Source organism: Rattus rattus, chromosome 5 (assembly GCF_011064425.1).
Source record: "Rattus rattus isolate New Zealand chromosome 5, Rrattus_CSIRO_v1, whole genome shotgun sequence".
Classification (NCBI taxonomy): domain Eukaryota; kingdom Metazoa; phylum Chordata; class Mammalia; order Rodentia; family Muridae; genus Rattus; species Rattus rattus.
This window is the reverse complement of record NC_046158.1, coordinates 152,186,701-152,330,879: the sequence shown is the minus strand read 5'-3', so window position 1 is coordinate 152,330,879 and position 144,179 is coordinate 152,186,701. Positions and strand designations below refer to the sequence as shown.

Here is a 144,179-nt window from a genome sequence, read left to right as displayed (position 1 = left end):
CGATTCCAGGAAAAGGCATCAGACCCCTTGGAACTGAAGTTGCCTGACGCTTGTTAGACTGGCTGGCCAGCAAACTCCAGGGACCCTCCTATCTCACCCCTCTACCCAGGACTGGAGTTACAGGTGTCACGCACAGCTTTTCCAAGGTTGCTATGCATGGGCCTCAGGTCGCCGTGCTTGCAGGGCAGACACTTTACCAACAGCACCATCTCTCTCTCCAGTCCCGCCTTGCAGGAAGTTGAGTTAGCGGTGGCCTCAGGTCCCGGGTCTCTTTACCTAGCGACTGAGTCTGTTCTTGCCATGCCTGCTCACACCGTGAACTTCCTCCTTCCCTGGCCTTGCCCGGCCCCTGCAGGCCCTGCAGAACCTCTGCCAAGCCTGACCTCCTGGCTCTGCAGCTCAAACCCTGGGAGGTCCAGCCCGAGGAGCCTGCATGCAGGGCTTTGTGTTTTATTACTATTTATTGTTCTTGTTATTTTAACATTTATGGAGTGCGTCTTAGCTGTGAACTCGCTTCTCAGGCGTCACTGTGGTCAGACTCTCTCCAGGGTGCGGGTCTGAGCGTTCCTGCTTTGATTCTGGCCCTATCCGCTTTATTAAAAACAACGTTCTGCTTGGGGCTGCCTTTGTTCTCAGAGCTCTTATGCCTGTGGCCCCAGGTCCACCCAAAACCCCTTGACACCATTCTTGGGGGGGGGTCCTCTGGAGGCCCGAGGCAGACAAAAACATGTTCTGTGAGAGGCCAGAGAGCATCGAGTTCAGGATCTGAGGGCCAGATAGTCTTCCTGTAGCTACTTAACTCTGGTCCTCTCCTATCTGTGTCAAAGCAGGCACAGACAATACAGAAACAAATAAACCTTTGTTTATGGAGACAGCAGACAGAACTGATCTGGGAACCATGTTTACAGATCCTGAGTTGGATCATAGGCTCTGTTCATATCAGTGCCCCTATTTAACCCTTCTGCGGATCTACCCTGCTTCTTCAAGAGATCTAGGACAAGGTTTGGCAAACCCAAAGGTCAAATTTCCTCGTTTGTCTGTGGTTTAAATAAAGTTTTATTGCCACAAGGCCATTTGGCCACAGGCTTCTAAATTCTTTGCATTTTCCCCTTCTACAACAAAGAGACACACTTCTTGGCCCTCAGAAGCCTTTTCCTCTTCAGCTCTTCACAAGAAGTGTCTGCTGACCCATCTCCCTGCCCTGGGTGGTGGGTGAGTAGCCTTTTCCATAGCAACCTTTTATCACACACCTGAGACTAAAACTGGCCCATTTTAGAATTATCTAGTCATTCCCGTGGGGAACGGGTGTGCACTGCTGTGCATGTGGAGGTCAGAGGTCAACCCTATTCCTCAGGACCTGTCCACTGTGTGTGTGGTTTCAAGAAAAAAGGTCTCCCGCTAGCCTGGAGCTCACCAGTTAGGTGTCTCCCACCTCACTATAGAAACTCTGGCTTAGAGATGCGTGCTACCACATCTGGTTACCCGTGTTCTAGAGATCTCAACTCGGGTCTTCATGCTTCTGTGGAAAGGGCTTTGCTTGTTGATTCATCTCCCCAGCCTGGGAGTTTAATGTTTAGAACTGATAAATATGAGACTCAGTTGGACCAAACCTATCCTCACAATGAAGACTCCCTTATACAGAGTTTAGCCAGAAGAGGGGATACCTGGGTTGGGCTAGGTTTGGGGTTAGAATAAAGTTCAGGCACAACTGGATCAGGGTACAGGGTGACAGTGAGGATCCTGGTGTAGGGTTAGTGAGTCCCTCATCTGCTCCGATAGGACACAGCTGCTCGGGGAGGTAGGATGGGGGAAGTTGACCGCGCTTACCCCATGCTGTTGCCTGGCTGTGTTGGCCCCTAGGGACACAGCTCTGAGGTAGGGACAGGTACAGCTGGAGCTGGTTTAGAGGGTCCCTGGAACCTGTGATGAGGCCAGGGCCATCTGGGTTCTCATGCTCTCGAATACCAGGCTCTGCTGGGAGCTGTGGAAAAGCTGAGAATGGAGTAGAGTCCCGAGGGGCTGAATCTAGCTCCAGGGGAGCTCCTGACTTACACTGGGGTTTAGACAAGGTCTCCCACAGTGGGAGGTGAGGCATGGGGAAGTCCTTGGCTTGTTGGGTGCAGGCTTGGGCTTGGTGGTGACCATGGCTAAGAGCATAGAGAGGCCTTCTACAGGAGATTAGATGACAGCTCTTTCTCCACGGCTCCCCATGGTGGATCCCGATGAAAAGAGGCAGTCCATGGTTTTAAGGCATTAATTACTGTCATGGTGGAAAGTGAATGAGTAAAATTATACCCCTCCTTAGGCAACCTGGTGATCCCCTGCTCCTGGGAGGTCACCATATTGATACCGAACTTAATGCGGACACCCGATTTGCATAGTGCACGACAGCCCAGAACTCCTGGACTCAAGTGATCCTTCTGTCTCAGACACCAGTGCTTTCTGGCTGTGGACCACATTCTGCTCTCCTTGCTGTTTTGATTTGACCCTCAGCCTGCACACAAGCCACGTGGTGGGGATGTCCCAGGCCCATGTATTCTTAAGCACACGGTAGTATTCAGTAAATGTTCAGTGCCTGAATGGACAACACAAGCTTGGCTTAAAGACATGATCATTTTTGAAGTGTTGATCCCCATTCCAGGACTTGGGAATGTTTGTACAGCATAATATGGAGGGATAACGAAGGCAGACATGGCGGCAGTTCCTGGTCCTGCCTCTGACTTACACTGGGGTTTAGACAAGGTCTCAACTTTTGTCTGTCTGAGCTATGCATCCTTAGCCATCACAGCAATGTGTACAAGCCATACAACGACAATGTGACAGGAGACTGAACAGCTGGGGAAGGTGAACTGTGGGGCCAGGGCGTGTATCTGGCAGTTGGCTTTGTTTCCTCAGCACAGAGACAGTACCTGGAACAAACTACACATTGATGTGTAAAGAGCCATTTCTGTGGGTTTAAAGGTGGTACAGGGGCATGGGTGAAGAGGGTACTTCAGCCTTCACAGACACATAGCAATAATATAAATGTCAATTACTTTCAGGGGGTAGTAAGATTACTCAGTAGTTAAGAGCACTTGCTGCTCTTGTAGAGGACCCAGGTTCAACTGGCAGTACCAATACAGTAGCTCACCACCATCTGCAACCCCAGTTCCAGGAGATTCAACAGGCACACGTGTGGTGTACATACATGCAGGCAGGCAAAACATTTATACATATAAAGTAAAATATGTAAGTCTTTAAAAATATACCAAGTACCTTCCCAGAATCAGAAAAGAATAAGCTTTCCCTTATATCCCTTACCCCCTGTGAGACCCTACCCTCTCAGAGACTGGGTCTTCACCACCATAAAATAATCTTCAAGACTCTCTAACCTCAGAAGTCTAAGATTCTGAAACCAAGTGTCCAAAAATGTGGAAGCCTTAGAGCTGGCTTCTGTAATCAAAAATTCCACCTTAGCTGGAGTGCTAGACTATGGGAAGGCCCCTATGGTCAGCCTATAACCCCTATTCTCTGTTACTAGACTGAGAACCTGGAAAGCTGATAACAGTACTCACAGACTCCCTTGCAGCTAGGTTTCTTCAAGCAGACTCACTCCTGTGGGATCCGAAGGGCAGAGGTCACTCATTCTTTAAATATCTATGCTACTCAGGATGATTCTACCTCTGAACACAGTCTGGATGGCTTTGCTATACAGTCTTCATAGAATCTCAGTGGGCATTCACTAGCTTTATGTGTTGGCAGCCATGGCATCTCAGCCCATCTCCCCCTGGAGCTGACCACAAGATGAGTCTTCAGATGCCAGTGTCCTGTCTAAGAGGTGACTCTGGGAAATGCTACACTGGAAATGGAGAGACAAGAAGAGAAGGAAAGGCAGGCATGGAGGATATGTAACTGAGCAGGCACTCAGGGCTTACTGCTGATAGGACCACCTCATAATATGTGTTCTGGAGGCTTCCCTCAGAAGAGGCAAGGGGCCCTGCATATGCAAAGAGAGCTGTTGTGGGGAATGGCTAAGGTAATGCTAGCTGCTGTACCAAAGACAGCATACAGCCTGAAGGTCACAGGTGATCTTCTGTATACAGACCTGTTGTCAAGTTCATGAGTACAGAGAAGCTATGATTGAGAGTTAGAAGCTTGAAGGATCACAGGACACTTAGAGATCTGTGGTATAGGCAGTCTATATCACAGGCTAGACCACAAGACACTTACAGATCTGTGGTATAGGCAGTCTACATCACAGGCTAGACCACAAGACACTTACTTACAGATCTGTGGTATAAGCAGTCTATATCACAGGCTAGACCACAAGACACTTACAGATCTGTGGTATAGGCAGTCTATATCACAGGCTAGACCACAAGACACTTACTTACAGATCTGTGGTATAAGCAGTCTATATCACAGGCTAGACCACAAGACACTTACTTACAGATCTGTGGTATAGGCAGTCTATATTATAGGCTAGACCACAAGACACTTACAGATCTGTGGTATAGGCCGTCTATATCACAGGCTAGACCACAAAACACTTACTTACAGATTTGTGGTGCAGGCAGTCTATATCACAGGCTAGATCACAAGATACTTACTTACAGATCTGTGGTGCAGGCAGTCTATATTACAAGCTAGACCACAAGACACTTACTCACAGATCTGTGGTGCAGGTGGTCTATATCACAGGCTAGACTAGACCACAAGACACTTACAGATCTGTGGTGCAGGTCATCTATATCACAGCTACACACTGCACACATGACTTGAACCCATAGCTGCAAGAGATCCAGGGACACAGTGTGCCCCTGTGTCCAAGAAGAAGAAAGCTAGATTCTAGTCAGCATGTTGGCCTCTGAACCTTTGAAATTAGATGCCTCAGTCAAAGAGTGACAACAGAGCCCTGGGCGTACTAAACGCCCACTAACCATGACTTCTGCTACTGTAAACATGTGTTTCTTTCCTGTTCGATCGTGTCATAATCCTCATAGCACATGTGTGTCCTCTGTCTCTGCAGATGTCTGCATCCCTGCCAGATTTGGTTTGGGGTTTTATTTTGATTTTTTTTAACCACTCCCAATCCTCTACCAAGTGGCAGGCCTGTTGATTGTCCAAACTTTAGAATTTCACATAAAAATTAACCAACACCAAGTGCACTTGGCTGGACTGTGTGTCCCCAAAGATATCAGAGTTTTAATGCTGGAATTTGTGTCAATTGGGAATAGTGATACACATCCATAATCCCAGAACTCAGGAAGTTGTGGCAGAAAGATCAAGAGTTCAAGGCCAGCTTGGAATACAAAAGGAGAGTCTGTCTCCAAAAATTAAAAATTAATTAATTTTAAAAATGGTTACAGGCATGATTTGATGGTGTGATTTGATATTCAAGGCTCTGGATTTGACCCCTGGGGATGGACCAAAAAGTAAAAATAAAAACGGTGAACGCTATCTTAGGTGATACAGATTTTGCAGATAGGATTGGATTAAAGCTCTTGAGGAGAGGAGATGACCTTAGATGATCCGGTTGGCCCCAAATGTAATAAGGGTGGGTGTTCCTAAAAGAAATGCCCACAAACCCACACTGCTTAAGAAAGCAAGGTGAAGACAGATGAAGCCATTAGCCTCGAAGATTGGATGGGTGCAGCCACAAGTCAAGTGGCACTGGTGACCCCCAGCCAGAAGCTGGAAGAGGAGACAATCACCTCCCCAAGGCCCTCAAGGGAACACAGCTCCGGGGGCATCTTGACTTAAAGGAGCCAGCTATGAGCACTGAGATCTTCTGATTGTCTCATGTTTGAAAGAATACATTTCTGTTTGTCCTAAACCACTAAATGTATGGCACTTTAAGATAGCAGCCAGGAAACTACGATACCAAAAGGCTTCCTGGCATTCTCTGAGTGGTGAAATGTTTAAAAACCTCCAGTTGGAGATTGTCCCAAACTGAATTCCCTGCCATCAGGCTGGCCTTCTTCCTGAGGGGTGGAAGCTTGTCTCCCTCCCTCAGTACTTGGTTTACGCTTTCTGGCTACCTTCTTGCCCCTCACCCCTTGTAAACCACCGACCACCAAGGCTTGTCAAAACCGCTCTACAGTGGCTGCCCTGCACTCCGCATTTCCTTTTATTTAAAAAAAAAATACAAGCGTATGTTCACAGGGACATGCAAAAGCACACGCATACACGGAAGTTGGACGACAACCTCAGGGGCCGACCCTCACCCTGTTTGAAATAAAGTCTCTCTTGTTTGCTACTTTGAACAAATGTTGAACTCAGGCTCCCTGAGAGCTTCCAGGATCCTGATACCTCTGCCCCCCATCTTGCCACATACACAGTACAATCATGCGATGGAGATGGCTGTGCCCAAGTTCACGTGGGATCTGGGGATTCAAACCCGGGTCCTCGCTCTTGCTTGCATAGCAAGTGTTTTACGTACTGAGCCATCCCCTGAGTCCCCGCTCTGACATTTTCTTCTTCTCAGCATGTCCTTAGTGGCAGAGAACACACACTTTTGGTTTTGCCTGACCTCAAATGTCAGTCTCCTCAGCCTGCCTGCACCTGTCTCCCTGCCAGTCAGTGAAATCAGATGAGCAGGTCACCATTTTAGCTGAGGCTAGCAAGAAATGGTCCCTCTTCTGCGTTTCCGTGTAAGCCTACATCCTGCAGCACCTACAACAAATTCCTGTGTCTCCCTGCTACTTACACTCCTCCCCCCAGGACACACACACACACACACACACACACACACACACACACACACACACACACACACACACACACACACACACCACACAGACACACACACACCACACACACACACAGACACACACCACACACACCACACACACACACACACACACAGAGACACACACACACAGACACACACACAGACACACACATACAGACACACACACACAGACACACACACAGAGACACACACACAGACACACACACACACACACACACACACACACAGAGACACACACACAGAGACACACACACACAGACACACACACACACACACACACACACACAGACACACACACACACAGACACACACACAGACACACACATACAGACACTCAGACACACACACACAGAGAGAAACACAGAAACACAGACACACACACACAGAGAAACACAGAGAACACACACACAGAGACACACAGACACACACACACACACACACACACACACACACACACACACACACACACAGACACACAAACACACATACAAGCACACCCACATACACACACACACACAGAGACACAGAGACACACACACAGACACACACGCACGCACACACACCCCGCAACCATCCATCCATCCACTCTCAGACTCCATGTCCTACCCAATCAACAGCCCCTCAGAGGGAGGGCAGAAGCACCCGCCCTGGGATTCGCCAGCTCAATTGGAAATCTCAGGGAGGGAGGTGGTGGACAGGAAGGAATTGCCCAGCAAAGCTCGCAGGAAAATGACTTTTATTTCTGTTGTTCATGGGGTGTTCTTGGGGATTGAACCTGTGTCCTCGTGCACGCTAGGCAAGCACTTTCCCACTGAGCCCAGATGACTTTGCAAAGGACCGCTCTAGCCAGGCGGAACAGATCAAGCCTATTGGGCACGTGTCACAATTCCGAGCCGAGGATTATGGGTAGGAAGAGGATTCACTCTGGGGGCTCTTGGAGCACCCAGATCCCAGATCCTAGGAGAGACAGCTGCTGAGATCGCCAGCCATACTCGCCCGGTGCCAGCGCTATCCAGAGTATTTCATCTGTGTGAATTTATGTGTTTTTTCCTAATGGCCCCACTGAATGGAGCTTGCATGACTGAGGAACTGAGACATTGTATGACTTGCCCACGGCTGGCCTCCAGGAGTTTCCCAAGGGCAATATAGACAGTATAAACTGCATCTCCCCGGCTATAGCCAGCCCTGACAGCTGTTTCAGAGTGGCTGGCATGGGAGGTCCGCACTTGGTCTGCCTGGAGCAAACCAGGGCCTGAATTCATGAGCTGCCACTGGGCACAGGGGGACAAGGGAAGAAATAAATATAAAATGTGGCTTTTGATTTTAGGGCTCCGGAGGAAAGAAGATGGGGTGATATGCCGAACTTAGGGGCTCTCTATTCTACTGGGATGTTTTAAAAGCTTTGAGGGGGAGTGTGCACATACACAGAGTAAGAGTGCACACAGAGGTAAGAAGACAGCCTTAAGTGTCAATCCTCACCTGCGACCTTGTTTGAGACGGGGTCTTGTGGTCTTCTAGGGTGTAGTCTTTGGCTATGCCAAAGAGTGGGAACAGTGTTCCAGACTGAGGGAAACTACCCAAGATGAGGCCCAGTGCTATTGGGCATTTGACACGAAGGTTAGCAACAGATTAGGAAAGGAGATTAGACCAAAGGGCCTTGACTTCCATGCCCTGCTACGGAGTACTGAACTGAGGCTCAATCTTCAAGCCTCGGAATCAATTCGACAATTCAGTTCCCCAGTCTATGGGTCACACCCAGCATGCTGGAAGGGAAGAACTTCAGGGAGAGTAGAACAGAAAGCCCAGAGTGTGCAGCCTGGAGTCAGCTTGGCCCCTGACGCCTTTCTTCCCGATTTGGTAAAGGGTTCCACTGTGTTGTAAAATGGGTTTCTTACCGTGCACTGAGGGTCAAAGAAATTGAAAGCCACCGCTTTGGGTCCCTGTGATGTTTGGAATTTAGCCCAAGGGCAGTGGAGAACCATTAAAGAGGTTTTAGTGGGGGCACGACAAGGCCAGAATGGTGTTTTAAAACCTCACTGGGGAAGCTGGCAGAGGGAGTCTGGGGGGGGCCAGGAGGCTGTTGGAGTTAGTCACCAGGGAGTGACAGCCAGCCAGCCCTGAGCAGCTTCTGGCATATGGCAGGGCGGGGCTTGCAGATGACTATAAAAGGATGCGTGGCTTAAGGGGCAAAGGGCTAGACTATTGAAAGGTTGGCTCGGTCCCCGGAGACCCCCAGGCACCTCCTTTCTGGGGAGTACTCTCACAAGCACGCAGACAAAGGACCATTTTATTTTATTTTGTGTCTAGTATGTGTGCACGTACGTGTGCGTGTTCACGCGGGCACATTCACGTGTGCATTTTCTTGAATGCATTTTCACGAGTGTGTGTTCATGTGTGCTTTTCCGTGTGTGTGTGTGTGTGTGTGTGTGTGTGTTCACATGTGCGTGTTCACGTGCGTGTGTGGGTATGATGTGCCACATGGAGATCAGAGGACAGCCTTGGTGTCACTTGCTTGGTGTCACCTTCTACTCGGCTGCATTCAGGCCTCCTTGCTATCTGTCACTGTGCACCAGACTAGCTGGCCACAAGCCTCCAAGAATTCTCCTGTCTCTGCCTCCCATCTCACCACAGGAGAGCTAGGAATACAGACATGCGCTTCCCCATGCTTGGCTTTGCAGGTTCTGGGCTTGCAAACAGAGGTCTCTGTGCTTACGCTGCAGTCTGTTGAGCCACCTGCCCAACCAAGGACTCTGGAGCGTGTCATCTCTGCCTGGCAACACTCGTTAGCATCCTTATATAACCCTATCGAGAGGCTATCTCTACCCCCACTTCAAAGACCGGGAAACTGAGGCCCAGGAAAGGAGAGGTTACTTGTGTAGGACCACAGCTTCCATCAAGTTCTGTGACTACAGGTTCAAGCCTGTAACGTCACCACCACTCAGAAGAGTTGTTGGAAGTCCGGAGCCAGCCTGGTGTACACGGTTCTGGGCCAATCTGGGCTATAGAATAAAGCGTCTCAGCAGGAGTTAGGGGTGGGGTTGGGTTGAGGATGAGGGGGGTGGAGCTTTTGTGTTTGCTGCACAAGGAAAGGATCTGAGTTTGGATCCTCAGCACTTGATTAAAAAGCTGGGTGTGGTAATGTGTGTCCATAACTTCGGCACTGCAGGGGGAGGTGTGTAGATGAACCCCAGAAGCTGGCCAGCCAGGTAGTGTGGCTGAAACATAAACTTCAGGGTCAGTGGTAGACCTTACCTCAAAATAGTAAACAATCAGACAGACAAATAAATGACATGGAGAAGTGACCGAGGAGGACACCGCAGTCACCTCTTGTAGTCATCTGTACCTGCAACCCCCACCCCCATCCATACACACATATGCCACACACACAATGATGAGGCGTCCTGAGCTAGTGAGTCCCCAGGTCTGATCCTGCAGCATAGGTGACAGTTACTCGCTGGCTGGTGTCAGAGATAGTCGTGGGCTGAGACTAGAGTTTGTGGAGTGCTAGATCAGCCAGGGCAGTGCTGGGAGGGGTGAGCCTTCAGCCTCAAAGGACGGTGGAAGCAGTCCCTCAGCCTGCTCCAACAAGTCAGCAGACAGGCTCTGTTGACACCAACTGCAAGCAGCCAGCGGAGAATGTAGGGTTCACGTCCACCTCTGCCCTCAATCCCTGGCATCCTCTCTGCTCCTATTCTGAGGTACTGGGTGTCAGCCCTCAGGCCCCAGCCTGCCCACGTTCACAACCTCTCACCGAGAGTGAGCCATTGAACTGACTGCAAGGTGAATGGCAAATGGGTGCTCCAAGGCAGAATTCACACCCATAACTCTTTACCTCCCGAACAAAGGGATCCAGAGACAAAGCTCAACTGCTTTTTGACTCCTTAAATTTGTAATCTCCTTTCTCTATTTCTGATCAGCAATTGTGGACCCAAGTTAGATCTCCAGACCTGGGGATCCCTTAGCCTCTTGGTTCACCCACAGGCTCTGAGAATGCCCAGCAGTCCTGAGACATAGGCTCTGGGGCCTGAGCCTGTGTCTCATGCCTACAGAGTCTGGCTGGTCCTGCCTTCCCATTGTCGCTGGCTGTTTTCCTTGGCTCAGGAGGAAGACAGGTGATCCCACCTGGTTGACTCGGGCCCGGGCCTGTCCAGTCTCCCAGACGCTCTGAGGCTTGGCCTTCTGACTGCCCTGGGCTTGGCACTGCTTAGCTTGCCTTGGCTCCCGTCTGTCAGGCTAGGCCCTGTAATGACGAGTGGCCCTTTTCAGAATGTTTGTCCAGTCAAGGTTGACAACATTTCCAAGCCACCGTCTGTTGATTTTCATAGGAAGTCCTGGCTCTCTGGCTTTGTCTCCTCGGTAGGGTGGAGTCCACAAGGAGGGTGGGGAAGCCGGCTGTGTTTACAGAACCCAGGTCTGAAGGCTGGCAGCCATGCAGGCTGGGACAAGGTGAGCGAACGGCAGCGTTGATTCCATGAGGTGGCCTTGAGGAGTCTAGAAAGTGTGTGTGGGAAGGGAGTGCTCTGACAACCAGGGTGCCAACTCTTTGACACCAGGGATGGAACCCATGGTCTCGAACACGCTGTGCAAGGGTTCTACCACTGAGCTACATGCTCGGCCCAACAGTCAGGATGGAAACAAGCACAGACCTACAGTCCTTTAAGCTTCATTCATTCATTCATTCATTCACTGGACAAGAATTCATCCAATTTATAGTCTATGTCAGGCTCTGATCCAAGCCTTGGGGACACAGCAGAAACTATCTGGTTTCACATGTTACCCTCATGGAGTGTATACTAAAGTCTCAAACAATGCGGTCCAAGAAAGGTATGGCATGGGCACACACACACACACACACACACACACACTGATACACACACACATACACACTCACACACACACACACACACACACACACACACAGACACACACACACACACACACACACACACACACACACACACACACACACACACACACACACACACACACACAACCACACACACACACACACACCACAATAACCACACACACACACACACACACACACACACACACACACACACACCACACACACACACACCACACACACACACACACACACCACACACACACACACACACACACCACACACATAATAATAACACCACAACACCACACACACACACACCACACACACACACCACCACACACACACACCACACACCACACAACCACACACCACCCCCCACCCACACACCCACCCCCCCCACACACACCCCACCCCCAACACCCCCACACCCCCACCCCAACCCCCATACCACACACCCCCCCCCCCACACACCCCCCCACACCACACAAACACACACACACACACCCCACACACACCACACACACACATACCACACACACACCACACACACATACACACACATACATACCACACACACATACACACACACACCACACATACACACACATACACACACATACACACACACACACACGCCACACACACACACACACACACACACACACACACACACACACACACACACACACACACTGGGTCAAAATATCATCCAGTTGGATAGTCAGCATCTCGAGGTCACCATGCACTGAGCTGCTGGCTTTGCTTCTGGTTCTTGCTAAGCTGCAGTGTTGGGGACACCTGTCTACCTGAACCCGCACCCTGAGGCCCGGTGGCTTGTGTTGACGGTACAGGATCTGGACAGAGAGAGTGACTATGGTATGAGGGAACACTCGGCTGTCTACCCCAGCCGTGATTCGTGGTCTTCCACCGTCAGGGTACCTGTGAGACCAGGTCAGGGTGCTGTGCAAACCACTCTGGGGGTGGAACGCAGCAGGATGGAACAGCCTGGAACAGGATGACTGGCAGTGGGAGTGTCGCAGAAGGACTTCCTGGAAGCGGTGGCAGAGTGACAATGCCCAGCAGTGAGGGAGGGGAGTGAGGTACAAGGCAGAAGGAACACCCATAGACTGAAGTACGCAGGAGCTCATGGCGGAAGGCTAATGCCACCAGGAGAGCACGGAGGGCCGTGGTGGAGCTAGGTCCTTTGAAGCCACAGAAAAGCTCAAGAGACTCAGCCAGTAGCCACTGTCCTTGACCCCAGTACCTCAGAACCCTGGTCCTGCCTGCTTGGCCACTCTCTCAATTGCATGAGAGGGGATGATAAGGTTAAACCCTTTGTCGGTGATTAGCCAGGGATGGCCACGTGGCTCAGGTTTGACAATGAGACAGGGGGATGTCTCCTGGAGGAGGCCCTCTCGGAGGAAATGAAGGCATACTAAGGGAGTCTCTTTCTACTTCCTTCCTTCCTGTCAAGTAGGGTGTATGCAGGCTTAAGGCACCAGGAGGCCAAGAGATACACAAGAGTCTCAGCTAGGATGCTGACACTTGGCCCTCCTGGGCCACGTACACATCTTCTGTACCTTTGGCTTCCGTACCTGTGGTGAGCCCAGGAATAGCAAACACTAAACTGGTCTTCTCTTCAGTGTGGGTACTTCCTGGTAGCACCTCTCACTGGTACAGGCCTAAGTCACTCTGCACAGCTGAGGCAGAAATTACAGCTCAGTCTCACGCCTGCATTCCCGACCTGGGGGCCACTTAAGCATATTGTCAGACATCTACCTTAGAGGCTGCCTTCCCTCGACACCATCCCTTCCTCTTTCTCCCTCTCCCTCGAGTGTGTGTGTGTGTGTGTGTGTGTGTGTGTGTGTGTGTGTGTGTGTGTATGCATGTGCTCGTGCACACATACGAGTGTTCATGTAAGCAGGTGTGTATGTGCATGTCCGTGTGGCTGACAGGTATTGGCTTGGGGACCTTCTCAGCTGCTCTGCACTTTATTTGTTGAGCCAGGGTCTCTCACTTAACCTGGAGTTCACTCCAGGTGGCTACACTGGTGACGAATGACCATCCTCCTGTCCCTACCTCCCCAGCACTGGGACTGCAGGTGCATCCTGGTTTCCATGGGCACCAGGAATCCGAACACAGGGCTTCAGGCTTCCACGACACATGTTCTACCAGCCAGACTATCGCCCTAGCGATAGTTTTTAATTTTTTTAATTTAAATTTCAAACTACTACCCAAAATTTTCATCCACCCCCTAATACTTAGCTTTCTTCTAAAAGAATAGTCCTCAACCTTGGCACCTTTGCCATTCTGGGTAGGTGGCTCCTTCCTGTAGGACTGTCCTGTGTCCTATGGAATATCTAGCAGCTGCCTTAGCCTCTGACCACTATACCTAACCCCTACTCAAACTGTAGCAGCCCAAACTACCTCCAAATGCTGCCAGATGTGGCCGTTCCTTCACCAGCAAGCACCACCAGCCACTGCTGAGTTGATCATCCTGCTCAGGTGTCCCTCTCCTCCCCTCCCCTCCTCTCCTCCCTCCCCTCCCCTCCCCTCCCTCCCTCCCCTCCTCTCCCTCCCCTCCCCTCCTCTCCCTACTCCTCTCCTTCCCCCCTCTCCTCCCCTCCTTCCCCTCTTCTTCTCCTCCCTTCTTCCTTCCTCCCTTCCCCTTCCCTTCCCCCTCTCCCCTCCTCCTTTCCCCTCCTCTTCTCTTCCTGTCTTTAAGAGAATAGGAGCATAGTGAGTATCTTTCCCAGCCAAGGAGCTGTTTCCCTGGCCTCTGCTTTGCACTTCTTCAGCCAGGAGAAGCTGTCAGGCAGGGTGTGGGGAGGACATCTGTGATCCCAGAACTCAGAAGCTGAGGCAGGAGCATCACAAACTCAAGGCCAGCCTGGTCTACACAGGAAGCTCGCCACTCACACCCACAAAGGAGCAGCAACCAGCGAGGTTCACCAACCATGGGGACCTTGGCTCTTGGGAGCTGGGGCTCCATCTGTCTTCCCTCACTCAGGATTCCCAAGAATTTAACCCACTGAGCACACCCTGGGGGAGTGCGGTGGCAGTGACTGAAGGCATACTGAAGAGGACAAGCGGTGAAAATCGGGAGGATTTCTAATCCACTCCTTGTTTCTGTTTCCCTCCTGTCTTCCCGGGTTCCGTTTTTGACTTTCACTTTGCTGGTTTTGGAGTGCTCGTGCACATTGTGAGAGGGCGCACACATGTGTGTGCATTGGCTGCACAGAAGCTAGAGGTCAGTCTCAGGTGTCCTTCCTCTGGACCGTCCACCTTAATTTTGAGTCAGGGCCTCTCACCGGGACCTGGAGTTTGCTGATTAGCATAGGCTAGCTGGCCAGTGAACCCCAGAAATCTGCTTGTCTCCATCCCCCAGCACTGAGACTCCAAGTACATACCACCATGCCTGGCCTACCAAGGGGTTCAGTGTGGGCCTGCACACATGCAAACACTCAACCGACCCCCTCTCCCTGCTCCCCACTCCCACCCTGGAAGTTCCCAAACCCCAGGAATTCTTCAGCCCGTGTTGAGAGTCTATTTGCCTAAACCCCTGGCCTAGTTCACACCACAGTGCATTCTCTAGGGCCTGAGCTTTTCTGGCAGTTTCTGCCTGGGTGTTAAACATGACCCAGGGGATACCCCCAAGGCTGGTTTCAGCTTCCATTAAGCACTGAGAAGCACCCGCTCTGTTAAAATGCTAGAATGATTATTGTGTGAAGAGGTGTGGGGTGGGAGAACACAGAGGCTGGTACGCCACCCCCAACATTGACCCCCACACTTTAAAGTATGATGACCCTGCAGAGGCAACGCCACTTGTGTCTCTGAGGGAACCTGGATGGATGAGTATCTTCTTAACCCATCCTATTCTGATCTGAGGCCCAATCCTAGAGACAGATCAGCTTAAGGGAGCTTTTGACACAGCTCTGCCAGTCAGTGCCTGTGGAACCTGAGGGAACTCTCTTCCGTAGCTGGGCTCTTAGTGTTGACTCTCCACAGGGTAGGAAAGTGAGGTTGCTCTGTACCACATTCAGTCCTCAGAACTTTGCCAATGGTCAACCCAACCGTGACATCCTCGTCAAAGCCCTCGGGAATGGCTACGACCGTCTGTGTCACCATTTGACACCGGAGAAAACTCAGAAAGCTGAGACAAGCAGATCCCTCAGTGCCCAGGGAGCCCGCCACAAGTTCTGGCTGGCTCTGCCTGGGCTGCTCAGGAGAGCACATCAGAGGGAAGTGCATGACAACCATGTGTCCTGTGTAAACACTAGGGGTTGAAGTTGGCTCAGTCAGTAAGTGCTCACCATGAATGCAGAGGAACCGACCTCCGTCCCAGACTCAGGCGTGGTGATGCAACCCCAGTGCTGGTGAGGTGAAGACAGGAGGGCCTCTAGGCATGCTGGCCAGTCAGAGAGAGACCCCGTCTCAAAAAACAAGGTAGAGAGCCGTTGATGACCCAAGACTGACATGATGTCTGGCTTTGACCTCTGACCACACACACACACACACACAGAGACACACACACACACACACACACACACACACACACACACACACACCCTCACATAAGGAATGTAAACCCTAAACATTTTGACAGTGTCACAACACACTTGAATTCCTCCTCGTTTTAAAAATTTAAATTTTCTGAACCCCATTCCCTCTAACCATGAAACAATCGATGGGGACCACGACATTCAGGGGTGAAATCATTAGAGCGCAGGTTGGTGGCTGTGGATTCTGTCATTGAACGTGCAGGCTCCTGCTGGCATCACCAGACACATTCTCCTGACGAGAGATAGTGGAGAGACACCATTTTGGAAGCATCCGTGTCCCCTTGACTCATCTCAGCCTGTTCACAGTTTAAAGCTAGCTCACAGGAAATATGGTTGAAAGAAATAAAAGAGGCTGGTGGCAGCCCTCCCCTCACCGGCTGCAGCGCTCAGGAGAGTGGGCCCCACTCCTCGATTGAGCAGCACAGAAAAAGCTGACCCTGATGGCAAATGAGGTGCTGGTGAGGCTGCCCCAAGGGCACTAGAACGGGAGAACTGGCCCTGTCCCTTGCCCTCTGAAGCACTGGGTGAGCTAGCTGGCACCGTGCTGGAGAGCTCACCCTGGTGGTGTGCTTGCAAGATAGCTGTCAGACTGACCAACTCAGCTACCCCCCAGGTCCAGATACAAGGCTTTGAGTTGGTCCACCTCAATATCTACCCCACATCAAAGGGCTGGTCTGGCAGATCCAAAGCTGCAGGATCTCCATGACACAGGACAACAACAGGATATCCAAGAGGAGTCCTCATGAGGATCCGGTATTGATCCAGAGGCTTTGAAAAAGACCCACTGTTATGAACATTTGCAAGCAAAGATGTATGAGCAGAAGAATATACTGTGTGGTGGACGCAAGCTCCCATGTCGAGCTTTTTAAATTCTCTCATTTTATCTTGGAGGGGAGGATGCAAGGGTGGAGGGCAGATACGAAGGGACAGGGAGATGAGTGGAATTTGGGGTGTGTGATGTAAAATTCGCAAAGAATCAATACATTTACTAATCAGTAATTAGTAAGGAAAGGAGAGGTGGCCAGTGCCACCCTGTGAGTGTCAGGGCATCCACCGCAAACAAACTGCCTGTCGCACTTCTCCTGAGCCAGCACTAAGAGAAGATTAAACTTGGACTGTGTTGAAGAAGGTATGAGAGGGTTGGGAAGGCGGCTTAGAGCAGTGGTTCTCAACCCATGGGTCGTGGCCTCTTCAAGGGTCCAATGACTTTTTCACAGATATTTGCATTATGATTTGTAACAGTAGCAAAATTACAGTTATGAAGTAGTAACGAAAATAATTGTATGGTTGGAGCGGGGAGGGGGGTTGTCACCACAACATGAGGAGCTATAGTAAGGGGTCGAAGCATTAGGAAGTTTGAGGATGACTGGCTTGAGAGATAAAGGCAGTTACTGCCGAGCCTGACCATTTGAGTTCAGCCCTCAGGGATGACATTGTACAGGTCGTGCTCTGACCTCCACTCACTCACTGTGGCAGACTGGTACCCTGCCATGACCTAGAACAGCAAGGTATTTCATTGACAAGATAGAGAAAGTCCCCAGTAGAATGTATAGAGAAAAACAGAGAAAATGTATTTCCATCGGGTGCATATTTGGAATCCCAGCCCTCGGAAGGTTGAGGCAGGAGGATCACCAGTATGAGCCTAGCCTGGGATATAAGTCAAGATCCTGTCTCAAAAGCCAAACTAACTAAATTGGCGAACAAAATCAATCAATAGGATGCAATTTTTAAAGCTACAAGAAACAACTGTGAGTTCGTATTAAAGACCAGAGACGTTGGGTGTGATCTTTTAAAAACACTTCGTCTGAGGGGAAATGTACCAGAAAGCTCATAAGAGATACACATCCCCCCCCAAAAAAATGTTGAACGTGTTTATAAGGCAGAGAGCAAGCAGTAAGGAGGACACCCAACATCAGCCTCTGGACCCCTCAGATGTACACACTGTTGGGACCTTGCAACTCCTCATCTCAACCCTCATCCCAAAACCACACTTGCAAAACTAAAAGACAAACAAGGACCCGCTCTCTAAGCAGGCATACAGACATTTCCAGACCTTAAATCACAGCACAGGTCCCTTTGCTTTAGGCTAAGGATCTGACTAGGGAGTTCTGTCATGGAGACAGTGACTCTAAAGGCACAAGGGGAGCAGAGGTAAGGCTGGAACTGACCACTTACACCCTGCTCCCGGCCCGCAGGCTCCACGAAGCAAGCCCAGCCCCACTGAGCCTTGGAGCCCAGGCCGGGTGTCTTAGGCTGTGTGAGGCTCTCTAGACTGAATGTGTTTCACTATAAGACGGTGTGAGGACAGCTATGGAAACCCCTTACGTCATCCTTTAGGGACAGGCTCAACACTCAGAAGCAGAATGCTTGCCTGACACGCTGAGGGCCAAGATTTGATCCCTCACCGCAAATATGTCAATCAATTAATTGCTTGCGTTTCCCCAATAGGTTTTTTTTTTTTTTAATCGGATCATGGAAGAGTAGTGTGCTGTGAGTAAGAGTCTTTCTCAACAGCTCTGTGCAAACTGATTTTACAGTTTTAAATGAGGGGCCCCAGGAATTTTGTCTGGGGGAATGAGTCCCAGAGAGCAATCACCTGGGGAGTGTGGGGCTAGCCCGAGTGCTGAGCTGTGGGTAGGCATAGCTGGAACACTGCAGAGCAGTGACCAGGTCTTCATGTCATGACCTAAAACAGCAAGGTTTTTCATTGACAAGATGGAGAAAGTCCTCGGTAAAATGTATAGAGAAAAACAGAGAAAATGTATTTCCATCGGGTGCATATTTGGAATCCCAGCCCTCGGAAGGTTGAGGCAGGAGGATCTCCAGTGTGAGCCTAGCCTGGGATATAAGTCAAGATCCTGTCTCAAAAGCCAAAATAACTAAATTGGCAAAATTCATGCAACATACAAAATCAGCCCCCCTGTGGCTTACGGGGACGTTTGTGAAAGAGGAAAGACCAGCTGGGGTTTATCACATCCACTGTGGGACTTGGATCCCAGGGGGAAAATGAAAACATTTTAAAACATTCAGAGACACTATTGGGGTAATAAAAATTAAAAAAAAAAAAAAAGGAGGCAAGACGTGGGAAGGTGGCTCCATTGGTAAAATGCTTGCCTAGCGTGCACAGAGCTCCGTGCTCTATTCCCAGCACGGAGTTAGTCAGGCACGGTGGTGCATACCTGCTATCCAGGACAAGGAGGTGAACGTGAGATCAGCCTGGGCTGCATGAGTTGGGGCAGGCATGGAGCTGGAGCGGGATGGGGGAACCAATTCCTAACCAAGTAGAGGCCTGGGGCTCTGTGTGGAGTCATCCACCGCAGGATCCCCCTCTAGATGTCACCGTGGGAGTGGGGGCCTTGTAGCTGAGTTCTGCCACCACATCCTGTGTGCCTGGAGCCGTCCCTGGCTCCCTCTCCCTGTTGCAGCTCTGAGCATGCCCGCTCCATCCCCTTTCTCTTCCTCAGAGCCACCCCAGGCATGACAGCCAGGCAGAAGTCTTAACAGAGGTAGCATCTCGAGTCATGTGGACAGCTGCCTCCGATAGTGGTGGGGGACAGTAGCATCCAGAAAGAGGGAGGGGTCAGGCTTCTTAAACTTGATGCCCAGAGGGGCTATGCAGGTGATGTTAATCAAGGCAGCGCCTGGGGAGGTGATAAAAGCTGTGCATTTTGGCACATTTAACAAGCATACAATAAACACCGGCTGGATGTGCCTTCATTCTCAGAGTTCATTCATTTATCATGCCACAAGTATTTATGAAAACCACTACGAAAATCCCCGCAGGAGATTTGGGGACTAGCAGGGGGACGTTTTATATAGACAAAATTCCTGCCATTAGATTAAAGTGGGGGGGGCGGGGAGGCAGATGGAAATTAAATACTCACGTATGCACACAAAACATGCATCGAGTGGACTTTAAAAGATGGGGGTGGAGACCCACTCGGGACTGGGGCAAACACAGGAGAGTACAGGGAATGGTTTCCCAAGCAGAGGGAACAGCATGTGCAAAGGGCTTCTTATCAGAGGACGCTTGAGAAGCCGGACAAGGAGATGGCAGAGGAAGGCTGGGTCAAAGGTTCACTCCAGGGCAATAACAGGAAACAACCTGAGGTCACCCAAGTCTAGGAAGGGGGGCTCAGATGTGAGCTGTCAGCCATGCCCCAGAGAACACACTGGAGGGAAGCCAGAGTAGCTCCAGGGAGATGGGTGTGGAGACCACAGCAGCCTTCTGGGCCAGAGAAGGTGGGGTAGCCCGGGGAACTTGAGTGGTGGCCATTAAAGTGAGCTTGGCGGGACCTGGTGATGTATCTGATTGGAGAGCCTCAGGAGACAAGTCAGACTTGAGAGCTGCCGGAGCCTGAAGAAGGCCAGCTTTCTGTGTGAGCACCTGTCCCCGTCTCAGGAAGATGGTGTCCAGGCTGTTAGAGCTCAACAGACACTTTTGGAATTGAAATCAATTGGGGGTGAGGCAGCCGCAGCTGTCTACCCAGAAGCCCTTGACTGCTGTCAACAGGTTCGGTTTCAAACCCTCTGTGGATGTGTGCTGGCTCTCTCCAAAGCCTGTCAGGCATATCTGTCCTCTCTCCTTCTACCAGGGAGGGCCCCTGCGCTCAGTCAAGGTAACCCTGTGCTAGGAAAGGTGAATGGACCCACCGCCTGGGACCCTCTGTCTGCTTTTGATCTTTGCCAGCCTTTGAAGTCACCCCGCCCCCAGCTTCCAGCTGTCAGCTCTGCTCCTGGGCAGCCTTAGCTACCCCAAAGAGCCTCCGTTCCCTGGGGACCCCGGTGGTGACAAGGGTAATAAATGGAGCAAGGCAGACAGCAGCAGCCCCGCCCCCAGGAAGCCAAGGGGCGGGGCCTTTGCAAACCTCTTCTGCTGAATCTGGAGTTGGTTCTGAAGGTGGGAGCAACGGAGTGGAATTTTGGAGATTAATTCTGCAGGTCTATCTACTTCCTCTCCAGCCTGCCTGTGTTCAGGTTATGCGACACCCCCACCCTGTCCAAAAAGAGAACTTGCTCCCCTGTTGCAGGCTTTGGGGGAACAGTCAGAGAGAGAGAGAGAGAGAGAGAGAGAGAGAGAGCGAGCCCATTGCAGATCTCAGCTCTATGTCCCTCGAACTGCAGAAGAAACAATGGTTTCTAACAATGACTGTCCCGAGCCCCAGTGTGCCCCGTCAGGAAACCCCGTGTTGTGCCATGGTGCGTTTAAGTTCTTGACCATGGAACACAGGAACACAGGCTTCGTCCTGAACCGCCCTTGTGGACAGCTCACTCTCTGGCAGTTGCTTTCTCTGATTTAATCTGCCAGACAACCTGACAGCCTAGAAAATTCTACTAGCTCTCCAAGCTCAAGAGATTTTGTTTGACTGTCTCAGATCATACAATCGATAAGAGGGGTTAGCTGAGGATCCTGCATCTGTAGTCTATAGCAGGCAAATCTGGGACTCTGTGGGTTAGAGGAGAGATTTTTATTGTTAGGTGGGGCCTGGGTTCAAAGCCTGCCCTATTCTGCTTTTGTGTGTGCACACGTGAGTGTGTACGTGTTTATATGTGTGTGCGCATGTGCATGTGTATTTATGTGTAAGTGTGTCAGTGCGTGTGTGTTATGTGTGTAGGTATGTGCACCCGTGTCATGGATACACAGAGGTCAAGAAGCATGTCAGATGTCCTGTCTATTACACTCCATCTCTCTACCTTTTCCCTTTGAAACGGTCTCTCCATGAGCCTGCAACTAGGCTGAGAGCAAATTCCAGCAATCCGTGGCCCCTGCCTCCCACAGCACTGGGGTTCCCAGCTCACAGCTCATGGGACCACACCTGGCTTGTTACGTGGGTGCTGGGATCTGAACTCAGGTCTTCATGCTTGCACTACAAACTTTCTTACCCATTGAGTCATCCTCCCAGCCCCACGACTCGACCCAGCCTCCTTGCAAGCTATGGCTCATAGCACACAGCCTGGAACCAGGCTGAGACTGAATCCTGGCTGCCTCACGAAGTGGCCTCTTAGTTTCCTCATCTCTACCTTCTTCATAGGATGATACAAGACGACACTAGCCAAAGGGAAGACTCTTTACGTGGGAGGTTGATTTATTTATTTCTATTTTCTCTGAAATGAGAACATAACCAAGCTAAGCCCTTCAAATGCCTCAAGACACTGAATAGGTCTGCCTCCCTCCTCCTCTGCCCCAGTAAGTCACTAACAAAAACCACAGCTCACAAAACACAAAACTCACCATGCAGAACAGGAAGTGCTTACCAGGCAGGAATGAGTCACAAACTGCCAGTGCCCAGGCTTGGCTCAGACCTGAACCTGGGTTTAGTCACCTATTGGGAAACACGGAGCAGGTTCTTTCGTTCCACGAGCTCACCGGGAGCAGTGGAGGAAACAGATCCAGGCCATTGCCTGGTATGTAATGTTGTCCTCCATGTAAGAGCTGTAACTCAAATGTTAGGCTCTCTGACTTTGTGAGTTTCCCGAGTTCATGGTGAAGGCCAGACCCTTCTGCACAGGAGCCTGGAGCTGGAACACGCAGCAGGAAAGGTCAGTTGTCAATCAGTGGAATGGAGGTCTTCTCGGGAAGGCTAACATCCTTTCTACAGAAGCTGGCCTGTCTCCAAGCCATGGTGAGTTTGAGTCGCTGTGGATGGGTTGGAGCTTTGGGCTTTGCATTGCCTGGCAGGATCAGTCAACGCTATTTATTCCTTTTTAAATGTTCTCTTCTTTTAAAGTATGTATGTGTGCGTGCGCATGTGCGTGCGTGCGTGTGTGTGTGTGTGTGTGTGTGCGTGTGCGTGTGCGTGTGCATGTGCGTGTGTGTGTGCGTGTGCGTGTGTGTGTGCGTGTGCGTGTGCGTGTGTTCGTCCTGTCAGGGAGCATGGGCGGAGGTCAGAGGACCGTCTTAGTTGTTAGTCCTCACCTCCCACCTAGCTTGAAACCCAGCCTTTTTTTCCCACTCCAGGGGAGATGGCTCAGAAGCTTCTCCGCCTCTGCCCCCTGCTGTGTCATAGGAGCCCTGGGATCAGAGAAGCATTTAACTCTACATGGGCTCTGGGGATCCGAACTCAGATCCTCATGTTTCTGTGGCAGGACTCTCCCCACTGCACCGTCTCTGCAGCCGCCGACGTTATTACTTTTTATCGTGTGTTTGAATCTTAGGTGTCTAGTAGAGGCCTGGGCTCAGCTAGCTGTCTTTATCCCCTTTTTGAGTCAGTTCCCAGGCACGTGTTGAATTATTACACCTCGATGGACGGATTCTTCTGCAGAGTATGTGTTCCCCTAAGTCTCCTGCCGTGGTTTTTATTCTAAAGCCTGTCTGGAATTGCTCCAGCTTCCCTGGTGTTTATATCATGCGGGTTTTCCCAATTATTTTTTGCTTGGGATTTGCTATTCCAATGGTTTCTCTTCGCAATGCTTCCAAATTATCTTTGAAAAGTGGTCGCACAAGCAGCACGTCAGTTTCAAGAATCTGATGTGATAACCTTCATTGTTATTGTTATTTTAATTGAAAGCACATGTCAAAGTACACGTGTGGAAGACAGAGGGCATCTTTGTGGGGTTCTCTCCAATCCTTTTTTGCAGGCAATGTTAGGCAGCAAGCTCCTTTACCCACGGAGCCATCTTGCCAGCCTAACCCCGTCTCGTAATTGGAGGCTTTGCTCCGCTTACGTTTATACTTTGGCAAAAGAAGCAAACCGACAGTAAATGACTGCATTCCTTTTTACTCTGTAAGTGGCTACTGTAAATATCGTAATGGAGACCCCGATGGTTCCTGATGTTGATGCCTTCTCACATGGGCCTTTTCTAGACAAAACAGACAGAGCGTGTTTGTACCTGGCTACTCATGCATTTGTCCTTTTTTTTTTTTGGTTCTTTTTTTCGGAGCTGGGGACCGAACCCAGGGCCTTGCGCTTCCTAGGCAAGCGCTCTACCACTGAGCTAAATCTCCAACCCCGCATTTGTCCTTTTATGATGCTGGGCATCCCCGCTGAATTTTCATGCTTCCAGAACAGTCTTTTGTACTGTAGGTCTGCTGAGGGCAAATAAGCACAATTCTTAGTTGATTTTCATTTGTGTATGAGCTATGTGTATACATGTGTGTGTGCATGCACTCACCTGCGGATGACCTATGTGTATACATACATATGTGTGTGTGTACATGCACTCACCTGCGGATGAGCTATGTGTATACATACATATGTGTGTGTGTGCATGCACTCACCTGCGGATGAGCTATGTGTATACATACATATGTGTGTGTGTGTGTGCACTCACCTGCGGATGAGCTATGTGTATACATACATATGTGTGTGTGCATGCACTCACCTGCAGATGAGCTATGTGTATACATATGTGTGTGCATGCACTCACCTGTGGATGAGCTATATGCATATATGTAGGTCTGCTGAGGGCAAATAAGCACAATTCTTAGTTGATTTTCATTTGTGTATGAGCTATGTGTATACATGTATATATATGCATATATATATATATGCGTTTATATATGTATATGTGCATATCTACATACAAATATCTGAGGACTTCCTGGACGCACCAGCAGTGTGAATAGTGACACAGAGACTTGTGGGTTTTATTATTGCTTAGTCCTTGACTTAGGCTCCCTCTCAGCTAAGCTGTCTAAGTTAATCTTATTACCCTAACTCACAACCCGCTTTTATCTCCCTGTCAGTCCCAGTGTGGTACGTCTGAGCACCTCCATATCACGCTGACAAATCTTCCTGCACCCCATTCTTCTCCCCAAGACCCTCTTTCAGCCCGGAAGTCCCACCTTCCCTTTCCTGCCTAGCTATTGTCCATCAGACCCTCATTAAGCCAATCAGGGAGTGAGAAAGGTGTGTGTTTACAAAACGCTGAGGCAGGTGATGACCCGTAGGAGTAACAAAACCAAAATCTGGACAGCACTCAGCCCTGCCAGTACAGCAGCCAACAACTGACTGTACAGCGACAACCTTCACACCATGCACCCCAGTGTGTGCGTGTGTGTGTGTGTGTGTGTGTACCCTCACCTGTGTATATGCTACATAAATGTGCATGCATATACACAAACGCATATATGATTTTTTTGTCTTGGGTTTTGGTAGGTTTGGTTGTGTGTGTGTGTGTGTGTGTGTGTCTGTGTGTCTGTGTGTCTGTGTGTATTTGAATAAAATTCAGACACGCTGAGAGATTGCCTCTTCCTTGGGGGAAATACAGCTTTTCTCTCAGCAGACTCTGATGGCAGGAGCAGTCCTCGATCCAGTGTGAGATGAAGGCCTGACAGGGCACAGCATCTATTTGCCCTGCCCTTACTCTGAACAAGGGATTTCAGTGAAACCCTGGAAGATGTGCTTTGGGTATGGCGGGAGTGGTGTATGCACGGGTGCCTGCATCTGTGTGCACATGTTGAGTCCACAGAAGGACTATGGTTGACACGCCCTGTTACTCTCCACTGTCTCCCCTTGTAACAAAGTTTCCTACTAAACCTGGAGCAAGGCTGGCAGCCGGCAAGCCCTAGAGTCCCCCTGCCTCTGCTCCCCCACAGTGCTGGGATCGCAGGTGCACACGCAGCCACCTCCAGGTTTTTACATGAGTGCTGGAGATTTGAACTCGGGTCCTCATGGCTCATCTGACAAGCACTCTTGTCTCCTAAACCACCTTCTCAACCCCACAAGTCTTGGTTTTGGCCGAGGCTCCCTGTCTTTGAGGGGCCTCTCTCTCCTTGGCTTCTGGCTAAGGGACCCCTTTCTGTCGGGATTCTCTGCTGTCCCTTCCTTCCCCAGTCTTCCAGCAATTCCCCGAAGGCAGCACCGGTCGCATCTCAAGCTGCACACTGTGTTCTCAGATTCCTTCCTCTTGGGCCTGAGCTGGCCTGGTGACATTTGTCTCAACAGCCCAGTGGGACTGGAAAACACTAAGGTGTCATATTGCTCTCGCTCACGACTTGGTAAATGTCTTGAAAGCAAAGAACCTAGAGGTTCAACTCGACTCCAGCCATCTCTCGCTCTAGCCTGAGCCCTCTAGCCTGGGCTGCCATTCTCTGAATGCCTTAAAGCAGTCTTCCTAGTGTTTGGAGTCTTTTAAATTGTGACTGAGAAAAGGAGCTAGAAATGTGAACTGTGCCGTCATCAACGCTCAGTTGGCCGCCTTAGTGGGAAAACTAGAAAAAAAAATGACGTATTTTAATTTTTTCCAACGGTAAACAAAAATACAACTTGAAACAAAAGAAAAAGAATAATCCTAGCTAATTAAAGACCTATGTAGAAAAGGTGGAATTAGGAATAGCTTAGCATAGAGATAAATTTTAAGTAGGAATACGGAAGTGATTTTTAGGCTTAAATAAAATATAATTGGTTAAATGTGTAAGAAATTTCGTTCTGTTTAAAAATGCCAGAAGGCTAGGGAGAGGGCTCAGTGGTTAAAAACACCAGATGCTCTTCCAGAGGCCCAGGTTTGGTTCCTAGCACCCACATGTTGGCTTATAACTATCTGTAACTCCGGTTCCAGGGGATAAAACACCCTGTCCTAACCTCTGCAGGCACCAAGCACACAGACATGTGCGGGTGAAACAGTCATACATGTAGAATTCAGTTTAAAAATCATGCCTTTTTAATTCCAGAAATAAAGGAAAAATGGAAGATTCGGGAGAGACATCCCAAACATGTCAGACTAGGGATACCTACGGTGCACGGGGCCCCAGGGTCAAGCCCATCACTGAAAAAGAAAAAAGGGCGCCATTTTGAGTTATAAGCATGGGGTTACAGCACATTCTTGTAATCCCAGCCCTCGGGAGGTTGAGGCAGGAGGATCAGGGTCAGCTTCGGCTATGAAGTGGTTTCCAGGCCCGCCTGGGTTATGTGAGACCCTGTCCCAAAGAAAGGGGTTGAGGGAAATAAGAGAAATTTACAACACCTGAACAGAAGAGTAGACTGATAAAAGGTGCGCGGACACATTAACAAGGGGGAAAAAACCCTACACGGCAACGCAAAAGCAAAGCCGTGGTAATGAAGAAGGGAGAATAAAGGAAAGGAACACACACCTCTCCCCACAACCTGACTGGATCTGCACTCAAGCATCCCAGCATGGGAGAAGGGGGTGGGGATGGCTGGGAATAGTGCGTCCTGCCCTTCGGCGCGTGGGTTAGAGCGCTGGGCAGCTCTGCCCGTGTTAACCAGACTGCCCATGCCGTTCACAGGCACTGCTTCATCTCATGTATCCGGTCACAGCCACCTAGCTCCATGGTGGCAAGGGGAGGGGAGGCGAGGCCCACCATGGCAGGGGGTGAGTGCATCCCAGAGGAAAGCCGTTCACCTTATGAAGGACAGACACAGAGTGACAGAAAGGGTCTGGGGACCAGATGCCTCATCTCAGTGACTGGATCCCCCAGCTGGTGACCAAGCCTTCCACACACCAGCCTTTCTGGAGAATGCTTTATATCGAAACCGCAACACAAGTGTTAACAACAAGATGTGAAACTGGAAGCCTGTGTGTGCATGGCGGTAGTCTTTAAAGGCACAGCATTTATAAGGAACAGGCTGTTAACATTTGACCAAGTTCAGTTCACATGAAAAGCAATCGCTCTCTCTCTCTCTCTCTCTCTCTCTCTCTCTCTCTCTCTCTCTCTCTCTCTCGTGTGTGTGTGCATGTGTGTGAGTGTGTGTGCATGCGTGTGTGTGCATGTGTGTTGTGTCTGTGTGTATGCATGTACATGTGTGTGTGCATGCGTGTGTGTGTGTTTGTGTGTGTGTGCACAATATAATGCATATATGTGTAATAAGGACAGGGCTGAGAGATGGCTCAGTTAGTAAAGTTCTTGCCTCAGAAGCATAAGGACCTGAGTTCAATCCCCAGAACCCACCCTGGCATTGCACAGTTGTGATCTCAGCACCAGGAAGGTGGAGCTTGCTGACCAGCCTAGGCTAGCTGCCAAAGTTCCAGGTCAGTAAAACCCTGTCTCAAACAAGATTCCTTTCTGATGCCCCACCACTGCCATTCAAAGGGCATATGCAAATCATAGCAGGTAGATAGATTGGTAGATAGATTAATAGATGGACAGATAGATTGGTAGATAGACTGGTAGACTAGTAGATGGATGGACGGGCAGACAGATGGACGGTCGGATGGACAGAGAGAGAGAGAGAGAGAGAGAGAGAGAGATTGCTTAAATGAATAGTCAGATGTCCACTGCAGCATTGTTTGAGATGGGTAAGGGATGGTAGCCACTTGGGTGCCCCTCCCAGGGCAATGCTTTGTTTGGCTACAAGCTAGGTTTCTACCCAACAATGCATTTTAAAATCATAGTGCATATTGAACATAAAAGGCTTAACCAGGGTCTGATAGAAGGGAAAAGTCTGATCCTTTTGTGTACCCCGGCTGACCTTGAACCTACTAAGTAGCCCAAGATGGCCTTGAACTTTGTGTGTGTGTGTGTGTGTGTGTGTGTGTGTGTGTGTGTGTGTGTATACATGCACACAAGTATGTGGGGACCAAAGAACACCTGGGCACCAGCCTCGGATTTTGAGACAATCTCTCTCACTGGGGTCTGGGGTTCAACAATTAGGCCAAGCTGTTTGGCTAAGGATCCTCCTGTTTCTGTTGTTTCGATGCTGGGATCACAAGTACATCCCCCCTCCATACCCATGCCCAGGATTTGAACTTCGGATCCTCAAGCACAGGAAGCACTTTACCAACTGAGCCACCTTCCCAGCTTTCTTGTCCCTCACTCTTCCCTCTAGCAGGTGTTAATGAGGTAACAAAGTGACAGGATTCTGTGTCGGGTCCTAAGGGGAAAACAAAATTGATTTCCAAGCACCGACAGCTCAGGTGGAGGTCCACATAAAATCCACCAAAGCACGTATTGCCTCCATCTGTCCCACAGCAGACTCCCGGATGCACACTCACCAGAGCGTAAAATCAGCGAGGGCCACTCAGTGTAAAATATGCAGGCTGTGAGGAGCGCCAGCAGAACTGTATAAAGTTCCTAAGTCGTGTGACAGACGGCAAGGGTCACTCTGCTGTCTCCTGAAACACACACACACACACACACACACACACACACACACACACACACACACACACACACACACACACACACACACACACACACACACACACACACACACCACACACACACACACACACACACACACCACACACACACACCACACACACACATGCACACACATGTACAGACACACACACACACACACACACACACACACACACACACACACACACACACACACACACAGACACACAAACACACACACACACACCACACACACACACACACACACACACACACACACACACACACACACACACACACACACACATGTGCACACACACGTACAGACACACACACACACACACACACACACACACACACACACACACACACACACACACCTGGGCTTTTCACTGCAAACCTCTGTTGGGACCTGAAAAAAATCATAAATAGGGAAAAGGGAGGGTGGGGCAGAGTGGACAAGAGTCAGACAGGGAAGAGACCAGTCCTGGGCCTTGGTCATCTTGGGCTTGGCTCTCTGGCCCCAGCTGGTGGTTACCAAGCAAAGTCACGGAGTTAGTCCTACACTTCCGAGAGAAGGCAAGAACTTAGATTGCCACAGTAGAGTATTAAGCTTTCCACCAGTTCCGTGAGGGAGGGACCAATCCACCCAGCTTGAAACTGGGTTTGGCAGTTTCACTAGCAGCCCTGGCCTGTGATAGCCACGCTCAGAGACAGCAAGAAGACATTTGGAGACCAAGGTTTTTACAACATCTTAAAAAAATAAAATAAAATAAAATGTTATTCCCTGACACCCTGACACCCTGAAGAAGGAAGGGAATGAGAAGGGGGTTTCAATGTAAATTTCTGTCACCAACAATCAGGTGACAGATTCAAAGTCTGCTGCTGCAGAGGGCACAGCCCACCCCGCAGGACTGGAGGAAGGAGCTACCCGAACGCCCATCGTGTGGCAATTTGGGAACAAGGAGATGGACTCTCAGGGTGCCCGTGTACGTGAAAAAGTCCCAAATGCCCATTGATTTGTGTGGGAGTTTGACCAGTTTCAAAACTTTAGATAAAGGACTTTCAGGCCAGGGGTATGGTTCAGTGGGTAAAGTGCCTGCTGTACAGGCATAAGGACCTGGGTTCGAATCCCCATCACCCATATCAAAAGCTGGACATCATGGCACACCGCTGTAAGCCCGGTGCCTTGGGGAAGAGACCAGATGGTCTGAGGGCTTATGGAGCCTCAAACAGCCAGCTCTAGGCTCAGTGAGAGACGCTGTCCAGAAAAACAAATGGAAAGAAGGGGTTGAGGGAAGACATCCCAACCTCAATTCAATTTATGTTCCCTACATGTACCCATATGAATGAGTATTCTATCTGTCTGTCTGTCTGTCTGTCTGTCTGTCCGTCCATCCATCCATCCATCCATCTATATATCTACCTATGTCACGCAGTCACGCACACACTTTAAAAGCCTGCCTCGGGCATACAAAAGCATATAGTAAACTGTAGGACAACAGTATATCCCGAACCCTGCTTGCAGACCTAATCACTGTTGCTAAACTTTATTTCCTCCCAGACATTAAATATCTCCAGCTCTGTGGGGGCCAAACCCAGCCTCTCTTAGAAGGACTCTGCCCGGAGGTTATAATGTAACCGTAACCCTGCGCGTGACAGTGGGTTACAGCCTGTTGGAATTTTACCGACGGACACTCACATTTCAGTTTCATATCGTGTTCACATGTTGGGGAGTGCTGTTCTTCTTTAAAAAATTTTTTTTCCACCTCGACTCCTTAAAAAAACGTGAAAACTTGGGCTGGGGCCAAGGTTCGGCAGTTAAGTACTTGCCTGACACATGCGAGGCCCTGGGCCTCTCTAACACTTCAAAGAGAGAAACATGAAAACTTTGAAAGCGATTCTTAGCTCACAGGTTGGACTAGGAGATAGTCTGGAGCTGCCCTGGGGTAGGGGGTCATTGTTGAGGGAGAAGCCCTCAGCTGAAGCAACGCTGAGCTCCCAGGGTCCCCTGTTTACAGCCCCAGCCCTTCCCTCCTGAGAGAGGTTTATCACTCTTATCCATAACGCTGTCCTCTTTTGTTCAGTCTTTAAAAAAATTCCATCTGTATATGCAGTACATACAGGTGTCCAGAGAGGCCAGAGAGAGTCAGATCCCTGGAAGTGACTGTTGGCAGAGTCTCCTGATGCAGGTTCTTGGAGCCAAACCTGGTCCTCAACAAGAGCAGTCTGAGCTCCCAACCCCCGGGCTCCTCCCTGGCTCACAATGCTGTCCTTTCGATCGTGTGCATCTTAACAGTGAACAAGCCTGACTTGTGTGTTTGGTGCTTCAAAGACTTTGCATCTTCACGTGGGTGCCCTTCTGCCTCTTTGCTGGATGCTGGCTGTCAACTGCCACGCTGCATGGGCTCCCGCTCAGTTCTTGCTATGGCTGTCTGCACAGTGCTATCTGAGCGTGCTGTCTGTATCGGCCCAGTCTTGCTGTACTTGTAGGCGCTTGGGCAACTGCCTCAAGCTTGTTCTTTCCACACCTTGCCTCCTAACCTGCACCACGGACCTGTCAGGGAGGCATTTTGATAGTCCCCAACTTTCACCCTTAACTCAAGTCAGCAGTATGAGAACTAGGGAGAGCTGATTCCAGAATGTTCTTATGACAAACGTAGTCCGTGGCCACTAGTGTGTGTCCTGGCCATGGTGCATCCCATCAGCACAGTGTTACCTGGCCATGACCAGGATGGCCTCAGCTAACGAAATGCTCAGTAAGTGTAGCCTCTCACAGTGCAGTCAGTTGTGAGTATTATGAACTGAATGAAGTCTAGGCCGTGAAGTGCGGCTACCCCACATGCTGTGAGTGGGCAGCCACACTTCCCAGCCATAGCAGGTAAGCACTTTGGAGCAACTATGGTTACAGTGCCTGTGTGGGATGTTTCAATGAGATAAGAGGTCATTAGGTACCTTGTGTGGGTCCCCCTCCCATGCCCACCCTTGTGACATGTCAAAATCTGGAGCAATTCTAGCCCCAGGGCTTTCTTTCTTAGAAGGGGTGGCTGGGCCGGGCTAGGTATGAGGCCAGACCACCTAGAGGCACTGAGGTCCCAGGGATGGAACCCAATGCTTCACACGTGTAAGGCAAGACCTGCCCCACCCCTCCTAGCCCTCTTATTACTTTTTATTTTGCAGCAGGGTCTCACAGTTTCCCAGGCTGGTCTTGAACTTGTGATTCTTCTACCTCAGCCTCCCAAGCAGCTGAGATGACAGAGCTGTGACACCAGGCCCTACCCTAAAGACACTTGTAAAACACTATGGCTGTCATCTGTGCCCTTTCCCACCTATGAGAACAGCACCCACTGTGGTTATGGTCAACCCCAAGTGCCCTCCGCCAGCCCCTCTAGTCTTTGAAAGCCAGAATACCAATCCTTTCCTCCCCCTTCTTCTCCTGGGAAGTCTCCCCAGTTCGAGGGCAATCCTGAACAGAGACCAAAGCACAACAGTTCTGATAGGGAAATTCAGATCACAGGAGTCATTTTAAAAGAGTGACTATGCTCACTCTCTCTAGGGCAAGAACTTCATTTCCATTTTGACAAAAAAGTTTGTGGATTTGTATAATATGGAATCCATTAGAAGGCTTGGGAAGGCTTTTAATATTTACATATTAGGGGAAGAAATCAACTCATTAGCAGAGTGCATAATTAGGAATAAATTCCTTTCCCTTTGTCTCCACTCAGGTACAAGGCAATGTTAGAAGTGGTGATCTCACCCAGCCTCGCAGCAAGCAGTGACTGGGGCGAGCACGGTGCGGCCGTGGGGGCGCTGACTGACAGAGAAGGTAGGCTTCTGCAGAAGTTTGACTGGGTGGGTTATGAAGGCCTTGTTCATTTGTGACAGACTGAGAGACCCATGATGCCATTCCCGGAGCCCACCGCTCACATCGATGGTTCTAGAACAGAGCCAGTGTGTGCATGGATCACGGTCCTGTCCATTGCTCAAGGGACAGGTGGACATGGTCGTGACCTGAGCTGCCCTTCTTGGTCTCTGATTCCAAAGGATCCCAACATTGCTGTGAAGGACCGCAGCGTTGGGTATCGTCTGCTTGGTCTCCCTTACGTCCCTCCCACCACCCTCTCTCCCAACAGTAGTCTTGTTCGCAGGATCCCCAGGGAAGAACTCGTCCCTCTGCCCCTTTCAGGTTGGGTTGAAGTCAAGGAAGCAGAAGAAAGCTTAAGCTGTTGAGAAAATTATTGGCAAATGATGCTGCCAGACTAGTTTTCTCCAGAACAATCTGACCTTTTGTTTGCTCTGCTGGGATGGTTGGCCTTCCTGGCAGAGCTTGAGGTGAGCAGAAGGCATTAAGACATGCTGGAGCATCAGGCTTAACCCTTTCCCCGGCGCTGTGGCGAGGAATTGCTGCCAGGGATACCCCCAGACCAGGACTGTCCCAAGGAACCAGCAGGTCATGTGTCCAGTGCAAAGCGACGTCACACAGAACATTTTGAGAGCAAATCCAGGCTTCTCTGGGTAATTATTTTGTCACCAAGGCCATGACATTGCTCCTTCCTGCTTCATGGAGCTAGACAACCCTGTTCGAAATCTCATCACAAAGGTGTGGGCTCTGGAACAGGGCTGGATGTCAGAGGCATCCACAAGCATCTGTGCAAATGACCCTCTTTGACGGTTTAAAAGGAATTACCAGCCCTGCTCAAAGATCTTCATTATTTTGTTTCTGGCTAGAGGACCAGGCCAGTTTCCTACTGTCTCACAGTCAGCATGGGCTGAGACGGCATAAAAAGGGTCTAAGTCGTGGGTGTGGGGCATCCTGGTCTCACTCCCAGCCCAGCCACTGCCCAGCCAGGAAGTCTTTTCTCAGTTTCCTCCTCTGTCAAATGGGCCCTGATAATGACCCACTCTGTAGAGTGCCACACAGGGGATTAAATGAGGTTATGGTGTGTGGCGAGCCTGGCCCTGGCCCACTGCAGCACGTAAATGATTAACATAGACCATTGTCACCCTCTGATTCAGATAACCACAGGGATTAGGGGCAGGGTGGGAGTCTGGCCCTGGGTCGTGCCTTTGTTTGGTCTTCCATTGTGCAAAGATGATGACTTTGTGAAAAGGAGGGAGAGTCTGTCAAAAGCTGCTTTCTCCTGAGGCTGAATCACTGGGCTACAGGACGTACCTCCCCACCTGGCCGCCTCATGAGTCCCTGCTCCTCCCCTTCATTTTGGGTACTCCTGAGATCTGGCTCTGTAGCAGGCCCTTCCCCATCTCCAGTTCCAAGAAATGCTGACATTTCCCCAGAACAGGGTCACTTTGGAATGCATTTCCAGGCCAGTGAATCTGGCTTCCTCCTCCCCTCCTTCTCTATCACCACCACAGAGGCGGTCACTTTGAACCGGGGGCTGAGGGTGTGACTCAGTGGCAGAGCACCTGCCTCAAAGTGAAGTGCTGGGAGCATAGCTCCGCAGTGTAGGGTTCGTAGTGACAGAGTCCACCAGTGACAGCGCTTCATTCCTACATACACCTTTAAACCCCTGTCCTGCGGAGCCCACAGCTCGGCTCCTGCTTATAGATGAACTTCGGAATTATGGAGGGATGGACGCATGGATGGATGGATGGATGGATGGATGGATGGATGGATGGATGGATGGATGGATGGATACATGGATGGATGGATGCATGGATGCATGGATGGATAGATGCATGGATGGATGATGGATGCATGGATGGATAGATGCATGGATGGATGCATGGATGGATGGATGGGTGGATAGATGCATGGATGCATGCATGCATGTATGCATGGATGAATAAGTAGGTAGGTAGATGAGCAGATGAATAGGTAGGTGGGTGTTTGAGATCATGGATGAGTAGAGAAATGGATGGATAGGTAGCTAGATAGTGTCTTAGTCAGGAATAGCCACTACAGATAGATAGATAGATAGATAGATAGATAGATAGATAGATAGATAGATAGATACATACATACATACATACATACATACATACATACATAGATACATAGATACATAGATACATAGATACATAGATACATAAATAGATACATAGATACATAGATACATAGATACATAGATAGATACATAGATACATAGATACATAGATAGATACATAGATACATAGGTACATAGATACATAGATGATAGATATATACATAGATACATACTACATACATACATACATACATACATACATGAGTGGGTAGATGGATGGATGAGTAAGTGGCTAGGAGGTTGGGTAGATATATGGGTAGATGGGCAAATGGTTGTGCACTTTGAAACATGGGTGCAGACAGTGGTGTGGGGAGATGAGCTAATTTCAGGTCCATGGTAGCTTTGAACCATTAGTAAAGCCGTCTTCACTTCCCCTGTCCAGTTTGTTGCCTTCCTGAGGTTCAGGTCCCTGAAGCCTCCTCTTGGATTCTCTTCTAGTCTCATCTCTAGATAAAGCACTCTGACCAAAGCGACTTAGGGGAGGAAAGACTTTCTTTGGCTTGTACTTCTAGGTCACAGTCCACCACTGGGGGCCATCAGGGCAAGAACTCAAAGCAGGAACTTGAAGCAGAAACCACTGAGGAGCAGCGCGCTGCTCTCTGGCTCACTGATAGACTCATGCTCAGCAGGTTTCTGGTCTTAATATTCATTTGTCACGTGGACATGGGGATGCTGCTTCATACACCTTAGCTGTCACATTGCCTACATTTTAATTGTAAACTAACCAACCTCCCCACAATGCCACCACCCCTCTGAGCTGCCTTTTGTATCATAGTCCCTGTGTATATCAAAGCTCACACTGAACTGAGTTCTTATTGTAAAAGGCTTGTCCTCGCGTTAGTCTTTGCTGGTTTTGTCCACCAGTTGGACGTATGTGCTATCAGACAGCTTTCTTATGTAGCCCACAACTGTTGGCCCATGGATGGTGACACCCATAGTGGGTTGGTCCCATCAATCAAAAATCAGTCTCCCATAGACATTCTCACAGGCCTATCAGGGCATTCCTCAGTGTCAGCTGAGGATTTTCTCTCAGTTTTTCTCCAGGCTATGTCAAAGTAGAAATGAAAGCTAATATAATGAGGACACTCTATCCCTATTTGACCCAAAAACATATCACTTCTAAGTCATAACCTTTCAATCCCCTGTCCCCGAGACTTCCTGCTAATATTATATTATAAAATACAATACGGCTTTCAAAGCCTCAGTCTTTACATTTTGCAACACTTTAAAAGTTCAAGGTCCTTTGTAAAATCCAAAGTGTCTTAACTATGAGCTTCAACAAAAATTTAAAAAAAAAATAGTTATAAACTTTCTTATCCCAAAAGGAGAAAGCAAAGCAAAACTAAAATCCAGGGGTGTGAGTCCGAATTCTGTAGCTCAGCGTCTGACATCTGGAGCTCATTCATGATCTTCTGGACTCCAAAGGGCTTGGTTGGCCTCACTTCCCCAGCTCTGCCACTCCAGGCACACAAGGCTTGTCTCCTCGTCTGAGGTCAGCTCCGCCCACACTTGTTTCTGTCCTTGGTAGGCATCCCACACTTCCACCATCTCTGATGTCCTGGAGGCCCTATTGGAACCGAGGCTGTACCTTCACCAGTGGCCTCTCTTGGCCTTTCTTTAGAAACGCCGACCCTGCAACCCACTGGTAGACTTCACACTTTCCATGGCTCCTTTAATCGTGTAGCTTCCCTACCTTTAAAACTGGTATTGAAGGGGAGACCCTCAGGCGTTGTCAAGTTCAAGTACAGCTTGAACATTAGCTTCTGGGGACAGCCTTGAGAAAATCCGTCCTATTGTCCTAATGAAACAGAGAGAATTTTACCTCAACAAGCCGGTTTCCTACTAACCCCAGCCAATTCTTTGACCCTAGCTGACAGCAAGCACAGGTTCTTAATTCAAAAATATCACACAAATGGCAAAGATAGAAATTACCTCCCTCTGAAAGCTCACGAGCCAGGCCTCCGCGGCCCACATTTCTCGCTGCATTCTTGGTGTCTAAGCTCCCACAAAACGTTCCATTAACCTCTGAACACTCGATCGTTTGACCCAGCTTAAATCCCAAAATCCTCCACAGTCCCGCAACAGAATTCCCGAAGGCATAAGACCCACGCGCTCAACTGTACCACGGCAACGTCTCGGTACTAGTTTCCACCTTCTCTACTTTTTCGTGATTAAACACCAAAAGCGACTGAGGGAAGGAAACGGGTTATTCGGCTTACACTGCAGGTGACAGTCTATCCTTGAGGGGCATCAGGGAGCAGAAGCCATGAAGAAACTTCTCGGTGACTCACGCTCTGGCTCTGTCCTAGGCTCATGCTTGGCTGACTTGCGTATACAGCCGGAGGTTATCTGCTTAGGGATGGTGTCATCCACGGTGAGCCGTTTCCTCTGACACCAATTAACACCCACAAGCCAATGGGATCTAGGCAATTCCTCAATTGAAGGCCTTTCTCTCGGATGACTGTGGACTGTGTCAAGATGACACTTCATGCTAACGGATTCTTTCAGGGATAAAACGGACAACACGTAGGTGAGCTCAGAGCCCCCCAGCTTGCAGTAGCTGCTTGGCAAAGCCACCCTGTCCCTTCCTTCATTCCTGCTCAAGTGATAGACGGATCTGAATTATGTCTTGCCTTCTGGAAGGAAGAGATCAAAGTTCTGGATGCTGAGATGGCAAGTGGAAGATTCTTCTTTTAAAATGCAGGCGCTTCAGGGGTTGGGGATTTAGCTCAGCGGTAGAGCGCTTGCCTAGCAAGCGTAAGGCCCTGGGTTCGGTCCCCAGTTCCGAAAAAAAGTTAAAAATAAAAAAAAAGACACAAAATGCAGGCGCTTCTCTGAAAAGCTTTACCATAATCCCATCAAGGGAGGTGAACCTGCACTGGAGAGTAGGCGCCCAGCTCTCTGACTCCCCGCCCCCCTGCCCTGGACTGAGCTCTTCAGCGTTGCTCTGGCCAGCTCCAGCCTGAGGCTTGTGGGCTGGAGGCTGAACCAAGAAACCGGATCTGCTCTGTGCATCCTGGGCGTCCAGGACCTCTAGGATGCTCAGAAGTCTTGGATGTTCCCAACTCCACCCTAGGAACAAGGACACAGCCGGGGATGCCACCATGCCTCACACAGGACAGCAGGAGCCTGGGTTTCACACAGGCTGAGATCTGGCTGCCTCTGGCTGTGCGTACTGGTCCAAAGGAGAAAAGCAACAACTTCAAGTGGACTCACTGCCAGCGAACAGCTCAAACCACTTCAGACAATGTTGGCTTGCTTCACTTCGCTGTGCTCCCAACATGCATTAAAACCATAGAGCAGCACGTAGTTATGGTCCCCCTAAATCATACTCTGAGACTATTCCCCATTCACCTCTGCCCTCAGCAACACGGCTGTGAGGGGCAAGTGAGGTATCTGTCGAAGTGCCCCACAAGAGAGGAAACTGAGACACACTTCTGGGCTCCTAACACTGTCCTTTCTGGTTGGGAGTGATGTCAGCCACACGCTTGGGGAAGGCGAGAGGGTGCCTTTGGTTGACGAATACACACCCGAGTCATCTCGCTGACATCAGAAGCCATCTCGACTCACTGAAGATCAGTTCAGAGTCAGCCCATGGGCTCAGTAGCGCTGCGTACCAGTGGTGACTGCTTTCAGAGTCCCTGAGAGGAAGCTCTCAGAAGAAAGTGACTGCCGGGGTGGAGAGGTTGGGCAAGGAAGTGGAAAGATACGGGCAGCTGAGGCTGTAGCCTGGGCTTCCTCTACAGATACAAGCTGTTGCCCCATGCTCCCGATGAGAAAAGTGAGCCTCAAAAAGAATGATGGGCACAGCAATTGAACCTGAGCACATGAACCCCACCTGCTTTGTTCGGGAAGAGCATTACATCAGTCAGTTGTGAGATCCGACTTGTTGATTCGGCTCACAATGAACAATAAATACTGAGTGCACACATGAATGAACAACTGGGCGTACCCTTCACACAAGCACACATACACAAGCACATACAATGTGTGCACACACAGAGTGACTTCTCCTGCCATTTCTACATATTAAAACTGGGCGTTGGTCTGGAGAGATGGCTCAGTGGTTAAGAGCACACACTGCTGTTGCAGAGGGCCTGAGTCCCGTTCCCAACACCCGAATCAAGCACCTCACTACTGCCCGACACTCCAGTCCCAGAGGATCTGATGCCCTCTTTTGTCCTCTGCAGCCACTTCACTCACAGACTAACAGGCACACACACACACACACACACACACACACACACACACACACTTTTTTTTAAGGAAAAAAAAACAGAAGTAATAAAATGGGCACCTCAAGGGAGAAGGGCACCCCAAGCCTCCCTGTGGATGCCTGCATCACCTTCTGTAGTACTGTCATAGCACTGCCTGATTTTCCAGCGTCTACCCTGGGGCTAGCCTCATCCACAGTGACCTTCTATCAAGCTACTTCCTTAACAGTTGGCTGCAACAGGTACAGAGTGACCATTGATCCACATTCTTCCCAGAGACAGCAGCCACAGACAGCAGGAGCACAGCAGTCACAGACAGGAGCACAGCAGTCACAGACAGGAGCACAGCAGACACAGACAGCAGGAGCACAGCAGACACAGACAGCACAGCACAGCAGGACAGGAGCACAGCAGCCACAGACAGCAGGAGCACAGCAGCCACAGACAGGAGCACAGCAGCCACAGACAGGAGCACAGCAGCCACAGACAGGAGCACAGCAGACACAGACAGGAGCACAGCAGTCACAGACAGGAGCACAGCAGACACAGACAGGAGCACAGCAGTCACAGACAGACAGGAGCACAGCAGACACAGACAGGAGCACAGCAGACACAGACAGGAGCACAGCAGACACAGACAGGAGCACAGCAGCCACAGACAGGAGCACAGCAGACACAGACAGACAGGAGCACAGCAGCCACAGACAGGAGCACAGCAGACACAGACAGACAGGAGCACAGCAGCCACAGACAGGAGCACAGCAGACACAGACAGGAGCACAGCAGACACAGACAGGAGCACAGCAGTCACAGACAGACAGGAGCACAGCAGCCACAGACAGGAGCACAGCAGACACAGACAGGAGCACAGCAGACACAGACAGGAGCACAGCAGACACAGACAGGAGCACAGCAGACACAGACAGACAGGAACACAGCAGACACAGACAGGAGCAAAGCAGACACAGACAGGAGCACAGCAGACACAGACAGGAGCACAGCAGCCACAGACAGGAGCACAGCAGACACAGACAGACAGGAGCACAGCAGCCACAGACAGGAGCCCAGCACAGACAGACAGGAGCACAGCAGCCACAGACAGGAGCACAGCAGACACAGACAGGAGCACAGCAGACACAGACAGGAGCACAGCAGTCACAGACAGACAGGAGCACAGCAGCCACAGACAGGAGCACAGCAGACACAGACAGGAGCACAGCAGACACAGACAGGAGCACAGCAGACACAGACAGGCAGCACAGCAGGCACAGACAGACAGGAGCACAGCAGACACAGACAGGAGCACAGCAGACACAGACAGGAGCACAGCAGACACAGACAGGAGCACAGCAGACACAGACAGACAGGAGCACAGCAGCCACAGACAGGAGCACAGCAGCCACAGACAGGAGCACAGCAGTCACAGACAGGAGCACAGCAGCCACAGACAGCAGGAGCACAGCAGTCACAGACAGTAGGAGCACAGCAGTCACAGACAGACAGGAGCACAGCAGTCGCAGACAGGAGCACAGCAGTCACAGACAGCAGGAGCACAGCAGCCGCCGACAGGAGCACAGCAGCCACAGACAGGAGCACAGCAGTCACAGACAGGAGCACAGCAGCCACAGACAGGAGGAGCACAGCAGCCACAGACAGGAGCACAGCAGTCAGACAGCAGGAGCACAGCAGTCACAGACAGACAGGAGCACAGCAGTCGCAGACAGGAGCACAGCAGTCACAGACAGGAGCACAGCAGTCACAGACAGCAGGAGCACAGCAGCCACAGACAGGAGCACAGCAGCCACAGACAGGAGGAGCACAGCAGCCACAGACAGGAGCACAGCAGTCAGACAGCAGGAGCACAGCAGTCACAGACAGGAGCACAGCAGTCACAGACAGGAGCACAGCAGTCACAGACAGCAGGAGCACAGCAGCCACAGACAGGAGCACAGCAGTCACAGACAGGAGCACAGCAGCCACAGACAGGAGCACAGCAGCCACAGACAGGAGGAGCACAGCAGCCACAGACAGGAGCACAGCAGTCAGACAGCAGGAGCACAGCAGTCACAGACAGGAGCACAGCAGTCACAGACAGGAGCACAGCAGCCACAGACAGGAGCACAGCAGACACAGACAGGAGCACAGCAGCTACAGACAGGAGCACAGCAGTCACAGACAGACAGGAGCACAGCAGCCACAGACAGGAGCACAGCAGCCACAGACAGGAGCACAGCAGAAACAGACAGGAGCACAGCAGTCACAGACAGGAGGACAGCAGCCACAGACAGCAGGAGCACAGCAGTCACAGACAGGAGCACAGCAGCCACAGACAGGAGCACAGCAGCCACAGACAGCAGGAGCACAGCAGTCACAGACAGCAGGAGCACAGCAGCCACAGACAGGAGCACAGCAGTCAGACAGCAGGAGCACAGCAGCCACAGACAGGAGCACAGCAGTCACAGACAGCAGGAGCACAGCAGCCACAGACAGGAGCACAGCAGCCACAGACAGGAGCACAGCAGTCAGACAGCAGGAGCACAGCAGTCACAGACAGCAGGAGCACAGCAGTCACAGACAGCAGGAGCACAGCAGCCACAGACAGCAGGAGCACAGCAGCCACAGACAGGAGCACAGCAGTCACAGACAGCAGGAGCACAGCAGTCACAGACAGGAGCACAGCAGTCAGACAGCAGGAGCACAGCATGCTGGCAGAAGGCTCTGCTCCATCCCAGGAGAAGGCACGGCCACCATCCTGCTCAACCCAGAATCTCTAACCTTTATGGAGTTCCACACCAGCCCCACCACCCACAGACACAGGCCAACTCTCAGTGAAGTCTGTGCCATCCTAGCCAGGAGGAACCTGGGGGAGAAACAAAGAGAAGGGGTAGAGAGGTCTGCCCACCTTCTGAGTCCTCGGCGTGTCCCTGGAGGGCAAATTTAAATGTGATACAGGAGCAAAGCAGTTAAAAGCTACTCTTCAAAACCGTGGTCTGCCGGAGGGAAAGCATCCTGCACCCCAGCTCTTTCCCCCTGGCTGGCTGGTAAGCCAAGCATGAAGAACAGGAGGGGAGCCTGGCTCCGTGAGGAGGGGGGAGGCAGGTGGCTGAAGAGTTCAGGAAGGGGTGGAGGCGCGGATGCCTGAACAATGTGGCCGTGCCAATCACTCCGTGGCCACCGGAAGGAAGGAAAGATCCTTCAAGTGCCTGGAACGGCAAGCTAATGGGAGCCCCCAGGAATATTTTTGTGAGTCGCATCTTAGTGAGTATTTGCATATTTATTAAGGAAAACATTAGAAGTGTTTAACTCAATGACTTCTGAGTTTTCTCTGCACACCTGAGCTTTTGCCAACAGTGACGCTGACTGCTTCAGACACAAGTGGTTCCTGGTCCTCGGAGACGAGGAAGGGGGCCATGTGGGGCCTGCCTGGGGCAAGGCCTCAGGATCAAGGGAAGTGTCAGGAGGCACCAAGTGAGTACCAGAACTTTCCTTGGTATCAAACCAATGCTGCTCTGACCTTTTGGGGTTTTTAAGTGTAGTGTGTAAAAAAGTATATCTTATGCCATAACTCAATGCGTGTGCATGAACACACACACACACACACACACACACACACACACACACACCGCAGGTCCTCCTTACCATGATGAGCAGTACACACTGGCATTTTGTGTAGTCATGCAGACAGTTCTGTGTGCTGAGTTCCGTTGTGATTCTACGTGAAGTTCAAGGAGAATCAGCAGAGTTGGGGGTGGGGTAGGGCTTGACTTACACGATCAGGGTCACGTAACCCTTGGTTTCAGGTTCAGATGCACTCTGAATAGAGCTTCTGGTCAGAGAGCAGAAGGAAGATGGCCTCACGGTCCTATAGCAAGAATTAAATGAGATCCCATGTCTAAGCCATTACCACTAGGCCTGGCCCACAGTCCGCTCCTAAGGGGATGCTTACGGCAGTTACGCTGGTGGCTGTCTCTTGGCTATAGTGTCAGGGTTGAGACAGAGGGCAGGGCTGAGCCACCGGGGTTCAGATCATAGGCCCTCGGTTAGTCACTCCCCAGCCTCTGGCTCTGCACCTGGGGACTAAAATCAACGCAGAGAAAGTGATTAGCAGGAAGCTTGGCACACAGGGAAAGTTGAGTCAAAGACGGATGTCACCTCATGCATGCATGGGGAAGAAGTTTCTGAGTCTGAAAGTGGAGGAGGCTGTCAGGTTCCAGACTGAGGGAGTTGGAGAGAGGCTCAGAGTCAGTCAGTGGACTTGAACAATAACTGGATGAATGGGTACATCCTGTCCCCAACCAGAATTCAGCCAGGCTCTTTGAAGACATGGAATAGTGTTGTTTGAAAGGATGAGGCACAAAATCACCCCACCCCCCAGAGAACCACCTAGATCAATAACACCATAGAAAAAGCTCTCCCAGCTGAGCCTGTCACCTTCCATTGTCACCCATGGTAGCTGAACACCAGATGTCCAGGAATATAGGATATTTGTGCCTGGATCGCAGGCGTAAGAAGAAGTATGATCCTTGGATTGCTGGAGCCAGTCCGACCTGAACCTGACCAATCAGAATTGGAGAAGGAGGGATAGGAGGGGGATGTCATCCAATGAAATCTGGGCTGGGGAGCCGGCTCAGGCTGTAAAGTGCTTACTGCACAAGCGTAAGGACCTGAATTTAACCCCCAGAATCTATGCAAAAATCCTTGGCATGGTGTCTGCTGCGTTTGTAATCCCAGCACTGGGCACATAGAAACAGGCGGTCCCTTGGGAAGTCCCAGGCCAATGGAAACCCCGTCTCAAAAACCAAATCTGAGGAATGACACATGAGGCTGTCCTCTGGCACCTACACAGAAGGAAGGAGAGAGGAAGGGGCAAGGGGGAAAAGAGGAGAGAGCGGTCATAGGGAGAGGAGGAAGAGTAGGAGGAGAGAAAGAGGAAGAGAAAGAAGTAGAGGAGGAGAAAGGAGGAAGGAAGGAGGAGGAAGAAAGAGGGGGCAATAGAGGGAGAGGAGAAGAAAAAAGTCATGTGGTAAGAGCTAGCCTGTACCTTCATCCTGTAGCTCTTGGTTGCCCGCTGCGGTCATGTGACCTCCCTGGCATATACTTTCTGCCTCTGTGGCCTCTGCTTCCCCATCGGTGCAGCATGCAGGGCGTGGATGCCGCATGATGTTCCTAGATGCTCTGCGTGTTTTCCGTGCCTGCCTTCCTGCAGCACCTGCAGAGCCTCTGTACCCAGAGCCCACAAAAAGGACAGCATTCAGTGCCTTACCTCCGGGAAACTTCTGTGGTGCAGAAAGTCCCCAGCAACAACTCTCTTCAAGCCTCTCTCCCCCGGAGCCACAGTTTGTGCTGCTCATGGCCTCAGTAGCTAAACCTCCCTGTGTTTCTCTCTCTCTCCAGGCACCGCCAAAGCAGCCTCTCTGAGTGTCCCTCAGCTCTTTGCAAAGTGAGTACTCTGGCCACACCCCCTTTTAGCTTACTACTTCTCCGGATGGTGGAGGCTGGGCTGGGGGTGGAATGCTCTGGCTGGTGTGTCAAATTGGAACACCAGCATGGACACAGCCAGATGACCTGGCACAGGTAGCCTCAGTTTCCCTATCTAAGAAAGGCGACCATTGAGTGACCAGTCCCACAAAGCACAGATGAGTTGCTTAGAATGGGCTCTCCCTCTGTTCTTTTCTCCTTTCTGGAGTTCGCTCTATTATCATTCTTTCCTTTTCCTGTTTAGACTCCTCCTCTCCTTCCCTTCCTCCTCCCCTGCCTCCGTCTCCCCTCCTTCTTCTCTCCCTGCTCTCTCCCTCCCCACACCATTGCCCTACTTCCACTCACCCCATCTGTCCTTTGGTCCTTTCTTCAGCTCCAACATTCCCCTGAGACTCCTAGGTCCCAAAGCCCATATGAGCCCAAGGATGAGAGAGGAGAGGACATAGCCCTGTCTCAGAAGGGCTCCCAGTCCAGTGAGGAGTTAGAGAGCCCTCAGGTTAGACCTGGCTAGATGGTGCCCTCCCAGGCTTCCAGAATGCTCCCTTTCTGAGTGCCACAGAGGAGCCCTGGTGAGGGCATTGGCCCAGGCTGCTTCTCTCTCAGGAAGATATTGTAGCAGTGGCAGTCGCTGAGCCCAGTAAAGAGCGCTCTCTCTCTCTCTCTCTCTCTCTCTCTCTCTCTCTCTCTCTCTCTCTCTCTCTCTGTGTGTGTGTGTGTGTGTGTGTGTTATACATGGGGGATGTGTAGGGTGGTGTGTGGATTAGTGAGGTGGGGTGGTAGGCTTGTAAGGTCTGTGGGATGTGCAGGGTGTGGGTGTGCATGTGTATGTGCTCATGTGAGTGTGTGTATATGTGTAAATGCAGGCGCATTAGTGTGGAGGTCAGAGGTCAACATTAACTATCTCCCTCAGTCACTTTCTCATTGAGCTTAGAGCACAGAGACTGGGTCAGGCAGGCTGGCCAGTGAGTTCCTATCTCTGCTCCCCCCGGGCTGGAATTACAAGAGTGTTTCTGGTGTTTGGCTTTGTCCATGGGTCCTGGGTTAGGACTCGGGTCCTTGTTACTTTGCCCCATGAATCACTTTCAAGTCCCCACTTCTGTAGGTTTTTAACTTGAGCCCCAGTTCAATCCAAGTCTCTTCAGTGGGACACTGGAGTGACAGTCTTGGATTCCCACCTTAAACTTTGCTTTGGGAACATAGGATGTGACCCAGGAACACTACCAAATAAGGGTCTCTTCTCAGCAGAAAGTTCTGCTGATCATACTACACCACAGACCCCCTGATCTCACCTCAGGCATCCACGGAGCTGAACCGTGGCTGGTGGAACACATTCCAGACCCCAGCCTGGTGTCTCCAGGTACAAGTCCCTCAAAGGAATCCTGAAATGGCAGGAGTGAAACCTTCTGGGAAGCAGATCACATCTGTTTGTGATCCTGTACCCTTTGGCATTCTATTCACATCTGCCCTGAAGCTTCGGACCAGGGAAAACCCAGGTTTCATATCAGCCTAAAGGATACACTAGAAGTAGACAGACCTTAGCTGATAGAAGGAGGCCAGCCCCAGCTCCGTGTTCCCAGCCGTGTTCGCTGAGACCCAAGCTAAGAGAATAAACACGTGGGGTCATGTTCAGCCGGCTGTGGATCTAGAAAGTCTAGCAGAGTGAAGGCATTCGGTACGTGGCCTCCGGATCCATGACAGTCCCCAAGCTCTTAGTGGGTTAATGAGTGTTCCTCTGTCTATCTCTTGATGAAAACTGAGAACCTCCCCCATGTCATCACCAAGGCTTCGCGGGCCACTTGAAAATGACCTGGACCAGAACCTGGTTTGCAATGGGAAGGGAATTGCCAGCTGTCTACCACCAAGGGAAGTGGATGGTGGGTGTGGTACAGACAGAGTGTAACAGTCTAGTGATGGTCATATAGCGTCAGATGACAGTGAAGCCGCGGGCCGGGTCTCTCACATCCAGTGCTGGGGGGAAGGGGGGAGGGAGAGTCAGGTAGATCTCTGGATCTCATTGGTCAGCAAGGCCAGCCAAGCAAGAGAGCTCTGGGTTTAGGAGAGACACTCAAAACTAAGTCTCAAAAACTAAGGTGAGGGGGTTGGGGATTTAGCTCAGTGGTAGAGCACTTGCCTAGCAAGCGCAAGGCCCTGGGTTCGGTCCCCAGCTCTGAAAAAAAGAAAAAAGAAAAAAAAAAACTAAGGTGAGGAGTGACAACGGAAGATACCGGGTGTCATCTTCCTGCCACCTTCGTGCGTGTGCAGGCACATGCACACACCCGCACACAGATGTGGACGCAAAGACAGATAATCAGGCTGGCCACCGTAATGGACAAACACGGGGATCTCCACAACAAAGGCTTTATGTCTCCCATGTGAAGTCTGATGTGGAGCTGGTAGAACTCTCTAGAAGGCTTCCCTATGCTGGCTAACACAGGGATCCAGCATCTCTGGGTTATAGCTTTGCTACGGTGGTGACGTCGTCTCTGTTGCTGGCCAAAGAGAGGGAAAGGAGGACCGACCATAGTCCGTGGTTTGCAACATGCCTGCCCACATCTTGTTAGACGGAGCCCTGACCCGCAGTAGAATCTGACTGCACTGAAGATGGCAAACACATCTTCTTGGTTCCCAGGGAGAACAAGAACAGGATGAGGTGGGAATATGCTAGAATGGTACCTTTGCTCTGGAAAGCATAAAGCCTGAGGGAAAAAATGGTAGTGATGCCAAGATCCAGGGAAAGACATGCTGAACTGGACCGGGAGACTTAACCACCTCTCCTTCCCCCAGGTCTCAACCACGTGTCCCTCCGGGTCAGTCCTCTGCAGCCATGGCAGCCTACGGCCAGACACAGTACAGCACAGGCATCCAGCAGACGCCACCCTATCCAGCGTACCCACCTCCGGCGCAAGCCTATGGAATCCCCCCTTACAGTGAGTACCAAGCGAGCCCTTCCTTGCCAACCCCTGGCAGCCCCAACACCGTGACGCCTTCACGCCTGCGTGCGGAGTGATATGTGCAGCTGGATTACTTTCTGCATGGGAGTAAAGGGGAGAGAGAGAGCACAGCTGACGTGTGACACAGATTCTTCTAGACTGTGTCAGGGGGCCTCTGTCAGGTTTCAGAATCAGAACCCTAACCATGCCAGACTCAGGAAAAGGAGACGTTAGTGACTCGTATACTAAATCACATCGGGAGTTGAAGCCGGCATCAGGTACGGCTGGAGCCAGGTGCTCCGGTGGGTGCCATCCTGGGGCGTCTCACGCGATGTCTCTGGCTCGATGCACAAGCCTGACAACCTGAGTCTGATCACTGGCAGCCATTAAGGGTAGAAGGAAAATAACAACTCTACAAGCCACCCTCCAACCGTCTCATGGGCACACATACATGCACCGTCTCCATGGAGCTCATGGGACATTGGATTTGTTTTTGCGTGCTTTCTTCTGAGTGGCCTTCGCTCCCACAGAGTGGTCTCCATGTGGTGACACAGACAGAACCTGTCAACTCTGGCCTATGAAAGTCAGAGGGTTCCTGCTCTCAGCCCTTCCCAAAGGAACACGTGTTGGTCCTCGGTGCCACCCTGGGTCATGTGATAGTGCTTAGCACAAAGGTCAGAAATGGGATGAGGGAGCTGGGGAGGCCATGAATCACATGCTATGTATAAGGAGAGGCAGCTAGCTCTCTTGAAGTCAGGTACAATGGGGAGACACTAGGGGTGGGGGCGGGGGGACCTCAGCACTCAGAGCAGAAAAGTGTTATGTCACTGGCTTCAGGCCAGGGGCCTAGGTATTCAAATGCTATCAGAAATCCGCTCCCTTTCCTTGTGTGTGGGCTTCAATGTCTGCAAGTTCTCCCTCTGCAGTGGCAGACCTGGCCCTGAGCACTTCCAAGCTGCAAGCCTCACAAACAGAGAGCTGTCCCTGCCTGGAACATCTCCCTGAAGTCCCAGAGCTCCCTCTGACTAGGCGCCATGCTGTCCCTCACCCAGACTCCAGAGCAGGAGAGACGGAATGCTCTAGTTGGCATCTGTGAGCCACGTGTCCCTGCACAACCAGGGGCCAGGCCCAGCTCATGTGGAACAACCAATCTAATGGAAAGAAGGGACGATACTAGGAGAAGGGACAGCTGGCCGCAGAGTCCCCACTCCCATGACACTTCCATGTACACACATGTGTCTGAGACCTGAACATGGCAGTGCACACCGGTAATCTCCAGTGGTCAGGGGTCAGGGATGGAGTAGTAGCTCAGCTGCCACAGGGCTCGTCCAGCATGCACAGCATCCTAGGTTCTATCGCAGCACTGCATAAACCAGGTGTGGCACTTGGAAAGTAAAGGAAAAGGATTAGGAGTTCTAGATAATTCTCGCTGTGTAGTAAGTATGAGGAACAGCCTGGGATGCATGAGACCACACACCACACACAGAGAGAAAGAGAGAGAGAGAGAGACAGAGAGACAGAGACAGACAGAGACAGACAGACAGAGATCGTACACAAACTGACTTTAGCACTCCTGTGACTTCTGGTTTAGAGGACACTGTCTGGACTCAGTGGCTCTTCTGCGGGTGGCAGGGAAGGGTTCTAACCTTGTGACTTTGTTGCTTCTGCTTGCATCCGAGGTATCAAGACAGAAGACAGTTTGAATCACTCGCCCAGCCAGAGTGGGTTCCTGAGCTACGGACCGAGCTTCAGCACCGCGCCTGCTGGACAGAGCCCCTACACCTACCCAGTGCACAGTGAGTGTAGTGCTCAACCCTCCCTGCCACTGTCTGGGACACCCCTGGGGTAGACGTCCATCCATCCATTCACCCACTCCGCAGACTTCCAGGGCGCTGGCTATTTGCCGCTCCATCTTAAGTGATGGCCAAAACTCAAGTTCTGCCCTGTGGGGAGAGCCCATGGACCTGTCAGAGACGGGATACACACACCGGCCGATAACCAGGTAGTCTGCCAGACACCGAGAACAGCGAAGCAGCAGAGTTGACAACAAGCTGAGAGGCCAGGGGAGGGGGGGGGAACAGACTGTGACACTGGGCAAAGGCAAGGGTGACGTGGCGCTAGCTAGGTGCACACCCAGGAAGACGATCTCAAGCAGAGGGAACGGACGATACAAATGGCCATCTGGCAAAAGATATGTCATTGTGTTTAAGGAACAGAACAGACCGAGGGAGTCCCTGAGAAGGGGTCCTCAGGGAGAGTAGGAAAGTGAGGTCCATGCAGCCATATTGACTTGCATTCTAAGTGTGATTAATAGAGAAAGTCCATTGATAAGACTCAGGACGTCTGTCCAGGAAACAATAGACACACAGGGAAACAGACTGGTTCCAGGTCACAGGTGGTCCTACAACCCTCACGTGACTCAGAATGGATCTGCTGGGCTCCCCGGCTCACTTCTCCCTCCCTGCCCCTCCCAGGGTTCCTGCTCTGCTCGATCCCCCAGTGGTGCTTGGGGCTGACGCCCAGAGCAGGGGATTGTGGCAGTGGCTCTGGGGACCTCCCACTCTGCTGCTTTCCCTATAAGCCATTGGGGCTGGAATATGGCCCCGGGAAAAACGCAATGGTGACTAGATGGGCTCAAGGGTGGGTGTGATTTTATTTAAAATGGCTAATGGGAAGTGTGGCCACTTCTGGGTTTTGTTTGTTTCACTAAGAGCTATACAAACATCTTCAGAGTCTGTGGAGAAGGTGGGTGGTGAGCAGTCACAGGCAAGAGGATGATCCCACCCAGAGCCATGTCTCAGCACCCAGTGGTTGCCGAGTCGGGGTGCCACACAGCCATTACCACTCTCTGAAGAATTGAGGCAGTAAAGAATTGAGGCAGTAATTGCACCCACTTCACAGAAGAAGAAACTGAGGGGTCAAGGGAATGACCAGTTTGGCCAGTGTCAGGACAAAAACTTTAGATCTTACCTCAAGGTCAGCGGGAACTCGTATGTCTCCTCGGGGTGGTGTCGCATCCCTCAGCCTCCACCCCAAACCTTTGACCCTTACTACATCTCCTTCCTCCTCTGCTTCTGATATTGTCCCTGACATCCTGCCAGTGGCCATTCTGAGTCCCCTTGGAGGGTGACAGCTGCTGATCCATCCCTGAAAGCCAATGAGAAAAGGAACCATTCTTGGCAGTGAAGGCTCTCTGAGTCTGTGAGCTTGAGTTTGCATGGGGCCGATCCTTAGCTTTTCAGATAGAAACTACGCTTGCTGACTTGGGCTTCCGTGACTGACAGGGCTGACTAGGGGACACTGTCCATCCTTATCCCAGTTGTGTATTACGTGACTTACCCTCCAGAGGTGCTTCCCATATTCATTCCCTCTATTACTAAATGCTGGCTTTGCACCTGGCGGGGGCTGAGGAGGCAACAGTGAACAAGGGAACCCTCAGGGGAGCTGGGCAGTAATCCACACAGGGAAACAGTTACAGATCATGGCCAAGACTGCGAAGGAGGCACTCAGGGTGTCATGGATGTGTGTGTGTGTGTGTGTGTGTGTGTGTGTGTGTGTGTGTGTGTGAGAGAGAGAGAGAGAGAGAGAGAGAGAGAGAGAGAGAGAGAGAACAGGCATATCTGCCCTATAACATGGGCACTGTGACCCCTCCCCTCTATTAGACAGAGAACCCCAGGGCACTCTATGGGTAACTCGAGTAAGGTCATGTGACCCAAGCAGTGCTATGTGGCCTGGCTTTCTCCAGCCTAGGTACATAGCCCACAGCATCCTGTCCCGTTTAGAAAGTGGCTCTCAGCAGGAGAGAAGAGACCTGGGCTTGGACCTCCCACCCCATGAGCTCTTCACAAATCAAATGCTTTTCTGCTCATTTCCCGCCAACCATGGGAATGGCAGGTGCTATTTTCTCATGGTCCTCATGGCCGCCATGTGTGGCTGGGGCTGGACTTTCTGCTAGCTTTGCTCTAAGCCAGACCCTGATGGGAGGGCCAGGTCTCTTCATTTTCAAACAAACACATGGAGCTCACACCTGGGCCCATGTGCCTGCCCTGAGTGTTCCAGAGAAGGGATAAACTCTCAAATGACTCGTGTATTTCAGACAGTTATGGAACTTAATTCTGTGGAGCGAGGCAGGCGTAAGGGAAAGACTGAGATGGCTGGGCAGGGCCTGAGGATGTCAGTGAGCGTCCTAGCATCATCCTGTCACGGGAAGATAGAATTCCTTACTAAAATCCATGATTTTGTAAAAGCACACAGGGCAGAAATAGGACCATCCCCCACTCTACAGATTGATTAACAGACACCACAAGTGTGGCAAGCACTGAGTAGGCCAATGTCTCCCCTTCATCTCCAGGTTCCTCCTCTCCTGTGTCCAGAAAGTGTACTTTCCTTGGTGGCAGCCATTCTGACTGGGTTGTAACCAAATGTACTCTTTGTTCTTTTTTTAAAGACTTATTTTATGTGTGTGAATACACTGTTGGTGTCTTCAGACACACCATAAGAGGGCATCGGATCCCATCACAGATGATTGTGAGCCACCATGTGGTTGCTGGGATTCGAACTCAGGACCTCTGGGAGAGCAGTCAGTGCTCCTAACTGCTGAGCCATCTCTCCAGCCCCTCGTCTTTGTCTTATCAAGTGTATATGTTTAAACTCATCTAGTGCTTGCCAAAATATAATTTGTTCACTATAAGCTTTGCCCTCTGAGAGAGTTTAGTCCAGGGCATTGACATAGCTGTGCAATTTCCACAAATGTTTACAGCACCCCGAAAACACACCTCTGAGGGTTGCAGCTCAGTGTTAGAGCATTTGACCATCACGCATGAGGTCCTAGGTTCAATTCCTGGTATAAGAGAAAAAAAGAGAAAGACACCCCTCTCTCGAGTAGAATCTTTCAGTAATCACAGGGTCCAGTAGAAGTCTCTCTTTCACATTAGTTTGGGGAGGTTAAATATTCACGTTAATTTTGGAAGGTTAAAGATCTGTAGACATTTCCTTCCATCCTGGCCCCTACACCCAGTCAGTATCCAGACCTCAGACCTCTTGTAGAGTGCCTGGGAACCCACACAGAACCCCTTATGCAGTCAGAGGCACTATGAACAGTCTGTCACATCCTGTTTCCATTACAGCGGCCGTAAAGAACTGCATCCTCCGGGTGACTCCTTTACACTGGAGTCTCTCTGCACTGCAGACTTGATGTGTGCTCATGTGTCACTGCATAGCCCCGTTCTTGACTCTGTGCCCCAAGTTTACTGTGCCTCCAAGGTCTATGGGTTCATAGTTTTCAGTTAGTACTTCTTCAAAGACTTCTTTCTGGGCTGGGGAGATGGCTCGGTTGATAACAGTGATTGCCTCAGGCATGAGGGCCTGAGTTCGAGTTCCCCGGAACCCACATTAAAATACAGCACCGAGGAGGCAGAGACAAGTGGAATTCTGGGATTCCCTGACCAACCAGCCTAGCCTACCTGGTGAGCTCCAATCCTCTCTCCAGCAGAAATCTTGACCCAAAAGAGGTAGATGGTGTGACTGAAGGTGCGCTTACCGAGGATACAAGAAGCCCTGTGCTCCATCCTCAGCTTGACGTAGCCTGGGCGTGGTGGCTCACACCTGTAAGCCTAGCACATGGGAGACAGAGGTGGGAGGATCAGAAGTTCAAGGCCAGCTTGAGCTGTGCAGCAAGTTTGAGACCAGCATTTTTGCTCCACTGAGGCGAGCCTTCCAGAGCATTCGCCCAATGCTTGCGAATGGTAGTGCTCTCTCTGGCGGGGGAATCGAGAGTCCTGCTCATGGAAAGCTCTGGGGGCTGTTTTTACCTGGGTAGTTTCCTCATACCCATGGCATCCCCAAACTCTCAGCCCAGTCCTTACACGCTGGCCTTCCACCCTATACATCCGAGCCACAATGCTTCCTGCAGGTATGGCTCTGCCCTGGTGCCCACCTGCTTCAGGTCTAACCGGGGTCACTGCCCCGATTGCCTGCTGCCCGACACCTGGAAAATAGCGTTTTTAAATTCTGCCAGCCAGAAGGATACACGCTCCCTGTGCCTCAGTCATGCCCTCTGGGTAGTGTCATTTGTCATTTGTCTCATCGTGAATGCTGCCAGCTTTGCAGACACGGATGCTGTTGTGAGCACTCTGGGCCTTCCTCTCCCTCGTCCGGCCTTTCTCCATGTTTTGGAGAACCTTATTCTTGCCAACCTTTGAGCCTCTTCTTGACCTTGTCACGATGCACCCTTGACCTATATCAATCAAAATGTTTGCACCAGTGTTTGTCTGTGGTGTGTGTGTGTGTGTGTGTGTGTGTGTGTGTGTGTGTGTGTGTGTGTGTTTGTGCACATGTTGGAGGGCAGGGAACCTGTACACGTGTGGGCCTGTGTAGATACCAGAAGTCAGCCTTGAGTGTCTTCCTCTCTTGCTCCCTGCCTTGCCTTTTGGGACAGAGTCTTTCACTGAATGTGGAACTTGCCAGTTTGGACAGTTTAGCTGGCCAGTGGGCCCCACATATCCCCCTGTCTCCACTTCCAGTGCTACCATTAGAGGCAAACTCTCAGCCGTTTTTGTTGGTGCTGGGATCCAACTCAGGCCTTCATACTTGCAAGAAAGTGCTTACCTGACTGGGCCATACCCCCAGCCCAGCGGCCATGTCTATGTACAGGCTGCCCTTGTTTTGTTCCTTGTTCCTTGACAGCTGGTTTTAGGGTTATCTTGAGAAGCTCTTGGAAAGTTAGACAGGGGTACACTAGGGTGGCCTTCCTTTCCCATTTTGTAATCTGGGTCCACAAGACCTTGGAGCAGAAATGAAAGAAGCCAATCACAAGCCAAGTGGTAGCCAGAGTACAGGTGAGGGCAGGTGCAGTGTGAACAGGTGCAGTGTGGGCAGATGCAGTGAGGACAGGTTCAGTGTGGACAGGTGTAGTGTAGGCAGGTGTAATGGGGACAGATTCAGTGTGGACAGGTGTAGTGTAGGCAGGTGTAGTGGGGACAGTTGCAGTGGGGACAGAGCAAGTGTGGGCAGGTACAGTGTGGGCAGGTGCAGTGTGAACAGGTGCAGTGTGGGCAGGTGCAGTGGGGACAGGTACAGTGTGGGCAGGTGCAGTGTGAACAGGTGCAGTGTGGGCAGGTGCAGTGGGGACAGGTGCAGTGTGGGTAGGTGCAGTGGGGACAGGTGCAGTGTGGGTAGGCAAGCCTGTCCTGGGGAACCTTAAAGGCAGGTGGCCATAAGCCAGGGCTGGCCTAGCCAAGTGGACCGGGTTCTGTTTCACCTTGGTGGTGGCAGTGGTAGGCTGCCCTGGCCCAGCTAGATCTGAGCAGGTGAAGTCAGCCTGATCTACCCTGGTCAGGCAGGTCAGGAGCCAGACTTGGCAGCTGAGCTCTACTGGCCCGGGGTCAGGTTTCTGGGTGTGAATCAGCAGCTCTGCACACCGCAAAGCTCTGAGGTTCCAGCCCCACCTCCCCCTGGTGGTCACCTTCACAGGTTGGCTCTCTGTCCTGTACCTGGCTGGTGTCTTCCATTTTTAGGACACATGGAGGTCAAGAATCTGGGTTCTCTCTCATTGTATATGGAATTTGATTGGTGGCGATTCCCCCCAAAGACACCAGGTGAAGGAGGAGGGCAGACAGAAATGGGATGAAAGGTTCGCCTGGGGAACAAGGGCAGGATCAGTTGACAACTCACGATACAGCCCTGCTCCAGTGGACACCAGCCATGGGCTGCGGGCACTTGAGATGTGGCCAGGGAGGTGAAGGAGGTGGGTTTTCATCCCTGTTTAATCTTGATGAATTATGGTGTCAGCACTGCTACTTAGGCAAGCCAACTCTGGGAGAGGTGGACTTTTGTCTGTGGCCCAGAGAATTGAACACAAGGCCTTGTGCATCTAAGCATGGCTTAGCCACTGAGTTCTACCTACAACCCTTTATTAAAGACAGATTTTTAGGCTGAGAGATGGCTCAGCAGGTAAGAGCACCAACAGCTCTTGCAGAGGTCCTGGGTTCAATTCCCAGCAACCACATGGTGGCTCACAACCATCTGTAATGGTAGTATACTAAATAAATCTTTTTTAAAAAGAAACAAATTTTTATTTAAAGACAAGATCTCATTTAAGGGCCTTAAATTCATGGTACTCCTGCCTCAGCCTCCCAAACAGCTAGAATTATAATCCTGTAGCACCAAACCCAATTGCTGCCTCCTCCCCCTCTTCTTTCTCCTCCCCTCCTTCTCCCTTCATCCCCTCTACTTTCCTCCCCTCCTCCCCTTCCTCCCCCTCTTCCCCTCCTCTTCCTCCTTCTCCCCCTCCTCCTCTTCCTCCCCCCTCCTCCTCTTCCTCCTCCTCTTCCTCTTCCTCCTCCCCCTCCTCTTCTCCTCCTCTTCTTCCTCCTCTACCTCTCCCTACCTCCTCCTCCTCCTCCTTTTTTTCTTCCTCCCCCTCCTCCTCCTTTTCCTCCTCCTCTACCTCTCCTACCTCCTTTTCTTCTTCGTCTTTCGTGTGTAACATTATAGCATGCATGTGGAGTCCATGACCAACCTCTAATTTCAGCCCTATCCCTCACCTTATTGGAGACATGATGTGTTGTTGTTAACCTCTGTGTATAATGGACCTAGCCCATGATCGTAAGCTCTTGTCTATACCTCCTATCCCTGTGGTTCCAGAATATGAATCCAGGTCCCCGTGCAGCAGGCACTTTTCCTACCGTGCCATCCCCCAAACACAAGCACACCCAGCTTTTAAGGGGAGTAGAAAAGCCAGCTCTCAGCCAGCTAATGCTGGAAGATGTGAGAAGGTCATTGTACATGCTATGGACTGAGATGGGTCCTCTCACATTTGCCCTAAGGGGAGATACGTGGAGTCAGTTCTTGGGGGGAAGGTGCACCTACAGTAAGAGGAGACCATTAAGCAGGAGCTGTGAGGAGGGGACCGGTGGGTGTCCTTTCAAGAAGAGACACCATGCTCTCTCACCTACCATAATGCGCTCCGTGGAATAGCTGGGTGAGAATGTGTGAAGATGGTGATAGTCTGTAGTCAGGAGAGCATCCTCACCAGGCCCCTGGACCCCTGATCTCGGCCTCTCCAAAGTCCAGCCTACAGCGAGAAGCCATTCCATCTGTGGTTTCACAACCACACACATCTTGTGGACTCACTGAGATGGCAGGTTTCCTAGCCAGACCATAGCAAGGGGAAGACCAGACTGCCAGGGACAGTTTCTGTTACTCTGTGGGGGACAGATACCATATCCCTCTTCTGACTCTTTAGAGAGGTTCTTAAGGTAAATGGTAGGACCGAGGCTTACAATGCCACTGCAGGTCTGCTCGTTATGGAGAAAGCCAGTAGAGGCAGAGGGCTGTGGCATCGTGTCATTATTGTCCCTGTGGGTGGCGATGGAATTGCTCTCCATGCTGAGTACTGAGAACAGAAAAGCCAAGGTCACGGGTGCCAGTGGAGAGCCAACTGTTACCCTGAAGTAGACATGGTGGTTCTTATCTTATCCCTGTCCCACCCAATGCTCCCTTCTTGCAACAAACATTTTAGAAAGTCCTTTGTAACTGTGAAGATGAACTCGCATGACATTTAACCAGCTTATGTAATCTGTGTTCGAGCATGCGTGTGGAGGCCAGGGGTCAGCTCTGGCCTCCTTCCTTGGTAGCTGTCCACCGTGGGTTTTCTGGTTTTGTTTTGTTTTGTTTTTCAGAGTTGGGGATCGAACCCAGGGCCATGTGCTTGCTAGGCAAGCGCTCTACTGCTGAGCTAAATCCCCAACCCCTCTGGTTTTGTTTCATTGTGTTCTGCTCTGTTTTGTTTGACACAGGGTCTCCCATTGGCCTGAGGCTTGCTGGTTTAGGTAGACTAGCTGGCCAGCAAGCCTCAGTGATCTTCCTGCCTCTACTCCCCAGGGTGGGGATTACAAGAACGTGTCACCCATCCAGCTGTTTATGTGGACTCTGTGGATTGAATGGAGATCCTCCGGCTTGTGCGGGAGGGACTTTACCCACTGAGCCAACTCTTCAGGCCCTGCTTATGCATAATTTTAAGTCAAACAAAATGCTCTTAGTATAAGCCTGTGGAGAGCACATTTGATACTCTATGAAACATTCTTCTGCAGCAGCCTGGGCTCCTGGGCAGCACAGCTGTCCCGGGCAACATGACTGGATCAGTTACTTTCGTGTAGCTGTGATCACACCTGACAGAAATAATTAGGGACGGGGATATTGGCCTTGGCCCATGGTTTCAGTTCGTCATGGCAGGGAAGCGTGTAGGAGGAACCTGTGTTCGTGGTGGTGGGTGGGTGTGGTGGCCGCTGTTCACAACACAGAGGGTCACAGAGCAGAAAGCCAGGCGAGAGCTAGGGTCCAGGGATGTCCTGTCCCTCCTCCCTCCAAGTAGACCCTACCTAAGGTTCTGTAGCCTCCCAGAATAGCATTGCTAATTAAAGTGCCTTCCAAGGGCCCTGGACCACCCCTGCATCACTCCCTTCTACAGAAGCAGCTCCAGGCTTGAAGAGAGATGGGTGTGGTGCAGGAAAACCATCCATCATGCATTCAGCAAACGCCCCCAAGTGCAGCGGCAGCAGATGGGGTGCATGCTATGCGGCTCTAAGCCCACAGCCAAGGCTGTATGGACTTCGCATCCCAGGAAGGAGGCACTGAACTTTTGCTCATCCAGTCATACGGTGCCACAGGCTGCGTGGTTTAAACTACAGAACCTTGTTAGCTCGTGGTCAGAAGTCTGGAAGGGCTGCATAGCTGATGGTTTCTAAGGCTCTTCCAGGTTTGGGCCAGCCATCTCAGTGCAGGCAGTTACATGGCCTTTCCTCTGCACAGGCCCAGGAAAAGATCTCATTCTTATAAGAACATGTGCTATGGCCTGTGACACTTGTGTCCCTCCCTAGAGTCCCCCTCACCAAATACAGTCACCCTAGAGAGGTGAGCTTCAGCATACAAACCGGGGGTACAGGGTTCGGAGCACAACAGTAAGGAAGCCAGCAAGTGTCGGGGGCTTTTCCAGCTGTGAGGCATGGGTGCTCCAGGGAGCACAACCCTGAGAGGAAGAGGAACACAAGGAGTTCTTCGATACAGCACATCACAGGGAGTCCAGAGGCCGAGAGAGCAGGGAACAGGGTCCAGGAGGATGGAAGGGTAGTAGAGGGAGGCCTAACAGAGCCTGCCAGGCAGCTGGTTTGGGATTTGACCCTGGAATCTCAAAAAGTCATCAGAATGTCAGACAGAGGAGGTGACTTGGTTTGTATTTCAGAGACCAATGACCAGTGTGGAATGAGGGACAGTAGGAGGTCAATTTATTTGCATCTGACATTTTGTGGGGTGTGTGTGGGGTGTGTGGGGTGTGTGTGTGTGTGTGTGTGTGTGTGTGTGTGTGGTGTGTAGTGTGTGTGTAGTGTGTGGTATGTGTGTGTGTGTTATGTGTAGTGTGTGGTATGTATATGTGGTATGTGTGTTATGTGTGGTGTGTGTAGTGGTGTATGGTGTGTATATGTGTTATGTGTGGTGTGTGTGCATGGTGTGTGTAGTGTGTGTGTGATGTGGTACGTGTATTGTTATGTGTATATGTGTGGTATATGTGCGGTTGAGTGATGTATGTGTGCTGTGTGCATGTGTGTGATATGTGTAGTGTGTGTGGTGTGTGTATGTGGTATGTGTGGTGCATTGGTGTGTACATGGTGTGTGTAGTGTGTATGCATGTATATGTGTTATGTGTATGTATGTTTGATGTGTGTGGTTGAGTGATGTGTATGTGTGTGTGTGTGTGTGTGTGTGGTGTAGAGTTGTATGTGTTATGTGTGGTATATGTAGTTAAGTGATGTGTGTGTGTGGTGTGTGTGTGTTGTTTGGTATGTATGTAGTATTTGTGTGTGGTGTATCCTGTTTGGTGTATATGTTGTGTGTGTGTGTGTGTGTTGTGTGTATATGTGTGTGGTATGTGTAGTGTGTGTGTGGTATGTGTAGTGTGTGTGTGGTGTATCCTGTTTGGTGTATATGTTGTGTGTGTGTGTGTTGTGTGTATATGTGTGTGGTATGTGTAGTGTGTGTGTGGTGTGTGTTTTGTGTGTGTGTGTGGTATGTGCAGTGCCAAAAGAAGTCAGAAGAGGACACTGGATCCCGGAGCTGGAGTTAGGGGTGGTTGTGAGCGGCCTGGTGTGGGTGCTGGGAACCCGAGTCCAGTCCTCTGTGAGAGCAGCATGAACTCTCAACTGCTGAGCCGCCTCTCCAGCCTACTTGTTGGCATTTTTATTTCAGATGTTTCAAAGACACGGGAGCTAAACCTGGACTAAGGTCTGTACCTAGAGTCTGCTGAAAGGTGACAGAAAAGTCAGTTTCCTGCCCACCGTAGTTCAGGGGGTGGGAGGATGGGAGGGACCCATGGAAGCCCAGGTTCTGCTGCAGCGAGTCCTTCCAGAACAAGCAAGGAGCCCAGGACCCGGCAGACAACCCTCTGCTGAGGAATCCAATGAGATCCCTAAGGTACAGCAGCCGGGAATGGGAGACATAGCCTTCGTCAGCCCAGGAACCCTCCTGAGAGGCAGGCAGGCAGGCAGACAGACAGACAGGCAGACAGACATCAGGCTATAAACTGCCTCTCCACTCAGAAATTGCTCATGGTCAGGACCGAAGCCAGGATGTGGGATACACGATGAACCCTTGGAACAAATTGATTTCATTTACTGCTAAGAGCTCAGGCCGTGAAGGGGAACCAGAGCCAGCTGCCCCTAGACAGAGCTTCTTACCCTACGCTGAGAAACCACACGGACTTCCCCCTTCTCAGAGTGCCATGTCCTACGTGATGGCCTCAGATGCCCCTGAAGGCAACCTGGTTCTACCCACCTAGATCCACCTGGTTTTCCTGTTGCTTGGAGTGGCTCAGATGCTTATTTTAAATAGTGTGTTAGTGTGAACCTTTCTAGAACTTTCTCTGTGTACTTATGTGGGGGGTGAGTGTGTAAAATTCTGTCCATTTTATCTTCACCATTGGACAGCATGTGTTGGAGGCCATCTGTGGACTGTTTTCGAGAACCATCTTGGTGTCTGGTCTGACTTCCGGGTACTGAGCAGAGACAGCTAAATGGCGTAGCACCCCAGTCCTGTTGCCCACCGGCACACAGCTTCAGGCAGATCTCACCTCTCAGACTGGATGGTCTTCTCTGGGAAATGGTCAGCTGCAGCCTCTGCTGTAGGCTGAGTGCAGGCTATGCGGGCTGGGGCTGAGCCCGGGGCTGGGATGAAGTCTGTGCTTGGTCAGCAGAAACTCCGCCCACCACACCTCACCCATGGCTTCCCACTGATGGGACATTTTCAACCACGCCAACCATTTTATTTCATACCTCCTCTGAAGCCCTCAGTCTCTGTTTTTCTGTTCCAGAAATTTCTACCCTGCTGAAATTTGGGTTGGTGCAACACCCTTCCGCCTGGCCCTGTAACCCCCACATTTATGTCTGTGTGTATTCATGCATATGTGAGTTCGTGTGTATGCACACGGGTCTGTACACGTGTGTGTGTGTCCTTCTGTGGTACCCAGAGAGCCACCCAGCCACACCTCTGCTGCTACCATGAACTGCAGCTGCTGGGCCTGACTGTTCAGAAAGACTGCAAAGCCCCCACAGATGCAGCCGGGGTCACTGCTGTCTATCGAGTCCACACCCGCTGCTCTCCTGGCCTTGTGACACACCCCTGTGACCAAGACAGGCACAGGGATGAGAAAAGCCCAGAGGGGCGCCCCACCTCGGCGCCAGCAGAGGGGCCTGTCCTCCAGACCCAGATGCTAGGAATTTGCTTCGCCGAGAGTACAGCTGCTCGGTCTCGGTGTCAGGTGACCAGCCAGGGTTGCTAGGCCCTTAAAGCTGCAGCACTGAACATTGGGAAAGATGGGCAGGGATCTAGGCAGGGTCTGAAGGTGACAGCGGGGCCCAGCATAGAACAGATCAAGAGAACGTACATTCCTGCTGGGAAGTGCTGGGATGGCAGTGTGCAAAATGGGAACACTGGACCATTTGTGTGTGTGTGTGTGTGTGTGTGTGTGTGTGTGTGTCTGTGTGTCTGTGTGTGTGTGTGTGTGTGTCTGTGTGTGTGTGTGTGTGTGTGTCTGTGTGTGTGTGTGTGTGTGTGTGTGTCTGTGTGTGTGTGTGTCTGTGTGTGTGTCTGTGTGTGTGTCTGTGTGTGTGTCTGTGTGTGTCTGTGTGTGTGTCTGTGTGTGTGTCTGTGTGTGTGTCTGTGTGTGTGTGTCTGTGTGTGTGTGTGTCTGTGTGTCTGTGTGTGTCTGTGTGTGTGTCTGTGTGTGTGTCTGTGTGTGTCTGTGTGTGTCTGTGTGTGTGTGTGTCTGTGTGTGTGTCTGTGTGTGTGTGTGTGTGTGTGTCTGTGTGTGTGTGTGTGTGTGTGTGTGTCTGTGTGTGTGTCTGTGCATGTGTGTGTGTGTGTGTGTGTGTGTCTGTGTGTGTGTGTCTGTGTGTGTGTGTGTGTGTGTGTGTGTGTGTGTGTGTGTGTGTGTGTGTGTGTCTGTGTGTGTGTGCGTGTGCACACACGGGTGTGCATGTGCATGCTTGCACTCGTATCTGCATATTCTGTAATCTTCCCTTGCCTCCACTCCTGCTTCAAGGACAGTAGTCAGTACCACATTGAACTCCTACAAACAGGAAAGAAGATTTGTTTTATGGAAATTAACGCAAGAAAATGAGAAGATTGAACGGAATAGATTTGAGAAAATGGTGACACTGTGAGAACCCTAGGGTCATGTAAAGTTGGAACTCAGAAATCTGGTTCTGTATCTTCCCTTCACTGACACAGAGGTCAGGACTGGGGAAGGGCCATCCTCACCATCGGTGACTCAACTCCTCAGGGATCAGGGTTTACAATTCAGAACCAAGGTCATCCTTGTACCCATGACACTGTCCCCACCGGAATGGGTGGTGGCCATCAACAGGCCACTGTGTTTGCGGTAGGGAAGGATTGTGTCTGTGGATAAAACGGTGTGAGTTCACTGCCTCTGTTCTCCAGATAGCCATGCGTCTACAGTGAAGGTGGTGGTGTCTGTGCCCGTCTGCCCCTGGTCTGATAGCTCCAGTGGCTTCCGGTGTCTTGATTCATACCAGCTCATCTCTGACTCGCTCACCCCCACCCAGCACCTTTCCTGGGGGTCAGCACCCAAGTTTTTCCATTCTTCACAGTCAGAGAAACTTCTCTAGTAACGAACTATAGAAATGATCCCTGAAAGTATAGTCTTAAGTTTTTCCATTCTTATAACACACCCTAATCCTGTGGCCTCGTTTAACTTCACAGCATCTGTGAAGGATGCTTTCAAATGAGATCACATTCAGGGCTAGCAGGTTTAGGACCTGAATCTGTCTTCACGGGGAGGACACAAGTCAACCCTAACATCCTCCTCTGGTGTTTTTTTGCTGAGCAGTGACAGGTTGAGTCCCCCTGAGACGCCCAGTCTTTGCAGAAATTGAAACCACCAGGCAAGGGGGGCCGAGGAGGCCGCTGGGGCCAGGCAGCAGCTGGCCAGCATTCGTCTCGGTCCCAGGCGGTGGTAGCCCTGCTGTCCGGACCTGGCAAGTTCAGGCTGAGAGGCCATCGCTGCCAGAGAAGGTCAGGGTACCCTCCTTACAGGATAAATAGACTGGGTCCCAGCCAACCCCTCCTGAGGCCACACAATATCTCTTTCAAAGATCTCAAAACACCCAAGCAGACCATAGCAAATTGACTTTATTGTTTTAAAACCAGCCCCTTCTAGCTGTCACCACTGTTCCCCCGGGGGAAAAAAGTCATAATAAATGTCCCCACAGTGTGCACCTCTGTCCTCTTCTCTAATGTCAGCCCTGAGGCCACTGCAATCCCTGCAGTGCCCTAATGCTCGGCATTTATTTAACATTTAGCTGTGACCATTTTGATCGCCTCACCACCCATCGGTGGCCAGTACTGAGTGAGTGCAGCCGTCCCTGACTGGAGACTTCCTGGGGACCAGGCTGAGCCTCTGGCCTCCGCTCATCCCTTTGGCCTGGGTCTCCTCTTCAGTGTTTATAAGATGCTCCCATTTGACAGACAAGAAAACTGAAACTCTGGGGAAGGCTGAGGAGATTCCAGTCAGGACAGGCCAAGGAGCACTAAGTTAGGGGCAGACTGAGTTCTGGGCTTCCTTCCTTCCTTCCTTCCTTCCTTCCTTCCTTCCTTCCTTCCTCTGTCTATCTGTCTGTCTGTCTTGCCTCAGATGAGAATTGGCATTACACAGTCTTGGCACCTTCTGCAGATGCTTTTACCACCTTCCAGTTCTGAAGTGGGTCTAGCCTGGGATCCATGTGGCAGGGAGCTGTGCCACAGTAGAAGTTGGTAATTGTCCCCAAAGCTCTTCCCATAGAGTCCAAACAGGCCCCTGAGGTACAATGAACGGAGTTCTTTCAGGGGGGTATCTATATCTTAATGTGCAGGCTGACTGTGTGCAGAGCAGGCTGCCTGTGGACAGAACAGGACAGCCATGGGCAGATCAGCGTGGGCGGGCCCCTGGAGTTGCTAATGGACTCTGAGCCTAGGTTTGGGTCCTGTCTCTGTGCCTACCAGGTCAGCAGAACAAGTCTGGCTTGGACTTCTGTGTTCTCCTATCGGCCACGTCTCCAGCCTTTGCCACTTCTAAGGCCCTTAGGACCCCATAAAGCTCACCTAGACGATCCAGGAGCACCACCCTCATTGAAGGTCAGCTGACAACTGACTTTCAACGTCATCTTCAATGAGGACTGGTTGTGCATGCGTGTGTGCGTGCATGTGTGCGTTGGCGGGAAGGGTGTTACTCTCTAATGACCATAGCTGTCACCCAGCGAGTACTGAGCCACGGCAGGCACTGCATCCCTGACACAACAGGTCGTCAGCACTGCCCTGCCCTCTGGTACACACATCTGACAGGCAGAGGCCCACAGTGATCTTCTTTTGGCTTCTTTAGTATATATACATGCTCATGTGGGGTGAGCACGTGTGGGCGTGGGTGTGTGGAGGGCCGAGATCAATGGTAGACTTTCTCCCGTCACTGTCCACTTTACTTTTTGGAATCAGGGTCTCTCCCTGAACCAGAGCTAATTGGTTTGGCTAGGCTGGCCGGCTAAGAGGCTCCACAGAAACTCTAGGCCTCAGATGTGATCCAGTTACAGGCATGGAACACCATGCCTGGCTTTTACGTGTTCTCGGGATCCAAACTCAGGATCAGACACGAGCGTCTCATTCACTGAGTCATCTCCCTGTCATTGTCGTTGTCATTGTTTTTGTTGTTGTTGTTGCCGTTGTTGTTTAATAAAAACTCCTAGTGTTTCAGATAACTGTAGTGTTGCAGGGAAAGGCAAAGTTAGGGGCTACTGGGACCAGAGAAGGCCTGCCTGGGACGGCGACCTGAGCAAAGGGCAAAGGGCAAAGGGCAAAGGGCAGCAGGTGGGTCCTATGGGAAGATGCGGGGAAGGGCATTCCAGATAGGGAACAGCCCCTGCAAGGGTGATGTGCACTTGGGGGCTGGGGAATGGCAGAGTCATGGTGGACTGTGGGAGTGAGAGAGAAGCAGAGAGGCTGGGGGATGGACCAGGAGGACTTCATCTGTGCTTCCAGGAAGACAGACAGGGCTGAAGAGAGTCAAGACAGACTCTCTGGTACCCTCTCAGGCCACTGCAGCAAGTACTGCAACCTAAGAGTGTTGCTGTAAAATTATAAAAATTAAATGCTGTCTTTTATCCCCCATTAGGTCCGGCACCGCAGTGCCCCAAGATGTCTGGTAGACATCTTCATCTCGGTCAGCAAAGCCTCTCACCCACTCTGCTCCATCCCATATCACACTGCTGAAGGTCTCTCTCTGAGCCGTCAGCAATCTCTCTACCCATCCAGTCACCAAGGCAGGCTGCCTCTATGGCAGAAATATACATCTTAATTCCGTGGTGGCTCAGTGTCCCAGCCGCCATATACTCTCTTAAACTTAATTCACCACAGGAAAGAACACACAACACAATAACCTCTGATCCAACTGACAAGATATAACTGCCCACCTAGACATACAAAGCCCGGTACACACCAATCCCTTAAGAACATTCATAACAACCTGTAAAGGTACAGGGTGGAATCTTAACATCAGCCTCCATGTTCTCTCGGTGGCTTCCCCTCCAATCTCCTGTCCTTTCCTTTCCAGTCTCCTCTTCCCTCAAACTTTTCTCCTGCCCATCCTTCCTTCTCGTCCAATGACAGGCCTCGTTCTATCTTGTACCTGCCTCATCTGTATGACATCATCCTACATAAGAGTCTTGAGACAACCCAGGATCATCTCTGTGTGGCTCTGGAGGCCAGAGTATAGAGGGAGTTATAGGAGGGTCCCAACAGGAAAGCCACCATGCTGCTCCCTGCCCCTCCCCCAGCCCACCCTGTGACTGAGGGATCCCCTTAGGATGCCTTTCTCTGCCTCTCCCAGGGAGAATTCCTGGGTTTAAGGGCCCATACCTACCCAGCAGTTTCTGGGTCACAGCTGCTAAGACCCTTTCCATGAAAGGGCACATTCTTTGGGGCTTGGGTTTAGGAGGACACAGTTCAGGGCTTCACAGGTCCCAGCAGGACCTTAATGTGATGAATCCTCTGGGAGATAAAACTGGACTCAGGAGAGCAGTTGGAGGTTGGGGAGTGGGGGCTGCAGCAGGCCAGGAATGAGAACCACTCAAGCCCCAGAGGAGCACAGGAGAGTTCAGAAGCAACCCTGCCCAGACTAGAGGACATGTGTGTCCTGTAGCCTAAGGCAGAAGGGTCATTAGTGATAAAAAGGTCTCTGTGCTCCCAGCTGCACGGGTCACAACTTGTAGCTGGATAAAGAGGCTTTTCTGTCTGTAGTAGTGTCCTTGGAACAGAGCCAGGAAGGACAAAGCGACCTGAAGAGGTGTGTGTGTGTGTGTGTGTGTGTGTGTGTGTGTGCGTGCGCGCGCACGCACGCTTGTGTGCTTGTGTATGTGTGTTGTTGTGCGTGGTTGTGCGTGTGTGTGCTTGTGTGTGCATGTGTGTGCTTGTGTGTGCATGTGTGTATGTTTGTATGTGTGTGTGTGCTTGTGTGTGTGCTTGTGTGTGTGCTTGTGTATGTGTTTGTGTGTCTGTGCTTGTGTGTTTGTGTGTGTGTGTGTGTGTGTGTGTGTGTGTGCTTGAGTGCTCTTCTCCACCCCTGCAGGGAAGCCTCAGGCAGCACTGTCTTCTACCAGCCTCTTAAAAATGAGTATGGAGATTTCTAGAAAGAAGACATCAGAAAGCAGTAATGGAGGGCTGAGATGAATCCCACTCGCAGAATGTGCATGAGGTCCTGGCTCCAAGGAGGAAGGGAAAGGGAAAGGGGCCAACATTTTTATTATTATTATTATTACTATTATTATTATTACTATTATTATTATACCTTTATTCTCTCCCATACATTACATCCTGACTACAGTTTCCCCTCCCTCCTCTTCCCCCAGTTCCTCCCCTCACCAAGTTTATTGGTTTTTTTTTTAACTATTTTACCATTCGTTTGCTGTGTGTGGATGTTTGGTCTACATGTATGGTCCATGCACCACAAGTGTGCCCAGTCCCCTTGGAGGTCAGAAGAGGGCACCTGATGCCCTGGAGCTGGAGTTAAGGATGGTTGCGACCCACCGTGTAGGATCTGGAAAGCAAACCCAGGTCCTCCGGAAGAGCAGGCAGGGCTCTTACCCACTGAGCCGTCTCTCCAACCCTGCATGCAGTCCAAGTTTTAAAAACCCATCCCAGAAAGAGCGGTCCCTTTCTGCTCTAAACTAGACACAAGCTAGCTGCCGCCTGTCTGTCCCCGAGCTGCCACCTGTCCATCCCGTGTCTCTGTGTCTTATAAGGTAACAACGTCCAGATGGCGGAGAGAATTTTTGTTTAGAATGATACTTCCTAGCAAGAAAAATGATAGGAAATTCTAGCATCTCGGGTCCACAAATAAGGTTTAATTGGTACCAGGCCACCTGCTGTCATGTCTGTGCCCAGCGAAGATGTGGGGACCAATGTCTGCACTCAGTCGCAGGCCTGATGGTGCCCTCCATCTGCCTGTCTAGAAAACCTCTCCCAAAAGTCCAGAGCAGCTGCAGCATGCTGTCCCTGAGGATTTGCCACTGGCCTGCAAGCCCCCTTGCGACCATGGACACCCCCCACCAAGGTTGCTGCAGAATGTGTCAGGACCTTCTGTGAGCCTCACTCCCACGGATAGAGCATTCGGAGCGGTAACTGAACTGAGCCGCTGTATCGAAGCCACAATGTTGTAATGAGTGCTGTTGGCTGAGACAGTGCTTGGTCCCCTTCTTGTAACCATTGGGGGGTGGGGTGACAGAGTCAGAGACCCCAGTTCCTTTCACCTGCTGGTCCACCCCTCATCCTTGCAGCCTCCTGGGTGAGGCCCACAGTCTCAGTCTGCCAGGGCGACCGCAGCCCCAGGATGTCACAGCCGGTAACTTCTTTCTTGTTCCAAGCACAGTTGGCAGGTCAGTGTCGATCCCTGGTTTAGAGGTGGCCATCTTTCCTGTGTGTCCCAGAGGACAGGATGAATGATGTCTCTTTGACAAGGACACAAACCTCGTTCATAAAGCCCCCACTTTCCTGATGTGGCCCCCTCTTCAGAGCCCCTTCTCCCAGGCCATCCCAGTAAGACACTGGCCTGTAGCACCCAATAAGGCACAGCACCACATCTCAGTCCAGATAAAATCAGGATCCAGGAGGACTGAGGAGAGGTCAGGGCACATGCATTTTGTTTGTTTGTTTTTAAGATTTATTTATTTATTCTATATGAGTACACGGTAGCTGTCTTCAGACACACCAGAAGAGGACATCAGATCTTATTACAGATGGTCGTGAGCCACCATGTGGTTGTTGGGATTTGAACTCAGGACCTCTGGAAGAGCAGTCAGTGCTCTTAACCACTGAGCCATCCAGCCCTTGTTTGGTTTTTGGTTGGTTTGTTTTTAGTTTTTTGAGTCAAGGTCTCCTGTCTAAGCTAGTCTCACATTCACTGTGAGGATGACCTTGAACTTCTGGTTCTCCAACCTTCACACCCAGACCTCCCATCACTCCCAGTGTGTGTGGTAGTGGGGACTGAACCCAGGGCATTGTGGATGCTACATGAGACCCTACCAACTGAGCCCCGTTCCCAGACCACACTGGCCAGTTTGAAGGGTCTCAGTGACCAGCCCTTCCTTTCAGGGAGCCTGGTCCCTCTCACGGAAGCTCTGTCAGCTCATGGAGATCACACTGGTGAGCTATAACAGTACAACCCTGCCATGTCTCACGGCCGCTAATAGGAACCTCAAGCAACCCCTCCACCCTTGGCCTAATGTTCACTCTGTGTAGACACTAAACACAGAATATGTGTAGGAGACATGGGTGGACATTGTCTGGCAAGGACCTCAAAGCTATGATGTAAGCATGGGTGCAGCTCCAAGGTCGCAAGGTTAAAAACACCGCACCCACCTCGTGACAGCAAGCAGGGGAGCAACATCCCATTGAGAGACTTTGGGATTATTTCACCTTTGAGGACAGGAGGCCATGACAGGAGAAGCAGAAATAAATCCCGCTGAGATAAAAGCCAGAGTTCGCAGCTGCTGCAAACATCACCCTCTAGTAGCAATGTGAGATTTTAGGGCAAGTAGTGAATTATAGCTTGGAGAACCCCAGAACTTGAGGCTTTGATCTGAAAGCAGAGACAGTGTGAGAGGCTGTGGCCGTAGCCTAAGTGATCTCCGTCTCTTCCTGGGGGACACTAAGGAAGGCCCTCAGAATGTGTGGGTCGGCGGGGTGTCTTTGCTTCTGCCTAGAAACCCAGAGCAGGCAGCTTTGTGGGGGCTGGGCCGAGCTGTGCAGAGGACCCAGCTGCATACAGTGTTTTATGAGACTCTAGCTCTGGCACCGACAGACACGGCCTGTGTGACCTCAGAGGCTTCCCCAGGTCGCCTGTGAGGTCATTTCACCGAGTCTGCATTCTCTGAAAAGAACCAATTTGGAGAAGTGTCTCTTCACTGCCAGGAAGTGTTTGCCTAGAGACTTCAGCATGGCTTATGTGACAGTCACCCAGTCACAAACCAGACATAGTCCTCTGTTTCTCCCGAGAATACCCTGGCTTCTGTCAGACTGTTTCCTATTTGCTGGGCACAGGCAGCCAGGGGTTATTAAAGTATATTCTGTAGGCCTGAACTCTCATGTTGTTCTTGGGCTCAGGGCTAGAGTCTCGAGAAACACCCAAAACTAACACAAGAAGTCCCCTGATGTGGCAGAATCACATGATGTTTACTGTGGGTGACATGAAGGAGTAGACCATCAGACAGAGTTTTCCTGTGCAGCCCACGCTGGCCTGGACCTGTGGGTATACACTGACCAGAAATTAACTCAAAATCATACACGTAGTGACCGTGTAGTGACCTGAGATGTTCCTGGCAGCATTTGTATCATGGCATGGCTTCACTGGCACTTTGGATCGGACCATACACTGTGCATGCCGTCTGTGGTGGTTTGAATAGGTGTAGCCCCCATAGACTCAAGTGTTTGAATGGTTGATCGGTAAGGAATGGCACTATTAGGAGGTGTGGCCCTGTTGGAGTGGGTATGTCTTTTTGTGGGTGTGGCCTTGTTGAAGGTGCGGCTTTGGAATGGGTGTGCCCTTTGTGGGTGTGGCCTTGTTGGAGTGAGTGTGTCTTTGCTGTGGGGGTGGCCTTGTCGGGGGTGGCCTTGTTGGAGGAAGTACATCACTGTGTGGGCGGGCTTTGAGGTCTCCTAAGCTTAGGCCCCGCCCAGTGAGGATGATAGTCTCCTGGTTGTCTGCAGCTGCTGGAGAAGCAGCTGAGAGATCTACATCTAGTTCTGCAGGTGGCTGAGAAAGAAAGAGACACTGGGACTGGTTTGGGCTTCTGAAAACTCAAAGCCCACCCTCCGTGACACACTTCCTTTAACAAGGCCACACCTCCTCCAACAAGGCCACACCTCCTAATCCCTCTCAGCAAGTACCATTCCCTAATGACCAAGCATTCAAATATATTAGCCTGTGGGAGCCATTCTTTTTTTTTTTTTTTTTTTTTTTTTTGAGCTGGGGACCAACCCAGGGCCTTGTGCTTCCTAGGCAAGCGCTCACCACTGAGCTAAATCCCCAACCCCTGTGGGAGCCATTCTTATTCAGCCGCCGCACTCAGCCCCTGCACAAGGGCCAGCTGGAATCCTGAGTCTCCCTGCCCACATGTTGGTCTCAGAGCCCAGAACTCAACATGAGTCATCAAGTTCTGTACCATTTAACGCTATTACTATGTAGCCAAGGCTAGCCTCTGACTCATCATGATCCTCCTCCTTCTCAGCCTGCCAAGTGCATAAAGAATGAAAATCCTAGCTATAGTCTGTTGATCGCCTACTCTGGGTAGCTCTGCCGTTGATAGCCCTGGTTTCCTAGAATCCTTGTCAGATACCAAATGACTCACATTTAGCTCCATTTTGCAGAAGGGAAACTGGGGCTTAGCTAGGTTACCCGATTGTTGACAGGTGTCAGGGAAAAATCATCGATTGCATGTGGGTTCCCTCCTGACTCCCCACCCTCTTCTGTGTGCGGGATCTGAAGGCTCCATGTTTGGCTTTCTCTGATGTGTGGTTGGGGGTGGGGAGGATGAAGGAAGCCCATGATGAAGGCCTGAGGTGGGGATGGGACCAGAGCGGGTTCATGTGGGCCAGGGCGGGGGTGGGGCCAAGGCAGAGCAGGGCAGGGCCAGAGCGCAGTGGTTTGGGCCAAGCCAAGGGGTGGAGCCAGGGTAGGGTGGGGCGGGGCCAGAGCTTGGCGGTGTGGGCCAGACCAGGGGTGGAGCTAGGATGGGGTGGGGCAGAGCCAGGGCGGGGTGGGACCAGGCAGCCAGCTCTTACTCTTCAAAATTTTGCCTTCTAGGAACAGACAAAACATACATTTAAAAGGATATTTTTTTTTATCTGAAGAGCTAGATGAAAACCCTGGGTTTTGTGCCATTCAGTCACCTCAATCCTTAAGCTTAACTCCGGCACCTAGTCTACACAATCAGAACTACGGTGTTTTCCTAGACAGTTTAGGATTTAAAACAGGGTTCTTTACTTTGTTTCTTCACACTCTGCAGTATCCCAAGCTTCGAGTGAAGTTGAACAAGGCAGTTTAAAACGTAGGAAGGGTAAGCACACTTCCAAAGGTGCTCTCTAGACCTGAGGTTTAGACCACTGGGTACATATATTTGCAATACACTGGCTACTGAGAACAGAACTTTGGGCTCAGGAGAGAGATGATTGAAGCCGTTACGACACAGAAGAACCGGCAATTACACACTGTAAATATAAGGACACTTCCTTCTGCCTGCTGTTTGCAAAAGCTCTCTGGCAAGATCTTTTACAAAGAACCACTTTTTAAGTGTAATTTACCTACCTAATGCATGCGTCCTGAGATGTATGCATGAACCTCCAAACGCCTTCCTGCGTGTTTAGAAAATACACAAGCATCTTTAGCAATCTTTAAAATATAAACTTGAGAACATACACACGGGGAAAAAGTGGGAAACAGACTAAGAAAGTCTATGGCTTGCTGGGCTGTGGGTGGTGTCTAGGACCCCGGGGTGGGCGGGGCTTCTGGGCTCCTCCCACCAACTTGATTTTTTTTTTTAAACAGAAGTCCTACATTCTCTTCCCCCAAGTTCTGTTCCTATCACCCCCAGATACATTCCAGGTAGTCATGACTCCTGCCAGAAGGGTTTCAGTCTTTGCGTTTTTAAATATTCCTTTTGAATTTATAATTGCACTTATTTGCGTGCATGTCAGAGGACAATTTGTAAGAGTCGGTTTTCTCTTTCCACCATGTGGGTCTGAGGATCGAACTCGGGCTCTTGGACTTGGCAGCAGACACCCTTTGCATACTGAGCCGTCTTGCTGTCTGTCCATCAGCCTTTAAGTTTTAACTGCTCCTCTGTCAGACTTTATTACAAAGATCCTGAATATCTTGTGGACCTGACCTATGGAGCCCTCTGCTTTGGGAAAAGAAATTAGGTAGCATGGTGAGGGGTTCCACCCAGAGTTATTTCACAAGGCTGTTTTCAGAAAGCCTGACACAGATGTCCCATCTATGGGTGGCAGCTAGATCACTTGAATGGGGAATTTGGTTTGGTTTGGGGGGGGGGCGAGCTAGCTTTCTGCTTCTGTTTTGTCTTGTGTGCAGAAATACCCACGCCTACCCACTCTCTACCCATGCTTGGTACGGACTCTGATCCAAGGAAGGGAGGAGGAGGTGTCTCTCTAGCAGTTCCTCAGACACCGCCCCAGGACCTGGGGGACTTAGAGAGATCCTGAATGGTGACTGGGGAAAGCATGCAGTCAGGGAAGGCTTGATCTGAACTGAGGTCCAAAGGAGGAAGAGGAAATAGAAGGACAAGGAGAGTAAGAGACAGACACGGGACCCCACTGGGACTCTCTCCTGACTTCCGTTACACAGGGCTCCTCAATCCTAAACGTCACTCACCTTACCCATCCCAGTGTGACCCACTAGGATCCACTCTGACCCACTGAGATCCCACTCTGTCCTCAAGGCTGGTCTGCACGCATGCACAAGAAGGCCTGGTTGGAAAGTCTAAGGCTAGCCCATTTTACTCAAGGTCATCTCTCTGGTCCTGGTTGAAGGGACTCTGACCAGCTTGATTGAGTGTGGCAAACATGTGTCTCTTATTCTCTGCCCTCTGTGCCTCTGGAGTAAGTAAATCTCCTTTGTGCTGAGAATGTGGTCTTGGGGGTTCCTGAGTCAATATTTTTCTTTCACTGGTTGCCATGGTGACCCTACCTGCCCCAGGACAACTCCTTCTCTTCTGTGTGCACCCAAGGAAGGCTGACTTAGGGCAGACTTGAGCAAGGGTGGTCACAGTCGGTCCCCCGCTCTTTCTCAGAACAGCGCATTGTTTATTTTCCTTTGGTGACTCGGGGTCATCTGAAGAATGGACAGCTGAACAAAGCTTAGGGAGAAGACATCGCAGCCCAGCAGGGAACCCCTCCTGGGCCAGAAAGATGGGGTAGGAAGTCTTGGACAACAGTGCGTGCGGCCTCGAGTGGTTTCACAGACTCGTTTTGATGGCTGTTAGACACGGACATTGCTGGCTGGGACAATGTGGTGAGGGGTAGAAGGGGGGAAGGCTGGCGGCAGCAGGTTCTGCCAGAGCTCTCCCTTGTCGACACCCTCTCTCAGAGACAGAATGCTCTCTCTCCGCTGGGCTCTGACTAGGATACTCTGCCACCCCCACCCCTACCCCAGCCTCTTCTGTGGCTAGATGTGTCAGCACAACAGGTTCTAGACAAGAGAGAGACGGACCTGGCAAATTCAACTTCCTGGTTGTGCTTTTACAGGGCAGACAGGGCCCAGGGATCTTTCTGCCTCAGCTGCTCCAGTGCTGGGATTCCAGGCAGGGGCGCCAAGCATGGCTTTTTGTAGAGGCGTTAGGGATCTGAACTCAGATCCTCATGCTCGCAGGGCCTGCAGACTTTATCCCCCTGTCCTGAGACACTGAGGAGATCCACTCTGGGCTCCTTTTGGCCTCTGTCCCTTCTTTTCGTTTAATTCCTCTCAGTTCCCATCACTCGCAGGCAGAAACTGTGAGATGTCTGAAATGGGTTTTCTCTGTGTTTTTTTTTTCTTTTTTTCTATTACTATAAGGAAACACTGGAAGCAGGTTAACTCTATAAAGAAAAAAGGTTTGATTAAAATCGTAGGCCCAACATAAGATAAGGCTGTCCCGGGTGAACAAGGAAGGCCATTTTGACAGGCACCATGATGCCTGAGGTATGCGTGTGTGTGTGTGTGTGTGTGTGTGTGTGTGTGTGTGTGTGTGTGTGTGTGTGTGTGTGTGTGTGTGTAAATGAAAGATTATATCAGCAGGCAGAGGATAGGGTGGCCATGCTGGATCTTCTGTGACTCTCTTATAGCTAACTAATCGAGGAGTCCCATGAATGAGACCCTCTGAGCTCCTAGGACCTCCCAACATGGGAATTCTTTCAGGACAAACTACATCCAGGCCACAGGGGGCACACTCTCCTCTCAGTACGGGGCACCTGCAAATACTCGGGGAGAGGGTGTCAGTTCTGTGAACTCTGGGGTGTCACCTGTCTCCCGGTTTCACGAGCCATCAAATGGTTCTGACTTCCTCGCCGCTGGCTGCGTCATTTATTCCCTGGCAGTGCCCTGGTTGCCTAAGTGCTGGTCCTCACTGTCCACAGGGCACTGTGTGAGGCTCCGGACAAGGCTCTGGGGCGATGGGCTTTCAAGATGTATACAGTGTTCCAATTTTACAAGATTCTGCAGATTTTCTAGAATGTTCTAAAAAGAAGTCTTAGTAATGGATGTTATGACGGTGACACAGAATATAAATGCACTTGGCACTCCTTACACTTTAAACTGAATAAAATGGTGTTACGTTCCATAATTTTTAACCACAGTTTAAAAAAATAAATAATTTTAGGCTGTGCATAGTGGAGCATACCTTTATTCCCAGCACTCAGGAGGCAGAGGCAGGTGGATCTCAGATCTCAGAGTTCGAGGTCAGCCTGGTCTATAGAGCAAGCTCTAGGACAGCCAGGGCTACACAGAGAAACCTTGACTCAAAAGAAAAGGAAATAAATAAATAATTTATTAAAAACACAGTTACCATGATCAGCAGGATAAAAGCACTAACCAACAAGCCTGACAACCCCTGGAATCCACATGGTAGAAAAAGGACCAACTCCTGCAAATTTCCAAGTCGCCTGACCTAGACTTGCAGGCAGGCACCCACGCACCTGCACTAGAATAAAACAATGTTTCAAGTTCCAGGTCACATTTACTCCTCTCCTTAATCCCTCAAAAGAAATTCTTTTCTTTGTTTACTAAAGAAACCAAGGCTAGGGAGATGTAGCCACTGGTCACTGGTTCTGCCCCCAACCCCCGACCCCCCACCTCCTGACCCCAGGCCTGAGAGCCCCATCTGCTACTCCTTCTCCCTAACCTGTCCTGGGGGAGACCTAACCTGTCCTGTCCTCCTGCAGGCACCGCAGGGCTCTATCAAGGCGCCAACGGATTGACCAACACGGCCGGATTTGGGAGCGTGCACCAGGTAGAAATGGCACCTGCCAATTCTCTTCTCAATTCTTTCTTTAACTGTTCCCCTTAACTCGAGGTGTACGACAGTGCACGACAGAGCCACCTCACACCCACGATTCCTACCAGAAAGCTGGCCTCATTCCAGGGGCCAGATCGGACAAAATAACACTAGAAATAAAATTGCAAGATTCCCAAGATGTCAGGTCTGATCTTACCTGAGCTGGAAGCATTTAGGAGCTCTTGAGTGTGGACTGTGGGTGCAGTCTATGTGCTTTCCCTGGACCACAAGCCTCTCCCAGGACAACGCATCCTGCTCCTTCTGCATCTGATGGTTGTTTCAGGGGATGCTGGCCACTGTGGAAGTCACTTGGCTTTCCTTAGAGTCAGTTAAGAATCAGTCTGGAGACAGCCGGATGTGGTTGTGTACACCCGTAGTCCAGCAATCAGGAGAGTGAGGCGGGAGGTCCAGGAGGTCAGGGTCATCCTTAGCTATTTAGTATGCTCAAGGCCAGCCTGAGCTATATGATACCTTGTCTAAAACAACCAAAAGGAATTTAACTAGGGACTGGGGAGGATAGCTCAGTGGTTAGGAAGACTGGAGGTTGAGTCTCAGTACACACCTCAGGGGGCTCATATCCCCCTGCAACTCCAGCTCCAGGGGATCTGGCACCTTCTTCTGGTCTCCATGGGAGCATACTCCCACACAGACATATATGGCATACTCCCAACACAGGCACAGACACATAAATAATGAGCCTAAAGGGCTGGAGAGGTGGCTCAGTAGTTATGAACACTGGCTGCTTTCCAAAGGACCTGAGTTCAATTCCCAGCACCCACTGGGCAGCTTATAACTGTCTGTAATTCCAGTTCCAGGGGTCTGACACCCTCACACAGACATGCATGCAACCAAAACACCAATGCACGTAAAATAAAAATAAATAAATCATTTAGGAACAAAAAGAGTTAGCCTACGAAAGGTAGAGGGTGTGGGCCGGTAGTAGCATGAGTGCCAGCATGCTCAAAGCTCCGGGTCCTAGCTCCAGGACCTTTGGGGAGACTTGCTACTGGACCCTCTTCCCGTAAATCTGAACTCTCGAAACAAAAGGCTCGCGTGTTGCTAATACACAAAAGTACCAAGAACAAACACTCTCCCCTCCAGCTCCATGAACGACACACACAAAGCCAGAGCTTGTATCTGAAATGGGACTTTCCAGATGCAGTTCTTAACTCCAGGTAGCTGACCATCTTACTCTAGGACCCTGCCACAGATTCAGAGTCCCTGGTAATTCTGACTTAGCAGAAATGAGCTGGGGCCCAGAATCTTCTGTGAGTTTCTTGTGAGTGAGTCACTGATGATGATGATGATGATGATGGTGATGATGATGATGGCGGTGGTGGTGGTGGTGGTGGTGGTAGTGATGGTGCCAGTGATAGAGATGGAGATGGTGATGGTGATGGAGGTGGTGATGATGGCGGGGTAGGGGGAAAGATGGTGGTGATGATGGTGGTGGTGCTGGTGGTGATGGTGATGGAGATGGTGATGGAGATGTTGGTGATGGCAGGGGTAGGGGGCAGATGGTGGTGGTGGTGGTGGTGGTGGTGGTGGTGGTGGTGGTGGTGGTGGTGGTGGTGCAGGTGGTGATGATGGTAGAGATTGTGATGATGGAGGGTGGAGATGGTGGTGATGGTGATGATAGTGGTGATGGTGATGGTGATGGAGATGGTGGTGATGGTGGGGGCAGGGGAAATGGTGGTGATGTGGTAGCCCTGACAATGGTAATAATGGTGGATCATGACTGAGGCTGTATTGGAAGGGATGATAGCTGAGGCTGGGGGGACATCCTGGACCCTGATATCGTAGGGACTGCTCTGTTTTGTTCTTTGAAACGTTCTTGAGATGTCCCTCAGCCCAAGGTCTGCGCTCCACTCATGGCTCACACAGCATGAGATGTCCCTCAGCCCAAGGTCTGCTCTCCACTCATGGCTCACACAGCATGAGATGTCCCTCAGCCCAAGGTCTGCTCTCCATTCATGGCTCACACAGCATCTCTGAGGTCTCAATGAATGTAGGCCCGGTTCTCACACTGGAGACACAGCCTTGACCAAGAGACTGTCGATCCACCGTCCTGTTCTTCAGGGTCATCAACAGTTGCTCACCCTCGGGCTCTCCTACAGGCAGGAAGACCAAGGACTTTCCTCACCTCCATGGCCAGCCCTCCACCCCCAACCCCTGGAGCTGTTTTTAGAGATGGCTGGACTCGGCAGCCACACCACAGCTCCCAGTCCTGGGGAGACGCAGGTTCAGATGGGGATCCCCACCACCTCAGCCTTCCCGGTGTGGGTCATCTTGCCCAGTCCTGTGTCAGCCAACGAGGGACCACCCTGTTTCCACTCTGTGGCTTCGTCCCTCTGTCCCCGTGTCTCCTTTACTTTCAGCCTGTGCCACTTGCACTTGGCTCTTGGGTCAGAATCCATTTATGGGAAAACTAGACATCGATCCTCTGGAAAATCGGGGTTTGCTCTGAAGAGGGAGCCCGGGATGCCAGGCATGGCACCTCATTCAACCCCTGTCCCTTTTTTTTTCTCTCTTGCCAGGATTACCCCTCCTACCCCAGCTTCCCACAGAACCAGTACCCCCAGTATTTCAGCCCATCATACAACCCGCCCTATGTCCCGGCCAGCAGCCTCTGCTCCTCGCCCCTCTCCACGTCCACCTACGTCCTCCAGGAGGCTCCTCACAATGTCAGCCAGAGTTCTGAGTCACTGGCCGGTAAGTAAGCTCTCGTTCTCACTCACGCCAAGCTCCCAAGTGAAGCAGCTCTGCGAGCTGTGGTCCAAGAGAAACGCATGCTTGCACAGTCTTCTCTCTACCCTTAGTAACAAGCATTTATGAAGCACCTACTGTTTTCCAGGCAGTCCTTAGTTTGAACGACAAAAAGCGGGGAGGGGCTCTGAAGATTTCTTTAAAGACGCAGGTTTTTTTTTTTTAATGCGTGTATGTTTGGATGGCATGAAACCGGAGTTACAGGGGGTCGTGAACATGTAACCGGAGTCCCATGTGTGTGCTGGGAACCAAACCGGGCTTCTCTGTAAGAACAGAGAGCGCATTAAGCCGCTGAGCAATCTCTCCAGCCCTGGGACACTGTCCACTTGGCCTTTGTAGACTGCAATCAAATAGTCTCACAGATACATTTGCAAACTGGAGTAGGAAGGACGTGCCACAATCCTCACAAGAGAAGGGCTTCTCACCCCCCAGCCCGCACCCCCATCCTCCACAGAGAACAGTACAGGTCAGAGTAACAAGTACGGACTAGTAACTGTGGGACTGGGATTTGAACCCAGGCCCTCAGGCTTCATCTTCTGGGCTGAGCTACTCGTTGGTTATGCCCAATTAAGATGTTCCCTAAAGCTCGCAGGGGCAGGACTGGTGGGGGAAGGGGAACTAAAGCGATGGCTCAACTGTGAAGAACACTCGCTGCTCTTCCAGAGGGGCTGAGTCTGTTCTCGGCACCGACCTTGGGTGGCTCACAGCTGCCGGTAATCCCAGCCACAGGGATCTGACGCCCTCTTCTGGACTCTGCAGGCACTGCACACACACATATTCAATGTAAGATAAGTCGGCCTGAGAGCTAGCGGGCTACCCTCCCGTGTCCATTCTCTCTGAGGAGGTTGAGCCGCTGTTACTCACGGGTCTCAGCCTTCTAGGATCCTCACGACCCCTGCGGGGTACAATCAACACTGAGGCACCGGAGTTTTAGGGAAACCCTGTATTACACAGGACTTTTAGACTCCAGAAAATAGAAAAAAAAAAACTATATGAAAGAAACAAAAACACCTGTGAGGCAGGTTATAAGCAGTGTTGGAGAGTTAGCGTGGCATAGGTCAGGGACTTTATCCTGCCTGCTGCATCACCACAAAGAAGGGCTTCTTCCTTCTAGATCCTTCCGCCAGAGCCTTAGAGCACTCTCATTGGCCAGTTTAGTCACATGTCCATCCCACAGCCAGCCTTTGTGGCTTAGGTACAATGCTGGGATGGGAGAAGGTCTTATGCCCAAGGCTGGAGCCAGAGTAGAGTCAGCGCTGTGCCAGAACCAATAGACGGGGGGACAAGGAAACCCAGCACTCCAGAGCCAGAAGACAGTGGACACACCCACACCCGTGTCCTGGATCTCACCTCAGCTCTTAGCTACACAGGCCAGGGTGCTTCCAAATCTGCAATCCTCCTGCTTCAGCTTCCCAACCAGAAGTTGTTGTCTGACTTAGATGTTTCCAGAGTCTTGGTGTTTTCTTCACAGAATTCATGAGGTGCTCAGATGTAGCAAAGCCACAGGGGTTTTATTTGAGGGCAAAGCAAAAGCTCAGGGTAGAAACACTGCGGGGGAATGGTGGGCTCCAGCGAGGTTGCTCAAGAGCCCTATGCTACTTCCGGGGTTTCCTTTTGTGGGTCCAGGAAGAGGAGGAACTGGTTGCTAGGGGCAGAGTCGGGATGATTTTCTGTTTTGACTGACAGGTCTCAGGTATATAAACCTTGGTTTGCTACAGGTATCCTTTCCCATGATACATCTGGCTTAATCATATGCATGCCCAGTCATGCATAGGCATAAGATGGTAATTAGAAGATTTCTTTTTACCCCCAAAAGGTCATTCAGAGGACATGTTCCCTTACTGTGCATGTACCAAAAACCAATCCAGATTGGACCACGTCCCCTAGTTCCAGGATGAGTTTGGCTGCAAAAGGGAGTTACTGTGAGGTTGCTAGGGAGTTACTGGGGGAGGGGGAGGAGGAGTGACAGGTTGCTTTGTCTGGTAAGGAGCATGTGTGTAGTTCTGTGCAGGACGTGGTGGGGGATGGGAGTGGTGGCTCAGCTAGTCTGCAAACTAAGTGTCCCACAGGTGCTGGGGTCACAGGGGCACCCAGCTTAGAGTCTCCTTCTTCTGTTGTTTTGTCTTATTTGAGACGGAGTCTCCTGTAGCCCAGGCTATCCTTGAACTCAAGATGTAGGCGAGGGATGGCCTTGAATTCCCATCCTCCTGCTTCCACCTTCAGTGCTGAGATTATAGGAATGGTCTCTACACCAGCTTTCCTTCTGCCTCTTTCCAGAGTCTTCTGGTGCTCTTGGGTTCAGCAGCCTGAGGCCTTTGGACAGTCACCGCTAGCTATTCCTTGCTTAAAGAGCAAGGAAGAAGCAGCGGGGAGAACCCTGCCCCCTCTCTATCTGGGCTCTTGGTGTGGCTGTGGATCCAGATCTCCACGTCCCTTCCCCGAGGAGCTCCTCTTCCCTGTCCAGAAGACAAATGGAGACACCTGGCCAAGTATTTTGGAGTCGGCTTTCAAGGGAGCGTCAGGCTTGACCGCTCTTTAATCCTCATAATCTTGTCCAGAACATTTACCGAACACACAGCCCTTCTCACTTAGCAACTTCAAAATCATTTTCTTTCGAGAAAGAACACGGAGTCTAGTTAACTTCTCTTCCTGATCTTGGACAACCGTTGGCGCTCTGCTTCTCTGAATGTAGTCTCCGAGCACTGGTCTCAACAAAGGAGAGGAACAGGGGGCTGGTGGGAAACAGGGATGGAGAGGAGCTACTGGCAGGAAGATGGGCTCCTAGATCCAGAGTTCAAGGGTGAACCTGACTCATGTCACTCTTCCTGAGGATTCCTTGAGTTAAATGGAAAGGTCATCTCTAGGTCCCATCAGGAGCAAACACAGGACTCATTGTGGCTCTGAGGTGTCCTTTCCACACACTCCAAGATTATTTATCCCTCGGCCTCAGGTATAACAATAAAAGGTTAGGGTGACTTTTTGTCTCACAAGTTCACATAAATGTTAATGGCATCATGGGGCTGGAGAGATGGCTCAGTGGTTAAGAGCATTGGCTGCTCCTCTAGGACCTGAGTTCAGTTCCCACCACCCACATGGTGGCTCACAATCATTGGTCCTAGGGATCTGATGCCCTCTTCTGATCTCTGAGGATACCAGGCATACATATGGTGCACAGACAGACATACAAGGAAAACACTCACATACAAAAGATACCAAATCTAAAAAGAGTTCTTAATCTAATGGTACCAATAATTGTAAGCTCTAACTGGGGTGCCTAGCCTCTTTCCCCAGTATTTGTTGCACGAGAAGAACATTTTGCTCATGTGCACACACATGCACACACATATGTGCACACATGCAGGCTTTTAGTGTTTTCCACAAAACTCCACTTTTGAAACCGTCTAAAGCACCTGACGTTTTTCCACCTACTCCAGTAGTTTGATTGACAGATCCCACTGGCTCTCAGCTCTCTGCTAAGAAATGGTCTCTAACACTTTCCTCTTCCCGGCCACTTTGAAAGACATGCTGCTCTAACGGGTGTCAACGTCTGTGCGGGTGCCGACAGTGGGCAGAGGACTCTATGCAGCCCACTGCACAGAGAAATGTCTAAACACCTGTCCAGACCCAAGAGAACAAACACACCAGGCCAGAACTTCTTTCCTGTGGTTTAATGTGCTCCATGGTACTCAAGAGAAAGTTGGAAGGTTGTTTTTAATTTGTTAAACCACCTCCCTCAGCCAGTAAGAGAATGCTAAGTTCTCAAGAAGAGATTTAAGATTTTCTGTGCAGTCAGATAACATCTGACAAAATTAGAAGCTCATGCACCCTTTAACCCAACTATTCCCCAACTAGGAATTTATCCTAAAGACAACTCCCACATAAATACAAACACTTAAGAAAAAGAATCCTGGGGTTGGGGATTTAGCTCAGTGGTAGAGCGCTTGCCTAGTAAGCGCAAGGCCATGGGTTCAGTTCTCAGCTCCGAAAAAAAGAAAAAGAAAAAAAAAAGAATCCTTATTGCAGTTAATATCAGAGCAAAAGACTACAAGGAATTTAGTAGTGCTTAGGTGGACTCTTATTAGGTAATCAGTGGTGCAACCACCAGTGGAATACTATGCAGCTCTGAAAAAAAGGAGCGCAGTGACATCATACAATGATGTCTGCCTAAACCGCCCTTTTTGAACTGCTATCATAGGTGGAGAGAAGTAAAGCAAATGAAAATCCAGGCACCCTGTCTCGCACCTACAAACTCAGCACTCAGGCGGCTACAGCAGGAGGATTGCCAGGAGTTCAAGGCTAGCCTGAGTTACACACTAAGTTTCTGGCCAGGTTGAACCACAAAGTGAGACTGTTTCTTGCCTCACCCTCATGGGGAGAAAAGAGAAAATAAAAAACAAAACTCTGTGTGAAACCTGTCCCCAGAGTTTTCTTCAATAGAAGAGTAGGTTGGCGTCCATGTTTACATAGGAAGTTTCTGGAAAGGTGCAGAGCAACCATCCGTGATCCGTTTCTCTGGAGAAGAAAACTGGGGATGTGGCATGGAAGGGAAAGGCTGTGATAACAGGCAGTCTGTACAGCGCATCTCAGCAGCAGTGTGCTCCCTCCGGCAGCATGCAGGGCAAGCGTTCCCTGAAAGACTCACATTCTGGACCAGATAGCAGGTTCTGGCTCAGCTGGCATCCAAGACAGAGAGCCCGGCCTCTGGTGACAGAAGAATTAAATCACTAATAAGTAGAAAATGCTTCTGGAACTTTCTCAAGCATTTGACATCTCAATGCCACTTCTATGCAACCTGGGGGTCAAGGAATCCAAAGGAAGTTTAAAAGTGCTTTGAATTAGGACATATCACAATTTATGGAATGTCGTTAAAACAGCAAAGGGAAATAACGTGGTTGTTAGAAAAGAAGAAAAGGGGTTACAGACACAGCCCCTCATCTTGTTTAATTTTTAAAAAATATCTATTCGTTTCCATTTTGGGGTGTGTGTGAGTACTTGCTTTTCTTTGTCTTTGGGTCACATGTGCACCAAGCCCATGGAGGCCAGTGGAGGACATGAGACCCCTGGGACTGGAGCCACAGATATCTATGAGCTGCCATGTGGTGCTGGGAATTGAACCCAGGTCCTCTGGAAGAGCAATGCTTTTAACTGCTGAGCCCTCTCTCCAGCCCCAAGACCTCGTCTACCTTAAGAAACTCTCAAAAAGGACTGGAGAGATGGCTCAGCGGTTAAGAACACTGACTGCTCTTCCAGAGGTTCTGAGTTCAATTCCCAGCAACCACATGGTGGCTCACAGCCATCTGTCATGGGATCTGATGCCCTCTGCTGGTGTGTCTGAAGACAGCTACAGTGTACTCATACATTAAATAGATAAATCTTTAAAAAAAAAAATGAACTCTCAAAAGAGACAAAATAAGCAGAGGCACAAAAATAAGAGACCAGAGTGGAGGGGACCAATGAAAGGCAAAAACAGAATAAAGGGGGGACCACAAAGGAGAGGGGTGACGTCATTGTGATTGTGCCTGAGTTGATAACTTAGATAAAATGTGGAGTCCATGTAAGAGAAACTCCCTGCCTCACACAAGAAGCAAGTGGTTCCTTACACAGCCGTGTAGCCAGTGAGACGCCGACGCCGATGGCAGTGGCGGTGGTGGTATTGGTGTCGTTGAAGATGAACAGAGCAAGAGCTGGGGAATGGCTCTGTTGGTTAGCCTACTGAAGGAAGCACTGGGCTCCATCACAGTACCACATAAAACCAGGTGTAGTGGTGCACATGTGTAATTTGCACACGTGTAATTTCAGTACTGGGGAGCTGGAGGCAGGGGGATCAGGAGTTCAAACTCATCCTTAGCTATGTAATGAAGTGTACTCCAGCTTGGGTTACAGGAGACCATGCCTCAAAGGAAAACAGAAGTCACAAAGAAAATACCATCCCCAGAAGGCTTTGCTGGTTGATTCTGAACATTTTAATAAGAACCACAGGTTCTACAGGAACTTCTAAGAGAATTAAAGTTAAGTGCATCCTGAGATACCCTCTGAGGGCATCACAAGCTGGAAGCTGAAACCGGACAAGGCCATGAGAAGGAAACCCCAGGCCACACACGTCAAAAACAGAGATACGTCTAAAGAAAGCGATAGTACGCCAAGACTAAGCTTTTACTGATTGGGCCTTTATCCTAAAGATGCAAAAACTGGTTTAAAATTGGAATTCAATTTATATAATGTGTGATATTTGCAAGCTGAAGGGTGCTTAACATTTCAAAACCTACAAATCAGGTGGGGAGGGAGAGAGAGGGAGAGGGAGAGAGAGAGGGAGAGAGACAGAGACAGAGACAGAGACAGAGAGGCAGAGATAGAGACAGAGACAGAGACAGGGGAGACAGAGAGCAGAGAGAGACAGAGAGAGAGAGAGAGAGAGAGAGAGAGAGAGAGAGAGAGAGAGAGAGAGAGAAGCTCTACCTCAGCCTCAGCCACATCTGGCTTTTGAATGTTTATTCCTTCCCAGGTGGAGGTCACCTGTCAGCTCTCACTCAGTGGGGCAGAGCTTAGAGGTGGGGTTTTAGGGGGTGATTAAGTTATGAGGACAGAGCCCTGAGGAATGGGATTGTCCCCGTAAGAAACAGTAAGAGAGCTGATCTCTCTCCTGTGGAAGACATGACAAAAACCTACCCATGAGCGGGGCATGGTAGTGCCTTCCTTTAATGGAAGCATTCGGGAGGCAGAGACAGTTGGATCTCTGTAAATTTGAGGCCACCCTGATCTACAAAGAGAGTTCCAGGACAGCCAGGGCTACACAGAGAAACCTGTCTCAAGGAAAACAAAACAAGTAAACCATAAACAAACAAACAAACAACAAAACCCTACCCACAGACAAGCACAACGACTTCACCAGGAACTGGACCTGCTGACATCTTAACCTTGGACTGTCCAGTTTCCGGAACACTTGCAGGGCTGGAGAGGTGGCTCAGCAGTTAAGACAATGCTGTTTGTGCACAAGACCCAAGTTCGGTTCCCAGCACTCATTTGAGTAGCTCACAACCACCTGAAACTCGAGCTCAGGGGATCTCTCTCTCTCTCTCTCTCTCTCTCTCTCTCTCTCTCTCTCTCTCTCTCTCTCTCTCTGTGAGAGACAGAGAGAGACAGAGAGAGACAGAGACAGAGAGAGACAGAGAGAGACAGAGAGAGACAGAGAGAGACAGAGAGACAGAGAGAGACAGAGACAGAGAGAGACAGAGACAGAGAGAGACAGAGACAGAGAGACAGAGAGAGAGACAGAGAGAGAGACAGAGAGACAGAGAGAGAGAGAGAGAGATGACCTTTTAACTTTTAAGAATACACTTGTAGGGGTTGGGGATTAGGCTCAGTGGTAGAGCGCTTGCCTAGCAAGCGCAAGGCCCTGGGTTCGGTCCCTGGCTCCAAAAAAAAAGAACCAAAAAAAAAAAAAAAAAAAAAAAGAATACACTTGTATCGTGTAAGTCAGCAATCCATGGTGGGTTATTGTAAAGCTTCAACAGATCAGCAGACACCATGAGATGTTACAACGTGAACTGATTCTCAGTAGTGAGGAGTGAAGCCTGGGCCTGGAACCTGCTCGGCAAGTGTTTTCACTGAGCTGCAGCCCAGCCCTCTTTTTCATTTTTTTTTTTTTATCTTGAGACAAAGTCTCACTAACTTGCACTTGCTGGCCTTGAACTTACTCTGTAGCTCAGGACCATCTCAAACTTTTAATCCCCCTGCTTCCACCTCCCAAGTAGCTGAGGTTACATCCATACCACCAGGACCAACTAAGATGTCTGCTCTTACTGCTTTGATCAAGTATCTGAGGTTAGAAGAAATTCTTCCTCTTGAAGAAAGCTGTTTCTGACTCTGTGCTGGGGTCCGGTGCTGGCTGGCGGGAGGAGGCCCCTCCATCCCTGACATCACACTGGGTTTCCTCTCTCCTGTGTCTGTGAGTCGCTAAGGAGCTCTATAAATATTAAAGAAACAAAATTGAGTCCCTTGGGTTTTAGGGGAAAATAGGAGGCAGAATTCAGCCCATTCCCAAATGCATTCAGTCCAAGCCGACCCTCCCTCCCACTGTGCTCTCTGAGAACTAGAGGAGAACTGGTTTCTGCAGGACACGTTCAGAGGCTAAAACTGTTTTGTGAGAAAATGGGACGGGATGTCCTCTTAGGGTCCAAGAGGGTCTACGGTTATGCTGCTGAGGACAGGCCCAGATCTTGCCACTAATCTGTAGGAACCCCAGGCAAGTTCAACAAACTCATTAAGCCACAAATACCCATGTGATTGGGGGTAGGAGGGTCCCTGGAAACTAGCTATGCGAGGCTGTATTTCTACGTTGCCATAATGCCATCCCAGAGACTTGTAACTTTATAAAGAAGAAAGGTTTATCTAGCTTACAGCCTGGAGGGACCCCAGACCTTTCCAAGTGTGTCCCCAGTGGATCTGAGGACCTCTTACTGGCTCCACCCTTGAAAAGCCCCACCATTACCACTCTGGGGATCAAGCCCCAAAGCATGAACTTGAAGTCTAATTGCTGGAAGCTCATCTCCCTGTGGGCTTACATTTTCATCTTTCCATCCACGGAGGAGTCTTCAAGCCATCGGCATGGGCTGCTCACTGTAGTCAGACCTGTCCTTCGCTTCTTCCAGATCTTTGAGCAGATAACCCTTCCCTCACAAACCGCTCATGTAACACCCCTACCACCACCCTACACCCTACATGCACAAACACATTTGTGTGCAGAAACCAGATGACGGTCTCAGATCCCACCCTCAAAAATGCTGTTTCACTTCCTTTGAGACAAAGTCTCTCACTAGCCTGGAGCTCACGAGTTAGGCTAGAGTAGCTGGCCCGCTATCCCTGAGCCAGACCTGTCTCTGTCTTTCCTAGCACTGAGATCGCCCCATGGAATCAAACTCGGGTCCTTGGGCCTACACAGCAGGCATTTTACCAGTTGAGCTATGCTCCCTGCCTTTGCCGGAGTTTTTAAAGTGCTTGATCCTCTAGACAGGGCCCAGAACCTGAAACAGGGCTTAATGTCTATGGCTGGAAGAAAGTCATCATGGCATGGATGGCAGTGACCAGCAGTTTAATCTTACAATCTTGACCTCTGGTGCTGTCTTTAGGGTCTCTTCTGAGGACTGCATAATGAAGTGGAAGAGACACCCAGCCAAGAATCTGACCTTTATATCATCCCGTCTCTCCCCAGGAGACTACAACACACACAACGGACCCTCCACACCAGCAAAGGAGGGTGACACAGACAGGCCACATCGGGCCTCGGATGGGAAACTCCGGGGCCGGTCAAAGAGGAGTAGTGACCCCTCCCCAGCAGGAGTCAATGAAATTGAGGTAACTAGGGGGTGTCTTTGGTGGGGGGGACTGATCTATATCTGTAGCCCGAATCGAGGCTGAGGGCTGAGGCTCTCTAAGCCTTTAGTCAGTTGTACTTTCTAAGCACAACCCAGCGACAGAGCTTCACTACCCAGGGGGAGAAACGCAGAATTATTAGGTTGACTGTATAGGATCCTGCTGGGTGACTAAACTGGGGAAGGACAGCCTGAGACCAGCATGAACCATGCTTCTCACACCTTGGTGGCATCTGAGTCCCCTGGGGGATCATGGGGCCCTCTCAGAGGCTCTAATTCCATAGGTCCTGGGCAAGCCAGAGAAGTGGGTGTATAACAGGTCCCTTAGACTGCTGAACCCCAAAGGGGCTATACCCTGAGAGCCCCTGGTTAGGAAGATAACAGGCAGGATCTTTCAACTGGAGTACACTGATGGGGGCATGTACCAGGTCTCATCCCAGACAAGTAACTATAGGTGGGGGCAGTTTAGGAAGTCCACCTTGTCCCAACCTGGGGCTGGCCCAAGGTCTCCATCCTCAGTGTGACCCTAGTAGTTCAGGCAGGGATGTTCCAAGGCTGGGGACAGAAACATCTGCAGAACTGGAAGGGACCTTCTTCCTCAAGCTGAATGCCAGACCCGCTTGGTCACACTGCCTGACGTGGGGACCCCAGGTCCCAGTGGTTCCAGTGTGCAGCCAGAGCTGAGGAGGCTGGTCTGGAGGGCACACTGGCATTTGTCAGATATGAGCATCTTTCCTGAGCCAGCCTGACCAGGGGAGGAAGACAGGGGGGACACAGGCCTCGTGAGTGCCCTTGAGATAGACCCAAGTGTACACAGGGAAGCAAGCAAGTTCAAGGGTCTACCCTGCTCTGTTTGCTAGCTGCCATGTGCTCTGGGGCTTGGGTAGCATCAGGAAAGATGGGATTTGTGCCCAGCATGTCAAACATACAGGGGTACCTTTGCCTTCCTGGACACCTCACAGGACAGCCACAAACTCAGATCGTGTGAGCATCCTGGTCATTCCTTAATGTCTTGGACTCTGTCTATCTAATAATAGGCTGGTAGAAACCCATTTCATTCCTGAGCCCCAGCCCAGCTCCCAGAAATATATGAGAGTCCCAATGTTTGCTTGGTCTCAGTACATAGAAGCGCAAAGCTTGGTCACTGCCATCGTCCCCAGCACTGAGGCCTACCGGCTTAGGGAGAGGCCAGCTGCCTCACTGCTGCCAGATTGTGCAGTAGCCATGAAAATCCCTGTTGAGTATAAGGACATTGGAGTATCAGCCACCAGCCTTTGGTGGCAAAAAGAGGAACCACGGAACCTACAGGATAAGAGGGACATGTTGATCAGGCTGCAACAGCCAAGGGGAGCCTGGAGGGATGTCTCCACCAATAAAAAGCTTTGTACACAAGGGCCTGAGTTTAAATCCCCGGCATCCATTACTAAGCCAGACTGGGGGTGGGGCAGGCTCAGGACAGAAGCAAGCAGATCCCTGGTATTTGGTGAGCATATATTCTAGCCAATCAGTGACCTCCAGAGTCAATGGGAGGCCCTATCTCAAAAGGTAAGGTAGAAAAACAACTAAAAAAGACATTTGAGCTTGCTATCTGGCCTCCACATGCATAAACACACATCTGCACACTCATACACACACACACACACAAACACACACACACACACACACACACACACACACACAGGATTAAAGAAATACAAACTGCAGGGAACTACCAAGGACTGTCAGGGTGATGTCCCACCAGGGAGCAGGCAGAGAACCTAACACCACTTGACCCAAGGTCAGACCAACTTAAGTGTTAGCCTCGTCCCTTCATTGATGCCCTCTGGGGAGGGGGATGAGGATGCCCTCCTCAGAAGACCTGTGGGTACCCAGGCCAGGAGCACCCCACTACTAAGGCACCTAGTACCACCTGTGCCACTAGTGTGGCTTCAACGGTGGCTTGTGGCTTTGCTGTTCTGTCCTGGAAAATACTGTCCTTGTGAGCCTCACTCTCATCGCTGCTCTAAGTCGGCAACAAATGGCACACTCTAGGTTTCTGCTGGGGAGAATCACCCTCAACTTGGGCCTCAGCATCCCCGCCCTCAGGCCCCACCCCCTTCACTATGAGATGGGCTTTCACTGCGTTGCCCAGGATGGTCTCAAAGTCCTACCTCGGTCTCCCAAACGGCTTCGAGTCCAAAGGGATGCGACTGTATCCAGCCGTGTATCCCAGGCCGACCTGTGTTCCTCCTGCCTCAGTTTCCCAATGTGTGCCCAGTACCCTGCGTCTGTTCCTATAGTCAAAGGTGGGGTAGGGCTTGAGACAGGGTTCTGCTACATAGTCCAGGCTGACCTCAAGCTTCAAATCCTTTCACCCACCTCAGCCTCCTGATGCTGGGATTCTAGGCAAGTACCATTGTGCATGGCTTCCCCTCAGTCCTAAAGCTACCCTTCTCACTGAACTAGGGGCACCCTTACATTCCCTTCAGTGGGGTTTGGGTCTGCTTCAAAAGGCTCCTGTTGTCTGTGGCCTTCCTCGCTCCTGAATCCCTGCATGACCCCAACAGTTCAAAACTGCATAGAGTAGCCTAGGTGGCTGTTAATACTCCCTCCTGGGGGACTCTGCACTAACGTTCTGTGGCTTCTGCTCTTAGGGAGACGTTTTTTCCATGCCACTAGGAGGGGTGGGAGGGTCAGAGCATGGAAGTGGGGTTCACAGGGAAATATTATTCTGGAAACACCTGCTTCTTGCGGGCAGGGGTTGGGAGGGAGAGAATGGGCAACCGAGGTGTGAGCACCGCCTTGCTTCTGAGTTTACTGTCAGCAGGCTCGTTCACACCTCTCAGGTCTCTGGCAGTTTCCTGAAGGGCAGACCCCCAGGAGAGAGGCCTGTGCTGAAGCTGAAGTTCTGAGCACGTGCTAGACGGAAACCCTTGGGCTACCGGTGCCAGCCACCAGCTTGAGCCGTCTGGCGTGTGAAAACGGAGTCTGTATAAAGGATGCAGAACCCTCTTGGAACTTAAAGAGGGTGGAGAGCCAGGCAGTGGGGCATCAGAGAGGTGATAGGGCCAGCCTGCAAAGTGCAACAAGGAAACTGTTGGGCCTCTTGCCTCGTGTGCGGAAGGAGCTAAAAGCCCCCGTGCTATGCGTTTTCAACAGCCCTGCCCTGTACAGTACTCCTCAGACCCCTCCAGTTTCCCCCAGTTCTCACTGAAGCCAAGTCCTGGGGTAGCTTTGGGCTCGTCTCTATCTGCATTGAGCCTTCTCTTCCCCTCAGGCCACTTGGCTACTGACAGCCCCCAGACATGAGACTATGGTTTTCTTTCAGACCCCAAATTTAAGTCTTAGATCTATCTGGGGTAGTTAGGGATCCACTCATCCCAAGTTGTAGTAGCCATGGACAGAGACCTGCAAGATGTCCTCAGGAGCTCACCCGCTAGGGACCTTTGGCTGAGAGTCAGTGAGGCAAGAAGACGAAGCTAGGACTGCTTGAGGGAAAGTTCAGTGGGTAAGTCATTGGAGCCTGAAGACATCCACAAACTGCTTTTTAATTCTGCAATTAAAACTTGTAAGTTAAATTGATCCAAGGCATTGAGCTCAACAAAACGCCTCCTCCAAGGGAATGCATTCCTAACTGTTTTTTTACACAGCCTATATGGCCCACAATAAGAATACACTTGCTGCTGGAGAGATGGCTCAGCAGTTAAGAGCACAGGCTACTCTTCCAGAGGACCCAGGCTCAATTCCCAGTACCCACCCCGTAGTTCATAACTGTCTGTGACTCCAGTTCAAGGGATACGGCACACTCATACACAGAGACATGCTCACACAGAGACATGCTCACACACAGAGACATGCTCACACACAGAGAAATGCTCACTCGAGAGGCAGAGGCAAGCAGATCTCTAAGTTTGAGTCCAACCTGGTCCACACAATGAGTTCCAGGACAGCCTAGGCTACACAAAGAAACACTGAGAGGCAGGGGAGAGAAACAAACAGACAAACAAACAAACAAACAAACAAACTCCGGACTAAGGAGGTGGCTCTGTGAGTGCTGTACTTTGTTTTCTCGTTGTTTGAGCACCATGACCGTGAGGAAGGGGTTGATTTGTCTTACCCTTCACACTGAGGAAAGTCGGAGGCAGGAGGCAGGAGTAGAAACCACAGAGAACACTGCCTCCTGGCTTTCTCACTGGCTCCTCCTCAGCCTCCTTATACAGCCTAAGCCCACTTGCCTAGGGATGGTGCCACCCATGGTGGGCTGGGCTCTCTTACATCAATCCTCAATCAAGACAATCTCTCACAGACATAGCCACAGGCAGGTCTTGTAAAAGCAATTCTTCAGCTGAGGTTCCTCTTCCCAGGGCACTGGATCTAGGTCTGGTCAATTTGAAAATAAAAACTAACCAGGATAGAGCATAAAGGGCTCACTGTGTAAACTCCAGCATCCACTTAAGAGCCCAAGGGTGGCCATGCACTTCTGTAACCCTAGTGTGTTTGTTGACCAGTCAGCCTAGCCAATCAGGAAGCTCCAGGATCAGTGAGAGATTCTGTTTCAAAAAATAAGTGATAGAGGAAGACACCTGATGTTGAACACACACACACACACACACACACACACACACACACACACACACATAGGAGTGGAGAAAGTCAGATCTGCAAGGACTGGGTCAGTAAAACATCAGCTCCGTCATCTAGACCCTGGGCACCAGAGAATACTGAAGGGATGAAGGGAGAGAACCCAAGATTTGGAGAACATTGTTTCTAAGGAGTATTGTGTGAGCAGAGAAAATATGAATAATAATTTTGTAAGAATTTGGGGGAGTTACTTTCCACAATCCCTTCAGAAAGTACAACTTAAGGATGTGCTCAGGTGAAAAACAGGGGGAGGTGAGGGTGGAGGAGATTTGGAATCTAGGGAACAGTGGATTGAGTTCAGAAATGCACAGGGTGGAACTTTAAGGGCACTGCTTTCAGGAGCCCAGGGGCAATCCAGTCCTCACTCCCCCATCTTTGAAGATACTCTATGTGAGTGTATGTGTATGTGAGTGTGTGTGTATATATGTGTATGTGATACTGTGTGTGTATGTGTTTGTGTATGTGTGATACTGTGTGTGTGCATGCATGTGTATGTGCGTGTGTGTGATACTGTGTGTGTGTGTGTGTGAGTGTGTGTGAGTGTGTGTGAGTGTGTGTGTGAGTGTGTGTGAGTGTGTGTGTGTGTGTGAGTGTGTGTGAGTGTGTGTGTATGTGTGTGAGTGTGTGTGAGTGTGTGTTTGTGTGTGTGAGTGTGAGTTTGTGTGTGCAAGTGTGTGTGAGTGTGTGATACTGTGTGTGATACTGTGTGTGTGAGTGTGTGTGTGAGTGTGTGTGTGTGTGAATGGGCTGTGACTGCATCTGAGGTTATAGTGAAGGCACATTACAAGAAAGAGAAAACAGAAGCGACCAGCAACTCCAACAGAGGCTGGGAGTCGGTTCTACCAAGCAGGCGGGACTCACCTGGGAACACACCGGGATGATTTTCATCAGGGTGTAGACAGAAGAAAGAAGGATAGACAAGGAGACACTTGACCTTGATGGTGGACATGTTCTCCTCAAAGTGGATCTGGAGCCATGAGGTCGGTTAGATGTATTACTTCTCTCTACAATGAACAACAACTTAAAAAATGTATATAGCTCCTAATTATCAACATTTAAAATCAGCAGGTAAGGGCTTGCAGGGAAGCTCAGTGCGTAACGACACTTGAGACAAGCCTGAGTCGGATCCCTGGAACCATAGAAAGGCAGAAGGAGAGAGTACACACATACACACAACAACACACACACATATATACACAATAGCACACACACACATATACACACACAGAGATACAGACACACAATGACACACACACATATACACAATGGCATACACACACAGAGATACAGACACATAATGACACACACATATACACAATGGCATACACACACAGAGATACAGACACACAAACCCACACATAGACACACAATGACACACATATGTATACATCACACACACACATATACACACAATCACACACACACACGCTTACACACAATGACACACACAATGACATACACATATATCCACAACGACACACACACACATACACACAATGACACACAAATATACACACAATGATATACACACACTTACACACAATGACACACACAGACACACACAGAGATGTACACATACACATAGACACAAGCACACATACAAACACACACAAACATGGACATACATAGATGCACACACACAAACAGACACAGATGTACACACAGAGAGAAACATACACATAGACACAGATACACACACACAGAGAATGACACATACAGACAAGCACACAAACACAAACACACACAGAGACACAGAGACACATACAGAAACACACAGAGACACAGAAACACACACAGACACACAGACATACAGAGCCACACACATGGTGGTACACATGCCTACACACACTTCATACACATATAATAATAGTCTTTTTAAAAGTCCGTGTGTAGAAGACATTGATGGCTATAAAACTAAACATGCAGAGTGGTTAGCTCACACTGACAATGAAGAAGAAAAACCATCGGAGAGTGAGAGCAGAGGCAGAGACAAGTGGGGACGCCTCAGCCCACTTGCTCCTCTGCCTCAGACTGGGGATGAAGTGCAACAGTTCCATGGATTCCGACGGAGTCCAGGTGTTGGCAAGTTCCTGAGGAAAGCTTCCCCTGTGTTATTTAGAACTGCAGAGTCAAATGTGTTACAAACGGAAACAGCAGTGCCAGGCTTACAGCGAGCGGTGAGCTAACTTGCCAGTCTCTCACTGTGAACAGCATCCTAAGGTTTCTTCATGTGCTTTTGAGAGAAGCTTTTGAGTGAGTCCTTTTGAGTTTTTAGTTGAAGACCCTTGGTTCCAGCTCAGGGGGAGCTGGTGGGAGTCCAAAAGTCAGCTACGATAACATACATTGGAGTTCACTGGAGGTTCAGGGCACAGCGTGGGTTCCATCTGCAGACTCCTCACGGAAGACTGGGACCTGTGGACATGACGTAGACATAGGCGACTCCATCTTTCCTTCCTCTCTTCTATCACAGCGCGTGTTCGTCTGGGACCTGGACGAGACAATCATCATTTTCCACTCCCTGCTCACAGGAACGTTCGCATCCAGATATGGGAAGGTAAGGATTCTGCTTTGTCTTTCTCTTTAAAAAAAAAAAAAAAAAAAGTCACATTTATGTGTTTGCTTACTCTGCGGGCGCCTGGGTTTCTGGGTCTCGGTGTGAATGTGTGCGGCACTGTAAGAGTGTGAAGCCCTGAGGATGGCGTGGGGGAGTCAGTTCTCGCCTTCCACCACGTGGGAGCCCCAGGGATTGAACTCGGGTCAGCAGGCTTGACAGCGGGTGCCTTTACCCACTCAACCAACCGGCTGGCGTGTCTCCTTACTTTCCAAAGCAACCGTGTGCCCAGGCTGCCTGTCCTGGGAATCCCGGAGGCTCCTCGTGACCATATGCCAACACAAAGCTGACTCTTTGAGTCAGCCGGGGATTGGATGCTAAGAAATGTCCCTTTGGTCTGTGAGAATTCCGTACATTTCCCATCTGACATCTCATGCCTTTGCTCCCAAAGCATGAAGTCATCGGTGTCTATAATTACCAAAATCCTTGAGGTTTACTTTAGAGGGCAGAGGTAGACCGCATCCAGACATATAATAAACTAGAAACTGGGTCGAAGTGCTTTCCTCAGTTCTCTAGACCGAGAAACAGGCATTATGGGGCCAGAGGTTGACAGTGGGTATCTGTCTCTGTTTCCTCCTCCCACTGAAGCTGGGACTCGCTTCTTTGACAGGATTGGCCCCAGCTGTCTTCCCCAGCTCTGGGGTCCCAGGTGCATGCCACCGTGCCCGGCTCTTGACCCAGTTGTCGGGGACCTTCCTCATGCTTGTGTGGGAGCACTTCACTGAGTGATCCATCTCCACAGACTGCTGTGGACTTAACGAACCACAAGCAGATGGGCAGGACATTTGTTATCTCTTCAGGGGGACCGGGAGGGGCCGAGGGTGGCACCTAAGAGGAAAGCAATAGAGGTTTGCCTGCTCCGAGGTGAGAGGCCAGGGGTAACTGCCTCCGGCACTGGTGGGGAAAGAGACCCGCCGAGCCTGGGAAACCCTTTTATTTCTGCTTAGTGTGCTGGACTTGACATCACCTCATGGCTTTCCCAGCTGCTCGAAGTTTTTATGGAAGCCATAACAAGCCGGAGGTGTGATTAACAGGGTAGATTTATTATCTGCCACAATGCTGTGCCGGATATAAAAATGGTGTCAGGGGCGCAGAAATCTCTCACCCATAGACACGTCATTAATATGTGTGGCAGGGACGGCGGCGTGCTCTTTCAGGCCCCGTGAAGCTTAGGTGGTTGCCAGCAATAAGAGTAGAGCCAGCAGCCACAGCAAGCACACGCCATCCCCTAGGGCTGTGCCTGGCAGGCACGTGCTCCCCCCGGGGCTGTTGTATGTCGCCCATTAAGGCTGTTTTGAGGATAGCCATCCATCGAGTGCAGTCACCACCCCAGACACACACTGGATTATGCTGGGTGAGACTGTAAGCCCGGGAGAAGCCGACCTTCCTATGTGTGTTCCCTGGGCTTCTCAAGCTAAACCGAGAGGGCCCTTGAGGGAAGGACCCAATGAGCACTCAATCCTGAGTCCCGTACCCTAGGCTCATGTCATACCTCAGTGCCAGCCACCTCTCCCCAGCCCCACTCCTTCAGCCAAGCCATCACTTCAGCTGGCCCTCCTAGCTGGTCCCCAACCTCTGCTTTCCATGCACCTGTCTCAGTCTCTCAGCACGCTATGGAGGCAGATGTGTGCCACCGTGCCCAGCTTCAGGTCTGGTAGTTAATGTCATCTTCTTGAAGGGACTTCCTGTAACAACTTCCGTCAATGGTGCATCTCCACCATAATTCCGCGCTTTGTGGATGCCACCTTTGGGGACTCGGAGGACAAGAGTCCATGAGCGTTTCTCACCTTCCCAACCCAACAGGGTTCAGGGGACAGGCTGGCTTAGTGTGCGTTTGTTGGATGAACCAATCGGGGTGATCTAGGACACCAAGCCTCTGGGGGACCAGATCATCCATTTTGCCTCGTTTGCTGCTTCGTGGTAGCAGGACGCAGTCACAGAATGTGGTCTCCCACTTAGAAGGCACCAAGTAAATATTTGCAGGAAGAAGGGAGGGAAAGAAGGAGGACGGAGAAAAGGGAGGAAGACAGTGTCAAAAGAGAAATTCCTAACCGGTGGCCACTGGCCAAATTCAGCCTGCCGATATTTTTGTTTTGGCCTCTAGGGTATTAAAAAAAATGTGAATTTATCGCCAACATTTAAAAATCAGGCAACTGCACAGACCAAAACAATCCGGATTTCTAGCTCTTCTTGAAAAATGAGGAAATCTGGCAAGCCAGCACTCCCCTGTGGCAGCAATCAGCAAGAACTCGGCAGCAGCTGCCCTCAGGGCCCATGGCCCCGCCTGCCCCCCTCAGCCATGGGGCTCTCCAGAGCCCCCCTGGGAACCTGAGTTTCTATGTCCTAGAACTACCAAACTGGGAGGTCAGAGCTGGAAGGACCCAAAGCCACCATAGGCTACCAGTCTCCATCATTTGAAAAAGAAACTGAAGCTCTGGGGGAGTGAGATCACCCAAGAGAGAGTGCAAGTAGGACTCAGGCTCGTCTGCCTTCTTGTGTAATCTCTGAATGTCCTCATTCCTCTTCCAGAATCGTCCATCCCCTCCCCCAGCTCCCCATATGGTTAAAAAAAGGGGGGTAGGGTTATTTGCTAATTCTGGAAGACCTGAACTTAAGAGGCTTGACATAGCTGGTGGTGGTAGTGTAGCTCAACTGTAATACCAGTCAGGAAGCAGAGACAGATGGGTCTCTGTGAGCTTGAGGCCAGCCTGGTCTACAGAGCAAGCTCCAAACAGACAAGACTACACAGAGAAACTCTGCCTCAAAAAATAAACAAGCAAAAGCCCTTGAAATAGCAAAGAAACTACTAATTTCTCGTGAGCATGTACACCCACATGCACACACTTATACACACACACGCACACGCACACGCACACACACACACACACACACACACGCACACGCACACGCACACACCTCAGACTCCAGGCATAAGCATCTTGAGCTGGACTAGCCCTGGAATGGAGGTTCCTCCAGGTTTTGTTTTCTGACATCCGGGAACGTTGTTCCTTGCCAGGATTACTCACAGTTCACCTCATGTATGAATTCCAGCCACAAAGAGGGACCATGAAGAGGGAAGCCACCCTTTCTTTTCTTTTTTTTTTTGTTGTCAATGTCCTCATTAAATTTTACATGAACAGATGTGTGTGTGCATGTATGTGTGAACGTGTGTGTGTGCACATGTGTGCATGTGTGTGTGCATGTGCGTGTGCATCACTTGCATACCTGGTACCAGTGGAGGCCAGAAGAGGGTGCTGGATAGCAGGAGTTACAGTTGTGAACTACCATGTGAGTATTGAGAATTGAACTCAGGTCCTCTACAAGAGCAGCCAGTACTCTTAACTGCTAAGCCATCTCTCCAGCCTCTTTCCTTTTCTTTTGTCCCCCTTTTAAGGGCCAGACCCAGAAGTTACACGTATCACTTGTGTTCACATCCCATTGGCTGAAACTTTGTCACATGGTCACAGCTAGCTGCAAGGGAGTCAGGGCAAGGTAATCTTTCTCTGAGGCAATCACTCACTTGCCCAGTTAAGATGCAGGGGTCTTATTACTCTGAGGAGGAAGAGATTGTGAAAGGCCACTGGCAATTTTTAGCCCAAAGTATCACTCAGCATACAATTATTTCTGATTATGTGACAACTGGATTTTTGAGTCTGAGCCTCCAGAGACAGGTCCAAACTATACCTCTAAGCTAGGGAGTCAGAGAAAGGGGAACAGCGAACAAGAGCATAGCCTTAGGCCCATTGTGCAGACAGAGTAACCAGGACCCAGGAGACAATGCAGTTGGAATATTCATAACAAGAACCCAAGGCCTCCCCTTCCACCCCACTGTTGTTTCTTTGTACCTTTCCCTGCTATATTCAGGGTATCCATTCCTACCAGCTGAGAGCAAGCAGAACTCTAGATTTGATACACATAGGCATGCGACACGGGGAATTGATCTAATCACAATACCTGAGCCACCCAGGGATTGCTGAGATTCAGGTCTGGCTGGATCCAGGAGCAGCATCTGCAGATCACCATCAGCCGACTTCTCCACATGATTGATTCCCTCTCAGCAATCCTAGCTGAAAAAAGGCATTTCTGCTTCTTAAATCTCAAGACAACCCTTGTCCCACCCTGGCTCCAATGCCTATCCCAGCCTCTGAACTTACATGTGCCCGGAGTAGACCCAGAGCCCACTCTTGGTATGGATGAAATGGAGACCAAACCATCCCATGCCCTAGGGCTGGACCCCCAAAGGAACCTGAAACCTTTCTGAAGGATAGAAGCCCCCAGAGAAGTGATACTTGCTTTGGAGGCCAAAACCGTTGGGGTATCCATGCCAAGGACCCACTGTCTACTCTGTTGAGTGTTACACAGAAGCAGGACTCGTGTCTGTCACAGCCTAACCAGAGGAGGGATCCCTGTTTACTTAGGGAACAGAGGCCAGAGCTAACTGATTAAGGAATGATTCAAAACAGGGTGTTTGTGTTTTAAAACAGAAACTGGGCTGTCTTCCTGATCCCAATCAGGGGGTGCTGAGTGCAGCTGTCACCTCTCACTTCTGTGCCAACCTCTCCCGCCCCCAGGGCTCAGGGCCGCAGCCCTGCAGTAGCTACCTCCCACGGCTCTTGTGGCTGCATCAGCTATGCCCCTGGAGGTAACCGCTCCCTCTTAAGCCTCTTGCCCACTCTTCCCTGAACCCTGCTTTTCCTGCTGGGATTAGGAGAGCACAGGTGGGAAGTGTGGGGACCCTTTGTCGGGAAGCAGGAGGAGGTCTGAGCAAAGGTATTTTAGCCATCTTTGACTTGAGGAGAGATAACTTAACCATCTTTCCTCCCAGACCCATGGTGCTGCCCACACTCCCTCTGTGGCTCTCCTTCCAGAAGCTCTATCGACGGAGGTGGAGCTTAACTCTGGGATGGCGACCGCAGTTTGTGTTGTGGTTGATAACTGCTTTGTAGAGATTCGGTGTGCTTACGGTGTACATGGCTCGGCAGGTCAGTCTATTCCCAGAACGGAGAGTTCAGGGCCACGGTCTCATTTTTTTTTTTAAAAGATTTATTTATTTATTATATATAAGTACACTGTAGCTGTCTTCGGACACACCAGAAGAGGGCATCAGATCCCATTACAGCCACCATGTGGTTGCTGGGAGTTGAACTCAGGACCTCTGGAAGAGCAGTCAGTGCTCTTAACCACTGAGCTAACTCTCCGGCCCCACGGTCTCATTTTTTAATTTTATTATATTTACTTAGCATGTGTGTGTGTGGTGCCACATGGGTGTGCCATGGCGTTCACGTGGCTCACATGATAGCTAGTAGGATTCTCTCCTTCCGCCACCTCTGTCACCAGCACCTCCCTCAGGCGTGTCGCCTGCGGTTCTCACCGGACCTTTGCACGTGCCATCTTACCCACCAGGAATCTCATTCCCCAGTTCTGCTCCAGGTTCTTCCCTTCCTTATTCAGGAACCTTCCCGAACGCTCCCCCAGGAAACAAACCTTGCTGCCTCTTGCCACACTGGTTTGTTATTTTCTGCCCCATGCCCACCGTATGCTGCAGCGTGTGAATGCAAATTCATGCTACCAGGGTTCACCGGCCCTGTCAGGTGATTCCAGCGACTTGGAGCCTTAGTCGAAAACCTGAGAAAGCATCACAAATTGTAGTGTGATGGGGGGGACTTTCCAGGAGCAAAGGAACTGGGGCCAGATCAGACGTGGACCACCTAAAGAAGCAGCAGAGTACTTGAACCAGAGAACTCAAGGGCCCAGGTATTGTCATGTCTTCCGTGTCCGCGTCTAGGGGGAGGAGCCGGTTGCTAAGAGTGACAGCGTTTCCGTTTTGACTGACAGGCTTGGATTGTGTCAGCCTTTGCTCACTGTGTAGCATGCAACTGATTTTAACCACGTTAATCACCCAGTTAGGAACAGACAGAAGACAGTAAATAGGTGTTTACCCTGAAAGTTCACTCAGAGGATAGCCTGTACCTTACTGTTTATACACCCGGAAGTTCATTCAGGTCAGATCAGGCACCAACCTCCTGTACTAAGATATGTGCTGGAATACTCGAAAGGGAAGTTACCAGACCCGAGAGACAGCTCCACAGTTAAAGGTGCTTAATGATCTGAGTTCAATCCCTGGAACCCACACTGGAAAGAGAAGACTAACCCCCAAAAAGTTAGCCTCCAGCCCCTACAGAGACACTGTGGCACCTGTGTGGCGTATGCCCGTACTCACAGACCCAAGAATAATAAACAAAAAGTTGTTTGAGAAGATGAGTTCCTCAGCGGCTACTAAAGAAAGGCTGGCTGATTCTATTCTATGGAGATGAGTGTACTCAAGGCCCAAGCCAGGCGGAGTCCCAGTTCACTGAGCTATTCCCTCTGCTTGCCTGCCTCACTTAGTAGGTACCTCGGGTAGAGACCCAAACTGTGTGTCAAACCTCAAGAAATGAGCACCAGCCATATTTTTATGGAATATTTGAAAAATTCAAATCAGCGCCAAAACTTAAATAATGGACGAAAATCAGCGTTTGAAATACGGGTTAGCAACAGTAGGTAACCCAGGTCACAACCCTGCATTGTGAAAATAGCCCCCCAATCAATGCTGATTCCTTGGCTGAAGTGGCAGTTCAGTGTCTACGTGACAGATATATCAGTGTCACAACAGTAGGCATAGACTGGCTTTGTGGAGTCCCAGTGGGTTGTTTTGTGTGCCTGCGTGCGTGCATGCATGCGTGTGTCACGTGTCCTCCATCTACTCTCTACCTTGCTCCCGTGAGACAGGGTCCTCTCACACACAGTGCTGGGGTACAAGTGCATATATGACCACACCCAGCTTTTTATGTGGGTGCTCGGGACCAGAACTCACGTCCCCATGGGTGTGTGACAAGCCCTCTCTACCCACCGAGCCTCGGCTGCAGCCCTAGATATAGCTTGGTTTTTATTGTGAATATTTCAATAACTTTTTCCACTCGGGCTAAAGTATGGAAAAATAGGGGGCCAGTTTCCTTCTGCCTTGGGCTGGACAGGAGCATAGTCCCAGCTGCAGCCTGGGGCCCCATCAGGCCTAGTAAGTAGTGGTAGCCAGACGCGTCTGCCGAAGCCGTGAGAGTTGGTGAGGAGACATTGAAAGTGTCTGGAGCAGACAGAGTTCTCGGCCCTTGCTGCACTAAATGGAGTTTTCTTTTGCCTTAATACAATTTATCATCCGAGTCAAGCCTATGCTCTCCAGCTTCCTCATCAGCCTTCCCCAGACTGGATCAGACCTCTAGAGTCTCAATGGCAAGAACCTGGATGATGGTAGTGTAGTCCTCAGCTCCTGGGGGTGTTGTCACTGGGGTGTGTCCGGCTCCTGTTGCTGGAGCTTCTCATAGTGAGGCTAGTCATAGTCACAGCTGCATCATCCCAGCCAGGGCTTAGCTCCTAAGTGGATCAATGTGGTGAGGGCCTCACAAGGGAAGCCAAGGGTCCTCAGAACTCCCTCCCCGTCAGTGGGTTTGAGTTTGGGGACTGAAGCCAGGAGCCAGCATTGGTTGCTCCTTTAGTCCAGAACCTCCAACTCTCTCCTTTGTGTAGAGGAAGGAGAGATCGGAAGACATTCTGCCATGTCACTGTGGGAGGGGACAGCAAAGCCTGTGGATCAAACAGAGAGGCAGTTGGTATTGTTACAGTATATCCAGGACTCAGCAGCACCCATGGTGCCCTGAGTGTGTCCAGCAACCACAGCAGCTCAGCTCTGCACACGTCTCACTCCTCCTGGGCCAGAGCCGTGTCCCAAGCACTGGGGACACAGCTGGGAGCCAAGGCCAGGAAAAACTTATGTCTTCGAGGGGGAGACACGAGAAAAGCCAGACATGGTGATACACATCTGTGGCCCCACTGTGGGGAGGCCGAGACAGGAGGATCACCAGTTGGAATCCAACCTGGGCTTCATAGACAGAGCCTCTATTAGAAAGAGGGAGGAGCAACAGAGGAAGAAGAGAAAGAAAGAAAGGAAGAAAGAAAGAAAGAAAGAAAGAAAGAAAGAAAGAAAGAAAGAAAGAAAGAAAGGAAGGGAGAAAGAAAAAAGAAAGGGAGAAAGAAAGAAAGAAAGAAAGAAAGAGAGGAAGGAAGGAAAGAAAGAGAGGAAGGAAGGAAAGAAAGAGAGGAAGGAAAGAGAGGAAGGAAGGAAAGAAAGAGAGGAAGAAAGAAAGGAAAGAAAGAGAAGAAGGAAGGAAGGAGAGGAGTGGGAGACCCACAGGGACAGGGCCTCAGAGAAGCTACATTTGAACATAAACCTTAAGGAGGTGGAGAAACAGATGCCTAGAAGAAAAACGGACTAGCATGTGCCAAAAAATCTGCTCCGTTAGCCTGAAAACCAGCAGAGAGGCAGGTAAGGCCACAGCTGGGCAGGGTCTGGGGATAGCAGCGATGGGACCAGCTTCTGCTATGAAGCAGGAGCCCCCGGGGCTCGGGGAGGAAAAGCCAGGCTGAGTTCTCTTTCAGAAGAAGCCCTGACCGCTCCCCAGGGAGGTATGGTCAGAATTGGGGAGAGCCTTAAGAGAAGGGCTGCTGTCCATCTGAAAGACTCTGTTCACTCTAGGAGGTAGAGCAGGGAGGGGGAGCACAGCAGGCTGCATCCATTTTGAGAGCAGAACCAAGCACAGATAAAGATGTGAAGAAGGGGCCAAGGAGCCCACTGTCAAAATGTGTGCTTTGCAAGCATGAGGTATTAAGTTCAATCCCCAAAACCCACATATAATGTGTGTATGTGTGTGTGTATAGTGTGTGTGTGTGTGTGTGTGTAATCCTAGCACATGGTAGAGACTTGCACACACACACACACACACACAAACATACACACATATACCACACACACACATACACACATTACATACTCTACACACACATACATATACAGACACACATACACCACACATACACACAAATACACACATCACACTCGCACACACATATACATATACAAGCATACACACATACACCCCACACACACACACACACACACAAACATACACACATTCATTACACACAGTACACACACATACACCACACACACACACACATGCATACACAAATAAACACATACATAGCACTCACACACACATACACACACAAGCATACACCCATAAACCACACACACACAAATACACACTACATCACATACACACAACAGAAATTTTAAAATGATCTCGTTACTATTTTGGTGATGCTAAGTTTCAAATGGGAAGGGCCGGTTGGACATCAGTTCATCCCAAGGCCCTCGGATTGGATCCCCCACCCCCACCCCCCCAGCCACCCCAAAACAGAGCTCTCTGCTCACAGCTGCCTCTCAGACATCTAGATCTCTCCATCCTCAAACAAACACCAGGCAAAGTGCTTAAGGGCCGCTGTTTATTTTATTTCTTTAATGAGAAAACCTTCGCGTTCCTCCCGAGTTCAGCTGTGTTTATTTACGTTGTGCTGGGCTCTGGGCCTGGGACAGCCTGAAGTCTGACAGGCTGAGGAGCCCCAGCCCCAGCAAAACACAGTCCTTAGAACTCTATAAAGTCGACTCTCAAAATAAATACTGCCTAATTCGCTCGGCAGAGGTGGATTAAGTCAAGATGAATACAATTTAGAAAGGATTTGCTGAGGAAGTGGGAGATTTTCTTCCCCCACTGGGGTTGAGCTCGCATCAGAACCTTTTTCTCCACCTTCAGACTTTGACGGTTAAAGCTATTTGGTTCTTGCGACTGATGAAGAAACAGCTTGGACCAGTGCTTCCGACCACGGATCGTTTTATTTTTATTTTTTGTGTGGTGTTAGGGGTTAGTGTTAACTTTCCTAGCCACTTCGCTCATCCTGTAAGGCATCTGCTGTTTTGGGGTGGACCAGGAGGGAGCCGGAGATGCTTTGAAAGACGTCATGCAGGTGAATGACAGACGCGGGGCCTCCGGCAGGGGGCGGTACCCTTTGTCGACTTAATCCCTTGTAATAGCGTAAACCCAAGCAGGAGCCTAAGGCCTGTGCTTATACGTTTTCTTGGCATTAAAGGCTTCCATCCAACAGAAAATACAGGTTTTGGTGACTGCTAGAGGTTATCTGAAAAGCGTTCATTACGGTCTTTCTTTGAAGCCACAGCTCGCTGTCACTTGGAAAAGCTGTCTCCTGGTGGAATCCCGCCCACCCCCAACTTGGGTTGAGGGTTTGGGGGGCTAGTTAAAGGCTTAGAAGGCGCTGCCCGTTCCCTTTGCAAACCCTGTCCCTGCTCCCTGCCCACCTGCTAGAGGGGACCTGAAAGGAGAAGAAAGAGGTTTACTCACCTCTGAACACCTAAGGGAACTTGATTGGGATGGGGTGAGAGGTTCTTTTGTTCTCTAAATACAGGGGGCTGTGCTCTCAGTGGTCCTGGTGAGAAAGGTCCCCCGGTGCCCTGGAAACTGAAACAATGGCAGGGGGTCCCTTTCCGAGTTGAGAGGGTGCGCCCGCCCCCAGCGCCCACCTGCGCGTCACGCCCTTTAGTCTCCAACAATAGGGGTTTTGAGCCTGTCCTAAGGTTGCTAGGATTCCTGGAGCCTCCGGTGGGGGAGTGAAACTGGATGAGTGGCGGGTGGGCTTCAGCACTGACGTCGTCACGCTTGATTGACACTGCAGTTGGGGGGGGTGTCCCTCCCCAGGCCAGCTTCCGGTACTCCCTCCGAGTGTGTGAACTTGGGGGCCCCTCTAACGGCGGGGAGGCAGAGCTCAGGCGGAAAACTCCCGCTCGGATCTTATTCTAAGTAGGAACATATAGCTAAAGGATCCCTCTGGGGACGCCACGGGGTCACTGGGTGGAATATCATTTGGTCATGAAGAATGGAGCCGTATTACGAGGGGCAATTCGGACGAATGAAAGCTGCAAGCCTGGAAGAAGAGAAGAGGCGGAGCCTCCGTGTGGCTTCAGAGCATGCGTCCAGGGAGCTAGGATGTGGCTGGTGGAGACCTGGGGTAAAGCATGGTAGAGAAGCAGTGTTTTGTGGAGATGTAGTTTTAGTGAGGAAAACTCTGAGTAGATGGCGGTGGTAGCTGACCCTGAATTACGAACTCCAAAACAAGTGTGTGAACCGGAGAGATGGCTCAGTGGTCAGGGCACTGACTGCTCTTACTGAGGAGCTGGCTTCCGTTCCCAGCATCCATATGGTGGCTCGAACCCGACACCCTCTTCTGACCTCCCTGGATATCAAGCAAACACACAGAGCACAGACACGCCGTGTAGGTAAAACACCCATATTCATAAAATAACGTAATTTTTGAAAACTGCCAGGCTCCGTGGCGCACACCTGTAATCCCCGCACTTGGTGAAGAGATGGGGACTGGAAGCAGAGGGAGCAAGAGTTCAAGGGGCAGCCTCGCTACATAGTACTCCGCGCAAACAAAACGTTTGTTTTATGTTGGTTTTTGCTAAGGGTGGAATCCAGGTTCTGTGTATGCTCAGCAAGGCGCACACACACACACACACACACACACACACACACACACACACACACACACACACACACGATGTTAAAAGTTCAAGGTCGTCCTCAACTACATAGAGGCCTCTACTCCAAGTATTGCAGAGTGCCTGGGGGGGTGTGTATACTCAGTGAATCCTGTGGAAAGCAAGTAGCATGTCACGCCCCATACATCAGCATAATCGGTACCCAAAATAGTGTCCGTTATAAAGAGAAAACGACACACACCTTAGCTATCACGCAGATCGTTAAACCTGCAGGGTTTCTCCAGCTCACCACAGCTCCCAGCCCTGAGTCCAAGGAGAGCAGGCTCTCGTGCTGCTGACCGTTTCCATTCTGTGTGCCGAGTACGGCCCACTAACTTATCTTTGTAAATAAGGTTTTATCGGCACACGGCTGCTCCCGTGCGCTTACATGATGTCCGAGGCTGCTTTTGTGTTGCGCACTAACACGTCACAGGTACTTAGAAGGGGTCAGCTCTGTGGTAGCAGACCTTATAAAGTAAGTGAATGGTGGTAATGAATACCTGTGATCTCTCACTCTGAGGTCTGAAACAAGGAAGAAGATTAGGATTCAAGGCCAGCCAGGTCCTCTAAGAAAATACAAAAAGGAAAGAAAAAGAATTTAATTTCAAGAACCAAATCGGCTCTGTCACGGGTGCTGAACAAGTTGGCTGTGATGGGACAAAAACCAAAGACAGTACACAAATTGTCATGTGGTTGTGTTTCAATAAAACTTTATTTATGGACAGAAAAAGAAGTAAACTTTTAGAAACTTTTAGGCCACTGGAACCAGTAGTTGGGGCTGATGGCCGTAGTCCTAACACTAGGGAGACTGAGACAGGAGATACCATTCCAGTCTGGGACACAGGAAAAAAAAATCTTTTCTTGAAGAAATAAAAACCATGCCATTGTCTGTGTGCAGTGCTGTGTCTGTGAAAGGGGGTCTGAAGTGTTGCTATCATGAGCAAGAGGCAGGAGCCATGGGGTGCTGGTAGGGACAGGGGAACCCCATCTATCCCTATGTGTTCAAAGCATCTCCCTAGACACACCAGGCTGCAGCGTCATCCACGCGTCTCCATCCTGGACCGTCCTGGATCCGGCTGTCAGGGTGATGGTCTCAGGCAGGCTTTCGAAGTTGTCTCACTTGTAGCAGAGACAGTCTCTGGGTCCGGGAGAAACAAAATGGAGTCTGCGGCCTCCTCTGTGCTTCTGGCTTTGGGTTTCTGACCCTGGATAGAGTGAAAAATGCCTCGTCTAGAAGGCATTGCGTTCTTTAAGCATAAATGACTTTAAACCAGTAACAGTCCATGTGCTTCGAGGCTGCCTGACACCCTGAGAGCAGAGCTGGCTAGGTCACCCTTGATCTCTTCCTCTCCACACTGACTCCGTAGCGGGTCCTCAGTTGGCTCTTGTCACGGTGACAGAATTTATCCTGACGTCTTTGGCAGAGTACTTGTTCATACACATAAACCCATGTGTCGATGGTCCCCTATTTTCCTCACCCTCCTGCTCTCTGGAACGGCCCAGGAAGCAAGTTTGAGAGGCTTTTGGTTTTTGTTGTTTTCCTTTACTGTTCAAACACATGAATTAACCTCTCCCCCCCACACACAACCATCATTTTCTTGTCTTTCTCGTTTAAAAAGTTTTTCTTTTTTCCTTTCCTTTCTCTTTCTCTAACAAGCTGATCTGTTTTCCAGGAGTTTCCAAGTAATTAAACCCAATTAAAACCATTAAATTCATGCTTTTAATGACAACTTTATTCTTTAAGGCTAACCGCAAAGGAGGAGGTTTAACTGGCCCAGCCTTCCACAGTGTGCTAATCCTCCCCTAACCTCTGGCTGACACTCGGAGAGATAAACCCCACAGAATAAGCGAGCCGCTTTAATGAATAGCTTTAATTAGTACTTTTCTTCCTCCTGGAAGACTAATTATTTGTTCAGCTTCTAAACAACCACTTGACAGGGATATTTACAGGCCCGGTAGATTTGGATGGCGTGATGACTTCAATTGGTTTTGTGTGCGCAGGTGGGATTTTTTTTTTTTTTTTTTTTTTGGTAAGGAAGAGAGGGGGGTCTTCATACTAAAGTAGGTGCAATGGTATATCATCCTGCGTATCGTGCTGAAGGAGGGGATGGCAGGGTAATTGACACAGAAGAAAAAGCAAGGTGACCGCAGGCGGCGGGCCGTGAGCCAGCTCTAGCATTGGCGAGACACCCACCCTGTGTACGGAACGTGGGCAAGCCCAGACAGCACCACGCAGAGACACAAGCCTGGCTCCGGGACAGTCTGGATCCTGACAGGAGAGGAAAGGGCCTGGGGTGGCACTGGGCCAAGCCATCACCCTCCCTCTGCCCCCAAACCTTTCTCCAGGCGGCATCTAAGGAAGAAAGAACCATGTTTACAGGTGTGGCCAGAGAGGCCCATGAATGGCCAATCCAGAAAGCAGAGGCTTTCCCCGTGGCCAGACTGTCTCTGTTGACCCATCTCTCAGAAGTGGGCACTGTGGCTACTCAGGTCGGGGTGAGGGACATGAAGTTGAGTGTGCTGCCCCCAAGTCACCTTCAGAAAATACAAGCAGAGTCCCAGTGTGCCCCCAGGGTCCTCACTGGGAGTGCTTTCCAACTCCTGGGTCTCACTTCCTCCTTGAGACACAAAAGAGGCACCTCCTGCCCTTGTGGTTAGGAGATTTTATTTAGGGGTGGGGGCAGGGTCTCATGTAGCCCAGGCTGGCCTGGAACTCACGAGGTAGTCAAAGGTGACCTTGACCTTCTGAGCCTCCAGCTCCTGAGTGCTGGGATTACTGACAAGTAACCACCCCTGGGTTCACACACTGAAAGGACTGAGCTCCTGCTTTGTGGGAGCTGAGAAGGCCCTCTGCTGGCCCCAGCCCTGGATTTCTTCATTTTTGTTTAGAACGTAGTTCGGTTTGTGTCTGTGTTAGAAAGCCAGCTTCGTTTCAGTGTTTTTTCCCGCCCTGTAATTCAAAGTTAGTTTTGCTAGAGCTGCCATCAGAGAACCGCACTTTTTCTCATCTCAAGTCCTTCAGGCTGGGTCTTCAAAACTGGAGTGACAGCTCCTGGGGCCTGTTCGGCCAAGTCTAGGGAAGTCTGTGGCTGTCATTGCCGGGTGGAAGGGAGAGGTTGCTCGCTATTGGCATGAGGGGTGGAGATCAGATATGCAGATACCCAGAAGGCCGCCTCTGGAAATACTATAACCACTAAGCCAGGGGCCCAGAGAGCCATGCAAACATGGGGACCTGAGCTTCGATCCTTGGTGCCCATGTGAAAGCCAGGCATGGCAGCACACATCTGTAACACATCTGGGTGGTGGGGAAAGTGAGAGTAGAGACAGGAGGCTCCCCAAGGCTCCAGGACCAGCCAGTCTAACTGAAGCATGGAGCTCCAGGTTCAGTGAGAGACTCTCCTTCAAAAACAAAAGTGGAGAGTGATGAGGGAAGACGTTCAGCATCCACTTCTGCCCTGTAGACCTCGGTACACACATGCACATGTGCGTACAACGTGCATGCATACATACCACACGCACGCATGTACATGCACGCACACAGCTAAGGCAAACCCCCTGGCTGTATTACTAGAATACTGAGAACCATGTACTCTCCAGGCACCTTGCAGACAAGCAATAAGCATGTTGATGTGCCCTCTGTGGCCTGGGTGAGGCTCGGTGATAGAGCCTGGTACATACAGAGGCCATGTATTCGGAAGCTCAAGAACACAAGTTAAAAAGCCCATTGAAATCGTTAACCATCCAGCAATCTTTCAGAAACACATTTAAAAAGATGAATGCTAGGAGATGAGAGTGTGTGTGAGTGTATATGTGTGTGTGTGGTGTGTGTGTGTGTGTGTGTGTGTGAGAGAGAGAGAGAGAGAGAGAGAGAGAGAGAGAGAGAGAGAGAGTGTGTGTGTGTATTGTGGCTGGGTAGGTGGAGTTTGTGTGTGAACATGTGTCTTGTGTATGTATGTGTGTGCGAGCGCACACACGCACACACACATGTGCAAATACACACAGTCAGAGAGCAACTCTGTAGAGTTGATTCTCTTCTTCTATCTTTGTTTGGGTTCCAAGAATCAAATTCAGGTCGCCGGGTTAACACAGCAAGTGCCTTTACCCACTAAGTCATTTTGCCAGCCCCAGCTTAAATCTTAAAAAGTAGACAACTTCCATCTTAAAATAGGCATTTATCAAAAGAATCGTGAGAGGGGTTGGGGATTTAGCTCAGTGGTAGAGCGATTGCCTAGGAAGCGCAAGGCCCTGAGTTCGGTCCCCAGCTCCGAAAAAAAAAACCAAAAAAAAAAAAAAAAAAAAAATGTGAGAGTTGCCTTCATTGTCGTAACAGTAAAGTATTTTGTTCTATGTCACTGTCTCTGCAAAGACATTCATGGAATGAAGTTTTTAGATTTAGGGGTTTTTTATTTGTTTGTTTTAATTTGGACAGTCGTGGGTTCAAATCCCAGCTTTTGCCTCTTGTTAGTAGTGTGGCCTTGGAGTCTTGATTTGTCTGAAGGAAATAAGTTGTGGCCACACGGTCTGGGAAAAGCATGTTGGAGCAGCTGCCGGTCCAGCTGTGATCCAAGTGTAAGGGATCAGACACTCGCTCTGGTGAAGTTTGCCTCCTGTGGGTGTGTGGGGGTGGTGAAATCCTACTCAAGTACTTGATACGCTGAGGTCATTTCAAACCATGATAAATGCTATTAAAAACTAAAGGAAGCCAGGTGGTGGTGATGGTGGTGGCGCACACCTTTCATCCCAGCACTCGGGAGGCAGAGGCAAGTGGATCTCTCTGAGTTCGAAACCAGCCTGGTCTACAGAGTGAGTTCCAGGACAGCCAGGGCTACACAGAGAAACCCTGTCTCTCAAAAATAAAGGGGGGGGGGGTGGGAGCTGGAGAGATATTTTAAAAAGAAAAACACATGTACGAAGTGCGGTGGCTTAGTTTGGTGGAGTGCTTGCCTAGTATGAGCAGAGCTCTGGGTTAAATTCCATCTAAGGCAAACAAGATTCCCAACCTGGAATCCCAGCCCTCAAAAGTGGGGTCCGGAGGATCAGAAGTTGAAGGCCATCCTCTACCACATCCCTCTGTGTCTAAAGACAGCCTGGCACACTAGAGAGCAGCCCAACCATAAGCCAACGAAAGAATGGCCACGGCTTGCAAAACATCGGGTTAAATAGTTGTATGAGAATTTTTAAATGGCAGGTATTTTCTGTGGAAGGTTCTGGGCCCTGCAGCTTTTTGCCAAAGGTTCCTAGGCCCCACGTGTTTTGTAAGAGGTATCAAGCGAAGCATTACCTGGGAAAGCCCTGCAAAGACTGTGAAGACGCGTCAATTGTATTCAGATGAGGACACCTATGTGTGTGTGTGCATCACCTTGCTTGGTGCCTCCAGAGGCAAGAAAGAAAAAAATCACCAAATCTCCTGAAGCCGAGCCACAGGTGACTGTCAGCTACCTGATATGCATGCTGGGAAGCAAACCTCTGGCAGTGCAGCAAGCTCTCCCTCAGCCTCTGAGCCATCTCGCTGGCCCAGGGACCAACTGCTGCCCAGGGAGTTCCAAGCCACGCCCATCTCTCTGGCCCAAGAACCAACTGTTGCCCAGGTGGTTCAAAGCCACGCCCCTTGCCTTCTCGCGTGATCATTGCGCATCAGATTGATTTCGTTTTATAGTTTTACCATCTCTCTTCCACCCAAGAAATACAAACATCCATCCATCCGAACACAGCGTAGCAACCACCAGGCTGATGTCTGAACAGCCCACAAGATGAAAACCACCTCCTGGAACTAGAAGAATTTCATCACAAAGGCATTTTTAGCATTGGGTCCCCGTACTTCGTGGGGATCCAGAGTACTGTCTCTGCCCCAAGGGCAGTCCCACTCACTACCCCTCTCTAGCCCCCTAATCCAAGGCATGCACAGACCACCACGATGCCATCAAAGTTAATTCCAGAAACCCGCAGAACATTAGGGCTTGCTGGAAAAATCTGCCGAGTCTGGGCCTGGTTTATAGCTTCTCAGGGAGACAGCCACCCGCAAACATCCTAGGCCAACAAGAATGGCATTCCATCCTCCCCACCCTGCCCCAACAGAGCCCTTCCAGGGGCGTGTTCCACATTGAGCCCTTCTCCAGTCTCCCCGTTCTGGCTTTAATTGCTCTTGGGTTTTCAAGTCATCCATGTATGGTGGTGCTTGTTTAGCAAGTTAACCACTGGACCCTGCTTTAATCGGAAGAGCGTGCGATGGTTAGGAACGTGCCTTTCAAGTGCCTGGCATCCCCTGGCTGCACCGTGGGACATCAGCTGCTCTTGCTGTGTCTTTGATGGGGGTGTGAGCCCTCCACAGGAGTCAGCGGGAGGAGAACTGGTCTGGGACTCTGGGACAGGTGTGTTTAACCCTCCGAGCACTGTTGGCTGATGCAGGGCTCGGTGTGACTCTGAAAGCATAGTGAGGAAGCTGCCGCGCTTTTGGCTGCCGTTTGACTGGATCTCACGGTCGACTGCATGACCAAAGCCCACTGAGCTGGCTGGGGTGTCATGGAGGATGTTCCGAGTGCATCCAGCAGGCAGCAGGAGGTACATGGGAAGCTTCTCTCCAACTCTCACACCCGGATTGTTTTTCTTTTATAGCTTATCTGTCCTTTAAAACAATAGTAAGTATTCGCAAGTATGTCTGTGGCAGGGTATGTACATATATTCAGATATATGTGTATATGTATATATGTGTATATATGTATATGTGTGTTTATATATACATACATGCACACATACATGTATATGGTTCGCGTGTGAATGCACATATGTGTACAGCTGGCCAACGAGCTCCAGGAACCTGTCTCTGGCCCACCTCCAGCCCCGGGGTTACAACTGAGCCACCATGCCTGGCTTTTTCCTGGGTGCTAGGGACCCAGACTCAGGTCCTTGGACTGCATGGCAGGATCTTTTCTGACTGAGCCGTCTCCCCCTCCCCTGTGCCAATCATTTTCCGTATTCAGAGCAGCACAGGGACATCTGACAGACTTCTCTCTGCTGAGATTTGGATCTTGCATTTTGCTCTCTTCGCCTCCTTCAGCTGGATGGTGCGGTTAGATTGCAAAGATTGCAAACGTTCCCATCTTTTGCAACTTGCCATCAGTTCTGTAAGGATCATCTCTACGTAGGTCCCTTGCTCACGAGTTTCTGACCAAATACCTGATAAAAGGCAACTTATGGAAGGAAAGGGCCACTTTGACTCACAGTCTGAGGGGGAGCATCGTCTGTCCGTGGTGTCTGGGAAAACAGGGGAGCAAGGAGGCCACACTGCGTCCTCAGGATGCACACACAGAGCAAAGAGCCAGCCCTACTGACCCACTTTCTCTAGTGAGGCTCCACCCCTTACAGGTTCTACAACCTTCCAAAACAGAACCGCCATGTGGGTACCAAACGTTCAAACACTTGGACCTGTGGGGCTTTTCACATTCAAGCACAATAATGAGAATGAATTTTCCGCCCCCCTGGGTTAAAAAAAGCAAAGTGGTATTTCAGAATATGTTGCCAATTATTCGTAACTGTTTTAACCCAAGAAAAGCTTTTGAATTCGTGACATCATATACAGATAAGTATTTGACAAACAGCAGCCCCCACCGGCCACCACCTTTGCTCTCTGCCAGGAGGCGACAATCTTCAACTTGTGCTGTGCTACTTAGATTCTTATCTCCCGAGTTTCCCTTTTCTGTCTTCTCTGTGACCTCTGACTTCGCAAAACGAGAATAAAAAATTTAGTTCGCAAGGCTGGAGCCCTCGCCTAGCACGTGCAAAAGCCCTGGGTTCCCTCCCAGCACCAAAAGAATAAATACATTACAAGAGGCCTTTAATCCTAGTGCTTGGGAGATGGAAGAAAAAGGGTCCAAGATGAGCATTGGCTGTGTAGTAAATTCGAGGCCAGCCTGGGCTACATGAAGCCCTGTCAAAAACAAAAAGAATGAAGGTCCTGTCTCTCACCCTTCTGGTCACAAGCACAGATCTCCTGCTCATGTCACGCCGACCTCGGCTTCACTCATATCGCAATTCGGACTCTTAGAACGACATAAACACTCTCCTCAGAGAAACGGTTTACCACAGTGATTGTTTGGTGCTGAGTCGGCGCCTTTGAGCCAGATGACTGTTCTCCTCTCTCCCCCTGCGTGAGAGAGTCACACTCACAGTCAGGTGCACAGCGGGCATGCCTTTCACAGTGGCCTTGCACAGGCACAGGGAAAGCACGCAACCTTTCCTGGGTCACACTGACTCCCCAGGCTCCAAGAGGTTTGTTCCCGGTTGCCCTCTGCAATTACAGAGTCTCTGTCTGCCACCTCCTGGCCAGAACCCTGAACAGAAGGCTCTGAAGCCCTGAGGTGTCCTGGCCTGCTTCTGCACAGCTGCATGTCAGCAGCTGCTCTCCCCTTGTTTGCACTTTTCCTTTTTGTTGTCTTGTTTGCTTTTTAATTTTGTCTTATTTTTAAGGTCAAAAGAGGTCTGAGTTTGGAATTATTTACAAAAAATGCCTCTCTCTTTCTCTGTGTGTGTATCTGTCTGTCTCTCTCTGTCTCTCTGTCTCTGTCTCTCTGTCTCTGTCTCTCTGTCTCTGTCTCTCTGTCTCTATCTTTCCCTGTCTCTCTCTCTCTGCCTGTCTGTCTCTCTGTCTCTCTCTGTGGGTATGTACATGTATGTGCGTGTATGTGTGCATGCTCACGGTCATGGGTCCATGTGCACACGGAGGCCAGTGGACAATCTGAGCTACTATTACTAAGCGCCATCCGCCTTAGCTTGAGACAGGTCTCGCTGGCCCAGAGCTCACCAGTTAGGCTAGTCTGATTAGCAGGGAGCCACAGGCACCCACCTGTCTCTGCCTCTCAACACTGAGATCATACGTCTGCACACCACACTGAGCGTTTTATATACATTCAGGCTCAGGGATCAAACTCAGGTCTTCACGCTTGAACAGCAAGCCCCTTACTGCCTGAGCCATCTCCCCAGCCCTCTGTCCAGTGTTCACTTAAGGTTTGTTCTTGTTTCTGTTGATGTGGTAATCAGTGACCAAAGGCAACTTAGAGGAGGAAAGAGTTATTTGGTTTATACTTCCAGGTCACAGTCCTCACTGAAGGAAAACAGGCAGGAACCTGGAGGCAGGAACAATGAAGGAACACTGCTCACTGGGTTGCTGGCTCATGCTTAGCAAGCTTTCATACATAGCAGTGACCCACTTCCTAAGGATGGCACTCTCCCAGTGCACAGGGCCCTTCCGTACCAATCACCAATCAAGACAGTCTCTCTCAGACGAGGCCAAAGGTCAGTCCAACACTGAGGCAGTTCCTCAACTGAGATGCCCTCTTTCCAGGCGACTCTAGGTTGTGTCTAGTTGACAATAAAAACTGACAGACACATACTTGAACCCACTGTCATCTGCAAGTCTGCCCTCTCATTACCTTTATCCTGGAGCCTGGGCATAGGTTAGGCTCTGTGAAGAGATCTGTGTTGTGGAGAGTGTAGGAGACTGCAGGGCTCTTTTTATTTTTTATTTTTTAAGATTTATTATATATAAGTACACGATCGCTGTACTTCAGACACACCTGAAGAGAGCATCAAATCTCATTACAGATGGTTGTGAGCTACCATGTGGTTGCTGAGATTTGAACTCAGGGCCTCTGGAAGAGCAGTCAGTGCTCTTAACCACTGAGCCATCTCTCCAGCCCGACTGCAGGCTCTTAAAGCTCCCTACTGGACCTGAGATATCACTTGTGCCACATACAACACCTGAGCCCTCAGGGCCCAGCAGATCTGTCTTCTAAAATCGTTCTGGATCTGCAGTCTCTATGCAGGGGCGATGCGTCTCTCTCTTCACAGGCTGGAAACACTGTGAGCTTGTATCTAGCCATACCCCAAGCACCTGGAAAAACAACTTTAAAAAAGAAAGATTAACTTTGCTCACGTGTTCCAGAGGGTTCTGCCCGTGGTTGCTTGGTCCTGGGCCCTCAGACAGAACATCATGGCAGCAGTTGTGTGAGGAGGACACCATTCACCTCGTGGGGGGAATAAAGCAGAGAGAGAGGGAGGGAAAGAGGGAGGAAAGGAAGGAAGACAAAGACATGTCTAAGGATACAACAGTTAACAGTCAACCCACATTGGCCTACTTCCTCTAGCTAGGCCCCATCCACTGAAGTTTCCAGAAACTCCCAAAATAACAAACAGATAGGGACCAAGAATTCACTACCTGAGCTTGTGGGGACAGTTCAGAACCAAATCAAACACTGAAACACACACACACACACACACACACACGAGCTAAGGTAGTGGTGTACACCTTTAATTCCAGTATTTGCAGGAGGCAGAAACAGAGCGATCTGTGAGTTGGAGGCCAGCCTGGTCTACAGAATGAGTTCCAGGGCAGCTAGGACTACACAGAGAAACCCTGTCTCAAACAAAACAAAACAAAACAAAACAAAACAAAACAAAACAAAACACAGGCTGTCAAGATGGTTCAGTCATTAAGAGCACTGTCTGCTCTTCTAGAGGCCCTGAGTTCAAACCCTCACAACCATCTGTGCTGGGGTCTGATGCCCACTTCTGGCGTGAATGCGTACATGCAGATAGAGCACTCATATACATAACATAAATAATAAAGAAATCTTTAACAAAAGAAAATAAAAAACAAGCAGCCCTTCATTTGAGTCAGACACAACAGACCACCGGCCACGTTCACTGTGCCGTGGAATGCATCGCCCTCCGGGAGGGGCGACTGGGAGCCAAGCCTCCTTTCTTCTTTCCTGACATGAGATCCCTGACCAAAGCAAGCTAAGCTACAGAAGGAAGGACTTTTTGTGGTTTGAAAGTACAGTCTCTCGTGGGGTGAAAGTTGTGTGGTGATAGCTGGGGTGGTTGGTCAGTTTGGGTCCCCAGTCGGGGAGCAGGACAGATGACGGCTCTACCCAGCCCCTTTCTCATTTTCCCTTATTCATTTGGTTTGGGATCCCAGCCCCGGCAACAGTGCTGTGCACACCTGATTGGGTCTTCCCACCAGGCAAACCTTTCTGGGCACATCGTCACAGGCGCACCCAGGAGTGCGTTGCCACGATGAATCTATGTCTGTCGAGTTGACAATGAACCATGACGGTAGCCAGCTGTGCTCTACACAGTGGAGATGGGGAATGGACACATCGGCATGGTCTAGCTGTTTTGCACTATATGCTCTGACCAGCTTGCTTCCGTCCCCTGTCATGGTTTCTCAGAGATCGCTTGTAGCCGTCACTCCAGAGTGGTCTCACTGGATGATCTCTGCCTCTTCTCTCCTGGTATAAACAAGCTCTCCTCATCCCAGGCCGTTCTCCCAGCCCCACAAGAGTTGGGAGCTAGCCGGAAGAGCAGAGACATCCAGCTGCCCTCCAGAGCCCCAGAGGCGACACATGCAGAAAGCTGTCCCTTCTCTTTCCCACAGGACACCACGACGTCAGTGCGCATCGGCCTGATGATGGAGGAGATGATCTTCAACCTCGCTGACACCCACCTGTTCTTCAATGACCTGGAGGTCAGCACGCCACGCTCGCTTTCACAGTTGCCGGGGTTACTCCTGTTTAGTTGGGGATCAGGGGTGCCATCTCTGAGAGAAATGTTTTCTTCCCCTCCCCCTTTTAAAGTTTTTGGAGACAGGGTTTCTCTGCGTAGCCCTGGCTGTCCTAGAACTCACTCTGTAGACCAGGCTGGCCTTGAGCTCAGAGATCCTATGAGCGCAGGTGTGCAGCCCCCACTGCCTGACTCCTTTCCTTTTAACTACATTTTTTTTTTGTTTATGCATGCCAGAGGGCATGGATCCCCTGAGGCTGGAGCATAGGCTGGGGCGAGCCAGTTCCATGTGGGTGCTGGGACCAGAATGCAGGGTTACAGAAGAGCAATGGAGACGCCCTCCAGCCGCCCCTTTTCTCTCAGAGACTCGAATCACTAATGACTCCTAAGAAAGTACAAAACTGTAGTCAGTGTCCTTTTGGGGGGCACTCTTGTCAGAGTGACCTTGCTGGACCTCCTCTCCCTGCTCCAGGCATGTGGGGTGGTGGTTCTGCTAACCCAGTTTAAAAAACAAAAAAACTGCTGGCCTCTTCCTCTTCCTCTTCCTCTCTTCCTCTTCCTTCTGAGATGCCTTTACGTAATATGTTCATTAAGGCAGACGAGTGCAGATCCTCTTGGGACAATGATACTTAGCAGTGGGGCCAGAGTGGAAGCTTTTTAGAAAAGAATTTACATTTTTAATAGGATATTGTATTTATTTACATTTCAAATGCTATCGCCTTCCCCGGTTTCCCCTCTGCAAACCCCCTATCCCATCCCCTTACCCTGCATCTAAGAGAGTGGTCCCCCACCCACTCACCCACTGCCACCTCCCCCCTCTGGCATTCCTCTACAATGGGGCATTGAGCCTTCACAGGACCAAGGGCCTCCCCTCCCACAGATGTCAGATAAGGCCCCTTCAGCTCCTTCAGTCCTTCCCCTAACTCCTCCATTGGGGTCCCTATGCTCAGTCCGATGGTTGGCTGCAAGCATCCACATCTGTATTTGTCAGTCTCTGGCAGAGCCTCCCAGGAGACAGCTGTATCAGGCTCCTGTCAGCAGGCCCTTCTTGGCATCAGCAATAGTGTCTGGGTTTGGTGTCTGCATGTGGGATGGATCCTCAGGTGGGGCAGTCTTTGGATACCCTTTCCTTCAGTCTCTGCTCCACTCTTTGTCCCTGCGTTTCCTGTGCTCTCAGGTGTGTCAGCATGCCTGGGAGACCAACTCTCTCCCAGCAGGATTTGGGTACAGAGAGCTGTGGCACGGGGTCAGCACCAGGCGCAGATGGAAACCGGAAGGCAGAATTTACATTCTTCTGGTGCATGTTTTACCAAGAGGGAGAAGGACAGAGACAGCAAAATACACTTAGTGTGTTTGCCCTTGGACCCCTGAGCAAGATGCAAAAAGGGCAGAGAGTGTCAGACATAGCTTAACTCATTTGTTTGGACCTAGTCTCTGTCAAAAGATATAGGGATAAATTCAAAGGAAAAACATATTTAAAGAGAATTCCTTGGGGCCAGTGAAATGGCTCAGAAAGTAAAGGTGTTTGGGGCCTCCTAACCTTGATCCCAGAACCCACACAAAGCTGAAAGGAGAGAATGGAATCCTCAAACTTGTCCTCTGACCTCACCTATACACTGTGGCACATGCACACACTCGCCTCAGATTTATGTGTACACGCACATGCACACGCACACGCACTCACAATAATAATTTCTAAATTTTAACATTGGAGGAAGGGGTTCTAAAAAAACAAACTGAATAAAGTAGAACAAAACTATAGACACAAAAGCTGAAAGAGACAGACAGACGACACAGACAAAGGCTGAGAGAGAGAAAAAGAGTCCCATTCCCCCCCTCCCCCGGGTTCAAGCTAACAGCTGCCATCAGGTTGAAAGGTGACCAAGCAAGGAGGGAAGTAAGACTTACCCTTCCTCATGATAAGTGAACAGCTCTGCTTAGAGGGAAGAGGACGGATTCCCCCCCGGAGAGCCGATGGACTCACAGGCTTCAAGCAGCTTCTGTAAGTTGTCATCCCAGTCACTCAGAGCAGAATGAAAGCTAAAGGCGACCTAGATTAAGCCGGACATGAAAGGACATTGCTGCCTACCCTGAGGATGTCGCCGGCATTTCAAACACCCCTGAGGACTAAGCTGTGGGGTAGAAATAGCTCCCAGCAGAGGCAAGACATCAAGGGGCCCCTACGAAGACCACAGGGCTGCAAAGGGCTTTGTGGTTGAGCAGCAGGAGGCCCAGGCAGGCACAGGGCACTCCGTCCATCTTGGTGAGCGAGGAATCAGCCAGGTATGTGTGGGCTCCAGGCAACTCCTGCAGACTCCCACCCTCTGGTCTTTTTTTTTCCTCTTAGAGTCTTTTGAGACAGGGTTTCTCTGTATAGCCCTGGCTGTCCTGGAACTCTCTCTGTAGACCAGGCTGGCCTTGAGCTCAGGTATGCCCCCCACTGCCTGATTCCTTTCCTTTTAACTACATTTTTTTTTGTTTATGTATGCCAGGAGAGGGCATGGATCCCCTGAGGCTGGAGCATAGGCTGGGGCGAGCCACTTCCATGTGGGTGCTGGGACTAGAATATGGGGTTATAGAAGAGCAATGGAAATGTCCTCCAGCCGCCCCTTTTCTCTCAGTCCCCAAAGTCAGTGACCATCATGGCCACAGTTTGTGGAGAACCATCTCAGGCACCAGACAACTGGGGCTGCTGGGGAACTCCAGATTGTTCTCATTCTCCAAACCCTGTTCAACAACGTCCCCATGCCAGGTGCCCCAGGGTCCCTTGGCAGAATTGAACCCATGTCTTCCAGGAGTAGACACACAGGCTGCTTGCTAGGACAGGCAGCCCTGTGGGACCATGTTGAGCAGTTCCCCAGGGTGGGCTGCAGTCAGGCTCAGGAGGGAGGCAGGCACCTATGACAGACTCTGTGGGCAGGGGCTTGGGGAGCAGCATCCTGTTAGCTGTGCTATCTATAAATAGGGCCCTCAGGGGACTCTCCTGCTTCCTCAACCCAACCAAGAACATATGTCACATCATGTCAGGTGGAGAACTCTGAAGACAGCAGGAGGGTAGCAGAGGGGCCGTAATGGAGCCCCTGGATTTACCTGGAATCCTGGCCTCTCTTCTGTAGCTGTGATGAAACACTCTGACAAAAGCAACCTATAGAAGTAAGGGTTTATTTTAGGGCACAGTTCCAGAGTACAGTCCACCACTGTACGGACCTCAACGTCTCAGGTATTCAAAGCAGCTAATCACATCACGTCCACAGAGCAAAGAGCAATGCATGCCTGGGCTGTGTAGTGAGCCAGCCTGGGCTACATAGTGAGGTCAGCCTGGGCTACATAGTGAGGCCAGCCTGGTCTATGTAGTGAGGCCAGCCTGGGCTACATAGTGAGGCCAGCCTGGGCTACATAAGATTAGGCCAGAGAGAGAAAGAAAGAAAGAAAGAAAGAAAGAAAGAAAGAAAGAAAGAAAGAAAGAAAAAAAGAAAGAAAGAAAAAGAGAGAGAGAGAGAGAAGAAAGGGACGAAGGGAAGGGAAAGAGAAAAAGAAAATAAGGAAAGCTGGTTGTGGTGGCAACCACCAATCGGATTTGCTGAAGAGGAGAGGACACTTAAATCTAAGTGCTTAAAACTAAGGAAGCTCTCAAAATCCAGTGATTCATGATGTCAGGAACAGGATGTAATTGAAAGGGTCCCCAGTGGCTACAGCTGGGGTGATTGTTCATTTCGTAATAAATAATGAGCTATTAAATTCCAACTCAAAGTGCAGAAGAAGCACTCACAGGTCCGTGCTGACAGACAGCACAACCATGAGTAAGCAAGAAAGGAGACGGCCCATCTCCCCAGCAGAAAAACCCCACACACTGTGTGCACGCCCTGCAGCCTCTACAGGAGCTGGTCTGCTATGGCCGAGGCAGATGGCCAAGGTCAAGGGTAGCTCCTTCTGAAGGTCGTGAGGAACACAGGCTTCCAGCTCTTGGTGGTCTCCGGTGTGCCTCAGCGTGCATGTGTGTCACCCATCTTGGCAGCACTCTTCCTCCGTGCATGCTGCTCCCTGTGTCAGATCGGCACCTTTTCTCCTCCAAGCAAGCCCTAACCTGCCTGACCCTACTTAGCTTCCCAGATCAAACCAAATTAGGCTCGTGCAGGTGATGCAGACAAAGGCAAAAGTCTCCCCTGGGTGCAGAGGGAGAGAGAGAAAGAAAAATAGGGACTCAGCAGAGTCGAATTCAGTGACGACTTCCAAATAAAGACAGGCTCACAGGCATCGGAGGTTAAGATGCCCACACAGCCTCTTGTGAGGAGGACAGTTCAGCCCATAACCCGCCCTGGCATCCTCTGCTTCACTTTCTCCGTGTGAGGTGGGAAGATAAGAGTCTCCCTTGATGTATGTAAAGGGCTAGGCAGAGCCCCTGCCTGCCACAGTGAAAGCTCACAGAACATCTTAGGCTTGTCTCCTCCCAGGAAGTTTTCAGTCATTTATTCAAAAGTAATGAATATGTGTTTAACCTCTGTGTGTGTGTTTGTGTGTGTATGTACGTCTGTGTGTGTGTATATATGTATGTCTCTATGTGTATCTGTTTCTCTCTGTGTGTTACATGAGTGTATCTGTGTCTGTGTGTGTATATGTCTGGGTGTGTCTGGGTATGTTTGTGTGTATTTGTGGGTATGTCTCTGTGTGTGTATGTGTGTGTCTATGTGCTATGTGTGTTTATGTGTATATGTGTGCATCTCTGTGTGTACATGTGTGTGTGTTTGTATGTGTATGTGTGTGTTTGTGTCTCCGTGTCTCTCTCTGTGTATGTGTGTGCATGTATATGTATGTGTGTGTCTATGTATGTATCTGTATGTCTGTGTATATCTCTACATGTGTCTGTGTCTCTGTGTCTCTCTGTGTGTGTACATGTGTGTGTGTGTGGTGTGTGTATCTGTGTGTCTATGTGTCTATGTGTGTATTTGTGTGTATGTGTGTATCTGTGTGTGTGTGTATGTGTGTGTGTATATGTGTGTGTGTGTGTGTGTGTTATTGAGGAAGGAACGTAGAGCCTCCTAGTGTGTTTTAGGTAAGCACTCTACCAGCAGGCTAGACCCCAGCCCTTAACTGTTTTTATTGTTTTTTCTGTACTGAGGAACAAAACTAGAACCCATGCTTGCCAGGCAAACACTGTGCTGCTGAGCCACGCCCCCAGCCCCTGTTTTGTTGTCATGGTGATAGTGGTGCTGGGGAGGACTCTGAGCTGAGCTGTGCACCTGCTACACAAGGGCGTCTGTCTGGGCCATGCCCCCTGCTCTCGTGATTTCTATTATCTTTATCATCGATTTGCTGGCCCTGTTTAGATATGGCTAATCCTCTACTGCCTGCCGGGCCAACCTCAGCTTCTTCCCGTGGATCTGTTGTTTCCTGCCACATATAAACATCTAGATCATTCTTTTCCCACTTTCAGATTCTCTGTATCTGTTCTTTTAAAATATCACATATTTAGTAGGTATACACACGCGCGCGCGCACACACACACACACACACACACACACACACACACAAAACCCCATAGTGAATGTCTCCTTCTTAGCTGCTTTTCCACAATTTCAGATGCCTTGGAATCCTTCTGTGAGCAAACTTGAGGACCTGCCCTGGTCTTCCAGGTTATGAAGTTGGAGTTCCCCCAACGGGTATACCACCGGTCATTCCCCTCCGTTCCATATAGGCAGAGGGGAGGGATGTGTTATCTGTGTGTGTGGTGCATGCATGTGTCCGTGTGTATGTATTTGTATGTAGTGTGTGTCCATGTGTGTGCACGTATGTGCGTGTATGAATACATGTGTGTGCACATGTGTGTGCACATGTGTATGTGTGTTTGTATGTTGTATGTGCGAGTGTTTGTGTGCATGGGTGTCCATGTGCATGTTATATGCCCTTCCTCCCATCCCTCACTGCACCAATAAGCAAACATATGGTTGATCTCTCCACAAGTTCCCTAATCCATATCATCTCACCTGTGTAGAGGTTGTCAGAACTCTGTCTTTGTTGTTGTCCCACTGAAACCCTTTCCTCAGGCTAGTCCCCTTTGACCTGAGATAGACCAGAGTTTTTCTGCAATCCATATGAAGGTACCTCCCCTCCAGCTTTGAGGACCGTCCTACACACCTGGGGATACAGCAGAATTAGGAGCAGGAATCTTCCTCCAGAAAGCCCAGTCAGGCTCCCTGTCCCCTGCATTGTCCGGTGGCCTTGGCCGATGGCTCAAGGGGTAACTTGATCCAGGTCAGCTGGTGGAGTATGAGGTAGCGTCTAGCGAGTGTCATGGTGTTTTATGAAGTCCGAAATGTGATCGCGCCTGTTGTCACAGTTTAGCGCCCCTGACAATCCCTCACAGATGAGAAAAGCAGAGCCTCCTTACGTGCCTTTCCCCTGAAGTCAGGGATGCCCTGGGGTGGGAGCTGTCTGACCCCGACAGGGCGCTCAGGCCTAAGAGAAGGACAATCTGTGCCAGGTCTGCAGGGCATGTAAGACAGACAGTGCTCACGCTGCTTTTGCAAGCCTGGATCTGCGAGGGCAGCCTTGCACTGTGCATGCAAACCGTTAGGTGATGGGGCTGCCTCTCCGTTAGCAGAGCGCTTGCCTCCCATGCTCAAAGCCCTGGCTCCACCCCTGGCACCACAGAAAGGTACCGTGGGAGCCCGTACTCTGTTCACATGTAGTGGAGGCAGAAAGATCAATAGTGCTGGGTCAGCCTTGACCACATCGTGAGTTAGAGGCCAACTTCGTTGTCTCAGAAGAAAAATGAAACTCATCAGGGTGTTAGGATGACTCCTGGACCCTACTTCATGCAGGATGGCTGTGAAGCAAAAATCTCAGATATCCACAAGCACCAAGTAAACAATGCGGACTTCCAGGCCCCAGGACACAGCCAAAGTTCAGTTCCAAGTGACATAGTACCTGGAACTCAGAAAGAGGTCCCCTTGGTTTAGATGTTGGCGATTGTTTCAAAACACACTTTGGGAGCGTCTGGAGCTGTGGCCCAGTGGTTAGGGCACTGACTGCTCTCCCACGGGACTCAGATTCCATTCCCAGCACCCACACGGAAGATCACAACCCTCTGTAACTCCAGCTCCAGGGTATCCTTCACCCTCACACAGACATATATGCAGGCAAAACACAGAGGCCCATAAAACGTAATTAATTAGTTAATTAATTAAATCCAAGTTCCAATTCTTTTTTTGTTGGATATTTTTTATTTGCATTTCAAATGTTATCCCCTTTTCTGGTTTCCCGTCCATAAACCCCCATCCTCCTGTTCCTCGTCCACCCATCCTCCCACCCCTGCCTGCCTCCCCACCCTGACATTCCCCTACACTGAGGCATCGAGCCTTGGCAAGACCAAGGGCTTCTCCTCCCATTGATGCCCAGTAAGGCCAACCTCTGCTACGTATATGGCTGGAGCCATGGGTTTGTCCGTGTTCTTCTTAAAAGAAAAAAGAAGAAAGTTATCCCAACACCAGCCTTTGGCCACTACATGGATGAGTGTGCAAGTACATGTGTGCACACATGACCATGGATGGACACACACACACACACACACACACACACACACACTTTGCCGTGACCCCAGCTTCCAAACTATTTCCTGGCAGAGCTCACTAACCCAGTCCAGGAGCTGGAGGTTGACAAACTCCTTTGTCCTAGAACAGCACTCTCCATAGAACTTTCTGTGCATCCTGCTTTATGGTGTCCTCAGGTACAGGTGGTTGTTGATACAGAAGGGAAACTGAGGCACAGAGCAAGTACCCATGGTTTATGGAGCAGACGGTGACCGGCCGAGGTTAATGCCTGGATGTGACAGACCTCCCTGTGTTGTGAAGGTTAAATAGCACCCACCTGATGGCCAGGGTAACTGTTTTCCTAGAGTCTGGGGGAGCCTGAGTCCCCCCAGTGCCACATCAGCCATTCCCCTTTACATATGGGAAGCTCACTCAGCTGAGCTGGCCACTTACCTGATATCATCGCTCCTTGTGGTCACAGACTTGTTCATATGAGAGCCAAAGAGAAAGCAGTCAGCACCTCAGCCGAGGCCCTAACCTTTAGTGACAAACCCAGACCAGCCCCCAGGAATGCCAGCTCCAGAGCTCACCCACCCTCAGCTCAGGAAACGCACTCTTAAAACCAAGGCCACCAGTCTGGGATGTGTTAATAGTGTTTGCTGAGGAGGCATGAAGCCCTAGGTCTGTCACTGGTGGTGGTGAGGCTCCCCTACACTCAGGAAGTGGAGGCAGGAGGATCAGAAGAAGAACAGAGTCGTCCTCCACTACATAGTGAGTTCAAGGCCAGGCCGGGCTCCATTAGACAAAAACATCACCTCCACTGCAGACTAACTGGCCCACCTTTGTCCTTTCACATTTCCTAAGGACTGTGACCAAATCCACGTGGATGATGTCTCATCCGATGACAATGGCCAGGACTTAAGGTAAGGATTTGGGGCTGAGTAGTTTCCCTCCCACTTGGGGACCTCCACGCAGGTCAAACTGGACTCCCGTCTTTACCAAAGAAAAGGATTTCAGGGTGAGCCAACATGAAGTTTTTCATTAGTGGTTTTAGTGTGTACAGATGTGCTTATCTGTGCATGTGTGTGTAATGCCAGATGTTACACGTCTCCCTTTATCACACTTACTTTATTTTTGATATGGGCTCTCTCAGTAAACCTTGAGCTTACTCTTTCTGCTAACCTGACTGGCCAACAGCCCCAGGCATCCTCCTGTCTCTCTCTAAAGCACCCCACCCCCGCACTGAGGTTACCTCTCCATGCACTGCATCCTTCATGGGTGCTGAGGGTCCAAACTCAGGTGCTTGGGCTTGTGAGGCAAGCACTGTACCCACTGACACATCGCCCCAACCCCAGGTTTTCTGCAGAGTCTGATGGAAAGAAAGGTATTTAGGGAAAGAGTAAGACTCAAAGGGGAGGCCACTTTATTGTCTTTGCCATGAGATAGGTAAGTAAGTAGGTAGATAGAAGATACATGGATGGATGGATGGATGGATGGATGGATGATAGATGGGTAGATGGGTAGATGGATGACAGATATATAGATGGATTGATAGATTGATAGATAGATAGATAGATAGATAGATAGATAGATAGATAGATAGATAGAAGATACATGGATGGATGGATGGATGGATGGATGGATGGATGGATGGATGGACAGATGGATAGATGGATGATAGATGGGTAGATGGGTAGATGGGTAGATGGATGACAGATATATAGATGGATTGATAGATGATAGATAGATAGATAGATAGATAGATAGATAGATAACTGGTAGATAATAGATAGCTAGATACAGAGAGATAATTGAAAGTTGATTGATAGATTGAATAATAATAGAAAGATAATCAACAGATTAATTGAGGATTAATTAACTGATGTAAATGGATAGGTGATAGATAGCTGATAGCTGATACATAGATGGATAGATAGACGATAGATAGCTGGTAGATAGATTAGCTGATTGCTAGATGTTATGTCGTTGATAGATGAAAAGTAGATAATGAACAATTGAATGAATATTAATAGAAAGATTGATGTTTGACTGTTGGTAGACAAATAGATAATTAATAGGTAGGTAGATAATAGATGAAGATGGATGGATGGATGGATGGATGGATGGATGGATGGATGGATAGATGGATGGGTAGGTAGATGAATGGGTGGGTAGATGGATAGGTGGGTAGATGGATGGATAGATGGATGGATCAATGAATGGATAGATGGATGGATGGATCGATGGATCAATGGATAGATAGGTGGATGGATGGATGGATGGATGGATGGATGGATGGATGGATGGACGGACCAATAGATAGATAAGTAGGTAGATGATCAAAATTGGATAACTGAGAGATGGAGGATGATGGAGAGATTAATTGATTACAGAAAGATAGATGTGGACACCTGTAAGACCCTGTGGCCAGGTGAGTTGCTTCAGGAGTGTAATCACAAGGTTTAAAGATTAAGCAAAGGTCAAATTTTAAGTAAAATTTAAAAGTTAAGTGAAGATACATGAGCCAGTTTACGTATTCCTCCTCAAGGATGTTGTTGTGGTGAGCACACTTGAGGTGTCTTGTTTGGATGAAGGACAAGAGAGGAGCACAGAGGTGTCAGACTCAGGGTTCTGAACACCTTGGCCCCCAGTAAGCGCAGTTCACTGGCACTTGGAATTCCACAGGGCAAGGATGGAGGCCTTCTCAGGCTTGGCTACTGTGTGCAGAGGCAGTGACAGTTTCCAAATGAGTCTAGGGGTTCACTCTGATGCCCAAAGACAGAAACAAGGGCTCTGTTTGACCCTTGCATGTGCACGGCCCCAGCAAGCATGCAGCCTTCTTAGGAATCCAATGAGAGCTGAAGTTCCTCCCTTCGGACACATATCAAGTGTGTCCAGGGACCCATGGATACCGCAAGGCCTACTGTGGGTCCAGGGACCTGAATCTCCTCACACTAATGTCATCCCTGTCCTGTCTCTCCAGCACATACAACTTCTCCACGGATGGTTTCCACAGCACGGCGCCAGGGGCCAGCTTGTGCCTGGGTACAGGTGTTCACGGCGGTGTGGATTGGATGAGAAAACTAGCCTTCCGCTACCGTCGGGTGAAGGAGATGTACAATACCTACCGCAACAACGTGGGCGGTGAGTGACGGGGGTGGGTGGTGAATGACGGGGGTGGGGGCAAACATAGACTAGGTGGGGTGTTCCTGGGCCCTGCTGTGAGCCAGACTTTAGAAGGTTCTGGAAGATTTATGAATACAAGAACATCAGTGGGCTGTTTGGTTCGGGGTGTGTGTGTGTGTGTGTGTGTGTGTGTGTGTGTGTGTGTGTGTGTGTGTACACATATATGCAGGTACATACGTATGTGTGCATGTGGAGGCTGATGTCCAGTATCTTCTTCAGTCACTCTCCGCCTTGTTTTTTGAGACAGGAACTCTCACTGAACCTGGGCTTGCTGCTAGGCTGGGCTAGCTGGCCGGCAAGGCCCAGGGACCCTCTTGTCTTAGCCTCTCCATCACTGTGATCACAGGTTAGTGCTTGTTACACGATGCTGGCCATCCCGACCAGACTCTCCAGTTCTCGTTTGGCTTTTGAGGCACAGCCTTTCTATGGAGCCAGGCTAGCCTTGAACTCACAGCAGTCTTTCTGCCTTGGCCTCCCAAATGTTGTGGTTACAAATGTCTGCCAACCACTCCTGGCTGGCTTGATGTTACTCAGTGAGTGACACATCTTGTCCCAGAATGCTGTGTCCCCATGAGTCTTCTTGACACCACCACCAAAGCTACTCTGGTGGCAGACTACATCTGTTCCTAGAAGAATATAGATGCCCGGCCCTATCCCTGCCATCCTTCAAGCCTGCTGCTCTCAGAAGGCCACGGTCCTTCCAAGCCATGCTGGGTGTGCAGTTTGAGGACCAAGGCTTGTCCCTGGAGCAGCTACCAGAAGCTAATTACAAAAGCATGGCCTGGGGTGGCACAGGGCAGCAGCATTATGTCCCAGTGATCTCACCCTCCCCAACATAGGCTGCCACCTTATCACCCAGGATGACCCTATGTATCCCACAAGGCCGTCCTGGCCATGTCTTGTTAGAGTAGGACAGCCAGGAGGATAAGCAGGCATCAAACACGTGATCTCATAGTTGTTGTTGTAGTTGTTTTGTTTTGTTTTAACAGGGTTTCTCTAGCAGCCCTGGCTCTGAACTCACTCTGTAGACCAGGCTGGCCTCGAACTCACAGAAATCTGTCTGCCTCTGCCTCCCAAGCACTGACTCATGAGCTTATAGTTTTAAATCCTTGTGCAAAGCCCTGGGAAGAAGAGGTCCACGTGTTGGGAGAGGATACCCTGGAGGGACCTGACCCTAGACATTGGGTAGAGGACTAAGCTGGGTAAAAGATGAGGAAGGTAAAAAGGAAACGGTTCAGGATCTGTAATGGAGTGATGGACTGTGCAAAGGTCCTGAGGCAGGCATGCACCTAGTGCTTCGGGGAACAAAGACAAACCTGAGGCCAGCATAGAAGGACACTAGAGCCCTGGCAGGGAAGTGAAGCAGGCAGCTGAGATGGTGTCATCTGGAGACTCTGGACTTTTTTTTAAAGGAGGCTGAAGGCTAAGCTGAGAAAGATAATTTAGAAACATCGAGGGAGTCAGCTGCCGGTCCTGTCTCCATGGTTTCCTCCCTGCGCTAAGCAAGTGTGTCAGCCCCTGGCAGGGCCTGCTTCTTCATCTAAAAGACAGAACGCAATCAGTGCCCATCTCTCGGGCTTCTGCGAGGATGAAAGGAAGGAAGTCTCATTAAAAGCACGTGCTTTGTGCATAGTAAGATCTCAGCAAAGTTGGTCTTTAGTATCTTCTGTTGTTTTCGTGTCCATCTTAATGGTTTGAACCCAGTACATGTTACGATTCCACACACACAGAAGACAATCTTGAGATACTGGGTAGATGGATGGGTTGGTAGATTGATAGATGGGTGGATAGGTTGATGGATGGATAAATGGATGGGTGGGTGGGGTTATATGGTAGTTGGATGGATGGATGGATGGATGGATGGATGGATGGATGGATGGATGGGTGGATGGATGGATGGATAGGTAGATGGGTGGATAGATGGAGGGATGGATGTGTAGATGGATGTGTAGATGATGTGTGGATTGATGGATGGATAAATGGATGGGTGGGTGGGGTTAGATGGTAGTTGGATGGATGATGGATGAATGGATGGATGGGTGGATGGATGGATGGATGATGGATGAATGGATGGATGGGTGGATAGATGAGTGGATGGATGGATGGATGATGGATGGATGGATGGATGGTTGGATGGATGGGTAGATGGGTGGATAGATGGAGGGATGGATGTGTGGATGGATGTGTAGATGATGTGTGGATTGATGGATGGGTGAATGGGTGGGTGGATGGATAGATGGATGGATGGATGAATGGATGGATGGATTGATGGGTAGATGGATGTGTGGATGGATGGATGGAGGGATGGATGGATTGATGGGTAGATGGATGTGTGGATGGATGAATGGAGGGATGGGTGGATGGGTGGGTGGATGGGTGGATGGGTGGATGGATGGATGGATGGGTGGGTGGATGGGATGGATAGATGGATGGGTAGACGGAGGGATGGATGGGTGGATGGGTGGATGGATGGATGGATGGATGGATAGATAGATGAATGGGTAGATGGAGGGATGGATGGGTGAATGGGTGGATGGGTAGACGGAGGGATGGATGTGTGAATGGTTGTGTAGACAGCTGAGTGGATGGGTAATGAATCAGTCAGTGGATGCTCTGAAGGTACAGTAGCTAAACTGAGTTGCCTTTGAGTGCTCTGATTTGACTCCCTAATTCCCCTCAGCTCTTTCTAACACGAGGATGTCCTCTTCACTGCCTTTACTACAGGCTTGATAGGCGCTCCCAAAAGAGAGACATGGCTGCAGCTGCGTGCTGAGCTGGAGGCCCTGACTGACCTCTGGCTCACCCACTCCCTGAAGGCCCTCAACCTCATCAACTCTCGGCAAGTGGCCACCCCTCACCAGTGCACAGTGGTGACACCTCATTCTCACACTGGGCAGGCCTCTCTCGCTTGCATGCTTTCCGGGCTTGGACTGGTGCTTCAAGGCCCAGTGGACACCTGCTGTGAGAAGCTGAGATCACTTTCCCCACTTTTTCCAGGTTCAGAGCTTGCAAAAGATTAGAACTGATCTGTGCCGTCTTGTGGCACCTAGGCCTCAGCCGAGCAGTCTCGAGCTCCTCCTGTGTCACATGGCCTAGCTAGCGAGCTTGCCACTCTCACAATACACTCTCACTTCTAAGTAAGGAAGGAAGCTGGGTATAGTGGGCACTTTTAACCCCAGCCCTCAGGAGTCAGAGGCAGGGGAATCTCTATGTCCTCATAGCAAGTTCGAGACCAGCCAGAGCCTCACAATAAGACCCTGTCTCAAAAACACATAAATAAAAATGAACGAACAAGAAAGGAACCACCTCACTGCACACCAAGGTCAGGCAGCTTTGGGCCAGAAGCAGCTACAGTGTCCCTGGACATCACGCCACCCAGCCATCCCACAGACCACCTCCAGATCCTGCCCTAACCCACCCATGACCCCAGGACTGTCCTGGTAGTACCTTTGGGACTGACACAAAGTTGCCTTTGTCCCCAGACCCAACTGTGTCAATGTGTTGGTCACCACCACGCAACTGATCCCTGCATTGGCCAAGGTCCTGCTGTATGGTCTGGGCTCCGTGTTCCCCATCGAGAACATCTACAGCGCAACCAAGACAGGTAAGATGGGCAGGGTTTGGGGCATGTAAGGGATTCTCACCCAGACCACAAATGACCCTCACAGCCCTCCAAAGAATGTAATTAGACTTGGAGCAAGGGGCAAATCGACAGGAATCAAACGCCCTGCTTACTCTCAGCTCCTTGTTGAGTTCCTTGAAAATTCCAAAGAATGACGGCTTTCTTTTACTCGTGGGGAGGTTCAATTTTATTCTTACATCCAAAATGTTCACAAATAAAACATAAACCTAGGTCTGGGGAGATGGCCTAGTGGGTAAAGTGCTAAATGTGAGCATGAGACCTGAGCTCAGATGCCCAGCACCCACCATAAAAAGCTGGGCATGGGGATTGGGGATTTAGCTCAGCGGTAGAGCGCTTGCCTAGCAAGCACAAGGCCCTGGGTTCCGTCCTCAGCTGGGGGGGGGGGGGGAGCTGGGCATGGCTGGGCACAATAATTCATGACTTGAATCCCAGCACTCAGGAGGCAGAAGCAGGCAGATCTCTGTGAGTTCAAGGCCAGCCTGGTCTACATAGAGAGTTCCAGGACAGCCAAGGTTATGTACTGAGAGCCTGTCTCAAGGGAGGGGAAAAAGCTAGGCATGATTGTGCACGTTTGTGACACTGTGTAACACTGAGGAGGCACAGACAGACGGCCTGGATGAACTGGAGAACTGGGTTCAGTGAGAGACCCCATCTCAAACAACAGAGATAGACATTTAGGAAGGCAGCTGACATTGACCTTTGGCCTCCATAGCACCTGCGTGAGCAAGTGTATCTGTTATATCCACACGAACGTACATGCCTGTACCCCACACATGCTCACAGGTTCTAGTTAGTTGAGGTGGTTTCCTCTTTAGTTATTTTTAAACCCCAGTCTTCTATTTTGTGCGAAGGAATGTGATGTGTGTGTGCGACGTATGTTCACATATGTGTGTATGGACAAGCCCATGCTTCCTCCATTTTGAATCAGGGTGTCTTCCTGAACTTGGGCCTTGAACTTATTTGTTTATTGTTTATTTAGGCGAGGCTGGCAGTCAACAAGTCCGAGATATCCTGCCTGCATGCATGTGTGCATGTTCGAATGCACTCCTGCGTGTATATGCGTATGCGTGCATGCATGTGTATGTACACGTGTGTGCCTGTGTGTGTTCGAAGTGTGTGCATGTGTGCATGTGTGTGTGTGTGTGTGTGTGTGTGTGTGTGTGTGTGTGTGTGTGTGTGTGTGTGTACAGGGACCCTTCCAGTTTGTTAGATGGGTGCTGGAATTTGAACTCAGGTCCTCATATTTGCACAATAAACATTTTTACCAGCTAAGTCATTTTTTTTCCTTCCTAATTTTTTTTAGTGGGGCAAAATAAGAATATAATTATTTCCTGGAGTCCTGAGAATTGAGCCCAATGCCTCGATCACTCTAGACAAACGTTCTCTCACTGAGCTACATCCCCAGACAGACCTGCATCCCCTGTTTTGCTTCTTTTTTTTTTTTTTTTTTTTTCCGGAGCTGGGGACCGAACCCAGGGCCTTGCGCTTGCTAGGCAAGCCCTCTCCCACTGAGCTAAATCCCCAACCCCTTCCCTGTTTTGCTTCTTACTTTGAGATTGGGTCTCACTAAGTTGGCTATCCTGGCCTTGGATCCACTTATATATACCCCCAGGCAGGCTTTAAACTTGGGTTTCCAATCCTGCCTCGGCCTATGACGTAGCTAGAATGACAAGCCTGTGCCGACACCCTTGGCTATGGTATAAGCATGTCTACCATTGTATATTTGGGCTGTGGGTTTGCAGTACTGCAGTAAAGCAGGACAGAGTCCTCTGTTAGTGTGCATTGCCAGAGCCCAGATAAAAGCACAGTAGATAGACAGGGGTCTGCTTTCCCGCCTGCTTGGCCTCTTCTTGGGACGAGCTGCTCAAATTATCTCCTAGCTGTTGTCTACTTCCCTGGACGGCCGCCACCTACATTGCCCCACCACTTGTGGGATCTCCCAGCCATGGTCTCCTTCCTTCCTCCCATCTCCCTACAGGCAAGGAGAGCTGCTTCGAGAGGATCATGCAGAGGTTCGGTCGCAAAGCTGTCTACATCGTGATAGGCGACGGGGTGGAGGAAGAGCAAGGAGCCAAAAAGGTAACCGGACCTCTGTGCAGCCTGCCTGCGGCTCTTTCCTGGCCTGCCTCGCGCACCTTTTCGGGCTCTGCTCTGCAAGGCCGCTCACATTTGCAGAGCCCTGAAGCATCCTGAGTAATTTCCTCTCACAAATCCACCTTTTGGCCCTGGCCACTGCCCCTGGCAGCCTGGCCTGGTCCTGGACCCCAGGGACACTGTGGACCAGCAGGACCAGTGCACGTGCGGGGCATTTTATTTCATGCTCACAGGCGGCAGATTCCGAGAACGCTTCCCTGCTAATAAAGGCGGCATTAGGCTAATGAAAAGACAATCCCACATCTGGGGTCTCGGCCTCCAGTAGAGCACAGGGATCGGCTCCGAAAAGAAACAGCTGCCCGGACCCTGGATCTGGCCCTGTCAACGGCACCCCAGAGAGCACCCACCCCCACCCCAAGGCCAGGCTAGCTCCTAGTTAATGTCATGAAGCTTAATTCAGGGGCCTGCCTTTTCCCTTTGCTCCCATTTCACCAGTCCCACAGAGATGCAAATGTGTTTAGGGTCTCAGTGGGAAAGCTCAGAAGAAGCAAGGCCCCCAGGAGGCTGCCCCAAAGTAGTCTTAACAAAATGACTTCAGGTCTGGCCCACCCACCTCACCTAGGTCCTCTGGTCTATGGCCAGCAGCTGCCACTGTCCTCTTCCATTTCCCCTTGTTCCTTCATATCACAGAAAATGAATGGCCCAAGGTGCCCCAGCCAGTGTGAGGGTTATGTTAGCTGAGCATCTACTTTATGCTATCCGCCATTCTAGACACAAGACCCTGTCCTCACCACTCAGTGGGCACATAGCCTGGGGACCACAAAGTTCAACGTGCCTTGACCTGACAGGGAGTGGCAAGAGCTGGTGTGTGTGTGTGTGTGTGTGTGTGTGTGTGTGTGTGAGTGTATGTGACTGTGTGTGACTATTGTGTGTATGTGTGTGTATGTGTGTGTGAGGGTGTGTTCGTGAGTGTATGACTGTAAGTGTGTGAGTGTGTGTGGGTGTGTGAGTGTGTGTGTGAGTGTGTGTGGTGTGTGTGTGAGAGTGTGTGTGTGAGAGTGTGAGGGTGTGTATGTGACTGTGTGTGACTACTGTGTATGTGTGAGCGTGTGTGAGCGTGTGTGAGTGTGTGTATGTGTGTGTGAATATAAGTGTGTGAGTGTGTGTGAGTGTGTGAGTGTGTGTTCGTGAGTGTGTTACTGTAAGTAAGTGTGTTAATGTGTGTGAGTGTGTGTGTTTGTGAGTGTGTGTGAAGCTGTGTAAGTGTGTGAGCATGTGTGAGAGTGTGTGTGTGTGTGTGTGTGTGTGTGAGTGTGTGTGTGGTGTGTGAAGCAGAAAGTGGAAAACCGGGTTAGTGAGGTGACACATGGCAGCATGAGAGACACGCCGGAGCAGGGGGGATGTGTTCTGAGGGGAAGTGAGCTGAATATCTGCAAAGGTGCAGCCACACCACAGCAGGTCAGACTGAGTGGCCGCAGGGGAGGTCGTAGAGCTGCCCAGACCCCGTAAGGGCTGCAGGACTTATGGAAAGAAATTCTTTCTAACTTTAAATGCACCACAGAGAACAGGGAGATGGCACAGGCGTGTTGAAGTGCCTGCTGTGTAGACCTGAGGACCTGAGTTCGGATCCTCTGTACCTTCTGTAAAAAGTGGGGGAGGGGCATGAGGGCTAAAGAAAGATGGAGCCCAGTCTAGCGGACCTCTGGGTTCAGTGAGAGATCTTGTTTCAAAAAAACCAAGAGAGAAAGACATCGAGCAGATAGATGACTTTGCTGGCTCAGGAACGCCCTTGCTGGGACATCCTCTCCTGCAGCCACCAGCACAGGTGGAAACCTTCATTCCTCCTTCCAGGCCTGAGAACCCTACACTGTTCTCCTGGCCTCTCCAACCCAGCCACTGCCACCCAAGCGGAGGCTGCCTCCCTCTGCTTCCTGTGGGATATCTTGCTAACACCTGCCTGAGGATTCTGCTGTGCCCTGAGAGAGCAGAGTTCAGGCCTCACTGGGGTTGCTGGGCACACCAGGGCCTGCCGAAACGGTCTCGGATCCTCTGGGCTGGCTGGGCAACTTGTCTGAGCACATGTAACCGTCTGCTTTCTGTCTTAGCACAACATGCCGTTCTGGAGGATATCCTGCCACGCTGACCTGGAGGCTCTGAGGCATGCCCTGGAACTGGAGTATCTATAGCGTGAGGGTTGCAGCCACCACCTGCCACCCACCAGCCAGGCCCTTGTCATCTCACACCATGAGGGCCCCAGACACCAGAAACTAGGTAGTGGCCCTATACCTAGGGGACACATTCCACGGCCATTTCGGAAGTGTCCTCTTCCCTTGGGGACAGAGAGTCAGACTCTGCTATGAATTCCAGAGACCCACGTGAGGGCACGCCGGCTCGTCTTGTTCTCCCTCTTAATTTATGGACTGCTCCCAACACTCCCATTACCCACTGGTCCCTGTGTTGTGGTTTCTTGGCTGTTGGTGTGGTTTGGGGTTCTAAACTGCCTGTGGGGTAGCGAATGCCCAGTTTTGTGTTTCAGGGACAATCATTCTCTGGGCGTTGGTTGGTGAGTGAGGCGGTGTGGGGCTACGGGGAAGCCTGTTGCTTACCTTTTCTCTTCCAAGCCCCTCCCTGATGTCATGCGGACAGTGTGGGTGCCTTATGCCGCCATCTTGTGTTGTAGGAGTGGGGGGGACTCTGGGAAGGGAGGGGTGCTCAGCAACAATGGATAAAGGCATTAAATAAAACCACGTTTACATTTTATGTCGGAAGAGTGTGGCGACCTCTGCCCTTTGCATAGGCTTCCACGGGTTAGCACCTTCAAGTTGCAGACCAATAAAATCCAATTTGAACTGGTTTCAGTCAGGTGGGGAAGTGGGGTGCGTTGCCTGCGGCACACAGTACCTGCATCTCCTTGGCCAAATCTGAGCCCTGTTCTCTCCGAGAAGCTGGACTTAGGGATGTTGTCATTAAAACAAAACAAGACACATAGCTCTGTACCTACCCCAAAGGACATAGGAGATAGTCTGTTCTGCAGCCAAAAAGGAGTGGCCATGAGCTGGGAGTATACGTTAGGTTACCCAGAGTTCCATGCTCCTGCATGGTGACAGATTCATGAACGACTCGTCACAACAGATCAAAGGCAGTCATAATTTCATAATTTTTTATAAAATGCATTGGCAGGAGCATCAGGTGGGTGGGTTACAGCAGAGTTGGGTGACCCCTGCCACCGGCCTCAGATGCTGTCTGAAGACGTGCTTGGCTTTGAGGTTGGTGAAAGCCAAGGGTCTGTTAATATATTCCAAGAGGTCTCAACTGTTGGTCACAAAGATGTTAGGTCAGACTCAACAGGGTAAGCAAGAAATGTCTGTTTGGGAGGTTAAAGGTAGCCCCAAAATAAATGGTTCTGCCCCTGCAGTATTCCAACCCCTTCATGGCCGCTGAAGTCTGGGAGTCGATAGTCTGTGGCCAGTCACTGTCTGTAAGAAATCAGTATCATGTGACTTCTTTCCAGGAACTGGAGCTCACCTGGCTGGGTTTGCTCACAAACAGACAGCTGAGCAGCTTGTCCCCAAGAAAGCCACCAGCCGTGGTGAGCTACTGCCAAACAAATTAGGAAAAAGCAGTGAACTGACTTGCGCTCTCCAGCGGTGCCAGGGATTCAGCTTTGAGGAGGATAGGAAATAGGTTTAAGGAGCCAGTCAAAGGGGCAGGAAGGACATCAGAGGTGCTGGAAGCTCTGTGAGAACATCCCTGTGCGAGGCCACATCCATCTGACTGACGCTAAGCAAAGACACATGAGCTCCTTCTTGGTGCAGGCAAAACCCATGTTCCCTGGGGCCTGGAGATGTCAGTGTAATGCGAGCCTCAGAGCTAGATCAGTCACCAGAAGTCAGTCAGCAAGGGTGGGAGACGCTTCCTGATTAGATTCTGCATTGCGTTACAGACCATTTCAGTGGACAAAGGAAGGCACACGCAATGGCAGGGGTCACTCAACTCTGCTGTAACCCAACCACCTGATACTCCTGCCAATGCATTTTATAAAAAATTATTTAAGATCACATATGACATGTATATGACATACATATACAACACTATGACATATGTGATCACATATGACCTATGCTAATATGCCATAGCTTCAGCTGTCAACTTGACATAAACCGGAGTCACCTGGAAAGAGCCTCAGCGGAAGAACTGACCAGATTAGAATGGTCTGTGGGCATGTCTAGAGGTGTTTTCTTATGTGCTAATTGATGTGGGAGGGGCCTAGTCCACTGTGGGCGGTGCCATCCCTAAGCAGGTGGGCTTTGTAAGGTGATGAGCAAGCCAGGGAGAGTAAGCCAGTGAGCCAAGTTCCTATGTTGTCTTCATCTCAGTTCCTGCATCCAGGTTCCCACCTTGACTTCCTTCAGCGATAGACTGTGACCCAGAAGTGTAAGCCACATAAATCCTTTCCCTACCTAAGTTACTTTTCACCAGTGTTTTCACACAGCATCAGAAAGCAAACTAGGACCCTTTTGCAGCCACGTGATGGGAATCACCCAAGGGCACACTTCTCAGACTTCGTCCCTAAGTAATGGTGGAGCTGGGGATGGTTGGGTGGGTGGTCAGGTGGGTCGTGGCCATTGGGCAAGCATATGAATGAATGGTTAGGTAGATGGGTCAGGAGTGAGTTCAAGAGAATGGATACTTGAGCCATTGGAAGATGGATGGATGAATGGGTACCTCCGCTGGGGGATGAGCTGGATGGCTGGATAGATCATGGGTGCGTGGATGGACAGACTTGTTGTTGACCAGTGATTGTATGGTGGTATGGATGGACGGATGGACAATGGTTTAGATGAGTGGTTAGAAATGTGGATAGAAGAATGTGGAGAATGAGGGTTAGTGAGCACCCCGGAAGGAGGTCACTTTCCTCGGTGCTAGAACAAAACACGTGACAAAAAACAACCTAAGGGAGGGAAGGTGTGTTTGTGCTTACGGGTAGAAGGTACAGTCCATTGTGGAGGGGAAGGCGTGGCAGCCAAAGCATGGGGTGGCTGGTCACATGGCTTCCACAGTCAGGAAACAGAGAGACAGGAGCACTGGTACCCGACTCTTTGTCTCCTTTCTCTGTAGTGTGGAATCCCATCCCATGAGATCCTGTTACCCGTAACTATGCTAATTCCCCTGCCTTAGATCGTCTGGAAAAGGAGTTACAATCAGTTGTGAGCTGTCATGTGGTTGCTGGGAATTAAACCCGGATCCTCTGGAAGAGCAGCCGGTGCTCTTAACCACTGAGCCATCTCTCTTGCCCCACCATAAACTTTTAAAAGTAACCTGGGAAGGAAAGGATTTATTTCAGCTTACAACTCTCAGGCCTCCATCACTGGGGAAGTTAGGGCAGGAACTCCAGGCAGGACCTGGAGGCAGGAACTGATGCAGAGACCATGGAGAGGTGCTGCTTGCTGGCTTGCTTCCTCGTGGTTTTCTCAGTCTTCTTTCTGATAGCACCCGGGAGCACCAGTTCAGGGATGGCCCTACTCACAGTGAGCTCAACCCTTCTACATCAATCAAGAAAATGCACCACAGTCTTGCCCAGAGTGTCTGGGGGGATAGGTAGGTATGTAGGTGGATGGATGGATGGATGGATGGATGGATGGATGGATGGATAGGTGGATAGATGGATGGATGATGGATAGGTGGATGGATGGATAGGTGGATAGATGGATGAATGATGGATAGGTGGATGGATGGATGGATGGATAGGTGGATGGATAGGATGGATGGATGGATGGATAGGTGGTGGATGGATGATAGGTGGATGGATGGATGGATGGATGGATGGATGGATGGATGGATGGATAGGTGGATGGATGGATAGGTGGATGGATGGATGGATAGGATGGATAGATGGATGGATGGATGGATGGATGGATGGATGGATGGATGGATGGATGGATGGATGGATGGATGGATGGATAGATGGATGGTTGGATAGATGGATGGATGGGATGGATGGGTGGGTGGATGGATGGATAGGTGGATGGATGGATGGGTGGATGGATGGATAGGTGGATGGATGGATAGGTGGATGGATGGATGGATGGATGGATGGATGGATGAGTGGCTAGGTGATAGGTAGATGACTAGGTGGGTAGATGATGGAGCCTGAGTTAGGCTCCTTTGAAAAGACCACTTGACAGGATCCTATGCACAGTCTCTTGAAAGAGATGGCAATGCCTGTTCCCAGAGAGAGGACTCCCAGAACTTGTCCTGGAGTAGACTCCTGAAATCTTGTTGGGTGACATTTAGTTTATTTAAGGATATTTACTTATTCATCATTTTTATTTTTGAGATGGGGTCGGGCTCTCACTATGTAACTTTTGCTGTGCTGGTCTATGTAGACCCAATGACTTCAATTTCAGAAATCCACCTACCTCTGTCTCCTTGGTGCTGGAATTAAAAAGTGTGACAACTTACCCAGTTTATTTATTTACTTTTTTTTTTTTTTTTTTGGTTTTTTTTTTCTGAGCTGGGGACCGAACCCAGGGCCTTGCGCTTCCTAGGCAAGCGCTCTCCCACTGAGCTAAATCCCCAACCCCATTTATTTACTTTTTTAATTTTGAAATAGGGTTTCACTATGTGGCCCAGATTGGCCTTGAACTCTTGGCAATCCCCCTGCCTTGGTCTCCAAAGCACTGAGATCACAGACATGTGCCACCATACCTGGCTGAAGAGATTTCAGCTTTGAGTGTAAGGCATGGTTCTGATTTCTCAGAGCCAGAGGCCACTGTCCTTGGACCAGTCTAGGGATAAAAGGAAGCATTGTGATCCCATGCCGTAGGTGACCCAGAATGGAGAGGTCTGTGGACTGGTGGCTCAGACAGGATGGAGGCCAGAGAAATCGTTCTAAGGAGGGAAGAGAGAGCATAAAATCTGAGGGGTGGGACAAAGGAACCTTAAGGGGGTGCCGGGGACAAAGGCTAATGTCAGAGAGACACACGGAATGTGGTTGGCCCTGGGTTGGGGATTTTATTTTAAATCTCTTGAAGAGACCTGGGAGGCTGTAGGCAGGACACCATGTGGTCTGACTGATGCTTTCCACACATCCTGGTTTAAAGGGAGTAACAACAGCGACTTGGTCGCATGGCCTGGTCACAGGGCTCCTTCTTGGGTTTCAAATTTTGTTATTAGGTTTTTCGTTTTATGAGCAACATAAAGTTTATGGCACAGATCTCAACTCTCACCATCATGATGTATTTACATGATTCCACTAGGGTGGTTACGTCACACTGATCAAAACAGAACAGAGTCCAGAAGGCCTGTCTGCTTCCTGGCACCTCTACCCTTCACCTCCACTGTGTTGGTCTCTGTCTGGACCTGGTCCAGAACATGGGCTTATCCAGAATGACCTCTTGGTGCCCAACTTCCCTCCTGTGGAATGTTTTATAGTTAGCTTTGACCTGTAGTACATTCTGACTAACCTGCAGACTTGATCTAAGAGTTCTAGACCTGCTGCATATGTTGGCATGTGCCCATATCCTGGGAGGCAGGGGCAGGAGGATGATGAATTCAAGACCAGCCAGGTCTACTTAGAAAGACCTTGTTTTAAAAAGTTAGAAAATTGACTAACAGATTTATTAGTTGACTGATAACTAATAAATGATACATTTTAGATTGATGAGTAATAGATAGTAATTGATAGGTGGTAAATCTATAGGTTGATTGACGACTGATAGATAATAGATCAGTAGATAAATTTCTAGCATAGAAATAGATTTCTTTCTAGAATAAATCACTAGCCCAGTTTCCATAAGGCCTGTTCCTTAAGTCAGCACCAGTGCTGCTATGATCATCAGTGACCACCAGATGGCAGTGTGACCATAGCCGGACAAGCCGTGGGGCCAGATGCTCGTGATAGAATGAATTTCCACTCGACTGAACTCTGCCAAGAGCAGAGCATGGACAACAGATAGACGCCCTCAGCCCCAAGAGTTAACAGAGCACACCTTCGTCAGTGACCTACATTTGGACACCATGTAATGTCTATGAGAGACAATAGAAACGGTGGCCTGACAGCTCAGCTCAGACTTAAACACTCACATTCCCCACAATAAAATCGTTAAAGAAGCTTAGATTGTTTATGGGAATGTTGCTGATTTCATGTATGTATGTATGTATGTATGTATGTATGTATGTATGTATGTATGTATGTATTTGTATGGGTGGGTTGTTTTGATTTTGGTTCCTTGAGACAGAGACAGTAGCCCAGTGTGGCCTCCTTGCTAGGCTGGCCTTGTGTGTTCCTGATCCTTCTGCCTCTGCCTTCCAAGTGTTGGGATGACAGGTTTGTGCCAGTTGGGCTAACAGGCATAGGCTGCTGCCCCTGGCGGTGTGTACTTATACTATGTAGAAGCTCATTCTAGGATTGTGGGAAGTCAGCTTTGATCAAACACTGATTTTAAACAGTAACATTGTATCGAGGACAGCGCCCATGTGCTTTAGACGCCAAACTAAGTTACAAAGTGAGTCCCTGTCTTAAAATTGGAAAAAAATAAAACTAATATTCAACCTTATGTCTGTGGGGCTAGAAATGAACACTAAGTCTCTTAGCTATTGTACTCATTGTGAGTGGAAGAGGGGAGAGGGTAAGGAAGGGGGGGAAAGGGGGAGAGAGAGAGAGAGAGAGGCACAGAGATTGAACACTGGCTTGTGAACAGTTGTTCAGCAGAGTTCAGGGCCCTGAAGGGAAGTCTTAGCTAGACCACTTCACCTCCCAGCTGTGAGGTCAAGAATTGGCCAAGGGGGCTGGAAAGATGGCTCAGCGGTTAAGGCTGCTCTTCCAGAGGTCCTGAGTTCAGTTCCCAGCAACCACATGGTGGCTCACAACCATCTGTAATGGGATCTGATGCCCTCTTCTGGTGTGTCTGAAGACAGCTACAGTGTACTCACATACATAAAAATAAGTAAATCTTAAAAAAAAAATGGCCAAGGTACCCGAACCTGTTTGCCTCTTGTAAATTTTAAGTTATTTAACTTTATTCTCCAATGGCTGTTCAAAACCAGCAGGCTGTAACATTAATTCAACAGTAAGGATGCAAAACAACGCACAATAGAAAAAACCGGACCTGGCAATGCCCTCTTTAGAAGACTGGGAAACCCTTCAGAAGTGGCGCCTCAAGGGAGGAAGTGCGTCACTGGAGGCGGTCCTTGTCCAGCTTCACTTCCTGTCTGCGTCTACTTCTGGGATGGAGTGTGGCCCCCAGCTCGCATTCCTGCTATCACCCTTCACCATCCTACAGAATGCATCCCCTTCCCACACCGTGAACAGAACGAGCCCTTCTTTCTCTCTTAGGTTGTTTCCTGTCAGGAATTTAGTCACAGGTAGAGAAGGCTTTGTGACACATCCTTTACTTAGTGCTG

General features: G+C 50.2%; 1 protein-coding gene and 1 pseudogene across 1 annotated transcript; one reads left to right on the top strand and one right to left on the bottom strand.

Annotated features, from left to right (window-relative positions):
- Positions 1-32,885: 32,885 nt before the first annotated feature.
- Positions 32,886-137,534, top strand: Eya2 (EYA transcriptional coactivator and phosphatase 2). The gene is made up of 15 exons (XM_032904801.1): positions 32,886-32,991; positions 44,779-44,824; positions 47,647-47,789; positions 49,472-49,588; positions 75,810-75,877; positions 78,460-78,634; positions 87,897-88,039; positions 95,147-95,230; positions 118,201-118,290; positions 126,716-126,774; positions 128,835-128,995; positions 131,762-131,876; positions 132,520-132,641; positions 134,659-134,759; positions 136,880-137,534. Exons 1-15 carry the CDS (start codon positions 32,901-32,903, stop codon positions 136,958-136,960), a joined length of 1,596 nt encoding a protein of 531 aa, XP_032760692.1. The 5' UTR covers positions 32,886-32,900; the 3' UTR covers positions 136,961-137,534.
- Positions 62,882-63,006, bottom strand: LOC116902650 (annotated as a pseudogene).
- Positions 137,535-144,179: the final 6,645 nt, after the last annotated feature.

What these genes read in the sequence shown, in the direction of transcription:
- Eya2 (XM_032904801.1), top strand. Translation starts at nt 32,901, where the DNA reads ATGTTAGAAGTGGTGATCTCACCCAGCCTCGCAGCAAGCAGTGACTGG. An exon ending in TGTTCTTCAATGACCTGGAG is followed by an intron (nt 118,291 to 126,715) that starts GTCAGCACGCCA and finishes ACATTTCCTAAG; the next exon opens with GACTGTGACCAAATCCACGT. An exon ending in AAGAGCAAGGAGCCAAAAAG is followed by an intron (nt 134,760 to 136,879) that starts GTAACCGGACCT and finishes TTTCTGTCTTAG; the next exon opens with CACAACATGCCGTTCTGGAG.